Raw genomic sequence first — 144,179 nt, 5'->3', positions numbered from 1 at the left:
GCTTATTTGGATCCCAGAGCCAATCGGTGGCTGATTCTGATGCTGCCCGGTTCTGGAAGGCACTACTTCAAGAAGGCGCCTAATACGGTCCTGCACATGTTCATGAACAGATATTAATGCTTCTGATAAAGAATAAATTCAGCATTTTAAGCATGAGTTGGGCTTGGTTCAAATCAAGCTCTTTTATATGAACACCTTGAGCTCTTTTCCAAGTTTTCACCATCCAACTGCATAATATATGTATCCAGATTCTAATACAATTTTTTGAAAAATAAAATAATGAAAAAAAACAAAGTCAGATAGATGCTCATGAATTCAAATAAATATACACAGTTCTAGTCAAATATCAAACTCAGTTCGTGCCTTTCTCAAAACTAGTGGAATATTTTGTTCTCATATACCCAAGGACTTATATAGAACACATTTTGCAATACAAAGGAGTATAAAGCCCAATAAAAACTAAAAACAGCGTATATTAAACACGACGGATCTGACATGAGAGGCAAGAAAATAAATGTGTGAGCAACATAACAATCTTACAATTGTCCTCACACGATAGACCAAACTTGACCAAGGCATCCCCTACTTTATTGGCTAACAGAAAAATATGGGGAAAACTCAGTTTCTATATTAAATCATGAAATAATGAATCTGATTGGCTAGTGCATATCACAGTTGCATTGCATGACTAAACCCTGTACCTATCTATTTGATTCCCCTATGGGAGTCTGATTCCATTGCAATCCTGAAAAATCCATGCTTCCAAACTGTTTTAATCCCAAACAAATTGCACAAAGACCCACTTATAACACAGTGCAAAATTCTCGAGTTTACTGAGTGAACAAGAATGAATCTGCCCGCTTAGTCACGAAGAACACCACATGCTGCTTTACTCGTCTAGAATGAAACAGTTCCATCAAAATTTGGTTTCATCTACCCAATCAGTAGAGATAGCCAGTAGATGAGGCTAGGACAAACAACCTTTGTTCTTACAAGGCTAAAATGAGACAGAATACCACAACCTTGATCCACACGGTTCCTACTGAGCTCGGTCTCCTCCTATCAATCTTTTAGATTTTTAGATATAGGTATCGGTATGTTCACAATATGTTCACAAAAAAGAGGATAGCTGCAAAGGCAATCTGCTCAAGTTAGTGTGTATTTAAGAGTTATACATACTATTCAAGTTAACTCTTACCTCTCACATGATCAACTACTTATACTATTTTATGTTGAACCTTTACTTTTATAGGTTTTGTTTAGCCCAACCCTCTTATTAAACCCACTCTTACATCTTGTTTATAATAAGTCAATGTTTGTCTCTAGATTATAATCAGTCAATGTTTTCAGGGCAACTTCAGTCAAGCCACCTACTCTAGGGACTCAATGTTCAGTCCAAAATCAAACTTTCCTCCCATTCCATATCATCCCAGTGATGTCATGGCATTTCTCAGCTATTTAGTTACCAACACTCATCATTACATTTGTACTTTGATGGTACCACCTCTAGCCCTCCTCCAAAGGTCATTTCTCTGGTCTCCAAGCTAGCCATCACCTTATATGTGAAGTTAACATCTCTAGTAGATCCCTTAAGGCCACCACTAAGTTTGGGACTACATACTTTTTTTCCAAAAAAGCAAATGAATTTTTCCCTTGTTAGCTTCTTCATCTCTCACAACAAATTCTCTACGGTCATCAAATGTGTCACAAATATCTTAGAGATCTTAGAAGATGTCATACAATAAATTATCTGGGTTCACTCTTCAATAATTTGGTCTTGAAAATGTCAATACACATTCTTTTAAGCTTTAAAAAAATGTGTCCCTTTTATATTGACTATTTGGCCTAAGCTTAGCTTGAGGCAAGTTTGTATAACTTCTATGACTTGAGAATAGCTTCAGCCAATAGAATGAGATCGTCAACAATCATGAAATGAGATTTACTAGGAGTCTAGGACCTTCATCTGATAATTGAATAGGTTTCCAAAAGTCATGACCAACCACCAAATTAATCGGATAGCTTTTTCAATAACACCACAAAGGAAAGAAGAAATCAGGTCACCTGTGGAATACCTGAAGAAGAGGAGATAGCCCTCACCACTTCACCATTCCAAACATTCTAATTGTTGGATACAATGTCAAATTAGATGTATAAAATGATCAAAGAAACCAATATCTGTGAGAATTTTCTGAACAGAATTGCACACTAGTCTGCTATGCCTTATCCATATCTCTTTAGATTGTCATCTATCCCTTTTCTGTCCTTTCTTCATTCTCATAGAATGAAAGAATATTGCACCTGCTTTGGTTTTTCTAAATAAAAAATCTCCATTAGCATGGGCTGACTAGATTCTCAATTGCCTCAATAGTTTGGCAACAACAGTATAAAATGACTAATGGGATGAAAGTCTTTCCTATTGCAGACCTGCCACAATTTTGGGATGAAAGTAATTAAGGTATCATTTATCTCAACCACTTTACTAGATTTTGAAAAATCTCTTTAAACAGATATATTTCAACAACTTCCCATTAACTCTTGAAAAAGCTTGCTGGCCATCTCTCCCCGGAACATTAACCCTCCCAAATCCCCAAACTACCAGTGATTTGATAAATCTCCTCATTTGTAATCTCTCTTTAAAGACCTTACATTTTAATTTCCTCGAGAGGAGGAAAGGAACCTGAGAGACAGAGAACCAAATATGCATCATTTCTGCCACCATCTATTCCAAATCTCTACTATCTGTCACCCAATTCCCTAATTTGCTGAGCTTCATATGCATTTTGCCCCACCTAATTATAACTGAAATACATTGAATTCTAATTGTTTGACACTTTTTTCTCCAAAGAATATTTTTGGTAGATTAATTTCTTCATATTTTTTCTATAGCTGGAACTGGAGGTCTTTTAAGCAGTAGTATTAACTTCAGATTACTGGAAATGGCAGAAAGCCAATAATGTGCTAAGTCATATAATGGCTTAAGACAGAGTTGCAATCGCGTATATAAGGAATTCCGTAAGGCCATAATGCAATAGCCCTGTAGGAGTTATTTAACAACACTGTTTCAAAGAATGAACTTGGGTCTCATCCTTGTCTCCTCGAAATGCCCTGATATATTCTAAGTAATTCCTTTTCTGGTAGAAAATATTCCAGAACACTTTTTGTTCCACCTTCGAAGAAAAACTGGAAGAATACAAAACTAATCTTTCCATTTGAGGAAGCCCCAACAGTGCTTGATCAAATCCATAAATTCTTCACAAGTAACCCAGACCATTCCAAACCTGAATGGTAGTATCAGTAAGTAGTCAATTGGGCCTTTCGATAGACTCAAAATAGACGAAAAGAGGCCTAAGGAAGTTCTCAAGGAACCAAGTTCTCTAGTGCATGTTAAACTGTTCCATTTGGGTCCCTTCATCCTTAAATTTCTGTAACATTAAGGATCTCGATTGCAACATTTGTCTTTGACGAAAGAAAGGTTATCAGAGTTGCATTGCACCATCATGGTTTGCAACAAGCCAAAATCCTTCCAAGACAGCATTCTGGTAGTTCTCCTTGAAGGAGAAGTGAACCAGGAAGTGATCTGGGAGCTTGTCTATAATTAAAATCGAGCATGTTTTAGCCATTCTCGATGGAGTCTAATCTACAGTACCTTACAGCTAACTTCTGACCCAAGAAACGGAACAACACTAGGGTGCTTCCGCAAGGCGAAACACAAAATTTGATGATGATCGAAAGTAATAGTGATAATAATAGTAAAGCAAGAAAATGAGAAAAGAAAAGTGAAATTGAACAACATTTGTGAATGAAGAAAAAAATAGAGTGAAATTGAGTGGAAAATTAGAGAGGACTCACCATTGAGACGAGAACGTTGTTACGTTGAGGTTGGTGAATCGGTGAGAAAAGAGTTGGCTGAGATAACTGTATGATTTATAAGGGTCATTTAGGGAAGAAGTGCGTTACATTGTTTTTCAACTTCACAACCTTTTTTTCTTCCTTAAACTAATGCTTTCACTCATGCATGCTTTTTACAATTAATTCTTTTTACCATTAATAACTATTCAAAATTAATAAATTTGATTCCTGGAAAATATATCAACAAACTTACATAATTTTATTACTTTTAAGGATTAAATAGGTTCGAGAGAGACTGAATTAATGAGAAATTTATTCATTTTTAAGTTTAGAATAGATTTTTCTTTTTTGCTTTTTCTCCTTTTTAGATTAGATTTTGTAGAAGAGTTCTTTTTTATTTTTATCTTGTTTCAGAAAAGAATATTTCTTACTTGTTTAATTACTTTTATTTTTTATTTTTTTTTCTAATGAAATGTGATATTTTAATATTTTAATGGAAATTAATTTAACGATAATAATTGTCATTTTTTCTTATCATAACTATTTATTGATCTTCTTATCAAGAAAATGTATATTTAAATAAAAGGATCTTGAAGATTTGTTATTTCCATTAAACTAACATGTTTGGGTTTGCTACCATGGTTAGGAAGGTTAGCATAAAGTTGGATGTAATTAGAATGTAATGTTTTAAGAGAAGTAGATGGAGATGATGGTGAATTATGCATGAAATATGGATTTATAAATCCTTGAACATGCATATATAAATTGATGTCTTCTCTATCTTTAATTGAGATTTGTTTATGAAATTATGATCCCTATTTTAAGTATGAAGACATACTGATTACTAATTAATATCAATCTAATCGATACTAATTAAATCAATATTAAAAATAAATTACTAATATTTATTCAGCTGACATTTAATTTAAATAAGGTAACTAATCACTTGTATATTTTATTTTTAATACAATAAAAAAATTAATCTTTGATATAATTAAATGTGTTTGGTCTTTAATATTTGTCACATGCATTATTAAATACAAACTTAATGTTAATATGTAATTAAGTTTGAAAGGAAATTTTTACTCTTTTTTTTTTGTTTTATAAATTTAAAATTTTTATAGACTTAAAATTAATTGCATATTAAAATTAAAAAAATTTAATTAATGACCAAACACTTGTTCATTTATATAATTATTCAGTGAATTTAAACAAAATTAATACAATTAAAATTTTTATCTTAAGATCGTAGTTTTTTTTCTTTGTTTACTAAACACAAAATATATTAATATTTATTATAATAAATTATCTATTTATCTTTTAAATACATATAAATATTAAAATTAAATAAGATTAACGGATTAAAATAAATACGACACTAACTTAAATAAATTATATTAGTATTAATCAAATCATTGATAAGTATAAATATTAAAATTAAATGAAATTAATATTAACCTAACCATTACTTTTTAATATATTTAATTTAATTAATTTTATTTATTTAATTTCAGCTTAAAATCGGTTCAACCGGTTCTGTTTAGATTTATCATTTAAGCAAGTTGAGAAGAGATATAGGAGCTAGCTATAAAAGATTTTTTTTTTATCATTATGGTATTTTATTTTTATCAAAATGAGATCGTTTTTAAAAAAATTATAAATTTAGACAAGTCGGGACAACTTGACACGACTTCATATGTAGAAATCGTGGCAAGTTGACACGACTTTGTCAGCCTGAAGTCGTGCCAAGTTGGCACAACTTCTGTTACATCATTCCCTGAAGTCGTGTCAACTTGGCACGATTTTGTCCCAGTCATATAATATAATATATATATATATATATATTATTTTTTATTTTTTTTAAAATTTTCTTATTTATATATTGAGTAGTAAGTTATGTAATATTTAAAATTAGTTTGATACATAATTTTCTAAGGATGCTAGTTTTAAGCAATAAAAAATTGGATAATTGTGTATGGATCTTGACAAAATAATAATAATAATAACATTATTAATAATAATATTTTTATATTATTAACATTATTAATTACTATTATTATTAATAACATTATTAATATTATTATTATTATTATTATTATCATCATAGTCATAATAATTATAATAGCAATAATTTGGCAATAAAATTTGTGTATCTTAAGTCTTGGATTTGATTCCTCATGCAAGAAATTGTGAATATTATTAATAAAAAAAAGGGGAATGATAATGGCAGAGTATTTTAGTAGACTGAAGGGGGACTGAGTAGTGGCTCAAATCCTCAAGGGACCACTCTCATATTAATCATATGCACCACATGAACAATTTCCACAAACCAATAACGTATATAAAGTTTTCGGAAATTTTGGCTTTGAGTGCAGTACATGAGTGTGTTATCAATGAGAAGGGGCATAAGAAAGTTATTCAATTGTAATTTTGTTTATCTCTTCTTAAATAAGAGTATTTTCTTATTTAATTTTAAATTTTGTTGATAAAAGAAAACAAAATCATTAATTTTTTATTGGGTTCAAACCACTTCTCATTTGAAAATTGAAGGATCATTTAAAGTGGATCATGCAAGAATTTTATGGTTTTTACACTACACTAAAAATATCATTAAGAAAAAATACTCTAAAATTGAATAAATGTAGCTTATTGTTTAGATAATAAATGTTTAATTATCAGATTTTTACTAAAATAACAAATTTTATAAAACTCTTGTCTTATAATGTTATAATAAGCTAATTTTGTTTTATGTTTAAATAACAATTTTTTCTACAATGTTTAGACAATATATTAAAATATTTATTGTCTACACAATATTTTTAAAATGTTGTCATTTTGTCATATTTTTTTAAATGTTGTCTCTAATATTTTTCATTGAGACAAAAACAATTGAATATCAGGATAAAGTACAAATCATGGAGAGTACTAAGAGAATCTATCAGGATAAAGATAATCTAATGAAGGCAATGACAGTAATGTAGATAAAACTGGAGCACATTGACGACGCTACAATCAATTGAGCAATGGTGGCCACAATAGGTGGTAACACAACTACAATGGACACCCACAATGATGATACCAAAACAGAGGACGACAAAGGAGGAGTGAGGGAGGAGAGAAGAGATGAAAATGAAAGAAAGACAAAGAAGAAGTGTTCACTTCAAGTGCATTTTCTACAATACATAATGATTAAAAAGCATAATCTTTGTATGATACACATACGTTGAAATAAATCATCATCGTATGTGTATGATTTCATGTAGTGAACTACTTTATAAGATAAGAGCATATAGAGTCTAATAACTTAAATCATCTTATAAAATGTGTTAATTATTCAGTAGTGTCTATTGAATTAGATTTTCTAATAATATTTATTCTTATGAGTTGAAGTACTAGCAATCATTTGTTTGTTTTAACAATTTTAGTTCACTTAGTTAGATTCAACTTAACTTTTAGTCGTCTTTAACACTTTTTTCAATAATATCTACCTCTCTTAAAAGAGAAAACTTTTTTGAACAACGTAAAATATTTAGTTTACATTGTTACGGTATTAACTCGTTCAAAACTTCAATAATATCACATAATAAAAAATTCATTAAAAATAAATATTAGTAATAAGCATACTAAAGTTAATACATGTAAACATATTGTTCACAGTAACATAAGTAAATACTCAAATTCATAATATTTTTCAATTTATTTAATTTTTTAACATAACATATTCAATTAAAAATATAATTAATCTTCTTCTTAATATTATCATATTTAATATGGTACTAAATATTTCAAAGAATAATTTAATTTATATACGTATATCCTAACATAATACTAAACATAAATATAAAGATATATAATTTAAAACCTAAATTGCATTTTTAATGTTTTAAGTATAGCAATGGTGTGATTTTAGTTTCTTCTAGCACTGTGAATTGAGTCCTCCGAATGGTTTGTTCTCTCAAATTCCAATGCTATATAAGTCAATGTCACATTAATAAATTCTAAATGGGAAAAGAAACTAAATCTTATTCTACATGTCTCTCAAAAATCTTATTGCTTGATTATAAAAATTGTGTGCACAAGTTTTTACATACTTATCATTGTCTTAATGCAAATTAACCATACATTTAAAAAAATATATATATACAAAATCCCAGTGGTCAGACAACTAACTGTATGGGACACTTTCAGCATCAACCCAGGATCTAAATTGGCTGTTATGGGTAAACTGGAAGTCTGCAATGCTGGCTGAAAAATGAATAACAGAAATAGGCCACAATTTCCAAGTAACCCTCTACAGTGATGAATTGTTCAGTGTACATAAAGACTTCTAGAGCTTGTTCTTGGATGACAATAGATTTATTAGAAGGCATTCAACTCTCCTCCGACTCTGCAGACATCAGAATAGATATCAGGCAAGGGTTTGTTAGAAGAATAGACATGCTTACATAATAAGGGAAGCAACAAGTTGGGTACTATGGAATTTCAAGGCAGAAACTATACACCGGAAGAAAGGAGTTACCACTTTACCACCGGTTTTCATACAATATGGAAAACAATAGATACATGAAAATGATACAGAAAAACAGTTTCAACTTCCACTTCAGTCATTATCGTACCATGTATGGCTTCCATGTTATTTTCCTTGAAAACACCTAGAGGTGATCCATGAACAGAGAGAAGCATCTCGCCAGGTTTGGGTAGTCTAAGTGTTTTGGGTGTCATCCCAATAGACAACCTCTGACTAGTCACCTGCAAATTGCTTACACAGACAAATTAAATTCAGAACTAATTTGGTGCAGTTGGCTTTTCTAAACATCACAAAATCATTATAACACAGTTGGATGAAAATCAGACAATTCAGATCTCAAATAAATGTTGTAATTCCGATTTACTGAGATAAAATATAAATTATTCCAATCTTCATCTAGCACTCAAGAGTTGTTGACCGTGTCAATACATAGAAAACTAACTCAAATGAATCCAGATCCAATTCATTCAGCTGTTAAATCTTAGGAGAACCTGGATATCCTTATTTCTTTGCTAAACAAACCAGAGTTCATAATAAAACAAACAAATAAATACATAATAAAGTAGCAAGAAAGAAGATACGAACCCCGGGAGTCTGAAGACCTTCCTGCAGTGCTAGAGTGTGAGTGTCAGATGGCTCCTCCAAAGCCTGTATATATAGAAATTTAGATCTAAATAGGCCCAAAAAATATCCATTTAAATTGAAGAATTCTTCGAATCACTTTATAAATAAGAATGGATGAACAAGAGCAACGCTATTACACGCATTTTGGAGTTAAACCCTGTTTATTACGAAATACTCTGCTGCAACTAAAGAGTAATAAGGCTATTGCTAATAGGGAAAACATTGAGGAAATGTTCTTTTTATGCCAGGATTTATGTTTTTTAATTAATAAAATAACACCACATTGATCTTTTGTGTAATATTTTCAGCATCGCGCGGCATTCAAAGCACCCTACAAAGGTGTATGACAATAACTCATACATAATCAAAGTGAAAAGAGAACAAACATACAATGTCCTTGAATTGCAGGTTATCAGCACCAATAAAGCTCATTCTCCCTGCCACCAAAGAAGTAACTATGTCAGTTATAAAAAAATATGTCAGGCTTAGCAAGTATGTATAGGCATGGATAAAAAAGTAGGATGAAACACATTTTGATTCCAAAGAGCATGAAATGTCGTGTTTAAATAAGTTTCTTCATAAGTACTTGTAACAGTAAAAATTAAATAAAAATTAAATAAATTGCTTCCTAATCTAAAACTGATTTATATATAAATTAATTTATAGAGATAACAATGAAACAAAAGATAAGGACTCATGGAAAGGAAGAAAGAAGAACATGATTTGTGATATTAACTCCAACAAAGAATCTCAAGATACAATGCACATGAAGACCAAACTATCCTTAACTAATATATGTATATATATATAAAAGCTCTCTCATAGCTCCATATTATCCAGTTTAAGCTAATTTAAGCTTATGAAAAATTTATTTCGTTTTTCTCTTCTACAAGAATCTATGGATAAATTTGTTGAAACAAATCCATAGTCTACTAAAATAAGGAAACGCAAATTGCTAAACTAAGGAAGTTGCTAAACTTATTAAGTTGCAAATTGCACTTCCAGAAGCTATGGTTTTTTTTTTCTTCTAAATTTCTCAATTTATAAGTAATGTGAAAATGTTGGACATTTTCAGAATTCAAAAGTACCTGCACTGGCAGAATAGTCAAAGCCTGGGAAGCGAGGGATCGATGCGATGGACAACCTTTGGAGCAAAGAAGCGTGGACATCCATTCCATCGTTACAACCCTCGTTCTCTCTCCATTTCACTTCTAGATTCTTGTTGCGTTCGTCGTTCACGACAGAGAGATTAGGTAGGGCTTCTTCAAAAACCTGCAACACAGGCTTCCGAAGCTCCTCGGTGCTGAAACACGAGCGCAACAATCGCAGTTCCGTGCGCAAGTGCTCGATCTCCACGTCGCGAACCGCCCTAATCGCTCCAATTTGTCGCTCCATCGCTACACCGAAGTTCAATTAAACTCAAAACACATGAAAAAAAAGGAAAAGTAAAATTGAAATGTGAATGTGAACCTTGAATTTCGAGGTCCATGAATTGAGGTGGCTGCGTCTGAATTTGAGAGTCCGGTATTGATTCGCGTGCTTTCGTGGTAACCTTCCTCCTACGCTTCGGCATTTTCAGATTCGAACAACAACAAAATGTAAAGGTATACGAACTTAATCAACTCTACTCAACCGTCTCTGTTCACCCAAACTTGTAGATTTGTTCTTTAGGAAAGAAGAAGCGGAGAGAAAATGTAACTTTTGAAATTTGAATATATTGGGCCTTTACTTATTGGGCTAACTATTCAGAAACAATGGCCCATGTTTGGACCAGTTCTAGCTAACACTTTTCATGGACTCTTTCTTTCTACACCTCCATACCTTCTTGTGCCACCCCCATACTAAATGTGAAAATACCATTTTATTCTTTTTTTTTACCCCTTGGATTTGAAATAATAAGAATAATAAGCTTATGGATTATGTAATCCAGAAGTCAATTTTATATTTAGAAAAGATAATCCAGAAGCTAATAACACATCTGAAAAAAAAGCTTCTTGATTACATAATCCGGAAGCTAATCTTATGTATAGAAAAGACTTTCGGATTATGTAATTCGGAAGCTAATCACAAAAAAACTTTCGAATTACATAATCTGGAAGCTAATTCTGGATCTAGAAAAAGACTTCCGGATTATGTAATCCAGAATATTGAGAAGGATATTTTTGGAATATGAAAAACTTATGGGGGTAGCACAAGAAGGTATGGAGGTGCAGGAAGAAGCATCCATTTTCATGTTTAATTTGCTTTAGGAAAAGGAGAACAAAGAATGGGGATTGCTATTGGCACCCCCACACATTCTTATTATTTGTTACGATGAAATTTGTAATACGAAAACATACAGTCAAAAAACCTTCTTTTTGTGTAAAAGTTATTATATATAATGAAATTTTATTTATGCCCTTTTTTTAATATCTTTTGTACACAATAAAAACTTACTTTTATTATATAATGTAAAATCATCAATAATTATATATGAAGGAAATCTTTTTCACACATTTTATTTTTTTAATATATATGTATATATATTTATACTTATATGTAAAAGGGATTCTTCATTATAATCGATTTTTAATGTGTACAATTTTCTTTCGATTCTATCTTTGTCATTTCACATAAATTATTTAAAAAATAAAATAATTTTTTAATTTTTAAATTAATATTAATGTACAATTTTTATATGTTGACTCCTCACTTTTTTCTTAATTCCTTATTTTAAGGCAATATTAGGAAGAGAGATAGCATACTCCCACACCAAATCTCACATATAAGATAAAAATAACTTCCATTTCTAATCATCCTCTTCACTTCATTTCAAGGAACTATTTTTTTTTTAAAACCATTATTCTTTTGTATCTACCATCAAGTCAATCATAACCTTAACATGAACATCATCATACTCTCTAATCTCAAAACAAGAAAAGAAAAAACTTGAAGAAGAAGAGAGACTCAAACCGAAGAAGGAGAAAAATAGGTTTTTTAATCAATTCATCATTTTTCTTCTATATGTTATTTTTTGTTTTTCAATTTCGATCATCCAAAACTATTTTTTGTATGTATGTAAAATTATTTTTGTATGTATATTAAATTTCTATAATCATGAAAGTTTAATAAAAGAGACAAATACGGATACACAAACACAACCATGCTTGTGTTTCCGCTAGTATATAACTAATATTTTTTTTCTCCTATTCTATTCTAAAAATAACTTTCCATCACCTGTCATATTCCATTGATTTTTCATAATTTCAAAATTATCTATTTTCTTGCATATTATTTATTAATTTCTCTAACTATGACTTCAAATTTTTAAATTTTCCCACGTCACTCTTCAAAATCTATAAAAACAATACATCTACATTAACCAATTTGTATTTATGTATTGTAAAGTTGGAAAATATAAATAAATGGTTTTTAGATCATCATCCAAGTCAGTTTATTTATTTATTTGCTCACGTTAAAAAAAATGTAAAATGTAACCCCCCTCACAGAGCCACCTTTTCTTCTTCTTTTTTATTCTTTCTCTCTTTCCCAACTTCTCTTCTCTCTCAATTTTCTCTTTCAATTTTCATCTATTTCAAAATCTGATCATGCATGTTTTAGTTGAAGAGTTAGATATATTTCTACCCAATCAGATCTTTAAACAGAGTAAGTTCATTTTTATTCTAAAGATCTCTTATTTTCCATTTTTCTCTATAATTTAGTCAACAATCTTAGTGGGGTCAGTTGAGAAAAGTGTTTCTCTCAAATTAAATTCATACTAAAATTTGGTAATGTTTGGATAACTTGCTCTAGATTCTTAAATTTTGGAGTGATTACCCTGGGCTAGAAAATCTGGATGTGGAGGAGACGTGGTCCCATTATTCGATTTATCTTGCAGTTGTTTATTTATATACTGTTTAAACTTATAGAAATATTAGATTTTGATAATTTAGTATTTAAGTGTGTTTTTTTAATGTTGTTAAATATGATTTTTGAATGTTGTGGATTGTGTTTTGAATGATACTGTATGATGAAAATGGTATGAAATTGAATTCATACATTTGGGGTAATTTATGAATTGATGTTTGTTTGTGTATTAAGTATTGATGTCTATGTGGTAATAAAGATCTACGGGCTTCACTGATGATCTAAGTCACATAGACTAAGATATCAAGTGAGAAGTTGATGGGGGAGTTCATGCACACCGTGACATATGAGATGCACGCTTGGGTTGTATTGAACTTACCCTGATTGTTTCTCTAGGATTCACTGATAATCTTTGGATCAGATGTTAGTCTCTAGTAGGACTTACTTAAAACGAGTCTTCTAGAAGGTGCTAGTTGTTATTTTGTTTTTTGAATATCCTGGATGTGTATAGATTCAAGTGAATTTTATGTGATTGTTTTACGTTGGGACTTGAAGAAGATTGAATAATTGAGAAATTGATCCATGTAATTTGGTTCTCTTTTGATTTAATTGTGTATATTATAAAACTTTATTTTCACTAGCTTACTTTTGTTTTCTTGTTGTGTTGTGAACCGGGATGACTATATTATGTACATGAGCAGATGATTATACATGTGTATGAGATTCTAGAGGGTTTTAGGATGTTGTTTTGAACCTTATATTATTAATATTTGGATTTCTATAAGTCATAATCTTGTAATATAAGTATTTTGAAAAACTTCAAGTCTGTACAGAGATCGGTAGAACTTGTATTATAATAGTTAAATATATTTTTTAGGGTGTTAAATGAAAATGTGTCTTAACGAGTGGCTAGAATTTAAGTTTAAATGCATTCCATTCAATAAAACTTACATAACATTATTTATAAGTTTGCAATTAATCTATCTCATCAATTTAGAACCAAATATGTAAAATAATGAAATAATGTTGATTTATTATCCCAAATCAACTGCTTAATGGATACAAATCAGGACATATATAAAGAGATTGAATTTTATTTCACTACTTCGTAAGGAATAAGTTCTTTTTTATAGGTTTAAACTGCTAATATATTTTAGTGTAATTAAAAAATATTCATATTCATATATGATATACTTGTCTTTTATATATATATATATAATGAATTTTTTTAATTGCAATAATCACTGTTTGAAAATATTACAAAAATAAAAATATTTAAAATGATTATATTAGCATTAATATTATAATAATTATAATTATTTTATATGTTGAATTAGTTACATTATGTCCACCAAACATGATTTAAATATAATCATGAGCGCTATTTGTATTGTAAAAAACACGTCACCAAACAAAATTAATATATCTTAGAAAGTTATATAAGATATCTAAACTATTTAACTAAATTCAACCAACTTTTAATTACTTTGAAATAAAATATATTTAATTGTTTGTTTGTATCATTCTTAAAATAGTATTTAATCAATTAGTATTTATATAAGAATTAATATTATATTTATGTAAGTGCAGTTTGAATGAAGTGAGCAGTGTAGTATTAGTAATATTAGTAATAAGCTTGTTTCAAAATGAGAATAAGTTTTATGTCTGGAAAATAAAATAAAAAACATGTTAATATTAGTAATATATTTGTTTTTTTATTTTATTTAATAAAAAAATCTTATAATTTATTTTTATTCTATTTTTCTTCTACCTATCTATTTTTTTACCAAAGAAAGTTGAGTGTGAATAGAATTGTGATTGGAACTCTCCACCAACCATTTTGCTCCAAAATCCATTATGTACATGGATGAGAAGAGGTGCAGATACACATATAAAGTATGCTAAACATAAAAAAAAAAAAAAAGTGTTAATGCTACAAAGTCATGCTCCTCATAGTCTTTTTAACAATCTTTAAATTTTTCTATGCAATTATTAGAGTATCTTTTGTAAATTTCCTATATCTTTTTCACCTCATTATTATTTTTTTAAGTTATATTTTTTATTCAATTATTTATAAGATTTACATTTTCATTAATATTTCATTTACTTATTGCTTATTTAAAAAGTATTTTTATTTTTATAGTCTACAGTTTTTTATGTTAATAAATCTTACAAAAGACGTCTTAATTTTATAACCTAGTGTATAAGCTGAAGAATGGACATACTATAATAACCAAGATCAAATCCATGGAAGTGTTTATAAACAAACGTGTACATAATAAGTTATTGATAAACTATTTTGATTTATTAATTATTCTTTTAAATTTACAAAATTTATATTAAAATAATAATTTTATTCATAAATAATGTTTTATCAACAATGTAAGTACACAAAAATTGTTAAATAAAAATTAATTTTAAAAATAAAAATAATTAATCACTATATTAACTAAATTAGATATTATTTTAGATAATACAAAAATTATTAATAGCTAAAATAAATTTTATTATTAATAAATAGTTTATAAAATGGTATCTAATTAGCTACTAAAATTTTAACTAGTTAAAACTTTGATAATTAATTAAATTTAAAAATTATTTATTAATAAAAAAAATACTCTATATACTAACATAGGAACTAATTTTTTTTTTATTTTTAAAATTAATTTTTATTTAATGATGTCTCTGCAAGAAAAAAAAAATTATCCTATAAAGATTTAATTTAATTTGTAAAACTTAAAATATATTAATAACTTAATTAACTTATTTTAAATATATTTTAAATTAAAATAAAGTATATAGAGTTTTCGAAGTAAAATAGCAAATATATATATATATATATATATATATATTTTGATATTACAAGAAAACAAAAAACTTAAATAATTATTTAATGAAAATTCTAAACCTAAACGTTTGAACAAAAATTTAAAAAATGAATTGACAGGTTAACTTATTAGCATATTGGTGGTTTACTAGATGGATATGTACACGTTAATGGTTGAACTACCTAATCTAATATGTCATTCCAAAATGACTATAAATAAAATAAACTATTATTTTTTATTCTTACTTTTTTTCGACCATTTATTACGTTTGTATTTACAATATTTAAATTAATTATTTATTCTGTTATTAATAAGTGAAATATTCACATTGTTATCAATAAGTATGAAAAACTTTAAACTAAAATCAACTTAGGATTTTTTTTTTAAAAAAATTATAATAAATTTATTTTAAAATTTATGACTATAACAATTTTAATTAATTATTTGACAGAGTTTGGAGTGAAGCATTCATGGTTGATAATATATAAATTTTAGATTCTAAATATAATTGAAATGTGTGCAAATTAATCTTCCAATGAATTCACCGTATAAATATTTATTTTTTATTTCAAATATACGAGAATTCTTTTTTATTTCTAAAATAACAGACGTAATCTATTATCATCCTTACAGTTTTCTGTTTGGAACAAAAAACAATACCTTGTATAGTGAGTTTATTTAATTTGCATGTTATATTATTGATACAATATTTTTGGACTTTAATATATTTATGTCTTCTATATATGTGAGTTTTTTTTTTAATTTAAATTTTTGTATATATATTTAAGTCTGAAATTTTCTAAGTGTTCGTTTACTCTTTGCAATTAACAACACTTATTTAATTTAACAATTAAACACAAAATATTAATTAAATAATTAAGCTAATAAATATTTTAAAAATTAATATTTTTAGATCATTTTTATATATAATTCAACTACTTTAAATAAGGTTGTAACTTATTTTAAATTTTCAATATACTATGAATAGTGATTTTTATTTTTTAAATCTCACTCTTATATTTTATGCAATAGTTCATTTCAACTTATATAATACTTTTTAAAAAATTATAATCTACGTAGACATGTATAATTTACTTTTGATATTATAATTATAACTCTGAATGCAATACAATATACCAAATATAATAAGTTTGTATTTAAAATTAAAATTAATAAAATTATTAAATGCATTTTATATTTTTAAACTACTGATCGTAATGCATTAACAATTATACGTAACTAATATAAAAATAATAATCAATATTTTTCTATACTTCAATAAAAATATGATTATGTTCATAATATATTAAATATATTTTATTATTAATCTTCTTTCCATATAAAATGATAAATGACACTACAATAATCTAAATAATTGATAGTTAAAACATTGGTAATTAGTTAGATATTAATGTAGAAACTATTTAGAAACTAATTTTTTTTAGTTTATAAAATGTCTCTAATTTAGTCATTATAACAAGTAATTATTTTTTATTTTTAAAATTAATTTTTGTTTCATAATTTTCTTGTAGTGTAAAAATAATATAATTTATTATAGATAACATAAAATATAAATTATATACTAGCTTATTGAATAACACATGCTAGCAAAGCTAATGATTGTTTACCATAAGTAAAAAAAAATATTGTTCATGAGATGTATATATATTTTTTTTAAAATGCAATGATTTTAAAATATCATAAATTCTGATTAAAAATAATTATTAAATAAAAATGAATTTTAAAAATAAAAATAACTAATCACTATATTAACTAAATTAAATATTATTTTAAAAATTAAAAAATTATTGATATATAAAATAGTTTATATTATTAATAAATTAAGAAATGTTTTTAAAATTGATATTCAAAGTTTTAATTATCAATTTATATATTAATTTATTGGTATTTAAAATCATAATAACTAATTAAATATCACTTTTAAAATTATTTATTAATAATATAAATTACTTTAAATATTAATTTATTTTTAAAATAATATAATTCAGTTAATTTAATAATTAATTATTTTTATCTTAAAAAATAATTTCTAATTAATAGTTATATTATTTTATTTTATTTTATTCTTGGCTGTAATTTGTGGTAAAAATTAACGTTATATTGTTGGCAGCCACAAGTCACCGTTTTTTCAAAGATGGCAACTTAAAAGTTTAGTTAAACTTTCACTTTCTTAATAGATCTGGAATCCAATTACTAACGATTTACGACTAATATATTGCTTCTAATTTTCAAAATATTTTATTGCTTTTGAAGAAGAACAAACCATTCTATTTTAGTTTGTTATAAGAAAATCATAAAAACTTAGGCCAAATAGAATACCAATGACGTGGTGTGTTTTTATGTCAAATTTAGTATTTGGATTTTTCTTCAAATTTTTACTTACCAATTGAACACAGATACCTAACTTTGACGTAGCAATATGAATGATGTTGAGATTTTTCTGTCAAATACTATATTTCAGAGTTTGTCCTTCATTTTTTTAATTTATCCATTTAAAAACACCTACCTAACTCCTACTAAATTAATACCAACTTTCGTCTATATATATATATATAACGAAAATTACCTTTGAATTTGGTTTGTTCCAACCCCATTCAAATCCATAACCATATTCAAAAATAAAAAATAATATCTAAGAAATTTATTGTTAATAACTAATCATAAAAATATGTTACAAGTAATTATCAACCTCACAATAAGTAATATTACAAAATACAAACATTTATACATTTTAAAAAAATTAATATATAATGTTAGGCAGTAAAATATGTAAGGAGATCTACGTTCTCAATTGATTATATCTTAAATGACAACAGAATTTATTTATCCATCATTTGTCTGAGTGTCTGTAATTAAATTCATCTCAAACATTTCTTATAACGTGAATAAATCTATTCACTAAGCTTTAGTAATAAGTAACTGTGATTCTTTATTCTTTTTATAATTCAATAGATCATCTTAATAAATAATTTTTAAATTTTAATTTTAAATTATTTCAATGTTGAAAAGATAATTACTAATATATATATATATATATATATATTCAAAAAGTAAATATATATTGGAAAGAAAGAAAGTTTGAATAAAATAGTTAGCAGGTGTTTGCTGGTTCATGGTTATGGTCTTATCCTCCTAACACTTGTGATATCCCTTTTTTTAGAGTTGTTTTCTCCTTGCATTAAGAGAGATTTGATATCTTTTCATATTAATGAATATGTGTATTTAGCCTCTCTTGAAGAGTGTAAAAATCACCTTCATGCAATAATATTATCCAAATGTGAGAAACCTCTAAATAATATAGATGTGTGCAAAAAGTTGGATCTTGCATCTTGGAAAGTTATTCCTATGGGAAAAGGGTTTTATGAATTTGTTTTTTCTTTCCTTTAAGACATGAGAATAGTCCTAGTAGTGGGATCTTGAAATCTCTCAATTCGGGTATCTTGAGTCTTTCTTTGGAATAAAGACTTTGTGTCATCTTCCATAAAACTCACTATAACTCAATGTTGGATCATGATTCACGATCTTTCTATAGGATCTTGGCAACCAAAAACAATTTTCTCTATAGCGGGAGAGATTGATACTCCTTCTTCTCTTGTGACTGCACCATAAATCTAGAGTTTTTTTTTTGTTAGAGTGTTGGTTGATATTAATATGCTATCTGTTTTGCCTAATCAAATTTTGGTGGAAAGACTTCATTTTGCTTTTATTGTAGATATTGAATTTGAGAAGTTGCCTCCATTTTGTTCTTCATGCAAAATAACATGGGCATGATATTTCTAAATGCAAATGACATCCTGATAACCTCAATAACACAACCAAATCGTCTTTTGTTTTGTCCAAACTTGTACAATTTAAATTTATGATTGTCCTTACCAAAGAAGATGCCTCTCACAAGGAAGTGGTTGGTGTTACAGAGAAACAAAAATATGCGGTAGAGGTACAAATATATGATGTACCTATTCGTAATGCATGGGTGGTGGATGTTGATAGAGTTGCTATTGATATTGATAACCTTTGTTGAAGTTGTTGTTAGCCAGGTGGAGGGTGAATCTCTTGTTGGTCAAAAGTTTAAGAAATTTGTAGAACATATAGGGGCTGATTTAGGATCTTAGGATGATATTTTTGCTGATATGCCATCTTTGGAGGATGCCCATGAATAAGATGATTTGCTACCAAAAAAAAAACTCATTCTCCCTGAAAATTATCCAAAATTAGTTTATGCCAAACAAGTTACTTTTAAATCTATTTCTCAAGATTTAGTCTTGCAAAATTATTTTGAATCTCTTTCAAGTAATGAACAAGAGGCTCAAGAGTAATATCCGACCATCTTGACAACGAGTATAATTGAATGTACATCGACTACTATTTTCTTAGAAGAAGTCAATTTGGTCAAAAAGTTCTGAGCTGAAAATATGGATAAGGAAGAATCATTAAATGAAGTTGATGAACTAGTTCGAACCTTCAAGAGGTTGGGATGTCCTCCTAAAGTTGGAGTGAAAGCGGTTAAGAAAAAGTAATGATAGTAACGTACATCAATATCATAAAATTTTAATATCGCTGGTGGATGCAAACGAATATTAATCTGATTTGATTTTTTAGATTCAATTGTTCCTATTTGTTGTTTTTAGGAGAGCTATAATCTAAAAATGTTATTTTGTTTGTCTTCTTAACTTTATTTAATTTTTCCTTTTTGTTTTTGCATAAACTCTCAATGTAGAGTTGCTTAGACTCTTTAGAGTTTTTTTTTTTTTTTTTTACATAAATTTGATCTAATCCTCATGCTTTTATTTTATTTTGACACATTTTATAAAAATAAATAAATATATATTTATAATATTAAATTAAATCCTTAACTTAAATTTTTAATTTTGATTATCAAAGAATTTTCTCACCATTAAAAAAGTTATTAATTTTAAATCACAAAATTTCATTAAAAAATAATATTTATCAATAATGCTACGGTAAAAAATAAATAATGGTAACATGTTATTGTCAACCACATCACAATATATTTCTTACATAACTAAAATCACTAAAATCATTATAATATTTAAATTTTTTAGAAAATATTAATAATTTTAATTAATCTTATTTATTTTTTATTTCACAGAAGATTTTATTTATTTTTATTTCTTTATTTTAAATAGTCCTTTATTATTTTACTTCAATGAAAATAATTTTTACAAATATCATTAGACTCAAATTAAATTTATTTATTTATTTAAAAATATTTTTTTAGACTTAATAAAAACATAATTGTACATTAGTTATTACAAACAAGATACTACAATAAATTTAATTTCATAAATATGCATAATATTATTTCATATTTAAATTAATAATAAATGCACTCAAATAATTAATTTAAATAATATTTTTTTTTCAAATAGCTTGATTATTTCACAACATCTATATTAGTTACGTTTAATAATCTATTTAAAATATTACAAATGTTACTTTTAATTTCTAATATTTGTAATAATTTCAATAGTTTTTTTAAAAATTGAAAAATTAGATTAGAATCATGAAAAAATCCATATAAAAATTATGACATTATTCTAATATAAAATTTTAACATAATTGATCTGCAAGAATTCTTTTCTATATGTTTTAATTTTTTTTATTTTTATTTAGTGGAGTCAAATTTAGACTAGACATTACCTTAATTAGTTTGTACTATTATTAGTACAAAGATTTCGTCGTTCTTGTGTGAAATCGAGGAATTCATCCTCTGGCAACGGTTCTGCACCAGAGGTCTATGTTTTTTGAAAAATATTCATGTATGGGAATACAACCTTTTTTTTCTAAAATTTTAATTTTTTATGAAATTATTTTTTATATTATTAATTAAAAGTTTTATAGTGGAGTAGATTATCTATATATATATATATATATATATATATATTTTATGTTTTTTTCTTAAAAAACAGCTACTAAACTATTTTTTTTTTATCATCAATCAGCTACTAAACTATGTTTTATTAATATACATTATCAGCATAAAATCTTGCTTGAAAGTGATTTTAGCTATTAGCAGATCCATGAAAATAAATTCTAGAAAACATTACTTGGCCCTAATTTTGTATATCTAAATTAAGGCTCAGATGCAAAGACTATGGTTTTTTTCTTACTTAGCAATATAGTGAGTCAAATGATTCAATTATTTGATATGGCAATTAAATGATCCCCGTCGGTGAATTTAAAATGAAGAAAATATTCAACCGGTAAGGACTTGTCACTATTCTCGTTTAATTTCCAACTTTGCAACTAAAAGAAGACAAAATCACCTTCTCACTTGATTGAAATTCAACACCAAAGATTGACCTTTTACAAAGCTGCCAACTAGCCACCACATCATACAATAACTAGTACATTCAGACTTGCACTCATCAGTAAGGTCACCCACTACTATAAAACCCAACCATTGGTTCTCTGTTATTCATCAACTAAAACATGGCTTCCTTAAGCTCCCTAGTTCTGCTTCTTGCAGCTCTGCTTCTCTCCTCACAAGGGCTTGCTAACTATGACAAGCCCCCAGTAGAAAAACCTCCAGTTTACAAGCCCCCAGTTGAGAAACCACCAGTGTACAAGCCCCCAGTAGAGAAGCCACCAGTGTACAAGCCCCCAGTTGAAAAACCACCAGTTTACAAACCCCCAGTAGAGAAGCCACCAGTGTACAAGCCCCCAGTTGAGAAACCACCAGTTTACAAGCCCCCAGTTGAGAAGCCACCAGTGTACAAGCCCCCAGTAGAGAAGCCACCAGTGTATAAGCCCCCAGTTGAGAAACCACCAGTTTACAAGCCCCCAGTAGAGAAGCCACCAGTTTACAAGCCCCCAGTTGAGAAGCCACCAGTGTACAAGCCCCCAGTTGAGAAACCACCAGTTTACAAGCCCCCAGTAGAGAAGCCACCAGTTTATAAGCCCCCAGTAGAGAAGCCACCAGTTTACAAGCCCCCAGTAGAGAAGCCACCAGTTTACAAGCCCCCAGTTGAGAAACCACCAGTTTACAAGCCACCAGTGGAGAAGCCACCAGTGTACAAGCCCCCAGTTGAGAAGCCTCCGGTGTACAAGCCCCCAGTTGAGAAGCCTCCGGTGTACAAGCCACCAGTAGAGAAGCCACCGGTTTACCAGCCACCATACGGGAAGCCACCTCACCCAAAGTACCCTCCAAGCACCAACTGATTACACGCCATTCTGAAGTATGTTAAGAGTTGTATCTGAAGTATATGATAAATAAAAGTTGTAGCTACTCTACCATTGTCATGCTCAGATATGTAGTTTACTTTACAAATCATTTGTTTACAGTGTTGTGGCCAAGATAAGAGTGTAATGGATGCATGAATGTAAAACGGACAAACAATATGTATGGTCTTTTCTTCTGAAAGCTATGAATAATAGAACTTTATGATTTTGATATTAATTGCTGGGTCGATTAAGCAAGCATTATTAATCCTAATAAATTACTTTATGACACATTATGATCTGCTAAAGTGTAAATCTTAGAGAATATGACTTAGATACTCTTTTATCTTTGTCTAATTATTTTTATTTTGCTGATAAAAGAAGCGTAAATCTTAAGATTCTTGTCGTACCACGGTGGTCCACGAACTTTAGTGGGTACAGACAGAAGAGTAGTTAAGGATGGTCGCCAGTTAGTATGAAAACGACAAAACTGAAGTTTTATTTATTTTTTATTGTATACAGATGTAAAAGAGAAAAATGTAAAGAGAAAAAAGTTAAAGAAAAAAGAAAGTCAAGTGTCATATGTGATTTGATAAAAAAATATCAACTTATTATTTACACAAACTAATTTTTATCTGATCAGAATATAAAATCTCTTTATGCACATGGAAATTAATGCAATTCCAAATCGCTCTCAATTTAAATCGGTGGTAACTTCAGTTTAGAAAGAGGCAAGGGAATTAAAGTAATGCAAATAATGAAATATCTCCTACTACTAAGTTTTTAACCTAATTTCAAGTGGGTATTTTAAAAATTTTGCGGCATATTGTTAATGAATATTATTTAATGTTGAAAGAATCATACATGTTAATCTACTATTTGAGAATTTAGTGTCTACTATAACATCAGTTTTGATGGTTATATTAGAGGTAGTTTTAAAAAGAATAAAAAAGTTAAAGTTAAGTCAGGTTTAATATGGAAGATAGAATTTCAATATTTAGAATTTTATTTAAATAAACTTTATCATCTATTTAAACTTTTTTTTTCTAAAATTTTCTTTATTTCTTTTTAATTTTTTATTAAAAGTCGCCTTGAGAAGAGAACAAACAATAGAATAATGTGATCAAATCAAATATTTATTTATAGTAAATTTTTATTTTTCTCATATCTTTAAATATTTATTTATAGTAAATTTTTATTTTTCTCATATCTTTAATTCTTCTTTTATTCTTCGACTTGTGCTTAGTTTTAAGACACATGAAAAATGTTGATAAAGTAAAATAAGTAGTGTCGATCCAACACACGAAAAATTGATGTAAATAATTGTAAAAATAATTAAATAATATTAATTTATTTGTGTCGGTTAAGAAAATACAAAATGAGACACTAAATTTGTAAAAAAAAATAATTGCATTATGTGTAGGTTTGACTACCACTAAATAATTTTTAAAATTAATTTAACTTTGGTGGAGGCTTATCTGACGAAAAAAAATATATATTTTATTGAGATTTAAACTATTTCTTAATTTACTTTGGTGGTTCACCACTTGAAAATTCAATTTACTTTCCTCATCCACCACCGAACCCTAACCCTAATCCTCCATCCATTTATTTATTCTCTTCTCTTTGTTTTTGCTTTGCAACAATTTCATCTATGAATATCAAGTCCCAGTTTTCATGACACTAAAATGATCTTAGCGTTACGAATCGATTGCATGGGTTTGGAGAATGCCAGAGATTCGTAGTGGGTCGCAACGATGTTGTGCTCCGGTTTGGTCGTAGAAGCTCGGAACCACCGTCTTTGGGGGTGAGATACGTCAAGACTCCTGCTGCAGATGCGGCGAAGAGGTCGCAAACTCGTTTGAGTGAATCCTGAAGCTTTTTTGAGTAGCGATGATTGGTAAGAAAGAAGGATGAATCATAATCCACAATCGAGTGAAGGAAGAGGAGACGATGACACTGCTCTCTCTGATTTCCTTGCTTCCTTAATGGATTACACTCCCACTGTAACTTTCTTTTATCTCTGTTATTCCAATTTCCCATTTTGCACAATTTAATCATTGTCCTTCTTTGTTTAGATACCTAATGAATTGGTGGAGCATTACTTGGCCAAAAGCAGTTTTCAGTGTTAAGATTTAATATGTAAACACGAGCTTTTGGATTTCTTTTGTTGTCTAGTTAGAGGTAGGGAGTGTTTGTTAATTGGTTTTAGTGTCAACCACTGCATTTAGCATTCCATTATTGTCATGTTCAATATAAAACTTTAAGACATTCAAATATATTTTGTCATTTTACAAGTTCCTAACCGAAATCTTACATGAAATTTGCGTGTTTCATTTGTATTATAGTTGAAATTCCTACATTTTCTTAATATTTGTGTTTGTGTTGTTAGTTTGATGCTGCAAAACTAAGGAAGCTTCGACCTAGATTTAAGCAGATTGGGGGTTCTGTGACTTCTGGCAATGCTTCTAGCATAAGGTTCCTCACTTCCCTTGTGTTCCTTGATACCTGAATTCTAAGGGCGTTGTTCTTGTCCCTTCTTTCATTCGCTAAAAAATTGATATATGTGTCATGCAATATAATCATAAGGTTTTAAACTGCTTAGTCTTTTATTGATAATGGATTGGTTGATTTGCCAGTGATGGTCCTGCTACATTAGTTATAATGAGTGGAGAGAAGGCACGTGGGCTTGGACTGCATGTAATTGCAAAGATAAAAGGACATAGGGATGCAGCTAAAGTGTTGTAACAAGTTAGTGTTAACCTGCTTTGGTCTTGACTAATATGAGCATATTTAAAGTTAAAGATTAAGTGTTTTTGCTGGCACATAAATTATTTACAACTGCTCATGTCCTTGCAATACCAAAAGCTATATCAAATGTTTGTCTTGAGGCTTCTCAAATAGATTATTATCAAATAAATGAAGCTTTTTCTGTAAGGAATACGACACATCTTACTCATTCAAGTGAACACGCTAATGATGCCCCAACTTCTTCTGTGCAGGCCATGGCTCTTGCAAATCAGAAGCTTCTTGGTCTTAATCTTGTGAGTGTTCAAGTGCCTTAGTTCCTTGGCTCCTTTTATTTAATAAAATCATTTTCTGACCATCTGGCTGCTTCGACATTTTGATTCCTCCATTCTAAAACTTAGTAAATGCTCTTGACTAAGCATTAAATGTGCGACTTCTTTGAAAATAATTCTAGAACACGACAAAGGTTCATGGGTCTAGATAGGTAACTTTTATCCACCTTAGCGCAAGACTTGATAAAGTTTGTTGACTTCACAACACTAACATCCCACCTTTTTCCAAAACAGTTGTTTGCATGGAGCAACTTTCAATATATTCTTCAAGAGATCTTGAAAGACAAAACATTGTAAGATCCTTTTAGAATAATGAAGAAATGAGCATTTGTTGTAAGTATAAAATAAACATTTATAAGTTTGATATATATTATGAAATACTTAATGTTCTGTCACGCAAAGTATACTCATTGTCTATCCATGTAAAAAGTTATCAGATGAAGAACATATGCACAATATTTACATGCGTCAGACGAACCACAACAAATAACATTTACATTTGTTCAACTAAACTTATATTTATTCAACTAAACTATACATTTATGTCTAAAACTATGTAATGATCATAAAGATTTTTAACACTTAACTATTTACATACAATTAAAAAGATTTGTTGAACTTTGGTCTACCATAACCTTATTATCATATTTTCACTATGGCAACCTTGTCACCATATTTCTTCTTACCCGTAACATTCACTACAAGAAACTCATTAAATAGAAATCAAATTTAGAGATCGAAAATAATTAGTTATTGTATTAACTAAATTAGATATTATTTTCGAGACTACAAAAATTATTGGTATCCAAAGTAGTTTATATTATTAATAAAATTTATAAATTAATTTTAAATTGATATTTAATTAGCTACCAAAGTCTTAGTTACCAATTAATTTAGATTCTAAAGTTGATAGCTAAAATCTTGGTAGCTAATTAAATACTAATTTAAAAATTAATTTAAATTTTTTATTAATAATAGAAACTAGTTTAGATACTAATAATTTTTATAGCTTCTAAAATAGTATCTAATTTAATTAATAAAATATAACAGTTAATTATTTTTTGTTTTTAAAATTAATTTTTATTTAATAATTTCTTATAATATTACTCATGAGTACATCTAACAAATAAGAGAATATACAACTAAATTAGAAAATATATTTGTTTTGTTGTTTATTTTAATATATTTATTTGTTTATATTGTTGTTCATTTCGAATGTTTTATATTGGTTGGTATACTTCTATTGATATATTCTTCGTTTTATTGTCTTCTTTTATAATAAGAAAGTTTAAGAAATCATTAAAAAGTTAAAAAAATTATTTTGTAAAAAGTTTTAAAAAGTAATGTATGAGAAAAAGTAAATCATGATAGGTTTTAAGAACTCATTTCCCTTTTAATAATTTTTGTTAACTTTAACATAAGTAGTGAAACATACTTTATTTTTAAAATTTTAATTTCAAAGATATGATTGTGAAAGAATAAAAATAAAAGGGGATTTGTAGGGTAGTATAAAATATTGGAGACCTACCCGTGCCTACTCCCTAGGCAGGCAAGGTTTATTCTATGCTAAAAGTGAAATAATGATTAATAATATGTCGAGATCTTCAGTGTGAATAAGTTGAATATTTCTCTTTCAACTGTTCTATACATAAAATAACTTAATCATTATGGTTTACACGTTTAAAAGATAAAAACGGTGAATAGTTGTGTCCATCAATATTTTAATAAATAATTTAATTATAAAAAAATAATTATCTTTAATGGTATATATTTTTATATTATCTAATTTAAAATAAAAACTTTAACTAGTGTCCCTATTCAATATACCAAAAGTGTTTTTTTATTGATAACTGTAACCATATATTCTACATATATACGTAATTTTCGGTGCAACCTTTGAATAAAAATAATCAACAAAAACATCATGAAATAAAAATTAAATTTAAATATTAAAATAATTAATTATATTAGTAATTAAATTATAGACTATTTTAAAAATTAAAAAAAAACATTTCTATATTAGTTTTTATTATTGTTAAATAGTTTCTAAATTGATATTTAATTAGCAATTAAAATTTTAAAGACCAAATTTAGAAACTAAATAATTGGTAGTTAAAAATTTGGTTGCTAATTAGATACAAATTTAGAAACTATTTAACAATAATAGAAACTAATTTAGAAACCATTTTTTTTAGTTTCTAAAATGATCTCCAATTTAGTTACTATTGCAATTAATTATTTTAGTATCTAAAAATTGGTTTCTATTTCATGTTTTTCTTTGTAGTGTGAATTAATCCTAAAATTTATTATAAACAAATAAACTAATATATAAATTATATTATAATTAAATTTTATAAGAAATAACATTTTAAACATAATATCAATTATATTTTGGATTTATAAAAAATAAGTAAATTGAGATATCTCCTCCTTATTTATTTCAACACATTATTAAAATTTAATTTCGAGATAAATAAAATGATGATGAATTTAAAAGAGTGAAAATTTAAAAAGTCTCTCTCTAAATATAAATATATATATATATATATATATATATATAAAGATAATTTATATAAGATGATTGACTTAGTTTATTTAGCTAATTGTATAAATAAATAATATGTGAAATACAAATTTAAAGGACGTAAACTATATCACATCCATATATATAAATATTAATATTCAAAATTTGTACATTAGTCATCAAGCCTAAAGTTTCAACACTAAAAATCTTTAATCATTGTTTCAACTTTCAACTACACATAATTTAATTTATATATTTTTTAAAACAGAGTCAACAAAGTAAAACATAAAATCAACCTACCATAATTTTTTTGTGCAACAATTTACATCAAAAGATAAATGAACTTATCAATTTTTATTTATTGAAATTCTTCAATTCAACATTCAACTACATTTAATTTAAATTTGTCCTCCCTCAAAATAGCACGACATTAAATATAAGATAATTGAGAATATATTTTTTAAGTCAAAAAGTATCAATTGAGAACGTATCAATTGAGAACGTCTCACTTGATCAAGACAAAAAATCAAGACAAAAAATGAAAAGTTCCTTACCCATGTTAATTATACACTAATCAAGCAGAATAATGAAGTTATGGATCCAGGTCTTGCCGCTTGTGGAAGTATTTTTCGTGGGAGTATGAGGAAGTTTATTAGAGCTTTCTCTACGTTTCTTGACGTTCAGACTGCTTTGGTTGCTGAATTTTATGAAGTTATATTTGCTTTGGAGGAAGCTCAAAAGTTGGGTCTTACTAATGCCTGGCTGGAATGTGACTCTGCCTTGATTTGTGTTGTGTTTACTGCTAGGACAAATGTTCCTTGGATGCTTCATATCGATGGAATACTTGTCTTAATTACTATGGAAAAATCAGGTTTAGGGTTACTCATATTTTTCGTGAAGGGAATGTGTGTACTGATAAGTTGGCTAATTTATGATTTATTCATAGAGAATCCTTTCATTTGTATAATAGGTTTCCATCTAGTCTGTTTTTAGAATTCTTTATTAATAGGTATAGTCTACCTATGTATCGTTTTTGTTAATATATGAGTTTTGGTCTAGTCTTTCCATATTTTTGTATTTTCTTTCTTTTCTTTTTTTTAATAATACTTTTTTCATGTGATGGCAAATGATTGTTGTTACTTAAAGTGTCAGCCTAGCTGAAATGTCAATTAGCATAGTGATGCCTAACATGAAAGTTTTTTATAAAAAAAATAAAAAATAAAAAATAAAAATAGAATGATGGGTTAGGGACACCGCACTCGATAAGAAGAATATAATAATTGCCTCCTACCCTCTCTTGATTACTTTTGAACATTGATGTATTGATTCAATGTTGTTCTTCTCTCTTTTAATCTCGTTGTTTTTCTTGTAATAGTGTGTGTTCACATCTTACAAACATGCTCTTATTTATTCATTATAATTACACTTCTCTCAATTTGGATCATAATTTTGATATTCTGATCCCAATTGAATTGAGGCTTCAGTGGTTAATTTCTAAAAGATAAATCTTCCAGGTAATCAGTAAAAATATAATTTAGTAAATTACACTTGGAAGGTTTTTAATGAAGTAGAATTAAACTTCTCCTTGAATTAAAGTTCATGAATAGTAAATTTTGTTATTATCCATAAAAAAATCTCGTAAATAGATTTTAAATTACATTTCTTCTAATATTAAACTCTCTTTCACATGATTAGTTAAGCCTTTAATGATCTTACTATATTATGATACTTATATAAAATAACTTACTTGATTCAGATGATGATCCCTTTATATGTTGTTCATACTAGTTTTCTTATTATGTAGCTCTTTCTCCTCGTCACACAAAAGTTATTACTTCAATCTAATTTATCTTATCTTATAGTTTATCAAATATTTAAGCTACTAAATTAAACTCAATACTTCAAAAAAAAAACTATAATTTGTTAGCTTATTCTCAAAATATTAAAATCTTCTAACTTATAAAATATTAAATACTTATCGTAAAAATATAATTTTTCAATTTTTGAAATTTCATATAACATTGAAGTGTATATTTTTCCTATTTTTTCTTAAAATTTTTCCTGAAAGAATTTATCCCAATAGGTTTTAACTCTTCAAATTAAAATTAGGCATTTGGACTTATAATACAAGTAGTTTTTGTCATTTGCCTGCTGTTTTTCTTCTTCTTCTTTTATTGGTATATAATTGTCTTTGTTTGTTAACATGTCTTTATCATTTGATGTGTTGTGGAAAACATAAACCTTTATGACTTTTGTCTCAGAATATCATTGCGGATTACAATTCGCCACACACTTGTGTTGGGACAAGAATAATTTGAACGCGTTTGCTTTTAGAAAAATGGATTCACTTTTTTACATGCATCAATTTCTGCCAAACTTTCATTTTTTTTATGTTCTTTTAAGTTACGTGATTGATTTTAGTGTAAAACATATGCTATGCTGACAAGACTGCTACCTTTTGTCAAGTGAGTTTCTTTTTCAAACAACACATTAATGTATTGGAAAAGTGTTTTTTAAACTGTCTTTTTTTAGTTATTTATATTCACTTGACAATTGTTTTTATAATAAAATATTCTATTATAATAATAAAAATATAACATTATAATAAAATAATAATATATGAAGTTGTAAATTAAATGTTAGAAAATATTATTTTAGTGATAAATTGTCAATACTTTATCAAGTTTAATTATTGATTAATGTGGTTGAAAAAAATAAAATTTGTGTTTGATATATTGAACAATTAACTAAAATAATTGACGACTTAGTTTCATAAACTTTTTAATGCAACTTCATATTTAAAAGCAATGACAATCAAATAAAAAATTGATCATATATATATATATAAGAAGTAATTATTATTTTTGACTTACAATACATCTAATTTTGTAATTTGTCTTTTGTTATTTTTTCTTCCTTTTTGGTTTATATTTATCTTTGGTAGTTAACACGTCTATATCATTTGGTATGTGCTGGACAGATCAATATTTTTGCTTCAATTCCCCTGCTTATCTTAAATGAGAAAAAAACTATCACAATTTAAATAGAATAATTTTTAACAGTCAAAACCTATCTTAATCGAGAAATAAGACCAAATTAAAATTTAAAAAAATTAAAAATTAATAGATCAAGTGGAAATAAAATTGAAATTAAAATTACAAGAACAAAGTTTTAGTTCTTAGTAATTTTTCTTCTTGTGATCATTATCTTATCCAATTAAAAATGGGTGTGCTAATTAAAACTCAATAATCTAACTCAAGAACATTCATATGCATGCCAAAAAAACCGAAACTTTATAAATACCCTGAGTCAAAAGATTTTTTTTCTCTTCAGAATACCACATTTTAATTTTTTTACCCCCAACAGCATATTTATTAAAATTATTCAAATATTATGATTCATTTAACGTAATTGAATTAAATTTAGCCAGAATACTAGCTAGAATTCAATCCGGATACTTGAATTCTAAATTGATTTTTTTATATTTCAAAATAAGGGAATAGAAATTTAAAATTTTGCAATTTTGAAATAAAAAATGTTAGCTTAAAAAATAAATATTTTGAATAAAAATATAGTTATGTAAAAACATGAGCGTCCATTTGTGAATACTTTAATTATTATATCTATTTTTCACAAATCAATAAGTTAAATTATATAAAACACTTTTATTTTTTTTTTTAAAAAAATATTTCTTTTCTCTTTTTTCTATTAATTTTTTCAAAGCAGGACTAAAAAAATAAATTATTTCAAAATTTATAAATGTTAATTTTTCTAACAAAGTTTCCTTACGTACATATTTTTCTAAATAATTATTCCTTAAAATATATTTTTTATAAATAATTATTTCTTCACATGGTTACTTTTTAATTATTATAATATATATAGTTATTTTTTAAAATAATTTTTTAATTACTTTTTAAAAATTCAAAATTCTCTTTTCTTTATTTTAATAAAAAAAAATTAAAAACAAAATTATTCTAGTTGGTATTCTAGCCAGACTTTACTTAATCACGTTTAAAATTTATTTTTTTTGAAAACTAAATTTTGAATTGTTATATTAATTCATGTTATTTGATTAATTATTTAACATAATATATTATTGGAGTAAAAGAAATAAATTGTTGTCATAAAAAAATCAAGATAAAAAGGTTTGGTAGTAGACAAAATTATGAGAAATCGTTAAAAATTTGATAATTATGTTAGAGGCAATTATAACCATAATAAAAAATATCTATACATGTGAACATTAGTAAGAAAAATTTACTATGGATAAAAGAACATATATTTAAATAAATACCCCAAATATAGATACCCAGAAACAATTTAAATTTAACCTGCCCGTCATTCATCTACAGAAACATGGCTTAAGTGGGTCAGTCCTACCAACTTTTTATAATTTTGTTTTTCATTTTAATATATATATATATATATTAACATTATATAAATCTTTTATTGATTAATTAATTTTTCTAATTAAATAAACTAAAATAATTATTACTTTTACCTATTAAATTATTTTATTATAATTAGAAATTAAAATTTAATTTATAAACATTAATTGTATATTCTCATAAAACAAAAACTATATCATATAATCTAGATAAACGAGAGACCCTCCAGTGATAAATTATATATATATATATATATATATATATATATATATATATATATATATATCAACACACTGGTATACAGAATAGAGTCATAGAATTTATCACATAAATAATAAATATCAAAATAAACTATTAAAATAAATTTTCGTCAAAATATAAATGAATGTAAAAAAATATTATACACAATCCACGAATCAATTCAATACATAATCCTTCTATTAATACGCATTTCAATTAATATAGAGCACAAATAAATTTATATATTAGAGGAAGATAAGAATGGTAGAAAAGAATTTGGTTGAGTCAAATGTTGCACGCTTTCATCTACAGCAGTTTAAAGATGCGTATATGGGCCTTAGTTTAAACTTTTTACGTGTTTCTTCCTGCACTCCTACAAAGTTTTTCCTGCACCCCATCAAATAGGTAAAAAGATCACAATCCCATCTAATTCAGTCTCCTTTTAGAATTTTTTTCAAAATATATATTTTAGAAATTTATTTCGAAAAACACATTCCAGAACATGTTATACACGTTCTAAAAATCTTATTCCAAAAATCTTTTATAAAAAATGCTTTCTGAAATCTTTAGAAAACGTTTTTCAGAATATATTTATAAATTCCAGAAAAGGTGTTTTGGAAAAATTTCGGAAAAGCTAAGAAATCATTTAAAAAAGGAATAAAATTATATCTTCGGATATTAATTTAAAAAATGGGTAAAATAGTATTTCTAGAATATTGATGGAGTGCAGGAACAACTTTGATGGAGTGAACACCCAACCTCTTATCCATTTCCCAATAGGTTTGCGTGGTAGGTTTCTTTCTTGAAATAAAAAATTGTACTAAATCATTAAGTAATGTTTTACTTATATATTACCATTAATTAGATGTAAACTTAAAGTAGAAGTGTATAACAAGTCAGCAACAAAATTATACATATTCAAATGATGCTCTAATTTGGCATATATCTAAATTGAGTCTCCCACGTGAAGACTCAATTTCTTTGTTAGTAACCCTGAGTCAACACCTGACACAGTAGCTACTACTCTCCCATGCTATTCAATTATTCGGTGAGGCAACTCAAATTATCCCAAAACTAAAGGGGACAACCTCGTCGGTGCGTTGAAAATCAGAAATATGTTCCCAATGTACTTCTCACTGTTCCCCTTTAACTTCAAACTTTGCAACTACAACAAAACACCATCTCCTATACATAATCATACAAATTCAACACTTCCCAAAGGTGCTAACTATCCACCGCATCATAGAAATAACTAGTACATTCAGCCATGCACTTATCATTAAGGCTTCCAACTACGTACTATAAAACCCAAGCACTGGTTGTGTTATTCAGTACCTAAAACATGAAGAACATGGCTTCCTTAAGCTCCCTAGTTCTGCTTCTTTCAGCTCTGGTTCTCTCCCCTCAAGGGCTTGCTAACTATGACAAGCCCCCAGCAGATAAACCTCCTGTCCACAAGCCACCACCAGAGGAACCACCTGTCCACAAGCCACCACCAGAAAAACTACCTCTGCACAAGCCACCAGTAGAAAAACCACCAGTTTACAAGCCACCGGTTCACAAACCCCCTGTTGAGAAACCACCAGTGTACAAGAAGCCACCTGTGCATGAGTCTCAACATGAGAATCCTCCGAGGGGACCAGTTTTCAACCCACAGCCTCCAAAACCACCAGTTTATGGGCCACCAGTTAACAACCCACCATATGGGAAACCACCTTATCCGAAGTATCCTCCCACTGATGACACCCGTTTCTGATGCATGATCATAAGACACGTACTAAGTGTTTAATAAATAAGAGGCATAGCTATTACTTCCATTCTCATGCTCTCATAATATACATCTTCTTACAAGGAAAGGTTTACTCTTAGTTTCTTGGTTTCAAGCTTTATTTTCTACCGTCTCTGGCCAAAGAATATGCATGAATGTAAAATGGGATCAAATATCTGTGCTTCAAGTTATGAATAGAAAAGTCTTTTAATGATATGAACTGTCTCAGCTGATTAATTCTTAATCGTAAAACTTAAATATGAATCCTAGGTTGTTGTCGTGCCACGGGGGTGCATGAAATTTTCTGTGAGGCAGTGTCTGAAGAACAGTGCTTAATGAAAGTCTCTCTGTTTGGTATTTACTAAAGTGCATGCACCTAAATTAACGTAAAGTTATGTTGCAGGAGATTGGACTGACTCAGAAAGTTTTAAGGCTATATATGCTAGAAAGTTCTCCATCTATACTCTTTAACATAACTATTTTACTTAAAAAAAATAAATTATGTGATAGACGGTTATTTTCGTATTATTTGACGTTTATAACTGCCACATTATACGTATATGGCAGTATCGTGTACCGTTAAATTTTTTGCCGTCACAAAGTTTAATATGACGATCAATTGATAACCGTTGTAGCAGATGTCATATAACACAATATATTGGTTATAAATATCGTAATTTTGAAACTGAATAAACAAATTTTAGTGGAAATAACGACAGTTTTAAACATTACTTAATACGGTATGATATGACATTTATAATAACCATTACAACTGTCATAATGCAAATATTAATATTTTCTTTCATAAGGCCAAAGGAAAAACAATGCAAATATTAATATTTTCTTTCATAAGGCCAAAGGAAAAACACAATTCAATGGTGAGAATGAATGACAATTAGGTGCGGAATTTAAGCAAACACAAAGTGAGCAATGCTATGGACCGAATTGAAAACAAGGAAACAACAGAACAAAACATATTTTGGAATTGATATTGGATTGGAAATGGAATGGAAAAAGATGAGTGAAAGGAAACTTAGGAGTGGTGGAATTGTGAATGAGCACGCCACTTGGATGGTGAATCGAATCCAAGATAAGTGTAGATGGCGCCACTTGAGAGCTCACAACACTCACAAGATAAAACCAATTGTTTAGAGACAATGCTCACAAATGCTAACACAATGTGTATAGTAACTTTAGTCTTCATTCAACATGTCAATACATGAGATAGGTCTTCCTATTTATAGATTTGGGAGCCTTGGAAAGCAAGCTTAAAGGGTAGAATAGGCAAGCATAAAGTGGTGCGGTTTTAGGGTGTTGACTATAATCACAACCGCACCATCATATACATTCTAGAAACTAGGTTTCCTTTCTATCCTAATGGACTTCTTATGGACCCATTCTTATGTCTTCACCTCCTAATATTGCTATATAGACGTACTATTGTTTATTCTTTACTAGTTGGACCCCTCATGTGAGCCCAACTAATTTACAAAATATTCTAAACAATTAAGAAGACTAGCAGGAAGAACTTTAGGTGCTCCGGTCCTTGTCCATTCCTGCTACTGATGGATTCTTCCTTTGATTGTTGAGATGAACCTTCATAGTTGACATCTTTGGTCATCTTCTTATGGACTTGGTTTTGGGGTCTTTGTGGGTTTGCATCAAGTGCGATGACTCCAAAAACAAAGGTTTGATCCATCCCAGGTTTCACCACCACATTACAAAAAAAACTTCTTGAAAAATGGTGTACCTGGGCAATTATGTTGCCATTAATGTCAACAATGCTACAATTCCTATAAGGGAAATAACCCTGATATCAAAGTCCCAACCTTTATTGCTAGCAGCTCTGGGATGGAGATTCTAATCCCATTGTTCTTGACAAAACAAGAATGGGGATCTTTCAAGCTGAAAGGGTCTGTGAACCAAAAGACCATTAAAACAAAACTTAGTTCCAAAATCATATCCTCCAAAACTAAATAATTAGAATTGAAGAAGACATCGACAACCTCTTTAGGTAAATGTGATTTGGTCCTTTCTACGGTAGGTTTGACTTTGACAGGGAGCTTATTAACTTGATTTTTTTTAAAGGAATAAATGTTATTGTTGCAAACTAGAGCATCTTCAACTTGATCTAACAGTTCAAACAATGCCTATACACATTTATTCACCCCAACCTATGTATAAATGGGCCAAACACATTTATTACTGTCATGTTATATATAGTTTACAAAAAACAACACTAAATCAAATTCATACAAACCAAGGATCAAGACACCCGTCAGAATAAGAAAAACAAGCTGAGGGTACCTTGAAAGCAACCCAAGACTAAACCTTTGATTGAATAAGAGTGAACATTTTTGAAACATCCACCATCCCCCCCTTTAAAAATGACCTTGTTCCCGTGCTTCCAAATCTCACTTATTACAACGATCCAAATAGTCCCCCAAAGATTCAGATGCATTACACATCCTGAATTGTAAGAAATGATAACAAGAATCAGACTGATCCACAGACGCCAAACCCAACCAAGTGTAACACTGACTCCAAACAAGCCAAGCTATTATGCGCTAAAAAGCAAATGGCGACAAGACTACTCCTCTTTCACCCTGTACATAATACACATACTACTTTCGATTGCTACCCCTCTCCTTTCCAAACTGGCCTTAGTGGCAATCTTATTTTCCAACACCCTCCAAGATGTGACATGGGCTGAAGGAAAAACCTTAATCCTCCAAAACCTTTTGTACACGGAAGTGTTTTCCCCTTCTAGTTCACCCCTTAAGGAAACGTAAGCATAATTAACCGAGTAAGTTGAAAAATCACCATCCTTCCAAACCCAACTATCTTCTATTTCCAACTCAACCCTCAACCCTTGAAGCTTCTGAAGAAGTTGGCTCTCCAAAACCCTTTTCTCAAACAGACTCATTCTCCAAGCTAATTTCCACTCCCAAGAACCATTAATCCAATACCCAAACTCAACCAACTTAGAATTCAGGGAAATGCTCAAGGAACACAACCTCGAAAAAACGCTTTACAAATCACCACAACCCACCCAATGATCTTCCCAAAAAATAATTTCCTTCCCGTTACCAACCTTCCACTTGAATCGATCTTCAAACCTCCTTCCCCAACTCTCCAAAATCCAAACCTCCTTCAAGTCTTTCCACCAAAGGGGCACAATATTATTATTCCTTCCTCTCTCAAACTTCTCCAACCTCCGTATTTAGACTCAAGAATATCATTTCACAAGTCGCCCTTATCCGTCCCCAGACACCAAATCGATTTTTCTAATAAAGCTACATTGAAAACTCTTAGATCAAGAATTCCAAGACCGTCAGCCTCACGAGACTCGCAAATATTTTTCCCAAGAAGCCCAAACAATCTTCCTCCCTTTAGAACCCCACCTCCATAAGAAATTCCTCTGAATTCTCTCTATCTCCTTTAACACCACAACAAACATTTTATATAGAGATAAATAAAATAATGGAATAGATGAAAGCACTGACTTAAAATCTAAATCTACAAGTTTAGGAAGAGAAAAGGGGTTGGTTTCTTGCAGCAGACAAAGGAAGAAGAATAAGGCAACAACTACATGTACTTATGGAGATTTGATGGTAGCAAATAGAATGTGTAGTATCATGCAGAAAACCCCAACAAATGGTTTATGCTTAACAGAGGAAAAGAATGGCAGAATATAGAAGGAAGGGAGGAAGGATGAAGGAAGTTGCGAAGGAAACAAGCTCGAGTGTAAAAGTCAAAGCAACAAGACAACAATGTTGCATACCGTAGAACCAACACTGGAAGGCGTGCTAACTTATTGGGAGAAGATTCTGCTCAATGATCCTGCTCGTTGGTTTTGCCAAGGGAGGTGTGTTTGATTCAAAGTAGCAGTTGTTTTGTGTCTAGTCTAGATGTGCTTGATTCAATGCAGCAACTGTGTGGTGGACCAGATCCACTACAAGTGAATATTAAAGGTAGATTGAAGGTGTAAAATTGGTTTGAGGTGCAAGGACGACCTTAACATAGAAGTTGATGACCTTCTTAATGGAATTATACAGATCCCTCAATACATAATTCAGGTTCAATGGCTGGATTTGATGAATATGAGGGTAATTATGAAGGAAGCATTATTATGTTGCACATCTTATATGAGGTAATCTAATCTTGTTCAAAAGGCATAATTGGTCGTGGGATATATGTTATTCTCTTGGATGGAAGACACATAGCTATGGAAAAACTAGGTGATTGGAGGGGAAGGACAATTGTGGTTTCATGAGTAATAATTATGGAAAAGGTGTTGTTAAAGAACCATCGTTATAAGTAGCTTTTTCTAGTGTAAAATGCAACTTTGGATGCAGTTTTTTGACCAATTGTATGGGTCGAGTATGGGTTTGCAGTTCCAAATTATCATGCAAGAATGACTAGGAATGTACCAATCATGGGTTAAAATTGTTAGGTGGGAAGCTAGTGTTTGTGTTGTCATGACAACAATACTACTGGTGTAGTTTTGACTGTTATATTGTGGAAAACCTTTACTTACAGATGAAGATATTTTGTTGTTGTAAAAGGATTGAAACACTCCTGAACTCTTGAAATGTCCATATTTTAAATATATATATATATATATATATATATATATGGATATTTGTTAGGTTTTTTTTTATGAAAGTACACTTTTTTTTTTAAAATTACGATTTCAAGTAAATTTTAGTTTTTTACAATTTCAATTGTGTTATCTTACATAAAATTATATGATAATACTACTTTACTCAAAGTTAATTTTAGAAAATCATCGAGTATTATTGAAATCGGCAAAGTTATACAATTAAGGTACAATTTCAACGTTGAGTTTTTTTAACTTAAAAGTTGTATTCATGGAATAGACTTTAACTTTAAAATCGTCCAAAAACAGTGTACCATTTATTCAATTCTATAAAAAAATATTTACCAAATAGTAATTTGTGAAAAAATTACACTATTTTCGGACAAAAACCTTTGCTAGTTCTGTACAGTTGTTTTTTTATTTATGGTGTGCACTTTTCCGCTATCAATCTCGTGTGTGGACTTTTCTAGCAAAATGGTTGAAAATAATGAAATTTGCTGACCAACTTAAACAGGGAATCAAACCATGTGAATCTACTCAACAACTTACTGCAATTTTTTGGCCAAATATATGGTTGCAGCCATAGTAGTATGCAGATATATGTGCCTTAGTTTTCAACTGATGTTAGTAGTTGCGTTCACATTACATCGATGCAAGTTCTTGCTTTTCCAATAGTTATTCCCGTGGTGGGTTTATTTCTTGAAAAAAGAAAAACAAGAGTAATGTACTACACTCTGTTTTAGTCATTTTAGATGTAGTTTTCCTTATAATACACCACTCTTACTTTACCAACCAAACACATCTAAATTCAGTGTCTCCTGTGAAGAAACTTTTTCTTTATTACTAAAGCGATCGAGAAGCAAAACTGAAACTAGCTATTACTCAATTATGGAACTACTAACCCCACAATTTTAAGTCCCTCCAAAGGAAGTAGCACGTCGGTGCATTGGAAAGTGAAAAAGATAATTGTTCACCTTTAATTTCCAACTTTGCAACTAAAAAAAGACAAAAACATCTACATGTTCATTGAAAATCCATACCAAAGATTGACCTTATACAGACAGGTATATAGATAGTGCGTCATAGAATAACTAGAATAGACTGAGACATGTATCTAACAGTATAAGTCCCCTAACTAGTATAAATAACAAGCATTGGTTGTGTTATTCAACAACTAAAACATCAACAACATGTCTTCCTTAAGCTTCCTAGTTCTGCTCTTTGCAGCTCTGGTTCTGTCCCCTCAAGGGCTTGCTAACTATGACAAGCCTCCTGTCTACAAGCCTCCCATTCAGAAGCCACCTGTGTACAAGCCCCCAGTAGAAAAGCCACCAGTTTACAAGCCCCCAGTAGAAAAACCACCAGTTTACAAGCCTCCAGTAGAAAAACCACCAGTTTACAAGCCCCCAGTAGAAAAACCACCAGTTTACAAGCCTCCAGTAGAGAAGCCACCAGTGTATAAGCCCCCAGTTCAGAAACCACCAGTATACAAGCCACCCTATGGAAAGCCACCAGTGCATGAGTCTCAATATGAGAAGGCCCCTCTTTATAAGTCACCACCAGTTTACAAGCCACCAGTTCACAAGCCACCAGTTGAGAAACCACCCGTTTACAAGCCACCTGTTCACAAGCCCCCAGTAGAAAAACCACCAGTTTACAAGCCACCAGTTCACAAGCCCCCAGTTGAGAAACCACCAGTGTACAAGCCACCATATGGGAAGCCACCAGTGCATGAGTCTCAATATGAGAAGCCCCCTGTTTATAAGTCACCACCAGTTTACAAGCCACCTGTTCACAAGCCTCCAGTAGAAAAACCACCAGTTTACAAGCCACCAGTTCACAAGCCCCCAGTAGAGAAACCACCAGTTTACAAGCCACCATACGGGAAGCCACCACACCCAAAGTACCCTCCAGGTTCTAACTGAACCACCCACTTCTGATGTTCAGAAAGGTGTTTTTAAGTATACGCAAAAATAAGAGGTGTAACAGCTACCATTGTCACGCTAAGAGTGTAGTTTACTTTACATATTCTGGCAAGGATTACTCTTAGTTCTTCTTTTAAAGCATTTCTTTGCCTTGCTATGGCCAAGTTCAGAGTATCATGGATGCATAATGTAGAACCGAAAAACATGTGCTTCGTACTTCAAATTATGAATAATAGAACTTTATATTATTAATCATAGCATGAATGCCTAAACATTTTATCATAATATGCTTCGGATAATTCATTTGAAAGAGTTTATTTGGACTGATGACATTTACTATCAGTGTTTGAAAAAAGTTACTTAATTAAAAAATGGCACCTAAACTAATTACCTCCCCTTAAATAGTGATATGTACATATATTCTTTTAGTAATGCCGTAGAAACTAAGAAAATGGAAACTATATAACGATAATTTGTAAAAATAGTGACAAAAAGTTACTTATTTTACCTTTCAATTTTCTACTTGTATAAGTATGTGGAGAAATTCATGGGAATATAATGTTATTCAATGTGTTTTATATTAAGCTATTTCTTCAAATGGACGTGCATGAAATTTATTGCCTGCAGGCAGATGGAGAGAGAAGTGTAGTCAATAAAATTCTTTATTTTGTATTTATTTAAGCAACATGCACCTAAATTGAAGTATGACATGCAATTACAAGTGGATTTTAAATTATCAAAAAAACTTCCTATTTTCTGAATGGACGTTATTTTAATGTTGAAAGAATAATTTGTTCTTTTATCATAAAAATTGAATAAAGAGAAAAAAGAGAACTTCCAACCCCTAATACAATTAACAAAATACCCTCATATACATTCCGCACTTATAATCCCATAATACCAGAACCAACTACAGCATCCTACTTTGCTTCCACATGACAAAGTAGGCACTGAATTGGCACACACACAGAACCAAGAAACTGCATAGCAAAATAATGATCATGACCAAACCTTGCACCTTCGGTTCCTCTATCTAACTCCACAACTGCAGCGCCCCTGTTTAAAAAATAACAGCAACAGGAGCAGTGTTCTAGGCGTCTATTATGCAGCTTATTACCTTTCAAGACCAACTACAATATGCTAATGTATGCAGAGCTTCCATAAGCACCCATAACTGGGACTGTCATGGCTTGTTCTGCTTAGAACAGAGGCATAATAAACACTGGAGCCATTCTCATATGAGCACAAAAAAGAGTTGCAGTTGTGGTTACTGCTACCCTTTTTCCCAGGAGATCTTGCTGTTCAGACACGATAGGTAAAGCTCCAAAGCATGCTTGTGAATTTGTCCTTCATGATCTCCAAATTTCCAACATCCTCCAAGCCGGTATTGCTTCCTCCACCCATCCTTGCATCCTTCTAAGTGCTGCAGTTCTCCCTCTTCAAACTCAACACCATTCTTCTTAGACCCTCTGCTTACCAAGCTTTTCCTGCACTGTGGCACCAATCAAAGAGGAAAACCAAAGGCACACATAGGACTGCATACAGAAGACAGATACTGCACCTCCCTTTCCTACTTGAGTTTATGTGCCTTTGACCAAGGGTACAACATGATCACCTATATTTCTTACACAATTCAGCTTCAACTGCTGCAAAATTATGCACTATAATAAGATCCTCGCACCTTGGCCATACAAAACATCTTGTTTGATTAATTGTTTCCAAGAAAGAAATTACAGCATTTGCTTGAACCAGCCCAACACCTGCTTGCCAAATCTGCCATCAGCATAAGCATTCTTCAATATTTCTTTATCTCCAGAATGACTTGAGCAATCCAATCAGGTTCATCATAACCAGCTTCTTGAGCTGCAGACCAGCCAGGTTCTGCATAGTCCTAGCTACACATACCTCTAGCTTAGCTAAAAACCACGTTCTGCATTGATTCTGCAGAACATACACTAAATTGAGCCTGCAGCAGTTTGGACCAGCCCCGACCTTACTACTGCACCTCCAGAGATACCAGTATACACCCAACAGCTTCCCTGAGGGGATCTATATCACCCCAGTTTCCAGCACCTTTCCAGACCCATCAACCCAAAAAAGCCGCCCCCCTACTCACCATATAGCATCAGTGCTTGGTCAGCTGCAAAGGTTTCGTCACCTCAGCTGCACACTCCATTGCTCTACCCCTCCCATTACGACTAACTCTTGATGTACTGCATAGGGTTCAAGTGCCAGTTTGTGGAGATTCAGTTAAAGCCGTGTATCCACAATCAAGATTTAAGCTGTGCCATATGGAAATTTTTTTCCTCATCAACAACCCTTGGTTAAAGATAATTAGATTCCTTTGTTCCCACACATACGAAACTATAGCCGCTCACACACATACGAAACTATAGCCGCTCATAAACTTTTCCAAATCATATTTTGTTTGTGAGTTCCATGGAGTAAGCAGAATTGCTCAAAGTGACGCTTCAACTCAAACAAAATACCAATCCATCTAAAACAGCTTGTACACTGGGTTATAGAACATTCTAAGAACCTAATTCTTGATGTCAATTGTTAGAATTGAAGGCCTTCAGTTAAACAAGAGGAAGATGAATTGTTTTTAAACATGTTTTTGCAAAGTTTGAAGGCATGAAGAAAGTCAAAGAATAATCACAGTCAAAACAATGAAAGAACACAAGTTATAAAACAGTTTTAGTTGAATTCCAGAAATTCAACTGGTTGTTTCTGCGATTCTTTATTAGTAGAATATAAAAACAACTAAAAGAGATATAAAAGAGTTAAGGGAGAGAAAGAATCACACAAACGATATTACAAACCTCTGGGTTCACTCTTACACCAAGAGCTACATCCAGTTTCCGGAAACCTCTGGGTATTCACTAAGTAATCAAAAACCATATTACAAACACACAACCACCAAAGAAGTGATCTTGATCCCCGCAAGAACACACACTTCCTTTGGCACACCACAATTACATAATTACAAATGAAGAAAGAAATAGGATTGATCACACCTAGTACAAATCAAATCAAAGTACACAGCAAGTTCTACTCCACTCTTAGAAAAATATCCAAAGCCTTAAGCAATCTTGGAGAAAACTTGATTTCACAAACTGATCTTGTAAGTGTTAATGTTAGGAGCGTAAAACAGAACATTTATACTTCAATTAGCAGTCGAAAACATTTATTGTAAAAACCAAATCAATTTCAAATCATTTAAAGCAGATTTAACTAACTTAACATAATTTTGTTAAGAAATTTCAAAAAGCAGTTGGTTGTTTTGTCGAAATAACCGATTGAATTGGTTTGATAGCAAAGTCAACCAAATTTAAACCTGCTAAAACCAGTTTCAAAAAACCTAAGTATGAAACAAACGATTGAAACGATAAAACAACAGGTTGTTTTTCTGCTTCTACATAAAAACACTTTTTTCAAAAAGATTTGAATTAAACCAGCTTTGGATTCTTGCTAAGAGTGAATTAACAAATTCAAAACTACCCAGAACACACACAACTAAGCTACAATCAGCCTTCAAGCAATTCATGGATATTTGGAGTCATCAAAGCTCTTATTCAACAATGTGGTCATCTTGTAGTGAACTGCGTTCCAAAATTGGACATCAAAGTTTCGAAGTAGTTTATAGAGTTAGGAGGAAGTTTGATGAACACAACGTTGAGTTGGGGAAGACTCGACACAACACTGAGTTGTCTGAGGTGTACAAACTTATTTGAGTAGTGTAGACATGATGTACTTGTCTGGATTAGTGGTTCTGTCGTACCAATTGATTCTCAATCCCTTGCATGCAGGAGGAGTCACGACTCAATCGATCGTTATACACAAACAGGACTCTAGAGATCGTCAGGAGGAACCCCATCACAGATTACATCATGGGAGCTCAACTCCCTGAGGGCACATTGTAGTCGAATGATCAATCGGGTGGACCAAGGGTTTGTCACAATGTTGACATTCGAGGGATACATCGAGTTGTTGTTGCTTCAGGGGTGGATTGCCCTCGGTCAGCTGTCTCTATGTCCTCATTCTCCTTTCGGAGAGCTTAAATTTCCTTTTCATTCTTGTGTTTCATTTCCACCATCTACTCGGCCTCAGACATCTTATCGTTTGCCATATTTCTGGTAGAAATCAATTGTTCTCGTACAAAAAGGACTAAGAGAACTATTGGCTGAACAATTCACTTCTTTGCTTCGGTCGGTCAATATACGTTCATTCTTCCACTTCTTAGACTCGACCGATACACTCTTCTTTCCTCACCTTCACTCAAGCTCTTCTTCCTTCATTTGCTCTGGATTGGGATGACACGTGCAAAAGATGATTTGAGACTTAAGTAGGTGTTTGGTATTCAGTGTAATAATGACATACCTTTTTGAGAAATTGTGCTTACTTATATATTTGTAATGAACTTTGTTTCTGTTGGATCGAAATTAACGTATAAATCGTGATTAAAAATGAATTACCTGTTAATGATCTTTTGCCCTTAATATATTTTGAACATTGACGAAAACTAGATATTAAAGCTTTTAGGATTTCTCCGGTTCTAATCGTAAAAAAAAAATTATAGGTAAAATTTGATTTCATCATAACCGCATTTTCACAAGATCTAATTTCAATGCTATTTGGGGAATTAAAAGAGAAAGGGTGTTATTGAAGAAAATATTTCCCAATACCGTAACACTTGCGGAAAATTCTCCTAATTTGGCATATATAAATTGAGTCTCCCATGTGAAGACTCGATTTCTTTGTTAGTAACCAGTGAGTCAACACCTGACACAGTAGCTACTACTCTCCCATGCTATTCAATTATTCGGTGAGGCAACTCAAATTATCCCAAAACTAAAGGGGACAACCTCGTCGGTGCGTTGAAAATCAGAAATATGTTCCCAATGTACTTCTCACTGTTCCCCTTTAACTTCAAACTTTGCAACTACAACAAGACACCATCTCCTATACATAATCATACCAATTCAACACTTCCCAAAGGTGCTAACTATCCACCGCATCATAGAAATAACTAGTACATTCAGCCATGCACTTATCATTAAGGCTTCCAACTACTATAAAAGCCAAGCACTGTTGTGTTATTCAGTACCTAAAACATGAAGAACATGGCTTCCTTAAGCTCCCTAGTTCTGCTTCTTGCAGCTCTGCTCCTGTCCCCTCAAGGGCTTGCTAACTATGACAAGCCCCCAGCAGATAAACCTCCTGTCCACAAGCCACCACCAGAGGAACCACCTGTCCACAAGCCACCACCAGAAAAACTACCTCTCCACAAGCCACCAGTAGAAAAACCACCAGTTTACAAGCCACCGGTTCACAAGCCCCCAGTTGAGAAACCACCAGTGTACAAGAAGCCACCTGTGCATGAGTCTCAACATGAGAATCCTCCGAGGGGACCAGTTTTCAACCCACAGCCTCCGAAACCACCAGTTTATGGGCCACCAGTTAACAACCCACCATATGGGAAACCACCTTATCCAAAGTATCCTCCCACTGATGACACCCGTTTCTGATGCATGATCATAAGACACGTACTAAGTGTTTAATAAATAAGAGGCATAGCTATTACTTCCATTCTCATGCTCTCATAATATACATCTGCTGACAAAGAAAAGTTTACTCTTAGTTTCCTCGTTTCAAGCTTTTTTTTTTCTACCGTCTCTGGCCAAAGAGTATGCATGAAATGTAAAATGGGATCAAATATTAGTGCTTCAAGTTATGAATAGAAAAGTCTTTTAATGATATTAACTGTCTCAGCTGTTTAATTCTTAATCGTAAAATTACGGGGGTGCATGAAATTTCTGTTAGGCAGTGTCCGAAGAACAGTGGTTAATGAAGGTCTCTCTTTGGTATGTACTAAAGTGTGACCATATTGTGCTTACAACTTGTTACATAATTCCATTATATTTAAGTTTGTATGATTGTTATACGGGTGAGATTCATGGTTACGTAGATTGAGAGACACGCCAATTATTAATTTTTATACGTGTTGAAGCATTCATAAATTATTCATTTAATTTATTTATTCTTTATCAAAAAAAAAAAAAATTAAAAAATGAAAGGAACAAGGTTTGAAATTTTGTGTATTTTTTTTTCAGCAATGAAAAAATGAAATAGATATGAAACACTTTAAGGGTGTCTCAACCCTTATGCAGGAAAGATCAAGATCAATCTTTTACCCTATACAAATGGAATATATCAATCACAAAAACAAGTCTGTTTCATAAATGCACAAAAACCTAAGTGGAGGCACGTACAAGAAATCTGATATCATGAATGAACTTTGTCATCCACAAACCTTAATCAAAACTACATAGATAAACAAAAAGTTCGTGACAACATGACTCGAAGGAAATTATACCCACCTTTGATCTACTCCGAGACACTAAAGATATAACAAAAAAAGTAATACAAGAACAAACACTCCATTGATGACAGTCAATCGGTATTCCTATAGGACAGAAGGATTCTAGATAGCGTGCTTATGGTTAATGAGGTGGTAGAGGATCTAAGGAAGGGTAAGAGGAGTGGATTGTGCTTAAAAGTGGATTTTGAAAAGGCATATGACTCAGTCAGATGGGAGTTCCTTTATGACATGCTACATAGGATGGGGTTTCACATAGGTGGATTATGTGGATCCAAGGATGCCTAGAAAGTGCTACTATGTCAATGCTAGTCAATGGGAGTCCTACGAAGGAATTTAAACCGTCGAGAGGGTTGAGATAGGGCGATCCCTTAGCCCCTTTCCTCTTTATAGTGGTTGCCAAATGCCTTGTCGGGCTAGTAAGACAAGTTGTGAAGACCAATATGTTATCTAGCCTAAAATTCGGAAGAAAGGAGGTTGAACTGTGCATCCTTCAGTTTGCAGATGATACCTTATTTTTATGTGAGGATTCCTTTACCAATGTAATGAGTCTAAAAGCTATCCTAAGGGATTTTGAGTTAGCCTCAGGCCTGATTAACTTCCATAAGTCAAAGTTAGCAGACATTAATGTCCTTATAAGCAATATTGACTGCTATACAAAGACCTTGAACTGTGCTCATATGGGTATTCCGTTTACCTACTTGGGCCTAGAAGTGGGGGGAAATCCAAGGAAGAACAAGCTGAAATCCAGGCTCAATGTGTGGAAAGGGAGATTCTTATCTATGGCATGAAGAATATGTTTAATCAAATATGTTATCACTGCCATACCGCTTTACTACCTGTCTATGTTTAAAGCACCGGAGTTGGTATGCAAAAGCATTATCAATATCCAAAGGATGTTTTTGTGGGGATGGAGAAAGGAGAAGAGACCGATCTCATGGGTTAGTTGGAAAATCTTATGTAAACCAAGAAAGGAATGAAGGTTGGGCCTCAGAGACATTCGAAAGTTTAATGTTGCGCTCTTGCCTAAGTGGAGATGGCGCTGTATCTCTAACGAGAAAGGGAGGTGGAAGGAGTGTTTGGACTCAAAGTATGGTCTGGAACTCGATACCTCTCAAACATCAGTGAAACTCCAATCCTGGTGGTGGAGAGATTTATTGAAGGTTTGTAAGGAGGGAAGAGGAGATGGGTGGTTTCAAGAAGAAGTCAGTTGGAAATTAGGGAGTGGAGACAAAGCAAGATTATGGGAGGATGTGTGAGTTGAAAATTCTACTCTCAAAACTTTGTTCCCCAGATTGTACTCTCTGCCGTTGAATCAGGGTCAAAAGGTGGAAGAGGTAGGTGTGTGGGAAGAATCGGCGTGGCGATGGACCTTGAGGTGGAGGTGTGGTAGATTTGAGTGGGAAACCCCGATGAAAATAGAGCTTGGTATGCACATTTCCAGGGCCATTATAATTAAGGAAGAGAAGGATGCCCAGGTGTGGAGATGTGATGAATCCGGATGCTTTACGGTTAATTTTGCATATGAATGCCTAGCCAAGTCTGAAAGGGGCCCTCAAATTGATGCGTTCAAGTACCTATGGAAGATTAAGGCATTCCCAAATGTGACGATTACAACCTGGAGGGTATTGTTGGGTAGAATGCCAACAAGAGAGTGTTTGAGTAGGAAAGGGGTGATGTTGAACACTATTGTTTGTGCCTTATGTCAAACCAAGGAAGAGTCTTGTCAACACCTCTTCCTGGAATGCAAATGCCTTGTGCGTTTGGTTCTTGTGCTTTAAATGGATTGGAATCTTATTTGTCCAACATAAAGATCTTATAACTCACTTTGAGAGCTTTCACCTGATCCAAAGTAGTAATAAACAAAACTTGGTTTGGAAAGGGGTATGGGCAGCTATAGTCCGGTGTATGTGGGAGCATAGAAACTCAGTTGTGTTCAACCAAGGAGTTGCAGATGCAGAAGTGTTCCAAAAGGCCTAACTTAAATCGTGGTTATAGATGAACCATAAGGCACATAAATTTAACTACTCTTTTGCAGATTGGGTTTTGAATCCAATGTCCTGCATTAGTAGCTATAAGTAAGTGGCATTAGGTGGAGCCAAGTTTCCTTGGAGGAGGAAAAAGGGCAGTGTTGTTTTGCCTTGGAGGAGGAAGGAAGCAAGAAGTGGTATGTCTGTGAAGGAGGTGTGTGGAGTAGCAGATCCGATGCAGACCCTGCAAGCAGGGGTGACTCAATTATTACAGGTTACTGAATGCACAAAGTTGTCTTGGATGGAGCATTCCATACGCTTTTGGTGTAAAAGCTATTTGCAATATGCATAGCTTATGTGGCTTGGTCTTGGATGCTGGATGGTGGAGTGTAGGTTAAAGATGTTTAAGGCTAATAACCTTGGTCTATGAGTTATGCTTAAACATTTGTAAGGGAATTTATCAACTTCTCTGTAGCTAAACCAGTTTTTGGGTGCTGCCTGTGTTGTTGCAGGTATGCTAAGAGAGCTGAGTTGTCAAAGGAATTGATAGGAAAAGGAGGTGCAGGCAGTGCAAGGTGTCCTGGTGCTCATGTGAAGGAAAATGAAGAAGGAATACTTTTTCAAATCTTATCATGGAGCTTGCTACAACCATAGAAGTTTTTTTATGGAGTTTTTTCATGGAACGTCTAACTCAATGGTTGAGGTAGCAGGAAATGTCCAATGTCTAGCACCTCAACAAGGGACATCAGTGGCAATGCAGACCTCTATTTTTGACACCTTAGTTTGGATTCTAACATCTTACTCAAGGGGTTTATTATGGCCTATGAAACAAGCTCCAAGGAGGTCTCATTTATTGGATGATACTGATGTTTGAAGAGGTTTTTTCTGGTTTTTGACACGAAAAGGCAAGGTAGAATCAAATCAGATGGTTTCTGGATTTAAAACCCATGCTAATATGATGTCTGGAGTGGTTGTTTGTAGTGATGTTAATTAAATCAGATGGTTTTCAACTCCGAAGAGGTTGGTTTACCTTTGAATGGAGCCTCGCATTTCACATATGATGCACTGTCAGTGCTGGTTTGCTAGTTTTTTGTGTGGTGGTAGTTGCTGGTTGGTTGTAGGTGAAGCTCACTGGTTTACTGTAAGGGGCCAACAAATGTAGGAGGATTCATCTACGCTCTTGAGGTTTTAACTTGGCTTTCAATGCATCATTCAAGGGGTCTTTTTTGGTCTGTTTGGTGCGGTAGATGCAGGGTAGATTCTTATCAACTGTAGTGGATTGTTGGCCTATGTATGGAGCTCCGAATGGCACACCTAATGTGATGCCAAAGTTAGGTTGGGAAAGAGTTGCTGGTTGGTGCTTCCAGCAAGAGGCAATCAAGTGCAACAAGTTTTTTTCACCTATGTTAGGTTGCATTGTTGGTGTGGTGTGTGTTGAAGATGGATGAAGCCTCTTCTCTACCTAGTGTTAATGTGTGTTTGATGTAGAAAATAGCTAGTCTGTTTTGAAGTTTGTAATAGGTTTAGATGATCTTGTATGTAGGCTTGTGTATGTGTAAGGTTGCCTTTTGCTACATGATCTATCCTAGATGCCTAACCAAGCATAGGTCAAACACATGAAGTGGTTAAAAGTTTTTTCAAAAGCTTTTTAGGGTTTTCTCCTAAAATTAGGATACTGCACAAAAATAAATTTGTTTCTCTGTAAAAGAACAGGATGCTGAGCATAACAGCTTTTCAACTGTTTTTTGAAAAGAAGTTAGAAACTGTTTTCTATATAAAGAAAAGCCTCTCTCACATGAAAGGATGCTGAGCAATTACGTTTTTGACAGAGATCAAATACTTTCTATGTGAGAAGAAGGATTGAAAAGGATTTTTGAAAGGTTTTCCAAAGGGATATTCAAGTGTGCTTGTTCTAGGAAACCTTTGATCTTGGTGAAGGTGCTGGTGCAGTTCTGCAGCAAATTGAACTACTGGTTTTGAGTTCTTGCATCTTCTCTTCAGGTGTAATCTTTTCTTTATTCTGATTTGTAAGGGTGTAAGTGTTAGTCACTCCTTGATAGGGTTTCTTGGAGTGCAAGGTGTGCTGAAATAGGGTTTTTCAGCATTGGTTGTGTTGTTCTTGTAGTGTTCAAGAACTGGTGTGGTTGTAAGTGATTGATACCGTTTCTTAGTGGATTCCACCTTGGAGTAAGGTGAAACTGGATGTAGCTCTGTATGAGTGAACCAGTATAAAAACTTGCGTGCCTTTTCTTCTCATCCCAGCTGATGTGATTCCACTAGCACAATTAGAATGATTCTTGACATTCTTAGGAATCATCTTGAGTTGGTTATGAGATAGGCACTTTATCATAGAATTGGATCAAGGTTCTATGAACAAGAACTCACCAAAACTAGTGCCAAAACACAAACTCATATGGAAGTTCCAATTATTGTCAAATTGAACTGATTAAAATGAGAGGAAAAGTAAATGAACCGATTGAAACTCTAAAGAAAGCAATTGAACCAAACAAAACATGAAAAGGAGCTACTGAACTGAATTAAAACAGTAAGAAATTGAAAAGAACCGAACAAAAGTGCAAGAAAAGGAAGATGAACCGAATAAAAGAAACTACACTTGTTTTAGAGTTCATATGGACATGGAAATGGAAGAACTAAATGGAGAAGAGAGGAAACTTATGTGGATGAAGAACTTGATTGATGAACACGCCACTTGAAGTGTGATTGCTCCAAGATAAGTGTGAATTGCCGCCACTTGAGAGAACCAAGGCTCTCAAGATGAGACTAGGAAGAGGAGAAATCAAATCTCACTCACTCAATCACCAAATTGGGAGAGTTTCTTTACTACAAATTCCAAATCTGCATTATGAAGGACCTAAGCCCTCCTTTTATAGGAGCAAGGGCTGGTCATGAAGCTTACAAAACAAGCTAACCAAAAGTCCCTTGCATGCTACTCACTTCTAGCACCTAAAGTGAAGCATGAAGAGTCACCTTCTAGAAAATTCTAAACTAATGCCTAAAGATGCTTTTACAAAAGAGGTATCTAAGGTTTCCCTCTAAGCACCTTTCCTAAAAACTATGTATTTAAACATTCTATATTATTTACAAATTTATAAAAGAAACTATAAAGTGAGATATTTAAATGAAGCCTATTCTTGAAAACTTGTAGACTTCTTTGGCTTTAGGCTTGATCCTCTCTTTATTTTATGTCTTCTTTTAATTTTGAAAAGACTAGAAGGAAGAACTTCAAATGTGTAGGTGAATGACCTCTCCCTTCATTAATAAAAGCCTCCTTTATTTGATTCTCATCACCAACACTCATTTCTGGTTTTGCTTAATTCTGTCAAGAACTAAATCTGTTCTTTTGAAATTGAATCTGTTAATTCTGGGTTTAATAGAAATTGTTTTTCCTGATCTGTTAAAGGTCTCTAATCACAAACAAGGTAGTTGTATACGAAGTCTTAATTGGTTTGTGAACAAATAATCTACTCATTAAGCAATGCAAGAATTGGATCACAGCAATGCAGGAAGAACTGAACCAGTTTGAATACAATGAAGTATGGACTTTGGTTCCAAGAGAGCATGAGATGAACATCATAGGAACCAAGTGGGTGTACAGGAACAAGATGGATGAACATGGGGCTATCACTAGAAATAAAGCAAGGCTGGTTGCTAAAGGTTATAACCAAGAAGAGGGAATTGATTTTGGTGAAACCTATGCACCAGTAGCACGTCTTGAAGCTGTCAGATTACTTCTAGCATTTTCCAGCATACAAGGTTTCAAGTTGTTTCAAATGGATGTCAAGAGTGCATTCCTAAATGGTTAAATCAATGAAGAGGTGTTTGTATCTCAGCCTCCAGGGTTTGAATATCACAAAAATCCAGAACATGTGTACATGCTTAAGAAGGCCTTATATGGATTGAAGCAAGCACCTAGGCAATGGTATGAGAGGCTAAGTGAATTTCTGCTCTCTCAAAGATATAGCCGTGGCAATTCTGATAAAACTCTCTTTATAAAGAAGAAAAGAGAAGACATTATACTTGTGCAAGTCTATGTAGATGATATTATCTTTGGATCCACAAATGAAGAGATGTGTGAAGACTTTGTGAAAACAATGAAAAGTGAGTTTGAGATGTCAACGTTAGGAGAAATGAATTTCTTCCTTGGACTACAAGTTAAACAACTCAAGGATGGAATTTTCATAAGCCAAGAAAAATACTGCAAGGAGCTGCTTAAGAGGTTTGATATGGATCAATGCAAAGCAATCAGCACTCCTATTGGTTCAAACTAAGTATAGGGGTTTAATTGGTTCCTTATTATACTTAACTGCCAGCAGGCCTGACATTATGTTTGCTGTGTGCTTATGTGCTAGATATCAATCTGCTCCAAAGGAATCACACTACAATGCAGCAAAGAGAATTCTGAAATACTTGCAAGGATCTAAGGATGTTGGATTATGGTATCCTAACAATGTATCTTTAAATTTAACTGGTTTTTCAGACTCTGACTTTGCAGGTTGCAAGGTTGACAGAAAAAGCACAAGTGAGACTTGTCACATGCTTGGATCAAGCCTAATCTCTTGGCATTGCAAGAAACAAGCTTGTGTTGCTCTCTCTACAGCAGAGGCAGAATACATAGCTGCTGGAAGTTGTTGTGCTCAAACCTTATGGCTAAGGCAGCAGCTAAGTGATTTTGGAATTTTGTTAAACAAGATACCTATAAATTGTGATAATACTAGTGCCATAAATCTGTCTAAGAATCCTGTCATGCACTCAAGAACTAAACATATTGAAATTAGACATCACTTTCTAAGAGAACATATAGCTAATGGAACTTGTGATATAAAATTCATTAGCACTGAATTTCAATTGGCTGATCTATTCACTAAACTTCTTGCTAAAGACAGGTTTTATTTTCTTCTAAATGAATTGGGTATCATTAGCTTAAATTGTCCTCTGCAGTAAAAATTTCAATCTGTTATTTTATAGTTTAACATGTTTTGTTCCCTGTTTCAGAATCACAGTTGTGACTAGGAAAGAGAAAGATTTACTTTTCTCTCTCTCACTTTATCCTTGACCGCTTTTACGATTATTAACCAGCAGGCCTATGCCAATTAGCTTATGGGTATCCTAACTGATTGGATTGTGTGTAAGTGCAACAGATTTGATTTATCAAAATAAAATATGGTTCCAACATATTCTTGCGCAAATCAACACCTGCATCTTCTGCACCACAGGAATAAAATCTGAAGCATATCAAATTGATTTTTTCTGATAATCAATAATTCCTGAAATCTGATTTAAACTGATTTTCTTTTAAAGTTTGTGATCTTTTGAAATTTGATTTAAAGGCTCTATATAAACCTAGCACAAATCAATTTTTTCTCTCACACCTTCTCATCTGTGCTATAAGCTGTCCAGGTTCACATCTGCTTCACTACAGGTTTCGTTTCTGTTTTGAGTGATAATCTGAACTGCAATTTTTTTTCCTAGCTGGAATTGTATATTAATAAACAGGTGCAGGTAACAACAGATTGAGCATGGCATCCTCATCACACAAAAAGAAGAAATCCAAAGAGCAATCCAGCAGCAACCAAGGTATTCTGGAGAAATGGTTTGCTGGAGATTCTGAAGTAATGACAAGGTTCATCCATGAGACAAGCAGAAAACAAGTCAATGCGCCCAAAGTGCTAGAATTCTCTTGGTTAAGGGAAGAAAATCTGACTGAAGCAAAAACCTTGCTCAAGCATCAAAAGCTGAAGAACTTCTTAGAGATGACTGGAAATGTCTATCCAGACTTGGTGAAAGTATTCTACAGCAACTTGGTTCAAGATGGCAAAAATTTGGTCTCCCATGTGAAAGGTGTGAAGCTGAAAATTACAAGGGAAATATGGAGCAATGTGGGAGGAATCAAGTACTCTGGAATGAAGGTTAGCAAAGGGAACACTGCTGGAATTCAAGGATTCAAGAAGATGCAGTTTTACAGAAGTTGTGTTAGAAACCCTACTGAACCTGTAGCTAGATTCCATGCTGGAAATCTCACAATCATTCCAAGACTTCTAGCCTACATAATTGCTTGGCAACTTACTCCAAGAGGAAGTAATCATGCTACCCTTCATGAAGAGGACTTGATTCTACTGTACTGTATCATGAACCAACTCAAGGTAAATTGGGTGAGTACAATGGTGGAGCATATGCTCAAATCCACAAGGTTACCAGACTATAGTTTTCCATATGCTATTTTTGTGTCAAAGCTAATCGATTATTTTGAAGTTGACACTACAAATGAGAGAAATGACACCATTAAGGCAGCTAGTGAAATAGACAACTCTACTCTCTTGAAGATGGGGTTTCAAAAGGAGGATGATAGCTGGGTATTTAGAAGGAATGCTGCAAACAGAGCTGAAAATGAAGCAGCTGATCCAGCAAATGAAGAAGAAGAAAATGCTGATGGAGTGCAGCACATGGATGAATCACCAGTGCACTCTGCTGGACATGAAGATGTTGCTGCTACAAGTCAAAATGCAATGGTTGCATATGAGGAACCTGAGTACAGAGGTGAACCTCTGTCCATGTTTGAAAGACAAGTACTAAGCAGGCTGGACACACTCACATATGAACAGAAGGCACACTATGAAATGACTTACGCCAGGTTTCAACACTTGGATGACCAACTTGAAGGAGTTCAAGTGCAGCTAGCTGAGCTTTACTACAACAACAAGTGATCCTATTTCTAAGTCTTTATCTTTTATATGTTGTTGAACAATCTGGGTTTAATCTGTTTGTCTTTATTCTGCACTGTTTCTTAGTTGGTTTTATTTTGGTTTGTAATAGAACTCAATACTGGCTTTGTAGTTTGAACTGTGATGAATGTCTATGTTTTGGTATGTTTTTATCCCATGCTTTATTTTGTTTGATGAATCCAAAGGGGGAGAAGAACAGCTCACAGAGAAAGCTCATAAAAGTTGATGTTCTGACTCAAGCTACATGAAGGTAGCACAAAACTCACAACTGCTCAATTCTGGTTTTATGTCTAAAAATTACTGTGCAGGTTTTGGCAGTTAGTATAATACAGATTTTGATCATCAAGCCATGTTGTGCAAAGGGGTTTTGTCTCCATCAAAAAGGGGGAGATTGTTGAAGATGGATGAAGCCTCTTCTCTACCTAGTGTTAGTGTGTGTTTGATGTAGAAAATAGCTAGTCTGTTTTGAAGTTTGTAATAGGTTTAGATGATCTTGTATGTAGGCTTGTGTATGTGTAAGGTTGCCTTTTGCTACATGATCTATCCTAGATGCCTAACCAAGCCTAGATCAAGCACATGAAGTGGTTAAAAGTTTTTTCAAAAGCTTTTTAGAGTTTTCTCCTAAAATCAGGATACTGCACAAAAATAAATTTGTTTCTCTGTAAAAGAACAGGTTTATTCTTTGGTCTGCTGAAAGGTTTTTCGAAAGTTAGTTAGGGCACCAAAGGTACAAATCAGACAGTTATTTCAGTTAGCTGAGTTGGCAGTTTTCACAAAATAAATCTGTTAAGTTCAAAACTGAATCTGTTGTTTTCATAACAGTTTTTAAACTATTTTTTGAAAAGAAGTTAGAAACTGTTTTCTATATAAAGAAAAGCCTCTCTCACATGAAAGGATGCTGAGCAATTACGTTTTTGACAGAGATCAAATACTTTCTATGTGAGAAGAAGGATTGAAAAGGATTTTTGAAAGGTTTTCCAAAGGGATCTTCAAGTGTGCTTGTTCTAGGAAACCTTTGATCTTGGTGAAGGTGCTGGTGCAGTTCTGCAGCAAATTGAACTACTAGTTTTGAGTTCTTGCATCTTCTCTTCAGGTGTAATATTTCCATTATTCTGATTTGTAAGGGTGTAAGTGTTAGTCACTCCTTGATAGGGTTTCTTGGAGTGCAAGGTGTGCTGAAATAGGGTTTTTCAGCATTGGTTGTGTTGTTCTTGTAGTGTTCAAGAACTGGTGTGGTTGTAAGTGATTGATACTGTTTCTTAGTGGATTCCACCTTGGAGTAAGGTGAAACTGGATGTAGCTCTGTATGAGTGAACCAGTATAAAAACTTGCGTGCCTTTTCTTCTCATCCCAGCACTCATTTCTGGTTTTGCTTAATTTTGTCAAGAACTAAATCTATTCTTTTGAAATTGAATCTGTTAATTCTGGGTTTAATAGAAACTGTTTTTCCTGATCTGTTAAAGGTCTCTAATCACAAACAAGGTAGTTGTATACGAAGTCTTAATTGGTTTGTGAACAAATAATCTACTCATTAAAACCTGAGAAAGATTCATTCTCTTTAAAACCTTGTGTTGAATGAATTTGGTTGATTTCTTGGCATAGCTGTATTCTTCATACTCATAAAATCTAACCAATCTAATTCTGTTATAACCCTTTGTTGATTACAATTCTAATTTGAAAAAATTCAAATTGTGCTAGACTGCTCTGAAGAATCAATCTGTTTCATGTAAAAACAATATGTTCTTTTGCCTCTGATATACTGAAAATTGTGTGTTCCTGCGAAAATTTTATAAGCTCAATTCACCCATCCCCTTTTGAACTTAGACACTAATAGACCCAACAGTGTGGACCTCAAACATGGAGTTGTTGGGTTTCTTTTTTATGCTTGTTTGAGTCTGGTGAGGACCTCTAGTGGGCTGGGGGATTTGTGGCTTACTACTACAGTAGGTATGCTTTGGTAGCAAACTGCAGTTGTTTTTTGTTTCTGTTTTGTATACGGGTTGGGTCACCCCTGAACTGGTCCCCTTTAATTCAATTAATTATTTGCTGATAAAAAAGAAACAAACACTCCATTACTTATTAAAATAACTTTAATCACCATTGACAACAACTATTCTTTTAGTCTTCTTTAACCTGCAAAAGACAAACAACTCCACTTTGACATAGGTGAACCGTTAATAGCAATAACCCCACTAGACTGAAATACGCATAAACTTTAGTCTAAAGAAACAACTTGCAACTACCCTGATATTAATACCACATCCCAGGCCTCAAATTTCCCTATGTAGCTTACTAGTGTACCTGTTAAAGGTCCAATTACTCCATCCCCTTCCCAATCTTATGTTTTCTTTTTAATTGATTTCAAGCATTCCTTAGGCTCCATGCAACACTGGACATAAAAGTAATCAACTAAGTTTTCCTTACTGGATAGCCATGACCACACCTTGAGTTGGGCCAGAGAAAAGATCTCAGAGCTATCCATCCTGACATTCTTGAAAATGATTAGGTTCATTTGCTTCCAAATTTCCCCAACCACTACAATCCACATACACCCCATGATTTATTCATCGTTTGCGTTGCCCAAACAAGATTAAACTGCAAAAAAGTGGTTTTTGGCATCACAATATAACGTTGTTTTCTCACCCACCCACCCATTCACAACACAAACACCAAACCCTCCAGGCTACTTTGTATTTGAAGAAAACATGGCTCCCTGTTTCCTCTTCTTCCCCACACATAACACATAAAATGCTATCCAAGATTAATCCTCTTTTCTCCAAAATTAACTCTTGTTGGGAGTCCACCAGCCAGAACTTTCCATGCAGTGGTTCTTGATGATGGTAAAGTCTTGATGCTCCAAAAGGACTCATAAAAACCTGAAATCCTCTTCTACCTTCGTCCTTAAACATCTATATGTCAAACTAACAGTATAAGCCAAGATTTTCATCTGCTTTCCATACCTAGCGATCCTAAGAATCTTTTGTAAGAGATTTGTCGCTGAACAAATTCATGAGTTGGTTTGTTGAATTTAAATAAATATTTTAACAAATTTTTTTTTAACAATAATTAGTCAAGAACAATTTAATATTTTATATAACTTAATTAATTTAAATTAATATTTTAAAATTACATCATTTTTTTACATAAGAATGGATGTCCTAGAGTTAGGGGTGACAATGCATGATGGATCATTCGGATTGGCCCGCAGCTCCTTATAAAAAACGCTTGACATAGTCACTATTTTGTCTCGTTGATCCGCTTATACCCATTTTGCATAACCAACAATCTGCACGGGACAAGGATCGGGCGGGCTAGCTTGCAAGCCCACATAATAATAAAAAGGGTGTTTCTTCTTACACTCTCTTAAATTTCATGTTGCTCCTCATTAATTCTAGAAATCGAATTTCAAAAGTCAAAATAGTAATTCTAGATTCTCTAAGGTAAAAGTTGTTCTGAAAAGGTTATTTTGGATTTTTTTTTCTCTTTTGAATTTTTATTTCTGAAATTCACTTTTATGTTGTGGAAATTAAAATTTAAAATTGATGAGGTGTAGGAGGAAATTTGATAGAGTACAGGAAGAAACACCTTAATAAATAATACAAAATTACCTCCTCCAATTTTTATTTTCAATATATTAGAAGTGAATTAATATTTTTATTTCTAATAATAAAATTTTAAATTTTTATATGAACCCTAAATTTTAAACCGCATTGTCACCCATAGTTAGAGTTTTTTTTAATCTAATGTTAATATCACAGTTGTATTTAAAACAACATTATTTATTTTATATTTTTTAAAATTTCTTTTAAAGTTGGATATATTTAAGACAAAAAAACTAAAATCTTTTTAAATTTTGATATTTTTGAACGACTGAATAGTAAAAAAAAAAATTCAGACAATTTTTTTTTTAATTTTCAGTATTTTAATTTTTTTATATTCTTTTAGATTGATTCTTTTGTAGTTTTATAGTTTTTTTAATTATTCGAACTAAATTTGTATGTACTTCCTATAATTGGTGCCGAAGAACCCAATATAAAAATGACTTGCTTATTTATTATTTTGCTGCCAATTCGACATAGGTTGTTTGAAAAGAAAATATTATTTACACATAAAATGGTGATTTTGATCTAGTGACAGCATATTTTGCTACTTGCGAGTTAGAAAAAAAGATATAACGTTATAAGGAATATTTAATTAGATTTTAAATGAACTAAAAAACACTTACTTGACATCTCTCAATAATAATATTATAATAATATTTGTTTATTTTTTAATCTAAAGTTCTAATATATATTATTATATTATTAAAGTTAATTGTTAAGTGAGTGTAATTTTTTAAGAGAGTATAAAGAAACATTTCTCAGAAGGATAATAATTGAGTCGGTGGTATATATGGGTAAAAAAAAATTCTTTTTGACATTATATATATACATGGGTATTTGCTAGGTCACTGCGGTTGTTTTTTTTATTTATGATGCGCACTATTTCCCGCTATCAATCTCGTGTTTAGACTTTTCTAGCAAAATGGTTGAAAATAATGAAATTTGCTAATCAACTTTAACAGAGAATCAAACCTCGTGAATCTAATCAACAAGTTACTAATTTCAGTGTAGCCAACATAATATTTTCACCAAATATATGGTTGCAGCCATGGTACTATGCAGATATATGTGCCTTAGTTTTCAACTGGTGTTAGAAGTGTTGCATTGATCCCATTTCTTGCTTTTCCAATAGTTATTCCCGTGGTGGGTTTATTTCTTGAAAAAAGAAGAACAAGAGTTATGTACTACACTCTCTTTTAGTCATTTTAGATGTAGTTTTCCTTATAATACACCACTCTTACTTTTCCAACCAAACACATCTAAATTCAGTGTCTCATGTGAAGACACTTTTTTCTTTATTACTAAAGAATTGGAGAAGCAAAACTGAAACTAGCTACTACTCAATTATTTGGACTAACCCATTGAAAAGTGAAAAAGGTAATTGTTCTCCTTTAATTTCCAACTTTGCAACCAAAAAAAGACAAAAGGCATCTACACGTTCATAGAAAAATCCATACCAAAGATTGACTGTACAGACAGGTATATAGATAGTGCGTCATAGAATAACTAGAATAGACTGAGACATGTATCTAGCAGTATAAGTCCCCTAACTAGTATAAATAACAAGCATTGGTTGTGTTATTCAACAACTAAAACATCAACAACATGGCTTCCTTAAGCTTCCTAGTTCTGCTCTTTGCAGCTCTGGTTCTGTCCCCTCAAGGGCTTGCTAACTATGACAAGCCTCCTGTCTACAAGCCTCCCATTCAGAAGCCACCTGTGTACAAGCCCCCAGTAGAAAAGCCACCAGTTTACAAGCCCCCAGTAGAAAAACCACCAGTTTACAAGCCCCCAGTAGAAAAACCACCAGTGTATAAGCCCCCAGTTCAGAAACCACCAGTGTACAAGCCACCCTATGGGAAGCCACCAGTGCATGAGTCTCAATATGAGAAGGCCCCCCTTTATAAGTCACCACCACTTTACAAGCCACCAGTTCACAAGCCACCAGTTGAGAAACCACCCGTTTACAAGCCACCAGTTCACAAGCCACCGGTTGAGAAACCACCAGTGCACAAGCCACCGTATGGGAAGCCACCAGTGCAGGAGTCTCAATATGAGAAGCCCCCTGTTTATAAGTCACCACCAGTTTACAAGCCACCTGTTCACAAGCCTCCAGTAGAAAAACCACCAGTTTACAAACCCCCAGTTCACAAGCCCCCAGTAGAGAAACCACCAGTTTACAAGCCACCATACGGGAAGCCACCACACCCAAAGTACCCTCCAGGTTCTAACTGAACCACCCACTTCTGATGTTCAGAAAGGTGTTTTTAAGTATACGCAAAAATCAGAGGTGTAACAGCTACCATTGTCATGCTAAGAGTGTAGTTTACTTTACATATTCTCCCAAGGATTACTCTTAGTTCTTCTTTTCAAGCATTTCTTTACCGTGCTATGTGTATCATGGATGCACAATGTAGAACCGAAAAACATGTGCTTCGTACTTCAAATTATGAATAATAGAACTTTATAATCATAGCAGGAATCCTTAAACACTTCATCATACTATGCTTCGGATAACTCCTTTGAAAGAGTTTATTTGGACTGATGACATTTCCAGTTCTATCAGTGTTTGGTATGAGTATGTGGAGAAATTCATGGGAATATAGTCTTATTGAATAAATATTTTATTAAGCTATTTCGTCAAATGGACGTGCGTGAAATCGGGTTTTTGTCTATGTGGTTATATTTTTTTTTTTTTTTACTAAAATGGGATTTTTTAAAAAAAATTATAAATTTAAGCAAGTCGTGTCAATTCGACACGATTTCATATGTACAAATCGTTCCAATTAGATACGACTCTACCATCTCATACTTAACACAACTTCTATCTTGTCATAATTTTCTTCGATAACAATTTTCTTTATTTTTTAATTAATCAAATAATCAAGTTATTGTATTACATTATCGTCAAACATGATCCATACACGATTATCCAATTTTTTGTTTCTTAAAACTAACACTCTTAGAAAATTATGTATCAAATTAATTTTTAACATTACATAACTTACTACTCAATATATAAACAATAAAATTAAAAAAAATTATAACAGGGTAGAAGTCGTGCCAAGTTGACATGACAAAGTCGTGTCTAATTGGGACGATTTGTACATATGAAGTCGTGTCGAATTGATACGGCTTACCTAAATTTGTAATTTTTTTAAACGGACCCCATTTTGATAAAAAACAAAAAAAAATAACCCCATAGCCAAAAACCGGCGTGAAATCTATTGCCTGCAGGCAGATGGAGAGAGATGTGCAGTCAATGAAGGTCTTTATTTTGTATTTATTAAAGCAACATGCACCTAAAGTAACCTGGAATTTGGTGGTTTCAGATGTACCGAGTATATTTTCAGCAGGAAACTAACGCGAATTTAGATTAATTGAAGTATCACATGTGTCAATTACAAGTGGATTTTAAATTATTAAAAAAACTGCCTATATTCTGAATGGACATTATTTTAACGTTGAAAGAATAATTTATAGTTATTGAATTTAAGAATTTAGTAATAAAGGATAAGATGTTTATGTACCCTTAAGTCTTTCGGTTCATATCTAATCAAAGATATGAGAAAGGATTCTCATACATTAACACCTTTGTAAAAAGATTTACTTAACATTCTAATAAATTAATATTTTAATTTAAAATAATATTTTATTATTATAAAGAGTTGAAAAGTGGTTATACTTTATTTTGACATCCCTAAGCGTATGTTTGGAAAAAGAGATTTGGAATCTATCAGGCATAGATACAAACACGAATTAAGATACAGCTAAATTGAAAAACGATATATATATATATATATATATATATATATATATATATATATTTGAAAATATACTATATACTTTTTAATCTGATTTTTTTTAAAAAAATATTTATAGAAAAATTTAACAAAAAGATAAACACATTAATCATTAAGTGGTTATATTTATTTAGTCATAAAAAAATTATCAGTAATTAATTATATTTATATAATCATTTATCAATAACTAAGTTAATAACTAGTTATATCTATTTAAAGTTATTTAAAATATTATAATTAAATATAAAATATTTTGATTTAAAATATTTTATTTCTTCTCAGTTAAAGTTTAATTTTATTTTAAAGTATTAATCTTTAATAAAACATTACTATTTAAAAGTTAATTTAAATTATAAAAAAATACTTTTATGTTTGAACTTGTTATGTTGTTGATGAATATGTTATTGTTGAGGTTGCTTTGAGAGAGGAAGAGCTTCGTCAAGAAGTTGTGAAAGAGGCATGAAAGAAGTCTCGACTCAAAAGAAGGGAAACGTGAAAAAATAGTGTCAACTTGTAGAGATTCTTAAAGAAAAAAGGCCTTGAGTTGCGTAGTTGATCATCAAGAGGCAGTGAGTGGGATGCTAGAGAAAGTTATTAGTTGTTTGCAACAAGTCTTAGCGAATAGACAGAAACGACATAAACTTGATCATGAGTGTGCAATGAATTAACCCCTTGCATTGATTCTTTCGAAAGAGAAGTTGGGTAACGATAAAGATAATGTGTGAAATGAAAAGCATGATGATCATTAGCTAACCATAAAATTGAATAAATTGTTCTGCATGGAGTGCTGGTGAAATCACGTTGATGATTTGTGTCAACAATTTCGTTCATAAATTGTTGTGTTTTGTAGTTCTGTTGAATTGTGATTCAATAGAGCAGTTTGAACATTGTCACTCAGTCCTAAAATTAATTTGGTGGTTGTGTTTGTGTAGCAACGTTGTACAAAAGCGGCAAGATCGCTTGTATCTATATTAAGTTTGTTCCATGTATCCATTTTTGTGACCTTTTGTAATACAAGCAACAAGCATGTTAAAAGTAATCTTTATTATAAAAGAAATCAATAATTAAAAAAAAAATCAATTGAAGTGTGGAAATTCTTTTGACCAAGAATTAAAATAATCAAAGTAAAATAATGGATTGGCTTCCGCATACAAGTTGGAGAAAAGCATCACCTGCTTAGTCCTTGTTGTGGAGAATGAGTTCAAGTAGAATGAGATTTGACTTTGATCTCACTGTTTTGTTTCGTTCAGATTTTGCTCATTTAAATGCAAATAATAAAATCAATAACTTTATAGAATTGCCCTTCTGTAAATACTTTAATTCATAAACCTGTTTCAGATTGCCATTTCCACTTTTTTTTTTTCATCGTACATAATTTTACTACACGCAAAAAAATAACCTACAAACGATAATCATCGGTAAATTGTATATCAAACTTTATATGTAAAATTATGACTATCAATTTTACCATGTTGTCCACTTTCCCTTTAGGCCTAAGCGAATGGATGTTGACTTTTGTCAGGATCTGCATATTTACCTCAACTACGACTCTACACAAAGACAAACATCATATTAAAAAATCATGTTTTTACTCCATAACAAAAAAATTCACACTTTAATATTGACAAACTTAATGTCTTCTTCATCAAGACCGGAGGTCAAAGTCCGGTATATAAGCTCACAATCAACATCATCATGCGTATTACTTTATGTTAGCGTTATTGTCTTGTATGGTGATGACTCCCCATTATGGTTGCCCTTCAAGACTTGTTCTGGTAGAAATCTAATTTTGTTTTCAAGGGTGCTAATGCAAATGCCATTTGCCTCGGTCTTTTGTCGACACTGTCGTTGCTCAGACAAAACGCTTTCCAAATCAATGGAAGTGAAGGAGGATTCATTATTCTCACTACATTTTGGCGAGGACTCTCCACCAAAATGTCGTGCTTCAAACACTATATCCAACGTCTTTTCTTCCTTTGATAGATCCCAATCCCATACAATATGAAAAAATTCCAATAAAAGAATTCAAATAAATGAAAACTACCACTTCAAAACTTCAATAAATGAATCACCAATTACTCCATCAAAAAAACTACCAAAAGACCTAGATGTTTGCGGAAAATAAAAAACAACAAACCCAAGCAATATATACAGTCTATAGAATACATTAACATCTCTTTTTATTCTTATTTTATTGTTCTTCAACTTATTCACAATGCCAACTATTTTGATCTCCTCCCCAACAAATAAATTTTTAACCAAGCCCCCCTCATCGTCTTCTAATTCAACATTTTTTACAATAATTCCTAATCTCAAACTAATACAAACATCAAAAGGACTAAATGGCACAAGATGTTGCCTTATTCTAAATCATTGGTCCTCAATTGACCACCTAATAACCAATTCCTTTAAAACAGAACTTGAAATAATTAATGGTTGTTTTAATCCAAACAATCATTTAAAGGGTGTACTTTCAATTCTCTTACGTTGGGAGGAAGATAACATATCATTAATCTCAATGATATTTTCTATATACTTTGTGTCTCACCCTAATCTACAATTGTAAACAATAAACCAATTACTTGAAATAAAGTTATACAAAAACAAAATATACTTATTAAGACAAACATACATTAACTTCGTCAACTTTCACACCATACTCTTTTGCCATATTTTTGCTTCAAAAACAAACATAGCATGAACAAAACACAAAGTCAGCAAATTCAGGAGTTTGTAAGGCCAATGTACACTTCATAAAACAATTTTGCTATCCTATATATACTCTCTATATATCAATACATAATCTTGCATCCTATAGCAAAACATTGTGCCTTAGTCACATACACTAATGTTCCCGCTTCAATTTCCATAAAATCAACTCATAAATTCAAAATTATTTTTAGATATACAAAAGCATTCAACTTAGAAATTTTGACCATCCTCTATTCAACTTTCAATACTGCAATTCACATTCTACTGTCACATAATTAAGTCACGACCACAGATAAAACACAAAATTCATAAAAGGACAAACATATGCTGAAATGCAAAAGGGGCAAATGAAGGAAGAAAAACAAAACAAAAAAAAATTATACAGCTCATTCCATCCTAATTAGTTTTAAACTAACCTAAAAACCCTACCATGACCACTCAAGGAACACTCACTCACTCAAAGGGAACACAACCAAGGAAAGCACACATACTCACCATGACAATACCAACACCAAGACCAAACCAAAACCACACCAACAGAAGAAGAGAACAAACTGCACCACACCGGAAAACACAGTGCCATCACCAACTAGAATACCATGGAAAATGCACCACACCGACGACGAAGTCAGTGAAGAGACCAACGACAACAAACACGAAAATGGAAGGATGTCATTGTCACAATAAAAACGAATAGAAACAGAATCGAAGAGGGACCAGCCACTAAGAACTCGAACTAAACAGAGGAACTGAGAACAAACGAAAGCACTACACTATGAAGTTGAACAAGAGAGCAAAAATAGCGGGATTCAATTTAACCTAAAAATTTATTATTTCATAAATTCCAACCGAACGTGCCATGTCAACAAACTCAATCTCACACTGCTATGTCATTGCCACGTCTACAGCGTCAAATGTGTGTTACTGTGCAGAGGATGTCAACACCGGGACACTAAAAGAATGCATTTCCCAATTTCCCAGTTCAAAATATGTAGGTACAGTCTTCACTTTTATTTTTAAATATTTTCTCTGCAACCCTTCATCTTCTTATTCGTTTTCATTTTGCCTTCTTTGTCTTCCTTTCCACCCTTCATCTTCTCCGTTCTTCTTCTCCCGTCCACTACAACATTAACTTAAAAGTGTCATCCGCGTGTCCACAAACTGGGTCGTGTCCGGCCTAGCTCAATGCATCCGACACTGTATAGTCCTTGTGTCTATCAGTTGTTTGTATCCAATACGCGTCTGACGCGCAGAAGCGGAGATGATGAAGCGTGTCCGAGCTTCATAGTTTGGAATGATTTGAAAGGAAAGTGAGGTTGTTTGGATTCTGGTATGTTAGAGTATATTTGTAAGGAAAGTTTATTGAATTTTGTGACTATTGTGATGGTTATGTAGAAATTTTTAATTTTTTAAAAGGTGTAAAATGTAAGTTTACAAATTTACCCTTACTTTTAAAAATATATGAATAATAATAAATAAATAATTTATTTATATATTTATTTTTTATAATTAATAATAATATTATTATTATATAAATAATAATATTATTAATTATTATTCTTTATTCTTTATAATTGTTTTAATTATTTATTTAATTTTTATTTCATAAATATATTATTTATTATTTATTACTTATTATAATTATTCTTTTAATTATTTATTAATATTTTTTTAATAATTATTATTATTATGTTTATATTAAATTATACAATTAATTATATTTATTTTATTATAATTTAAATATTAATAAATTAATAATATGAAAATATAAACGTATATATAAAAATATATATTCATATGATTTGCTTTTGCGTAAATCCTCACACCTATGCGAAGAAAAAAGCTTAAAAATATTTTGACTCCTCTTTTGTTTTTAAATAATTTTGATAATATTAATTTTTATTCATGTATTTGAGTATACGTAGATTCTTTATTAAGATGAGCCAAAACTTTAATAAATGTTAAAAGTATTGATGACTATCATCTTCATTTATTATATATATATATATATATTTAATTTTACTGGCTTTTTATTTTTAACATCAACTTAAATTAGATTTTTTATTATCAATAATAAATAAGTTAAATAAAAATGAGACTTTAGGAGTATTTATATTTTTTTACAATAACGATTTATTATCAACCTAATCTTTCTCAAACCAGACCAAGCAATGCATGTCTACGTTGTTTGGCTAAAGCTGCAGAAAACATACAGGGGTATTCAAACCCGTTACAGCTATCAATAAGCAAGGCACAAAACTGCTTTGAATAAACATAAATCGATATTGCAGAAAATTTTAGATTTTAAAACAGTTTCCAAATTGCCGTTTGCAAACTACAAACACTGCAGACTGCAAAACCCAAAAACCAAGAACCTCAAAATGATGTCCTTGTGAACACCAAATTTCAGAACCAAACCAGTAGCCTCTTAGTCTTTTACTGCCTAGCTATCGCCAACCCTCTACACTAATTCGGATAGCACAGTGAACAAGAGCATCAGTAGAAGAAAATTGGTTCTGTCGGAGACACATAGGATGTTTGAGTAAATTGTAATGCAGGTCTTCCAGTAGTATTGATTGTCTGACTAGAGCTAGCTATGTATTCATTTGATATGCCAAAGGAAGCATAATTTAATTCTCCTTATTAAGAAGATATTGACTAAACAGATCATAGCCTCTAGACAAATTTTGGCTCTGAAATTGGGACGTTCCTCCTCTTCACAAGGCCACATGTTCCTTTTGCAGCTTTTGAAAAAAGAGCACAACGCACTTCGCAGCCCTGCAAGCTCCATCCCCCTCTGCATTTTTGTCGAAGCAAGAAAACGACAAAACATTACTTTGACACATACGCACACACACATCCTGATATGATCCAAAAACACTTAAAGATGATCAAGGATGTTATACTTGAAGGGTCATCTCAACAAGCATTTAAAGATGTCATCAATAAGAGGAATGGTCAAGGACCACAACACTTGAAGTTCTTCCTATTAGTGTTCTTAATATTGAGGTCCAAGCCCAATAATCTCAAGGAAGAATTACAAGGAGCAAGTCTAAAGTTTTGAGAAAAGAGCATAAATGCTTTCTCTTTTTTGTAATCACCCTTGTATAAAGTTTGTAGATAATATAGGAGTAGCTTTAGGAAAGTGTCAAAAAGGAAAACCAAAAGACACCTCTCATGTAAGACTCTTAGGCACTACTTTAGAGAAGGAACTAGAAGAGTGACTCTTCCAACTCCCTTGCCTTGTATAAATAGAGGTACATGGTGCCTTGTATCATAAGTTTGAAATTGAATTTTTGAGTAAAGAAACTATACCAAATTGGTGAGAGAGTTGTGTGAGACTTGTTCTCTACTATTCTTCCTAGTCTTATCTTGGGAGGTTCTTGGGACTCTCAAGTGGCGGCATCCACTCATCTTCAAGCTTTTCCACCCTTCAAGTGGCGTGAAACACTCCAAGGATCATCAACCACATAAGTTCATCTCCTTTCATCTTCCATAATTACTCATTTGTTGTTTTCTTGTAGTTTTTCAATTCCAATCGGTTCATTTGTTTCCTTTTGTGCTTTCATTTCATTTGCTGCACTTGTTCTTCTTTTTGTTCGGTTCCTTTCCTTTGTACATGTTGTTCTTGTTTCGGTTTCCATAGAAACTCATTGCTATATTGAATTCTTGAGTTTCAGTTGGTGGGTTTTGTTCTTTGTTGTGTTTCAATCGGTAGTTTTAATTCTTGTGGTGTTCTTGTTTCTAATTTTGTGTTCTTGATGAGTCATTGAATGGTTAAGAATCTTGATCCAATTCTTGAAAGTGTTTTTTCCTATATCAACTCACATCATGTGGTATCATGAGTCCTAGGTGTGTTCTTGTGTGTTTGAGTTATTTTTGGCACTTTTAATTCAAGAACTTTACATTCTTGTTCTTTACTTTCATATACTTGTCATTAGCATTCTGTTTTTGCCTTATTTTGAGTACTTTCTTGTTGTTTTAATTGTTGCAATTAATTGTGTTTGTGTCAAGTCATGTTTTCTCCTATAATGTCATCAATTCTATGTAGTACTTTTCTTGATAATTTTGGTTGATTGATTTTATTTGAGTGCAGTTTTATATTACTGTTTTTATCCTTTGGTGCCTTTTATTTTTAGTTTTGAGTTCATGCTTGTGTGTTAGGTTCATACAAGTTCTTAAACATCAATTCTATTGTGTCTTTTGAAGTTCTCAATTTTGTTTTTAATTCCAGAATAGGTTTCCTCTGTTTTGTATGAAACTGTGCTGACTGTTTTGTTTATGCAAATTACAATTGTTGGAGAAAAATTCTGAAACTCTGGATTTATGTAGTTTGAAGTGTTACAAGAGAGTGAAAAAAAATAAGTGTTTCAAAATTCCAAGTACAAAAAAAATGATAAATCAAATACGTACAGAGTGCAAAAATTATGACTTTGGAAAAACGGTGATGGGCAGTGATTTTCGGAAATTTATCACAATTAATTGGTATACTGTTTGTGGGTGATTCCAGGGCCCAAATTGAGATAACATCTTGAAGTTTCATTGGTTTAAATTTCATATTTCAGTTTGCATTCTCAAGTTCCAGATAAATCTTTAAAGTTACGCACAGTTTTTACACAATTTCCAGTAGTGTTGTTTTTTGGTTTTCTTCATCCTATTCTAGTGCTTTTCTCTAGGTTCCTTTTGAGTGCTATCTTTTAATTGAGTCCCTTATTTTCTTGATTGTCTTTTCATTCAATATTCTTTGAGTTTGTCATATATCTTGTGTTCCTTTTGCTATAGCCTTTTCTTGTTTACATCTTTTATTGATTGTCTTTTATTGTTCCTTAAAGTTTTGTGGTGTATTGGCTTTGAGAAAGAGTGGGTTGCTTTGACATCTTTCATTTGAGAATTATTTCTTGGAGTGCTTTGAGTGCCTTTAACTTCCATCACCGCAACATAATTGTTCACTTTTCTAACCTTGTTTTCTTGAAATTGTTTGTTCATTGTGTTTGTTGTTTTCATTTTGGCAATGGCTACCTATTCAAGTGGTGAATCTTCCAAACCACACTCTCCACAAAGAGAATTTATTATTGGTGAATTGAAGGAGGCAAAATGCTCCCTTGCACAAAAAGATGAAGTCATGAAACAATTGGAGGAAAGATTACAAAGACTTGAAGTGACTCTTGATAGGTCCAACCATTCCAACCTTGGAAGCCGTCATTCTCATAGACATTCTTCAAGAAGTTCTTCCATTTCTCACGTTCATGGAGAAGAAAGTGGAAGGAGGAGGCATCATCACCATCATCATCATGAAGATAGGCGCCAAAATGTGGCAAAGCCTTATTTTCCAATTCTAAAATTGCCTAGTTTTAGTGGGGATGGTGATCCTAATGTATATTTGGTTTGGGAGGCAAAGGTTGAGCAAATTTTTCATGTACATGAGGTCCTTGAAGACTAAAGGGTTAAACTAGCTTCTTTAGAATTTTTAGACTATGCCATGCAATGGTGGCATAAGACTCTTATGGACATTGGACTAAACAAGAGATCTCCCGTGGTTTCTTGGAACGATTTAAAGAGTGTATGTGCGATAGATTTGTTCCACCACACTTTAGGAAAGACCTATTGTTGAAGCTCCAACGGCTTCACCAAGGCATGCTAAGTGTGGATGCTTATTTCAAGGAGCTAAAAACGCTTTTAATCCAAGTAGATATGCATGAAAATGAGGAAGCTAAAATGATTAGATTTGTGAGTGGTCTTAGAAGGGATATTCAAAATGTTGTGGGACTTCATCAGTATTCATCTTTACAAAATTTGGTTCACCTTGCCATCAAGGTTGAATCTCAATTTTCAAAGAAAAATGCTTTAAAAATACTCATAATGATGGCTATTACAACAACTCTTGGAAAAATAAAAACAAATCTTTTTCAAAGTATCCTCCTAAAGAATCATCTTTCAAAACTAGGGATTCTAAGCCTTCAACTTCTAATCCTAAGTCACCAACAAAATCGTCTAGTAAGAAATGTTTTAAATGCTTAGGATATGGTCACATAGCTTCTAATTGCCCTTCTAAACGAAATATGTTTATACATGATGGGGTAGTGATTAGTGAGCATGATTCCGATTCATCTAGACATTCTACATCTCCTAGGTCCCCAGGTGAATATGAGTGTGAAATACATTGTGAAGGTGACTTATTGATGATAAGGCGAATGTTGGGCACAATTCCAAAACCTTTGGATGATACCCAAAGAGAAATATTTTTCACACCCACTGTCTTATCACCAACAAGTTATGTTCCTTGATTATTGATGGGGGTAGTTGTACTAATGTGGCTAGTACAAGAGTTGTGGAGAAGTTAGCCTTATCCACTATCTCTCATACCAAGCCCTATAAATTACAATGGCTTAGTACCGAAGGTGAAATCATGGTTAACAAATAAGTCCTCATTAATTTTGCAATAGGAAAGTATAAAGATGAGGTTTTATGTGATGTTGTACCAATGGAAGCAACTCATGTTCTTTTAGGAAGGCCTTGGCAATATGATAGACATGTTTTACATGATGGCCTATCCAATACAATGTCTTTTTCCTTCCAAGGGCGCAAGGTTACCTTAAAACCCCTCTCTCCCCAAGAGATTCATGAAGACCAAATAAAAATGAAAACTAAAAGAGAAAATGAGAAAGCAAAAGAAGTAAGTACTAAACCGAGTCACAATACTTTATCCACTAAATCAATCATGTTGACTCGTGCTATGCCTCAACTTGAGCCTCCAAGGTATTCTTCTTCTTTATCTTTTTCATTATCCAAGGTTCCTAATTCAACACCATCTTGGTTAAAAAATATTAGGGATGATTTTTACATACCTCCTAATGGTTTTCACCTTTTAAGAGGATTTTTTTCAAAGAATATCATCATTCTCAAACAATCTTTTCCAACATGGTCTGTTTATCAACGTTTCAAAATGCTAAGTCAAGTTTGCCTATCTCTTCTTGCATTTTCTTATCTAATTACAATCTGACTTTGTCTTATGCAGGAGTACTAAATTCGTGGTCGAATTTTCTCCAACTTGGAGGGCATGAGGTGATCCAAAAATACATAAAGATGACCAAGGATGCTACACTTGAAGGGTCATCTCAACAAGCAAATAAAGACCTCATTAATAGGAGAAATGGACAAAGCCCAAAGCATTTGAAGTTCTTCTTATTATCTTCTCAAAAGATGAGGTCCAAGCCAATTAATATATTTTGTAATATTTTTAGAATAGTTTCAAGATAGAACATTAAAAGGGAAGTAGTAGGAAAAGTCACTTTTCTAGAATAAGGAAGTGACTTGAAAAGGGGTGGCATTTACCTTGTCTTTTCATATGTCTTGCCTTTTAATTTACAAGTGACTCTTCATGTAGTATTTTTACCTTTTCATGACCGGTCCTTTATGCCTATATAAAGAGGAGCCTTGCTTTTGTAAACACAAGTTGAAAGTTGAATATTGAAATTGGAAGTGAGTGGTTTCTTTGTGAGACTTGCTCTCCTTCTCTTTGTCTCATCTTGTGGATCTTGGGAATCCTCAACTGGCGGCACTCTCACTCATCTTGGAGCCTTCCACCATCCAAGTGGCGTGATCACTCCCATTGTCTTCAACCACATAAGTTTCTTCAACTCTTCATCTTCTTCTTCCATACCCATTCTATATTAAAAACTCTAAAACATGTTTTGTTTCTTGTTCTTGATTTTCAATCGGTCAAATGTTGTTATTGAATGTTTCTAATCAATAGTTTATCATTGGTTCTTGTTTTATCGGTTGGAATTACTTGTTGATGTTCTATTTGGTTCATGTTCTTGAAATGGGTTTCCCATGGGTTTCTTGATTTGTGTTCTTGAAATGGGTTTCCATTTGGTTCTCTTGTTCTTGTTGTGTTCTTGAATTGCTTGTAGAATCTTGATCCAATTCTTGAAAGTGTCATATAATGGGTAATCCCTTAATCAACTCATATCACATCCACACACACATATGAACACAAACACAAACAAACATACACACACAAACCCAAACATACATATACACAAAGACACACATACATGCATCCATACACGCATGCACAAATACACACACGAAAACATACAGACACATACATGCACACACCTACACTTAGACACACGCACACACTCACAGACACACAAACACATAGATATAGAGACACACACTCACTCACACACAAAGACACACACACACAAATATAGACATACACATACACACATCCACACATAGACACCTACATGCAAACACACGCAAAGAAAAAAACACACACATATATAGGCACACGGGCGCACCCATACAAACAAGCACACACACGCAAACACAAACAAACACATTCACACGCGTGCATAAACACACATAAAGACACACACAAGACATACATTGAAACACGTACACAAACATATACACATGCACACACAGACACACACATGCACACGCAGGCACAGACACACGCACATGCACACGCATAGAAAAACACATATAGATAGACATGTAGACACACCCATACAGACAAAAAAAACACATTAGCACACACATGCAGACACGAACAAACACATTCACACACGTGTACAAACACACACACACAGAGACACACACAAGACATACAATAAAACACATACACAAACTTATACACACGTGCACACACACATAATATATTTATATATATAGAGAGAGAGAGAGAGAGAGAGAGAGAGAGAGAGAGAGAAATAGATAGAAAGATAGATAGATGGGTTAGTTTTCAATAATTTCTATTACACAATAAGTTTTAAATATTTTTTAATCACATTACATTTTAAACTATACTATTGATTTACATGTGTATTTCGTTTAATTAGATTTGTGTATGGTTATAACATATTAGGTGAAAAGAGGCAGAACAAGACCATTGTAGTATGGCTAGCTCGTCCTGCCTATGACCTATCGAGTTGACAAGTTAGGCAGACCGGACCAATACAAGTTGAAAGGTTGACCCATCTCATTTAAATGACAGTGGGTTGGTGGGTCAAACTCGACCCATTTTACCACCCCTAATATTTATTCATAATTACAACGGTCACATGATTAACTACAATAAAATAAGTTTTCTTTTTTAAATTATATTTACATTGTTCTTAAAAGGGATAATATGTTCTAGTTAACAAACATAAAAATACTAGTTTACGTTAGTGTACAACTCCTTAAAAAAAGTTATTGATATTTGGCACTCCAAATAAGAAAAATAACTTTATCCATCAACTTTAATATAAAACCGTTAATTAAGAATGTTTTAATAAGAAAGTTCAAATAAATGTAAACAAACAGGGGGATAATGAGCATAATTTGAGGCAAACATAAGAAGTTAATATAATTTACTTAAAAGATATATTAATTTAGATAAGAAATCTAACAATACATGTCATCCATCCTATATCCATGTGAAACTTGTTATTAAAGTCCAAGAATTACATAGTAAATTATTGTTACAGGCAACACAACCACCATTCCGAAGATGACCCTGCAAAAAAAGTGTAAAATCCTTTTAGAACTTCTATTGATGTTTTTAATCCATTTCTAACCAAATGCATTTCTTATTATTAATAATATTTTTATAAAAAAAAACACACACACTTACGTTGTACTGAGTATGTCAGCGTGGAGATTATATTCTCTTGCAAATACAAAAGGGACAATTCCTTGGGGAAGAGCAGCCTAAAAAATTATACAATATTGATATCATAACACAACTATATTATAAATTCAATTTGATTAGTTTGAATCACAATTAGCTTTTATTTCACCTGAACAATTGTAACTCGTAAAAGAATTCCATGCATACCAACTATTTTGGAGGTTGCAAGAATAATAAATGGACCAACCAAGAACTTCAATGCTAATGCAAGTAAAGTCAGGGTTTTTCCACAAGTAATGATCTTCGGTTGTAATGCCATGAATAAACCTGATCAAATCAGTAAACCACTGTTATATAGTCACTACAACATACAACATAAATTAACACAATCCTAAGAAGTACATGTGAAATAGGATTTCTCAGCAGTTGGTTTTTCATATAGTTATTAATAAGCAAGATTTTGGAGAAACTTTTCTGATGATGTTGCTTTTAGGACACAAGAGTATGTAGTTCTCTTGGAGTCTTCTAAGTTTGGTTGGATATCCCTTTTATTCGACCTTCTCTTTATAATAGGATTGGAACACCCCTCAAATATATCATATTATTTGTTGATAAATAAAAACACAATCCTAAGAATATTACTCCATCTTATACAAAAATAGAGGGCATTATAATAAGATGAACCCAAATTTGTTGGCAAAAAATAGAAAAAAGTGTTGGAAGGAAGTAAGTACCAAGACTGAACATGACAATTCCTAGTCCTGTATTAGAAATTATTTCAATGGAACCTTTTATAATGGATGGCATTTTGATGTTCCACCTAGCACATGAAACAAGGATTGAATTATACTAATAATAATACTATTAACAATAGTTTTTTTTTTTTTTTGGAAAAACACTTAAAAACATAGTTAGAAAGAAATGAAAAAAATACCTGAAAAATATGAGAGACCAAATGAGACCTAAAATACTTGCATAGGTATTAGGGTTTCTTATGAGATTCCTCCAAACCATGGTGAGAATAAGATTTATCATGACTATAGCACGTGGCATTTGTTGATTTTGTATCAACTTCTTCATTTCTCACCTCTTTTTGTCCCATTGCCATTGTAGGTTGTTCAGTTTCTTCATCAATTACAAGTCCATTTACTGCTACAAATTCTCTCACTTTGTCATTATTGCAAATTTTATCCACCGCAATTGGCATGGGTTCCACAAATCACAATTTGTAACTTTTCATTTATTTTATCCAAACTTAAAACTTTCATTTAATATGCAATCAAATATTTCATTTATATATATATAATATACAATCAAATCAGTTTCAACATATATCCATAAATTTAATGAAATTTTAGAAACACGCACTACAAGAAAAAATGATTTTAACTTAAGTTTATTTTTACATTATCCATAATTAAAACCTCTATTAAGTCCTTTACCTAGGGTTGCAGCTTCCTCCGCGAAATCATCCATGAGGAATGTGTTCCTCAAGGGTTTTTTAAACCTCGGAAAAAGTATTTTAGAACCCCCCGTGAAATACTATGGGTTTAAAAACCTTTGTCATGAGTTTAAAAACTTCCTTAAAATACCATGGGTTTCACAACCTTTGTAAAATACCATGAGTTTCAAAACCTCCATTAAATACCATGGGTTTAAGAACCTTTGTAAAATACTTCAACTTCATTTTCCACCATTTCTAACGATCCTCCTGACTTTTGTCTTCAACCATAGACACATTGCTCTTCGGCACAGGCTCAATGGCCGCCGACAGCAGTCCTAACAAGGAATCACAATTCACCCACACTTATGTTTATTATATCTAAGGAGAAGAAACACTAAATAAGACATTATCTTCTTCTTACTCCAATATTGTTTCTTCCATCACCTTAGTGTCCCAACTTAAGAACTAGTGTTTACTACCGCTTTATATATCCTAAATAATTGCATTATCTGCTAGATGTGGACTTCAAAGCATGTTTGTTCTTAGTACAAGGATTTCAAAAATTGCAAGAACATATTGCAAGGAGAAATTAACTTTATTACTTCTCACTTTCATAGTGAATTAATTATTGGATGCATTTTAAAATAAAGGTCTTAATTTAAAATATTTCAAAATTATGAGAATTAAATATTAACAATTATAACTAAAACTAAATTTGCACATAAAATATACATACATCAAAAGCTAAAACAAAATAAGTCAGGTTTTTTGAAGTATGAGATTATAACAAAAAAAATTAGGAACTATATAAACCAACTATCATCAATCATAATAAATATGCAAATACTATTGAAATACTTATTATCCAAGATTAGTTGTTGAGATACTTATTATCCAAGGTTATGTTGTGTTTTTAAAACAAATTTTTGAAACTTTAGAAAACTTATTTGTAATGTAACTTACACTTTCAAAATTTTAGAGAATTTAGTTATAATATATAAAATATATTAAAAATATATAGTTTTTAATTATTTTTTTATAAATAGATTTAATTATATTTATTTATTGAAGTTTGAAAAATCTAAAGTGTTTTATTGATGTTCTACAACAAATCTTTGAAATTTAATGAAGGTCAAAATAACTTTTGTTATTTTGTTGAGGTTTTAGAATAAACTTTTGAAATTTAACGAAGGTTAAAAAAATCTTTGTTATTTTGTTAAAATTTTAAAATAAACATTTGAAATTTAACGAATGTTAAAAAAATCTCTATTATTTTGCTGAAGTTTTAAAATAAACCTTTGAAATTTAACCAAGGTTAAAAAAAAATCTCCATTATTTTACTAAAGTTTTAGAATAACCTTTAGAAATTAACGAAGCTTAAAAAAATCTCAATTAAATAAATCAATTCCTATGATTATATTAACATCTGCTAAATAATATTCGTTAAAACTTTTTTTTGTTGTAGTGAGATATTTACATATATAAATTAGTGTTTGAAAATATTCTATGACATGCTTTTAAATATGGTTAATTTTATTTCACAAATGATTGACTATTACACATTTTAATAATCTTAGAAATTTATTATAATCACTTTAAAGTTCAAACTAGCATGTCTTTTAGACAAATCAATATACCATATGTAACTAACTATGCTTGATGGTGAATAACTTGCTAACACTATTAACTGTTTTGTAAAATAAAATAAATCATGTCTATATTTAATCATTTTTAACTGCTTTTAAAGTAAAATTATACGTATAATTAATTACATTTTGGTGGTAAATGACATGCAAGATTTCTCAATGAGTGTTACCTTTTGAAGCAGCAGTTCCGTGTGGAAAATCAATGATGGCAAATCCGTTCTCTTCATGTCTCTGATTAGCATCAGAAGTTGATGATGCATTCAAGCCCCGACCACTGTTAAACCCTGGAAACTCCGGTTTTGGATAGGGGTATGAAGAAATAAAACCACTGTTAAACCCTGCAAACACTGGTTTTTCTGAGGGGTATGGATAAACCACGTCACTCTTGCTCCTCCAAAACCTTTTCTCATGCATATTCACCATGCCTTTCTCAAAACCTGCATTTTGGAGACTAGACGGTATAGGTGTTGAATATGACTTGTTGAATGCAGAAGGCTTGTTTATGGACATAGAACGTGACATGCTTCTCACCACCACGTGGAGTTCTCCGTTTTCTCCAATTTCTGCATCAGCATGCAATGGCTCTCTACCGTTTAGAGAGCTCACACTTGAATCAACCCTTAGGGAGGCAATGGCTCCGGCTGTCTCAGGAAATTGCTCTGAGATGAGAAGCTTGGCTCCTCTGTATTCAAACATGAACAGCAAGAGAGTGAACCAAATCACAATTTGGAAAACCACAATTTGAATCATGAGGGTGGTTGTGAAGTCTCCATACATGGCTTTGAGAAGAGGGACCCCCATGATGAGTGTGTTGGGGAGAGTGGAGAGTGAGAACAGTGTGATTGTCAAGTTAATGCTACCCCACTTGGTGAAAGTGTTCCACAGAACAAGTGCAACCAAAATCAGAACCTTTTGAAGAGAGTCCGCGGCTAAGAACCTGAAGTTCATGGTGTAAGGGTTATTGTTGGATATGAAATGAAAGAAGAGGAAAGGCACTGCAAAAACCGACACAAAACGGTTTATACCAGAACACTGTTCTGGGGTGAAGATCTTCCACCAACGGACAGAGCCATATGCTAAGAACAAAGCCACGTAGAGGGGCACAATCGCTGCCACAACTTCATACAAGTCTTTACCTTTGATCATAGTTGAATCAAAGTAAGGGTAAACAGTGAGAGTGTGTTCTTGTTGGTTTGTGAAATGTTGTTGTTGGTGTTGGTGTTTAATGGTAGGAAAAAGGGAGGTATATAACACATCATGGAATGAACTTTAACCGAATCGTAGGTTGAAGTGGTCTTCGTCCTTATTAACGTGTCACTTGATGTTTCACAGCTGGAAATCAATATAATAAAGAAAAAGAGAGATGATATATAGATAATTTTAAAACTAATTTTTACGAGTAGTTTTGAAATTACATTTCACCAGTTTAATTATAGTATTGTCAAAAGTAACACTTTTAAAAAAAGGAAAATTTACTTTTAACATCTTTATTCTTCTAAAAATAAATTATAAGTGAATTTTTGTTTTTTATACAATTTCAGTTTTAGACTGTGCAATTGAGTTATATTCTAAATTATAGATTTTAAAATATTAAAATTAATATTATACGATGTATTTTCAAGAAATATATTTCAAAATATATAATTTAAAATAATTTTTTTATGGATGCAGAATGTCACATATTGAAGTTACTCCTTTAAACAAATTTGAAAAAAATTATATTACAAATTAAAATTCTCTTTACTTTATTATTTAACTAAAGCTAGAACTGAATTGCATACACTCAAAGTCAAGTCTATTAAAAAAATTTTAAAGAAGTTTTAATCATTACACTAATTAAGTTTTGTTGTCATATTATGATTATTATTATACTTATTAGTAAGATTATCAATATTAATATAGTTAATAATATAAAAATTATTAACATTATTAATTATTTTTAATATTATTAAATATTATTATTATTTATGAAAATTATAATAATATTTTAAATATTATGTATATAATTATTATGATAATAGTTGGTAGGTAATAGAGATTCGTAGGTAAAAGTTTGTAGGTAAACAGATTCGTAGGTAAAAGTTTGTAGGTAATAAGATATGTGGGTAATAGTTGGTAAGTAATGCTGAATTTACTTACGAATTCATATTTGTAAGTAATGTTGTTCGTAGGTAATACTAAATTTACCTACGGATTAAAATTCGTGAGTAAAAATCCATAGATAATACTTTCTTTTTTTTAATGAATCGCATTTTTTGTTTAAAAGTCTTAAGAGTATTTCTTTGCATTTAAAGCAATCCAACCTAGGAAAAAAGAGTTTTAATGAAAGTTATAACTTTAAGAATTGATTTAACTAATATAGATTTTTTTAATTTTCGTTAAGTTTCAAAGGTTATTCTAAAACTTCTATAAGGTTATTCTAAAACTTCTGTAATAATAATGGAGGTTCTTTTAACCTTCGTTAAATTTTAAAGATTTATTTTAAAACCTCAATAAAATAATGAAAGTTTTTTTAACCTTCACTAAATTAAAAGATTTATTTTAAAACCTCACCAAAATAACAAAAGTTTTTTTTTAACCTTTGTTAAATTTCAAAGATTTATTCTAAAACTTCAGCAAAATAACGGAGGTTTTCTTAACTCTCAGTATAGGTTCCAAAGATTTATTCTACAACCTCAACAAATTAACGAAATTCTTTTTAAACCTTTATTAAATTTCAAAGATTTATTCTAAAATCTCAACAAGATAACAAAGGTTTTTTAACCTTAGTTTAACATCGTTAAATTTCAAACATTTTCTTAACTTTTTATCCATAACTTTATTTAATTTTTATTTTATTTGATTATACAACTAAAAGTGTTGATAACAAAGAGTTATTGTAGTGTTTTTTATAAGTGTTATTACTTTAATATTTAATTGCGTGTAGATTAGATACTCCTTCCATTAAGTTTATATCAACGACGTTAAGTGTTGATGACATGACGCACACAGTAACATTGGTTTGCACGCGTAGTATTGTGACATTATCTTATATGAAATTTTTGTTTTTTATTTTAACTTTTAGGCAGAATGAAATTGGGGAAAGGAGATTAAAGAAGAAGGGAAGCATGAGAATGTCTATCGACGATGATGCACAACACTAGTCTCTCTCAATCCTCGATGCCTTCTTTTCGAAGAGCATGACCCATTTGAGGAAGATTTGGATGTGAATGGTGGTGATTATAAGACCAATAATGAAGACCCACATGGGAGCTTGCAATCTTTGCCTTTGATTTTGCTACAATTTATCTTTGGTTTTGCTGCATAATAATTTTTGCCTTTTGGACCTTCAAGTAGGTTTTTGAATTTAAGATGAACTCTGAGATGACCTTCAAGTTGCCTTTTGAATTCAAGAATCTAAATCGTCAATAGTGTACCACAATCATGAAAATAAAGAATACATAAACTTAGAAATCAAGAATCCAAATCGTCAACACTACACCACAATCAAGAATTCAAATCGCCCAAATCTCAAATCACAGATTGCAATTAAACAAGTCCTAATATCTTTTTCCCAATTTCTTCATGTTTAATAACCTTTCAAACCCTCCAATTGCCACCCTCTTTATAAATTTGTTCAATTTCATAGTGCACGTGTGTCCTTCTGTGTGTCATCATCAACACTTAACATCGTTGGTGGAAATTTAACAGATGGAACCAACTTAAGTATATTTTTAAAAAATCTTATGACCAAATTGATTTTTGTAAAAACCATTGTAGTAAATTGAATATTAACCAAAAAGGTAATTATACCCAAAAAAAATGGTATCTAAAGTAGTTTCTATTATTAATAAAAATTTATAAAACAATTTCTAAATCGATATCTAACAATTAGCTACTAAGGTTTTAACTACTAGTACTAACTACTTTATATTCTAAATTAGTATATATTAATCTTTTAGAGACCAATTTATAATATAAAATCTTAGTAGCTAAAACCTTGGTAACTAATGGTTAGATACCAATAATTTTTTAGTCTCTAAAACAATATCTAATTTAGTTAATATAGTGACTAATTATTTTTTATTTCTAAATTTAATTGTTATGTAATGGTTATCTTGTAGTGCTCAAGCGACATATTGAAAAATCAATTCAAATTTATTATGACAAAACATCTTTCATCAAACATTCGATCAAGCGATTATTAACACTTTAGAGCTAAGCAAACATGACATTTAAGGAATCATTTCACACCCAATTAAGATTATGAAACTTAAGTTAAAAGTAAGATCCCTTTTAAGTGTTTATACTGAATGTTTGGAATATAATCTCGCAAACCACTATAAATAGATCATTTTTGTTGATCTAAAAGAGGATATCAGTTTTCATAAATCCTTCTTATCTCTAATTAATTCTTCCTATAGCTTTTTGATTTAGGTAGAGTAGTCTTTTGTGATAACATTGTTCTTTAAAGGGATCAAAGCTAATCATAGACAACTAGGAAATTGACTTTCCTATTAATGTGATGGTATTTATTCATATATATTTTGAAATGTGTCACTACTATGAAATTGAATGTATTTTCTCTTAATTTTCAATGAGTGTGAGTTACTTCTTCTATCTTATGTTGGTAATCCAATATGCTCATAATGTTTGCATTGGTATGATAAAAGCCCTAATTTTTTTATTTAGAATTTTAAAGGGATATTTGGAAAGTGAACTTTAGAATTAATTTTGATTAAAATTGTTTCAAGATACTAATTTGCTTGGAATATATTTTATTATGTTGATTTGTTATGTTGTTAAAGCATGAAGTGTGGAATAATCTACGAAGCATACCTTTAGAAATCTTGAGGAAAAATGTAGATATTGATTCTTAGAATTAGTTGTGATTAAATTACTCAATATATTAGGTTTCATCAAACATCCATTTTCGTGTAACAAACCAAAATATTGAATTGTTAATATGGATCTTAGTATATTGATTATTTATAACATGATGCTATGGAATATTTGTTATATATAAGAAGAATTGATATTTAATAAATATTCATAGACTTTATTAACAAGAAATTATAATAAAGTACTTTTAAAATCATGTCGCATAATTATTTGATCGCAGATATTTACTTGTACTCGTGAATGCTTAAGATTGAGTTATTTTCACTTCCATATAAAATGCATATTACTTTAATGGTTTTAATTATTATATTTTTGTATATTTAAATTATGTATTATAAATATATACTAAATATGTAATTGGAAAGATTATATGTAATTTATCTGTTTTAATGAACTTAAAAGTGCATATTTTATATATGTTACAAGTTTAATCTCACACAAAATTCTAAATAAGTTTACACTATTAAATAATTTAATTATTATTTTTCACCTTATTTTCGTTTAAAAATTAAATATTTTGTGGCTGAATATCCATGTCACAATCTTGTTGACAACCTTCACCTTCTTTTTCTATTATGGTTTTTTTGAAATATTTTAAAAGAAAATGAATTAAACACATGAGAATTTAAAGTTTTATTTAATGGCAACTACAAGATAAACTATTTAGGTGAACATCGAATTTCCTTTATTATAATATGTTATTGTTATTATTATTCTACACGTTATAAGGTTATTGTTATTTTTATTAAAAATAAATAAAATAAAAATATTTTAAAAATATCTCAATCCATTTTCAAGAATTAAGATTAACAAGATTTAGGATTTAACTATCACACGTAAAACCACATCAAAAGAAAAACACATGAGAATTACTTATGTATTGCTTTCACTCATGGCAGCCTCATACCATTTTCCAATTATTATCCAATTTAGACTCAGTCAACGTGACTTGCACCAAACCATAGAACATCATCTGCACCATTCTAAAGCTTCATCTCAACCAAGTGACCACCATTGACGCCAACTAGCACTCTAAGATTTGTTAAAATATCATTATCTATTTCACTTTTTCTCTTTTTCTCTTTATTTTTATTTACAAATACCTTTTCTTTAAAATCATAACAATACTAATTAATTTTTCTTTTTTTATGTTTAATTTTATTTGCAAAATACACTAAACTTTTGAGTAGTAAGGTGAATATTGGTTTGGTATTTATTTAAAGATATTAAAATAATTTTTGTGTCACTGGATATATTTATTTTATTTTATTGGTCCTGTTTTCTTTTATATTATAAAATAGAAAGTGGAAGCTGAAAAAGCGGAATTGGATTGGAAACTTGGTCTGACTAAAAGTGGTCTTGCTATTCCAGTGCGCACTTAGGATAAACCCCTTTCCAAACACACGGTTTACTTTAACCCTTTCATTTGTTTTCCACCACGCGGACACATCCCATTTTCATTGACCGCGTCAATTGCGACAAGAATACCTCAATAATACTTCTCCGTACCCCAATCCTTTAGCGACAACAATTGACATCCACTGTAGGGTCAAGGGACATCGAGTTTCAAATACTAATAGATGGTATTAACCGAAGCATGACAAGTGAGAGGATATCTGAAGTTGACCAGACTGCATTGTTGTTATATCTGCAGAGAGAGATGACTGAGCTGAGAAGGAAGAATGAAGAGGTGAGTAGAAAGAACGAGCAAGAGATTGAAGCTCTCCGCAGAAAGAACGAAGACATGAAGAAGAGGCTGACCGTCCATCATACCGACCAATCTTGTTGGTAGGTCGGTCACTTCCCCTCCCAACCCGAAGGCGGTTGAGGAGACTAAGGACAGGGCCCCCACTCAAGAAATGGATGGCGACTCTTGCCCCAACAAGTTGGTTCGCACAACCGGTACAGTGGATTATGTGCATCGACATCCGTTCACTGATTTCATCATCGGTGTCCCACTGCCAAACAAGTGGAAGGGCTTCAACAGGGATCGCTACGATGGGACGACCGACCCAGATGAGCACATTGACGCTTACACCACGCACATGACAATGCGGTCATGTGCCAGGTATTCCCCACGTCTCTAAAGGGAGGAGCTCTCAGCTGGTTCACGAAGCTCCTTCCTTTCTCCATCATAGCTTTGCAACGCTGATGTCCAAGTTTGAGACACAATTCGCCACAAGTCGCCCACACCACCTGACCTTCATCGCCATGGTTGGCATCCGCCAGGAGAAGGGAGAGTCTTTGATAACCTTTGTTGACAAGTTCAACAAGGTAGCGATGAGCATTCAAAACCTCATCCCGGATGTAGCCATGCACCACATGTTGACAACTCTATGCCCAGGATCGTTCGTTGACATCCTCTGCATGCAGCCGGCTGGAAACTTGGACGAGCTCAGGAAGAGGGCCGCCAAGTATATGCATTCTTCTCAGACGGTCGTCCATCAACTGGTTGATGGCGATCATCTCGACACCCCACTTTGCAATGAAATTTCCTTCAACGTCAGGAAACATCCTCACGGTGCATGTGGATCAGAAGGTTGCCCGGGAGTGCTACGTCAAGAGTCTTAACGTAGAGTCGTTACGCAAACCCCTAGACACTAAACCTCTCGAGAACAGAAATCTCCTCACAGAAAGGACAATCCTGTCCCCATGGAGCATACGGTCGCCATGGTAGACCTTAATCCCCGAATGAACGAAGACAGGCTGGAAGACAGGATGGAAGCCAGGGAGAAGCTATGTCGAGTGCCTCTTCTTGATGAATAACACAGTACCTATGTCGTCGCGGCCATAACAGTAGTCGAGGTTGAACTAATGCATGACACACTGAAGAAGAATGTAGACCTTTTCGCATGAACGGCATCCGACATGTCAAGGGTGAGCCTGGACATCATGACTCACAAGCTTTCGGTATTCAAGGAGGCCTGCTTGGTCCCATAGAAGGAGAGAAACCATGGTGACAAGAAGAGACTCGCGGCCAAGGAAGAAACCGAGAAGCTCCTCACTATCGGCTTCATCCGTGAAGCTCGGTACACTACACGGTTAACCAACGTAGTGATGTTCACCAAGCCAAACTGCAAATGAAGAATGTGCATGGATTACACGAACCTGAACAAGGCCTGCCTGAAGGACTCATATCCACTCCCAAACATTGATCGGCTGGTAGATGGGGTGGTCGGCAACAAAATCCTCAGTTTCCTGGACGTTTACTCTGGGTACAACTAGATTAGCATGCACCCTTCGTGACAGACAACGCCAACTACTACTACAGGGTAATGTCGTTCAGGCTAAAGAATGCTTGAGCAACCTACCAACGGCTCATGGATAAGATCTTCAAGGGTCTTATCGGTCGCTGCGTAGACGTTTATGTGGACAACATCGTGGACAGGTTTGACTCTTTCGAGCAGCACATCAAAGACCTGGAAGAGGTCTTCGAAACCCTCAGGCGCACGAGTATAAGACTCAACCCTAAGAAGTGCACATTTGGGATTTAGGGAGGAAAATTCATGGGCTTCATGCTAACCCACCGGGGGATCGAGGCCAACCCGGACAAGTGTCGAACGATTGTCGAGATGCGGAGTCCCTATAACGTAAAGGAGGTCCAGTAATTGATGCAACGTCGCAATCGTCGAGTTGTGAAAAACATAGCTAGAGCGACGTTCTCAAAAGCTTGATACCAAATTTCGAGTCCTTGCAACACTTTTCTCACGAAGTAGATTGGCTTCTAGATCTTCTCCTGATCTTGCAAAATGACCGAGCTAATAGCCCGATTCATTACCGAGAAATATAGTTGAATGGGAACTCATGGGATTGGCTTACCGAGAACTGCAGGACTAGCCAAATACTCCTTGAGCTTGATGAAAGCCCTCTCACATTCATTGATCCACGCGAAATGGTTATTCTTCTTGAGACATTGAAAATAAGAATACCCCTTATCTCCACTAGTTGACAAAAAAATTAGATAGGGCGACCATGCACCCGATCAGCTATTGCACCTCTTTCACATTGATTGGACTCCTCATCTTTATAATTGCTACACACTTATCCAGGTTTGCCTCTATTCCTCTCTCGGTCAACAAAAGGTCGAGAAACTTCCCTACTTCAACACCAAACACACATTTTCAGGGTTTAACTTCAAATTGTACCTTGCAATCATGGCGAATAGCTCCTCCAGGTCGGTAACATGTTGATCTTCCTTCTCCGAGGTGACAACCATGTCATCCACATACACCTAGACGTTACGCCTAAGAATTGCTTAAAGAATTCGATTCATGAGCTTTTGATAGGTCATACCAACATTTTTCAGACCAAAGGGCATAACCTTTTAGCAGTAATTGGCGACCTCGGCCATAAAAGTTGTCTTTCACTCATCCTTCGGGTGCATACGAATCTGATTATACCCCAAAATGTATCCAGAAAACTTAACAGTCGACCTCCTGAAGCGTTATCCACCAAGGAATCTATGCTCGGTAGAGGGTAAGAATCCTTAAAGAAGGCCTTATTCAGGTCAGTGAAGTCAACACACATCCTCCACTTCTCTTTCACTTTCTTCACCAACACAACATTCACCAACCACTCAGGGTACTGGATCTCCTGGATGTGGCCAGGTGTCACGAGCTTCCTAAAACTAGTCGTTTCTCTTCATTGAACTTCATTCTTCTTTGGACCACGAGCTTGACATTTTCATCCATGGTACAAAAGGTCCAGATCTATTCCAGGCATGTCGGCGGACAACCATGCGAAAGCGTTCATGATCACCGAAATAACATCGGCTATTCTATCTTATAATTCTTTATCCAACATGGTGTCAAGCTTAAATTTTTTTCCTTTTATCTCCCTCTCCTAAAACTCTCCAGCATGTCCAGGTCGTCTTTCATTTCTAATCTCTGCCTCTGCTATCCATCCTGGCTCTTCGGGTTGGATAGTAGTTGTGTAAGTTCCCCTACAATTTTTCAAGTTGCTCTCATAACATTTTCGTGCCATCCTCTAGTCGGCCTTTATAGTGATTGCCCCTCCTTCCGACGAGGGCAATTTTATTTTCATGTGAGCAATTGAGGCTACCGCACCCAACCTATTAAAAAAAGGTTGCCCCAAAAGCTAGTTGAACATAGAGGATGCATTAACAATGATGTACTTGACAGTAATCATTCTGGCTACACTTTCATCTGAGAAGGTTGTCCTCAGCTCGACATTTCCTCGTACTTCCACCTAATCTCCAGCAAAATTGACCAGTCATCATAAGGCCTTAGTTGATCTGGAATATTTGTAAGTTCGTAAACGTTCCCCAAAACATCACATCGATCGAGCTTCCCTGGTTGATCAGGAATCTGTGCACCTTTCGTCCTACGGTGTGTAGGGTGGTTGTACCTCCTTGAATCTAGGGACATCGCTGTTCGCGTGTATCGTTTGTGTTTGGAGGTCGAGCTCCCACCTTTAGAGAATCCTCCTGCGATGGTGTTCAACTCCCCATGGATTGGGGTTTTATGCGTTTGAGTCATGGTCACGACCTCTCCTTTTGGCTCTTCCTGGCTGGCCTCGAGATATTCCTTCAAAAAGCCTTCTTTGACCAGACTAACCAATTGGTAACTTAGGGTTATACATTGTTCGACATTGTGCCCAAATGCTCTGTGAAATTCACACCATGTGATGAGAACCAAAATGGACAAGGGCCAAAACATTTAAAGTTCTTCTTATTAGTCTTTGCAAAAGATGAGGCCCAAGCCCAAGCCCAAGAAGCCCAAGTCCAAACCATGAGGGGCAAGGCCAAGCATTAAATAAAAGAGCATCATTTGAATGACTCTTGTAGGAGGTGTGGATATTAAATAAATAGGTGTGAATGTATTAGAAAGAGTAACATTGTCCATGTGACTTAGTACGGGGGTGTAGGTGTAGTTTTTAGGAGGTGTCATAGTAGAAAAAGGTCACACCTCCCATGTGACTTGTTTTTTGTGGGAATTTCAAATGAGTTTCATTTGAACTTTCCCACCCATTTTTCAGCACCTCTTAGGCTATAAATAAGGTGCTTGCCTTTGTAAAATTGAGATTGGAATTTTATAGTAGAGAGACTATACTCAAATTTGGAGAGAAATTGTGAGTCTTGAGTCTTCTTCTTCCTTTGCCTTATCTTGTGAGCTATGGTGAGCTTCAAGTGGCGTCATTCCATCACTTATCTTGGGTCAAGGAACCAAGTGGCGTGAAGTGTATTCCAATTCTCAAAATCCAGCAAGCTTCTTCTATAAGTGTTCTTCTTCCTTCATGTTCTTTCAATTTCATTCGACAGTTTTAATTTCCTAGTCTTTCCTTTTCATTTGTACCGATTAGTTTTCTATTTCCAGCATTGTTTCTTGTTTATGTTCGGTGCAGTTTCATTCTTTTCCTTATTCTGTTCGGTTTATCATTTGTATTCTTCCTTTCATTGTGTTTTGATTCCATTTGACAATATATGGAATTCCATATGAGTCTTGGTTGGTGCTAAGTCTTGGTGAGTTCTTGAATTAGAACATTGATCCAATTCTATAGTAAGGTGTCATTTATGACCAGCTCAAGTTGCTCCTAAGAATGTCAAAGAATCATGTATTCTTGTATTACATTCACATCATGTGGTATCTACAGTCTAGGCTTGTTTCTTGCTTAAATTTTGAGTTGTATTGCACTTTACTTTCAAGAGCTCTTAAATTCAAGTTGTTTACCATTCTGTTTTAGGATTTATTTTGAGTTTTCTTGTTGTTTTTCTTTTGTTACACCATGTGTTTGTGAAAAGGATTCTAGCACTCATTGTTCATATGAGTATGGCTGCTCTTGTGGAATGACATTCTCCTTCCTAGAGCTGACCTTAAGCTTCCTTTCACTTGTGGTTATATCTTGTTATATGTCTTTTAATTTTGTAATCATGTCAAGTTTTGTCTTAGTCATGTTACTTCATAATTGTCATTACTTTTAGTAGTACTTTTATTGCTTTAATTGTTTCTTGTTTTGGTTTACTTTCTTTTTTTGAGTTTATTGCTTGATCCTTTGTGGATTTTCATTTTTAGATTTGAGTTCATGCTTGTATTCTCATTCTATACAAGTTCCTTTACATATTTTCCATTATGTCTTTGTTAGTTCATCATATTGTTTTTCATTCCTAAATAGGCTCCTCTGTTTTCTTACAAACGTGCTACTGTTTTCAATTTACTGCAATTAATTGGCTCATAGGAAATTTGTGAAAATTTGGATTTACATTCTTCAGTGTTACAAAAGCATAGAAAAAAGAATTACTCAAAAATTCCAAGTACACAAAAAATGATAAATAAAATACGAACAGTGTACAATTCTGCCAAAAAAATACGGTAATCTGGCAGCGATTTTGAAAAATTTATTTCTCTCAATTGGCTTACTGTTTTTACCTCATTCCAGTGCCATTATTGATTTAAGACATTGAAGTTTCTGTGGTTAAATTTTCACTTTCCAGTTCGCTTTCAATCAGTACAGTTAAATCTGTAAACATAGCACAGTTTGCTTTAAAAAAAAAAATTCCAGTAGCTGTTTTCTGTTTTCTTTAATCTACTCTAGCACTTTTCTTTAGGACTCTTTTTGTGTGCCTTCTTTATTCATTGAGTTCCTTATTTTTCTTGATTGTCTTTCATTCATATTCTTTCTAGTTTGTCATACATTGCTCTCTGTTTTTTGGTTTAGCTTTTATTGTTTCTACCTTTTCTTGCTTGTCTTTTTGTTCTTCTTAAAGTTGTGTGGAGACTTGTTCTTAAGTAAGTTGGTTTGTTGTGACATATTTCACTTGAAGCTACTCTATTCCACAAGAAAGGCTTGGTTGAGGACAGAATATTTTCTTGGAGTGGTTTGAGTGCTTTCTTGGGCATTTTCCAGCAACCTATATCTCTCTTTTATTTGTCTAACAAGTTTCTTTCACTGTTTTGTTTTCTGTTTTTTGTATTTTCTGCTCATGGCTCATTTTTCTAGTGGAGAGTCCTCCAAACCGTGTTCACCCCAAAAGGCAGCCCTTTATGAAGACTTAAAGAATGCCAAGCAATCCAATGCTCACTATCTTGAGGTGATAAGGAAAATGGAGGCACGGCTCCAAAGTTTGGAGTTAAACCGAGAAGAAATGCATCAAAACCGTGAGAGAAGAACTCCTCCTCCTATTCGGCATTCTTCAAGGCACTCCCATTCTTCTCATGGTTATTATGAAGACAATCCAAGGCCAAGACATCATCACCATGAAGAGAGGCGCCAACATGTGGCTGGCCCTTGTTCTCCTAATGTAAAACTTCCTAGTTTTAGTGGTGAAAGTGATCCCAATGTATACTTAGGATGGGAGGCTAAGGTTGCCAAATTTTTAATGTAAATGGGGTAGGAGATGAGCATAGGGTTAGATTAGCTTCTTTAGAATTTTTGGACTATGCCATGCAATGGTGGCATCAATATCTCATGGACATTGACCTACACAAGAGGCCGCCCGTGGTCTCTTGGAACGATTTGAAAGCATGTTTACGCGCTAGATTCGTACCACCACACTTTAGGAAAGACCTAATGTTGAAACTCCAACGGTTTCATCAAGGCACGCTTAGTGTGGATGATTACTTTAAACAACTAGACACGCTTTTAATTCGAATTAACATGGATGAGAGTGAAGAAGCTAAGATAGCTAGGTTTGTGAGTGGCCTTCGAAGGGACATTCAAGACGTGGTAGAGTTACAAGAATATTCTTCTTTGGAAAATGTGGTGCACCTTGCTAGTAATATTGAAAATCAACTTGCAAGGAAAAATGCTTTCAAAAATTCTTCTAAGGATAACTACTACCACTCTTCTTGGAAAAATAAAAATAAATCTTTTTCAAATATCCCTTCTAAGGACTTTACTTTCAAATCTAGAGAGTCTAAGCCTTCCACTTCCAATTCTAGGCCTAAATCACCACCTAAATCGTCTAGTAAGAAGTGTTTTAAATGCTTAAGCTATGGACATATCGCTTCTAATTGCCTTCTAAACGAGCTATGTATATGCATGATGGGGTAGATAGTAGTGAGCATGGGTCTGAATCTTCTAGACATTCCTCACCTTCTAGATCCCCAAGTGAGAGTGAGAGTGAAAGCCCACATGAGGGTGACCTATTAGTAATAAGACGCATGCTTGGACAAGTTTTAAAACCTTTTGATGAAACTCAAAGAGAAAATATTTTTCATTCAAGGTGTCTTATTAATGATAGAGTATGCTCTTTGATTGTGGATGGGGGGAGTTGTGCTAATGTGGCAAGCACAAGAGTGGTAGACAAACTTGGATTACCTACATCTCTCATGCCAAGCCCTACAAATTACAATGGTTAAGTGAGGTAGGTGAGATTGTTGTTAACAAGCAAGTCCTCATTACATTTTCTATTGGTAAATATAAAGATGAGGTCTTGTGTGATGTTGTACCAATGGAAGCCACTCATATTCTTTTAGGTAGGCCATGGAAATTTGATAGAAAAGTTTTTCATGATGGCTTTACCAACAAAATGTCTTTTAACTTCCATGGGCACAAAGTCATTCTTAAGTCTCTCTCTCCAAAGGAAGTTCATGAGGACCAAGTTAAAATGAGAGAAAAGAGAGAGAAAGAAAATGATATAAAAAATTCCAAGAGAAGCCTTCTCATGTCCACACAACAAGTTCAAAAGGTAATAGTTACTCACAAGCCTATTTTTTTAGCTATTCCTAGGACTATTGAATGTGAGTCGGCTAAGGATAGTCCCACATGTTTGGACAATTTGGTAAAAGAATATGACGATATGTTTCAAGATCCTCCTAAAGGCTTACCACCTCTAAGAGGGATTGAACACCAAATAGACTTCATGCCCGGGGTTTCTTTACCAAATAGCCCTGCATGTAGGACCAATTCCAAAGAAACTAAAAGAGGAAATGAAAAAACAAATGAAGTACATGATAAATCGAGTCATAATACCTTCTCAGCTAATTCAATTTTTTTGACTCGTGCTACGCCTACAAGGTATCCTTCTTCTTAGTCTTGTTCATTACCCAAGGTTCCTACTTATACACCATATTGGATAAAGAATGTTAAGGATGATTTTTTCATACCTTCTAGTTTTCCAAATAATATCATTTCTAAACAATCTTTTCCAACATGGGCTATGTATAAGACATCTTTTTCTGAACTCCCAACGTTTCAAAGTGATAAGTCAAGTTTGCCTATTTCTTCTTGTATTCTCTTATCTAATTGCAAATTGACTTTGTTTTATGCAGGAGTCCTAAATTCGTGGACGAATTCTCTCCAACTTGGGGAGTATGATGAGAACCAAAATGGACAAGGGCCAAAACATTTAAAGTTCTTCTTATTAGTCTTTGCAAAAGATGAGGCCCAAGCCCAAGCCCAAGAAGACCCAAGTCCAAACCATGAGGGGCAAGGCCAAGCATTAAATAAAAGAGCATCATTTGAATGACTCTTGTAGGAGGTGTGGATATTAAATAAATAGGTGTGAATGTATTAGAAAGAGTCACATTGTCCATGTGACTTAGTACGGGGGTGTAGGTGTAGTTTTTAGGAGGAGTCATAGTAGAAAAAGGTCACACCTCCCATGTGACTTGTTTTTGGTGGGAATTTCAAATGAGTTTCATTTGAATTTTCCCACCCATTTTTTAGCACCTCTTAGGCTATAAATAAGGTGCTTGCCTTTGTAAAATTGAGATTGGAATTTTATAGTAGAGAGACTATACTCAAATTTGGAGAGAAATTGTGAGTCTTGAGTCTTCTTCTTCCTTTGCCTTATCTTGTGAGCTATGGCGAGCTTCAAGTGGCAGCATTCCATCACTTATCTTGGGTCAAGGAACCAAGTGGCGTGAAGTGTATTCCAATTCTCAAAATCCAGCAAGCTTCTTCTATAAGTGTTCTTCTTCCTTCATGTTCTTTCAATTTCATTCGACAGTTTTAATTTCCTAGTCTTTCCTTTTCATTTGTACCGATTAGTTTTCTATTTCCAGCATTGTTTCTTGTTTATGTTCGGTGCAGTTTCATTCTTTTCCTTATTTTGTTCGGTTTATCATTTGTATTCTTCCTTTCATTGTGTTTTGATTCCATTTGACAATATATGGACTTCCATATGAGTCTTGGTTGGTGCTAAGTCTTGGTGAGTTCTTGAATTAGAACATTGGTCCAATTCTAAAGTAAGGTGCCATTTATGACCAGCTCAAGTTGCTCCTAAGAATGTCAAAGAATCATGTATTCTTGTAGTTACATTCACATCACCATGTATCCCTTCGCGATCCAAGAATCGATCTGTTTTTGGGGAAACTTTAGCTTATTCGTTACCTCGAGCATCTTTACGAACTCTTTGTAGGATATTTAAAATTTGGACTTGATCGTCATCTCTTCCCTGGCCTTCTTCTTGGGCTTGTCCTTCTTGGCAACATATGGTACATACCTCAGGTCCGATCTCTTCTCCAAGGATGCTTTAATGCTTATGACTGAACGGTCTCGGTTGCCTTCCTTATGTATGGGTTGCTTTGATCGCAAGTTACCATTTTTCCTCAGCACGACTTCTTCTGCCTTAATGTGGGCGGTAGCTCGTTCGCACACCTCGAATAGCATCTCTACAGGATTCCTGATTAATGAATCACTAAAGGGGCTTGCTATCATTCCTTGCTCGAAAGCGGCAATCACCATCTCGTCATCCTGAGTTTGTAGTCTCGCTACGAATGCACTGAATTTATTCAAATATGCTTTGAGAGACTCCCTTTCGCTCTGTTTGACAGTGAACATGTCATACAAGCATGGGGGGTTGACTTTATTAGTCGAGAATTGCTCTTTGAACATTTTAGAGAACTGAGGAAAAGTGGTTATGTACCTATCCGGAATTCCACTAAACCACTGCAGGGTTGTTCTTATGAACGTACCTATGAGCATCTTACATCGGATTGCATCTGATCCCCCGGAGATGATCATTTGCGCCCTAAACGCCTTTAGATGATTTTCAAGGTCTTTTATGCCAGAGAAAAATGTGATCTTTGGTGTAATGTAATGAAGCGGCACAGGCTCGTCCATGATTTGCTGAGAGAATGGCTTAGGGTCATCCCTTGATGACAAATCTGGGAGACGCTGCTAAGTGGGATGTCGGCCATGTCGTTGCAAGTTCATCCTCAATTCCTCGTCAGTCTTGTGTAACTCCTCATTGGTCTACGCATGCTCCACCATGACTAGTTGGGAGACCTCTATCTCTACTTTGAAATGGGCCTAAAGGCACTCTTGGTCAGCTCGGGCTTCTATTCATAGTCGTTCTTGCTCTGCCTTGGCCTCCTCCCAGATTCGCTCCTGCTCACGTTGATATTCCTCATTCGCCTCTTGGAGAACCCTCATGATCTCCATGATTTGTTGCAAGGTGGGGGCCTCGCCTCCTTCAGATCTCAATGGTACTTGCCTCGTTTTTCTCATTTCGTAGAATGCTCAGCTACGAATATGAGTGGGGTCGAGTTTTATCAGGCCTCACGATGGGCACCAAATGTTATCGTTGATTACCTCTTTTGGATGGAATGGGCGAGCTCCTCTTCTGACCTGTGTCTAGTTGGTGCTCTGAGATGCTGCTCCACTGGGACAAAGGGGGCTCTACCTGTTGATCACACTCCGAAAATCAAGTCAATGAGAGCATTCAAACTATAAAATTTGTTTCAATCTAAAGTATTCAGTAAAGCGTACCTTTACCCGGGGTATCAAACCCCTTTTATAGACATTCCTTCCACAATTTTCATCAATGAGAATATAATCTCATCAGAATATTCAACAACAATAATATCATTCAAAAAAATATGTTCATTGTGCACCTATTACTTTTGGGCCCATACACGACCTAGGTTGAGCTAGGCATAACTTGCACAACCGAGCTGACTATACCTAAACGTTTGGACCGAGGTCCCGAGCACTCCTGACCAGTACAGTGTATAACAATAATTTAGAAAACATCCAGAAGATATTGAAGGTCATTATTATCCTAAAGATATCACAACCTTACTCAGAAAATCAACAAGATTCGGTTGTGTTTTGTGAAAAGATTTAATGTAGATAATTCTGAATTTTATGTCCAAGAATTAGCCACCCTGGTCGAAGACCTCAATCATATATAGTTAGATTAAATTATTGGTGGTGTGATTATGTCCATTTCCAAGCTCTTCAACTTCTCTGTCGTTATGTTATTGTTGTTTGTTCTTCTTGTCATTTACAAATGACGACATTCGTTGATCCAATTTATAGCCTCCACACGATTAGAAAGGCATATCAAGTTGAATTTCATCCCGTTCGAAACGAGGATTATTGGTCTACTTATACCAGGTCAAATTTCATACATGACCCCTACATGCAACGTAAAGAGTTGGGACAACCAATTACAACTCATTTGCATAATGAAATTGATCAATCAATTCAGAACAAGCCAAAAAAAATGTTCTTACTGTCGCAATGATGGTCACAACAGAGGAAATTGTCCATTTAAATAGTAGAATGTAATGTTGTTGTCATAAAATATTTTAACATCATCTTCTTTTAATGACTTATATTCAATAATTTAATTTTATTATATACATATTTTTATTTTAAAAAATATTAATTATTTAAAATTGTCTACACCATTGACAACTTTGACTCATAAATATCTATTTTTTTTAGTTTTTTCTGCATTTTCCCATGTGTAATTTTAAAAATGGTGTAATGGATTACACCATTTTAGTTCAATTTCCCCTTCTTTTTTTCAATACTGAGAGATAGCCATGCACCTCACTGGCATAACCTCACACAGATTGAAGCATCTAGTGGGGCCCATAATCTTTAAAATCTTAACACAAACAGCAATACGAGAAGCGGCATGCAAGCTCCGAGCGGCAAGGAGATACAACTTGAAGGTCCAGCCCAGAAGCTTTCAACAAGGTGACCTCGTCTGGAGAATGCGCAGCAACGCTAGGAAGTCGGACGGCAAGTTCTCCTCAAATTGGGAGGGACCATTCCGAATCCGAGAAGTGGGAGAAGGGGGAGCTTACCACTTAGAGCACCTATCGGGAAAAATTGTACCTAGGACGTGGAATGCCACGCACCTAAAATTTTATTTCAACTAAACATGAATAAAATATACGCACTCTTTCCTCGCCCGGCCTGTCCATCAGTCAGAGAGGTTTTAACGAGGCGCTTCATATATAAGTGTATACAATGAACGACAATAACGGTTCGGCCAGGATGTAGCCTTAACCGGCATACCCTTCTGAACCCGTACTCACTCGGCCAGGATGTAGCCTTAACCGGCATACCCTCCCGAACCCGTACTCACTCGGCCAGGATGTAGCCTTAACCGGCATACCCTCCCGAACTCACTCGGCCAGGATGTAGCCTTAACCGGCATACCCTCCCGAACTCACTCGGCCAGGATGTAGCCTTAAACGGCATACCCTCCCGAACTCACTCGGCCAGGATGTAGCCTTAATCGGCATACCCCCCGAGACATACACAACGATCGGCACAAGTTCGCCTAAAATAAACACCTAAGTCAGAATCGCTAAAAGGACAACCGACTTACCAAACTCCGTTACAATCACTTGGTTGATTTTAGTTATCGCAAGTTACTCAATTGGTTACACATACCGACCGGTTGCTCCGTTCTTTTTACTTCGTTAATTTTACGAGTTAAGTTTAAGGGTTCAAGTCCATTCGGCTAGTAAAGGCTCGATCGTCCAGAAATGCAGAAACAATTGAAGAAAACTGATAACATTAAATTGAAGAAAGGTGGGGGCCACACCCCGGCCCCAAGGGTCTAAAAGTAAAGCTGACCGCCTAATCTACGATATTCAACACCTCATTAGAGGGGTCAGCTTCAACTTCTTCGACAGGAGGAGGACCGGCCGCTGCAGGGACTAAACGGCCATCCACAACTTCCATATCTTGGTCAAATTGACCAGATGGAGGTGGACCGCCATAGAGCACCTCAGTTTGTCGGACGGCAAGATCGAAGCTCTGGCCGATGAGCACCATGGTGTCCTCCATGGTCTTCAGAACTTCGGCCTCCGCCATCCTCTTGGCCTCGCGTTCGGCCGCAGCTTCCTCCTCCTTCAGGGTGGCCCGACGGTCGGCCGCTTCCAATGCCTTGCGAAGGAGAATAACCTCCGCAGCTTTCTCGGCATCGGCCTTCTCCAACTCGGCCACCCTTTGCTGACGCAGCTCCAGCTCGGCCGCTTGTGCACACAGCTTCTTTTCATAAGTTGTGTTGGCCTCGACGGCCTGCTTCAAGTTGTGGCCGGCCTCCTGGAGATCGTGCTCGAGGCGCGATATGTCCTCGACCCGGCTTCTCCGAGCGTCTGCGCCCCGGCGGGCCAAAAACAAACCTCGGCATATCATCTCGATGCCGCCGTCCAGGAGGTCGTCGTCAGGGACCGACCGGACCTCACCCTCGATGTTGGAGGGTAGTTTGAAGCTCACGGCCCTGGAGAAGGACCGGTCGTCCCCGAGCGCGAGCATCGAGCCGCCTGCAGTGGCCAAGGGGACTGCCACCCCCGTCGGAATGGGGCGGTTAAAATCGTCAGTCGGAGGGGGAGTCGGCCTAGCGGACCTTGCGGGAGGGGGAGTCGGCCTAGCGGACCTTGCGGGAGGGGGAGTCGGCCTAGCGGACCTTGCGGGAGGGGGGGTGGGCATCTGACCCGCCGCCCGAACCGTTCGGGCAATGTTGCCGCCCTCGCGGCCACGCTTCTTGGAGGGGCCAGCCTCCTCCACCCGGGGCCTAGCACTGGTGGCCCCCTCTTCTCGTTTAGCTTGTTTTTAAACGAGTGCAGCATCCCGACGGCTTGGGAGATTTCTCTCTTGGCGATTTCTGCAAACCAAACGAAGAACGGTCAGTCGGAACACAGCATAAAAAAAAATAAAAAAAATAATAATAATAATAATAATAACAAGACCAAGTGCATGAAAAAGAACATACCCTCGAAAGCCTCCGCGCGATCGGTCGCATTGTACAACGACATGAGCGGTCGTGCGGGGAGCTTCCTTGGGAGATTATCAAATAAAGAAAAAACGAGCCGCTCATGCTTGCTCGGATGCGCCGGCCTTGGCCAATCCGCTATCTTCGTCGGACTCCTCAACCAAAAAAGAGGGAAGCGAGACCGGCCAACCTCATCAAAGAAATAACGTGTGCCGGCCGGCTCCACGTACACTTTAAAGAACTTCTCCTTGATGTTCTTATAAGAGGCCGTGAAGGGCTTGAACAGCACACTACCCGCCCGGCTGACCAGCGACTGCCAACTAGCAAGCTTGGCCGGGTATGACGAGTAGAAATGAAGAAAGCAGGAGGGAAGAGGGCGCAACCCAAACGTCCGGCAAACAATGCGGAACGCTTGCATCGACGCCCATGAGTTGGGGTGAAGCTGAGTCGGAGCCACGTTCAGCTCCTTCAGAACCCCGGCCGTAAAGGCGTCAAAGGGCAGAGACACATGCAAGTCTGAAAAAAGACAAGCATACATGAAGGAAAAAGGAGGCTCGGTAGATGACCGCTCCCGATACACACGGTCCTCCAAAGAGCAAGGACCGAACGCCAGTAAGGATTCCTCGGCCGAAGCCTTCAAGACAGGAACCTCATCCAAAAATTCGGCAACAGAGGCGTCGGTAAGAAAAGAGGACGACACCTCACATACCCGGGGATCCACCTAGGCCGGCCCCACATGGGATCGCGGCCCCTCAAAAGGGGCCGAGCGGTCGGACGCATTACCAGCGTCCTCCCTCACCAAGCCTGGAGAGGAAACCCTCTCCACTTCCCCGACCGGGGAAGCCTGGCCAGAAGAAGAAGAAGAAGAAGAAGAAGAGGAGGAAGAAGACGAAGAAGAAGACGAGCAAGCCGGGGGAGACTCGGCAAGGACAGACATGACTAACCTTGAAGACGGACGAGAAAGGCAACAGAAGGCGGTCGGATTGGTAATAGGTGTCGGAGCTCAAGCAAAGATAACGCGTGGAACGCTACTATTCCCAGCCCCTATTTATAGCCCGGGAGGGCCTCGGAATTCCAAACGTCACAAAAACCCCAACCGTTGGATTCGTTTGATCCAACGGTTCGCATCGCTTCGCGCTCAGAAAAACCCCTCATTAATGCGCGTCATGTCAATCGCTCAGACGCCCCCAAACATCACTTGACTCATCATTACACAATCCGCCCGAGGCCCATTCTTCAGACTCTTCGGCTGTACCACCTCTCGAGCCTGGGAGGCAACTGTACTGGGATGACCGACCGGTCATGTGAGCCGGTCAACCTGTGTGTCGACCGTACTTTAAGGTACGAGGTCGACCATGCGTCACACGTGGCCGACCGACACAGAGTGCTCAAGTCAAAGGTTGACCCAATTAACGAAGGTTAACCCATGGTTAGGAAACGGCCTAATCCAACCCTAATCACTAAACAACCCCCTAATCTGGCCCAACAGTGAGGGCCCATCAAGGTAATATAAATATCACGCATTCCAAGAAACAAGGTACGTCATTATCCACAGTATTCCAGCCAGCCGAATACGATACCCCACTGACTTGAGCGTTGGAGTGCCATCTGCAGGTACCCCACCCGCCTGAGGAGTCATCCAGCAAGAAGAGCCGAAGGAGGAAGTGAGATACGACCGACCGAGCGACATTCGAAGGCAATAGTTCTCCCAGTCCCCAACCTCGTTCGAGAACAAAAACCAACTACCCAACTGAACTCGATTGGCTTATAAATTGACGTGCCACAAAGAGTTGGAGTTAGGAGTCGATATGGATACATGGTCAATCCAAGGTGGAGGTATTGGAGGTATTGGCTGGGTAGTTTGTAAACAATAAGAAAGGAGGCACTTGAGGACGTACTGAAGAAGAAACTTGGGGTGGTACTTGGGTTATTTGATAAAGAGAATTGAGAATAATGATCTCCGAGCAATAAAATGAGATTTTATGAGGAATATTGCTTATAATCAAAGAACTTCTTCGTTACCTTAGCACAAAGTAAACAAAAGAGTTAGCATACCATGAAAAGAAAAAGGCAAAACAATACGTTAAGAAATTGTGTTCTTACCCTTAAACCAAACCATTTGATCCTCAACATAGGGCTTACTAAGCAAACCCTTATAGTTGATCGAAGAGGAAGGTTTTTTTTTTTATTTGACTATCTATTTTATCATCGATACTAAATATATCAAGGGTTAAGATTCAGGTAAAAAGAAAATATTTTTGACATCCTTAGGTGGGCATTTTAGTTTTAAGATTTTGTAATTTCAAAAACTTAAGTTTGACAATAAGGTTATGTTCTTATGGAGTATCGTTGAACAAGATGTGAAAAGAGGAAGATCTTATTTCTAAGCTTGTGGATACTGCAAGTTGCATCAAATGTCTTGTGGCAAAAGTTAGGTTGGTTAAGTTAGAATGAAGGTGTATAATTTCTAAGAGAACAATTATTATTGAGGGTAAGATTGTTACATGGTGCATCAATTGTCCCATAATAAAGGTTAAGTTGGGAAATCACAATTGAATTGTGATATTTGGGTTATGCTCTTAAGTAGAAAGGGTTAGACACTAACTATGAATTATAGTTTGTCCTAGTGATAAGTGTTTAATCCACCAATTGATAACAAAGTCAAAGTCACAAGAGAAAAATTGTAACAAGTTGCATCAATTGTCTTATAATGAAAATTATGTCAATTAAGTCACTATTAAAGAGTTTAATTTGTAGTAATGGTCGTAGCAAAGGTCAAGTGTAGCATTGTAGCATGGTACATTAGTTATCTAGTAGCAAAGGTCAAGTAGTACATTAGTTGTCTAGTAGGAAAAGTCAAATAGGAAAAGTCAAATGGTACATTAGTTGTCTAGTAGCAAAGGTCAGGTATTGTTGAATTCATTGTTACATGCTACATTAGTTGTCTATTTAATCACAATTGAATTCTGACATTTGAGTTATCACACTCTAAATAAAAAAAGTTGTACCATAACTAGAAATTATAATTTTTGACTTATGATCAACTCGTATTTTGATCTAAATGTTACTAAATTAGGGTTGCTGATTTCCTAATTCTGAAAAAAAAAATAAGATCAAATGTTATTAAATAATAAATTATAAAATATGATCATGTTTAGGGTTGCTTATTTCCTAATTCTGAAAAAATGCAAGCGTATAACTGTTTATAGTGAAATTTTATTATGATTACTTTTCTTTCTATTTGAACTTTTAATTTGCAATTTAATTCGACTGGGACTGTCAGTCACTTGATTTATAGAAGATAAGAATGTTTGTTAATTTTAATTTATCAGAATGAAACCAAGTCTGAGTTTGAAACTAAAAAAATTGAGAGCAAACACACCATTACTTTACTACCGTAATAAAAGGGTTTGCTTGAATTCTGACACATTTCTACTGAAGTATAGGTAAATTGCAAGTTGAATAACAACTCTCTACATACATCACATGAAACAAGAGACTCAACTGAGAATGCAATCATCTATAACTCAAATGTACACTCTAATGTCGAGTCCAACACATTTAGCCGTCAATGAACTGTTTTGTATAAACACGGTGCCGCCGCTCCCTTGCATAGATGACCCAGAAGATCAAAGACAGCATAACAGCAGCAGATACCAAAACCAATCCTATATAAATCAATTCACTATTTGTCTGCAGGCCAGGACAGTGGTCGTTGCCAATGTCTGTGAATGTTTTCCTCACGAAAGTGCAGTCTTGTAGATCAACCAAAAATGGACCATAGTGATACAAACCATAGCTTATGTTCACTGCAGCTTCTATTTGGCCGTAAATGATCGGTGTCATCCGACCAGGTGTCTTACAAATGCCTGACGAAGAAACCTCACAGGTATAGTTCTTCCACCCCTGCTTCAGACAAAATTTCATCACTATCCATTTTCTATATCAGGAATATTCTCAAAAACATCATCTTATGAATGCATGCGTAGTATAATCATCAAGCTTTGACAGGATGAGAGTCATGAGATATGCCTATTTACAACGGGAGAGGGAACCAAACCCACCCAAATACCTTCCTGGTATACAGGTAGCTCAATCAAAGGTAGTAAATATGGTTTGGATATTTTGAAAGAAATAGGTGTTAAATATCGGTCTGAATCAAAAGTTGATGCTTGTTCAAGGTGTGTCATTCACCAATCCTAAGAGATATAAAAGGGTAGTGGGGAAACTCATTTACCTCAGTCACAGGACCTGATCTTACCTTTGTTGTTGGAGTTGTTAGTAAATTTATGCAGATCCTAGCATTGACTACTGGAATGTTGTTACACTCATTTTTAAATATATCAACTAGACTCCCAGGCAAGAATTGTTGAATAAAGATAAAGACTGACCAATCTCTGGATACTGTGACGTTGTTGGGGCAGGGTGTCCTATAGAGAAACACTACTTGTGGATATTTTGTGTCTATTGGTGGAAATCTGATTTCTAAGAGTAAGAAACAAAATGTTATTGCTCAGTTCAGTGCAAAAGTTGAACATGTGTGAATAAAGCAACTCGTTCAAGAGTTAAAATTTCATAAAACTCAACAAATGAAGCTATATTATGATAATCACTTCATATTGTGTTGAATCCAGTGTTTCATAAAAGAACTAATCACATACAGAATGACTATCACTTTGTTCAACAGAAGTTGATCTCTAAGGAGTTTTGTACTGAATTCATTAACTCCAGTTATCAACTTGCAGATATTTTAACTAAATCCTTAAGGCCTCAAATCCAATTTATATGCTTCATGTTTGGTGCATACGTTATATTATATATATGCTTCAGGTTTGATCCAGTTTTTACCTGGCCTGATGACATCATATTGGGGTGACATGGATAACCGGTCTAATATCAAAAACCCAAGCCGGTCATGCATCAGATTTCTGGATCAACTGGCCGGGCTGAACCAGTTCTAACAACTACTGTTGTGATCGATGAGCTTTAAGTAATGAAGCATTAATTAAAGGCTATTTTTCTTATCTTACAACATATATGTGTTTGTGGCTAGGCTTTTCTTTACTGGATATAGATTTAGTTTTCAAAATCTTAAAATAGTCTCATACCTCAGCAGCATTGTCCAACGGAACTTCCCCGGGTGCACACGACCGATTAGTGAGGTCAGGATTAAATGGATTACAAAGAAGAGGCATCAAGGGGCCTGATTGATTGTAATATAAGGGGCCAGCAGCAGGTGGGAAATTCCTGTTTGTGACATTGGAAACGATGTTGTTAACTAATTTAACAAGCTCATGAGTCACATCCCTGGTTCGTGTCAAGGTTTCCTGGGCAGTTGCATTATCTACGCACGGAAGAATTTCATCCAAGGCTGTCTGTGCAGTAGGGTTCTGCACCCACTGATCCATGGCAACACATGTATCTCCAACCACACTGGTGCAAATATGCAAAAAAAATATGTTTTTGTTATATATGTGCAAGTGCAACACAAGTGATTATAGCAGAAAATGGACTTCATCAAATGATATAAAGGTAGTTGATTAAAATGGGTGTCCTCATGAGAATTTTAAGAATATAGGATCTTCAAAGCACTAAACTAATTAACAAAGCATTTGGCAAGATTGTCTACATTTTTCCAGTAGGAAGATTTTGTTCTGCTATGATGGAAATATACAGATTCAATTGCCAAGACTCAAATCTTCTATCTCATTTAGAACTATGTAGAGCAAATGAAGCAATGAACATGTGATTTTACAAGTAACAAAAGCCCATTCCTTAGATTCTAGGTACTCACCCTCTCATTTAGGAAAGGTAGCACACCTAAATTATAACAATAATAAAGAGCAGACAGTCCAAAAACATGTGACAATGCACTCCTTAATGTCCCCTATTTTCGTCTCATATTTTGAAATTTTGAAAACTTACCATTTTAGCTATCACAACCAAAGCATGTAATCATCATAAATGATTTACATCATTTTAAGCTCTATATTGATTGAAAAAACATGATTAAGTAACTTCAACATCTGAAGTCTTGATTAATTCTTTCTTACAGCATAAAAATTCCCATTGCATTCAAGAATTTTATCTGCTTTTCAAAACAGAAAGCAAACCAACTAAACAGTTTGCTAGAGCATAAATTAGTTTAAGACAAAATCTAAAACAAAAAGTTCATATATAGCATCTTTAAAATCTATTGATGATTCACACACACACACACACAAGCTTTTCCATTTTTATGTCTCACAATGAATCCATTTACTATTGGACAAGCAAAGCAAAATAAAAGGAAAGGCATGATGATTTGATATATACAAAAGGCTTTAATGTTAAATCAAGACTTCCAATCAGCAACCAGGATCAAATCCTAAGGCCGCTGCTAAGCATTGAAATAAGAGATCCCAGATTTGTTCCTAGGTGAAAACTAAGTAACTCATAAACAAGTTAACAGAGCAGCCGCAAAGGTGAAAAATAAAAATTTCAACATAAATTCTACAAAATAGAAGGAACTTACTTGTGAAGAAAGAGAAATATACCACAAAGTACAAATGTGCCAGCAACAAGAATCCAACCAATGAGGATCAAGCTGCAGTCATTAAAAGAACATGATTTACTGACTGGTGATTTGATGGTACAAACCATTAAGAATTAAAAAAGTCCAGAAGTAAAAAAGATGTAGAAAAGTGCTCAATTAATTTAACTTACAAGTATACAAGACCTTGCAGCCCAAATATTGATAATACTGCAGAAAGTTTTGACCACAAAAACAATCAAATGAGACGACAAAAAACCTTTGTCATAGAGCCAGAAAATAAAAACAGAAACAGGTATTAAAACAGAATAAAAGAAACGTACAGAATCCAACAAATGCAAGAACGAGCATAACAGCAGCAAGAATAACCAGAGCCAGTCTCCTACAGCACACAATATATAGTTGTCAGCAAAAAAGACATTTTAAAACCCCAAATCAAGATTTCCAAGTGTACTAACATTGCATCTATGACATCTTTAATTGTCTCTGAATTATCTTTAGTCTTGCTTGAAAGTTCTGAAGCAGAAGAGTTAATCTTAGTCTTAATTTCGTCAATCTCCTTCTGAACATCAGCAGGCAAAAAAACGGCATCGACTCCGATCTTCTTAGCTGCATCAAGATAATCTGACACATTCCTGAGGTTTTCAGCGGTGAATTCTGCCTGACCCACCACATATTCCAGTGTGCTTGTGGTGCTCCCATGAAACTTCCCCTGAGCAGTGTAAAGAAGGACACATCCAACTCTAAAACAACCAAACACACGCATTTAGAAATCCTTAAAAGTCATATGAACCAAAGATAACATATTATATGTCACAGAGAAAGAGAGATACATTGCTGCAACGGTGAAGAGGATGAGGAAGATCAAGGATAAAGCATAGGCCAAACGTGAATAACCATAAGGCTCTCTTGGACAACAGCAGTAACACAAACAGATTAAGGATAAACTGAGCCCAAAAATCACAAACCAGACCGCAGCAACAACAAAGAAGGGAACCGCAGTGAAAACAACCGACTGCACCAAAAGCCAACAAGTCAACCAAACATTAGTAGTAGTTCCAAAACAGTCAAAACATTACAGCTAGAAATCTTGAGCTACCCTCTCTACTATGTAAGAATGATAGAAGTAAAATACTTTGAGTCGCTCCTAAGTTAAATTTCATTAAATTTGATAGAAGTTCTCTTGTCTGGTTCCTCAAAAAATCTGAAATACATAAATTTATTTTAATAACTTAAAAGAGAAACTCAGTTTATTTAAGCTTGTCTCCTTATTTTCTTCTAGCTGGGAAATTTACCCAGAACTTGGAACCAAAGCTAATAAAAAGTGGAAACAAATGACAAGCACCAAGTTAAAAGCATAATTTAAAATTAAGAAAATGGTCAAGCGTGATTATGGAAGGTTAGGTGGGAACTGAAACTCTCAACATAAACACTGATTTTTTATAAAAAAAATTCTCATCCCACTTCTCAAAAAACTCAAATGCATAAATCGAGTTTAGCCTATACAAGTAAAAACTAGGTTATCTTATTTTCTCGCTAAATATATCCAAATATTCAAACCGAACTTGGAAATAAAAGACACCGACGATAAAAAGCATGATTTTGAGAAGAAGAAAAAGAAAAGACATGAGTGGTGATTATTGAAGGTTAGGTAGGAACAGACAGCAATGTAGTGGCGATTGCTGATATTCCAACCACCAGTGTAACGGTTAAAGTCATCCAAAGGGTCCTTCCTTGTCGTTCTTCTCTGAGCCAATATCAGAGACGTGTTGCTCGGAGCATCTTCAGCCATCGATCTCCTCGTTTTCCACGGTAGCACCTTCTGGTACTCTCCCTCACCACCACCCTCAACTCCATCTGAAAAACACCCAGAAAACAAAAACACGAAAAAAGCACACCCATTTCAGAAAAATCAAAACTTCGAAAACGGGCAAGTAAAAGCAAAAAAAAAAAAAAAAAACCTGGAACACGCAGAGAATGGAAAGATGAGGTTTTTGCGGCGGTGGAGAGAGAGAAAAATGAGAGAGATAGGAGAAGGGTTAGAAGGAGGAGAAGAGAAGGGTGTGGTGTGAAGCATGGCATAATGGGGTAGTGGGTTTTGGTTAGAGTAGTGTTTTCTTTTTCTTTTTCTTCTTGCGGTTTCCCCAGAGCTTCTTCTTCTGGTTCTGAAGAAAGACGCGGAGAAAGAGTGTGTGGGGGAGAAGAATAGAGAGAGACAGTGTTGTTGGTGTGTGAAATGTGAAGAAGGCTTTTGAGGATAGTTTATTTTGAGGTGAGATCTTCGGCATTTCGCGTCTTCGGAAACAGACACTTCATACTTGTACTTGTAGGCCCTTCTGTTTTCTGTAGCCTTTGTGTTTACTTAAAAACCGCGTGACCAAAATGCCCTAGTCTTTTATTTTTTTTTCGTTCTCCCTCCTCCAATGACGCTTTTGCCCTCCTGTAGTTCCAAAACAATTAATTATTTTTTGTGTTATTTTTTTTAATTTCGTTCATTTACTTCTGAAACGCTCAATTAAATCCTTTACTTTTAAAACCACAATCTCTTGTTGTTGTGACTAGTTTAATCTTCATTTTTAAAAGTTTGATCGTGTCATTTGTTGAAATTTATCCGTTTTATGAATAGTCATTGTTGGTTATGAATATGATTTTATAAATTACAATAACTAATGTGTTGGTTAATAATTTTATTAATGGATGAAAAGGGGTTACATTTTTATACTTTAAAAAATTAAAAAAAACTACTGTTTTTATTAGTGATGAAATTAAATTTAATAAAATAAATAAATAATAAAAATGTTACATGTGGTGAATTTGTATTGAAATAATATGGTTAAAGAGAATTAAAAGTGATATTTTATGGGTAGCATGATGAATTTATTGTTTTGGTCAAATTCTTAATAAATATATTGAATTGAAATCTAGTTGAAGGTTTGAAGATAACTTACAAAAGTTCAATGCACATGGTAGGGTTGTTGAGTTTCAACCCCATAGAATTTTCAAGTGACAAATAGGTTATGATAGTAAAAGACACAACAAACATATATTATGATAACAACAACATACAAACATAAAAAAAAAAAAAAAAATTAAATAGTAACTAAATTTAAAGATAAAAAAAATATTTAATTACTATTGACTAAATTAGAGATTAAAAAATATTTATATTTAAAATGGTTTCTGTTTTTAATTAAAAAATATTAAACAAATATTAAATTGATATTTAAATTAGCTACCTAAATTTTAGCTACTAATATTTTATATTTTAAATTAGTCTCTAAAAGACTAATTTAGAATATAAAGTAATAAGTAGCTAAAACTTTTGTAGTTAATGATTAGATACTAATTTATAAACTATTTTATAATTTTTTATTAATAGTAAAATTATTTTCGATACCAATAATTTTGTTAGTTTATAAAATTGTCTTTAATTTAGTCAAATAGTAACTAATTATTTTGGTCTCTAAAATTAGTTTCTATGTAATGATTTTCTTGTTGTGAAAGGTTAACATTAAGATCCAAACACTCAATTAGGGCGAAGGTTCCTTGTCATAAAAGGGAGTCATATGAATATGTCAACAACAATCTTTTAAAGTTGTTCCAAGACCCTGTTGGATGATTTTATTGAAAGAAACCTTTATTATTTTCATCTTTTCACCTCAAACTCATAAGCATCACATTCCCCCACAAATGAAAGTGTCCTATATAGAGAAGTATGATGATTCCTCTTTGGATGCACATTCAAAGACATATATGACTTAGGCAAACTTATATTCCAATGACTCGACAGTGCATTGCAAATTTTCCCAACTACCCTCAAAGGACCATCTTTGTCATGGTATTACTCCTTGTCAAGAGATTCAACACACTCTTTTCAAACCTTTTATGCAAGGTTCTTTGCTCAATTTGTGAACAACAAACCCATGGTGGCAAACTCAGTCCCCTCAATAGTGTCATATAAGGAAAGGTTAAACTACTTCATCAGTATATGACTCACTTTGTAAAAGCGTCTCTCAACATTTTTTTCCCTTCAATCAGTAGTGTCAATGCACGTGATCTCCCTTGGACTCCTACCAGTTCATTCCTCGACAATATCTTTGTCGACCCACCAATAAACATGGACAGGTTGCACAACCAAGCAGCATGATACATAAGCATAGAAGAGAACACAAAGATGAGGAAAAGATTGATGAAGGGTATTGCATAAACCTCTTCTTCTATAACCCCAAACTCCTCAAAAGCCTTGAAGTGCAGGCGAGTAAGCAAATATCAAAATTATATCCCTTCGATGATAATTCAGATGCCATCATACAAGAGTCATTTTGTTCATCTTTAATGAAACATACTTAATAAGAGGTTTTCGAAATGTGTTAAGTGTGATACAATATAATAGAAAATACAATTAAATTTTTTTTTTAGTATTGAATTGAGAATAAGTGTAAGTTGTTGCTGATATTATTGTTATGTTCTATTATCTTAAGTATGTATAATGATTAAATTATATATATGTGTGAATTGTTATATAAATTAAAAGTTATGATTGGTTTGGAAAAATAAATAGTTTACAATTGTTTTATGTTGATGGTAATCGTTAATTGTGTTAAATTGAAAAACATGTAAATTATAAATATTATAAAATGTTTATTTTACACTTTTCTTTTCTTTTATATGTATTTTGGAATTAGGTAATTTCAACATTACTTATAAAAAGATATATATATATATATATATATATTATAGTATATATATATATATATATATATTTATAATTATATATATTAGGAGATTACATATTTAAATATTTATTTTTTTCATTGTTTTTTTTATCAATTATTATATATCTTTTTTTAAGTATATTATTATAAGGATACATACAATTTTTTTATAAAAATGATTAAGCTAATAATTATATCTTAACGTATTTAATTAATTATATTTTTGTGTGAATTATTATTATTATTCTAATCAAGAGATGCAATGATCTCTTTTTCTAAAACATTCAATATGTTGTCATTTTTCTAGATCTTCCTAGTCCTATTTATAGTAAAGTACCATCTTGAGTTTATAATTCTTTTACTATAATTAAGGTTTACATCACTATTCTTTAATTAATTATTATTTGACTCTAGTTACATGTATTAGGGTTCATTATATTATTCAACATATTTGTTTTAGATTATTTATTTTGACTTTATTATGATAAAAAATTTCTATATTAATGCAAGATAGATATTTCTCAACTTATTTTTTGGTGTTCATATCTTAATTTTCCTAATTAGACTTTAATGATAAGATTTGTTTACAAGTAAGTTGGAATCCTACCTACTATTATACAACTTCCAAGTCTTAACAAGAAGACTTGTTTCGACTAGGGTCATAATTCTACCTATCATTATACAAAAGAAATTATTGATGAACAATTTAGAATCTTTATGTATAAAGAAAAAACAAAATATATGTTTCCGGTTTTGTTCATGTTTCAATTTCCAAAATAGATAATATCTCATATGTAATTATTTACCTTCATAATGTTACCTAGATGGACTTTGTAGCATCCAACTATTTCTAAGAATTAACTATTATATTTTTTATTAAACATAATAAGCCTACGTTTCTTTAAAAAAAAAATCCAAAATTAAATGTCTCAAAATAAATGTAAATGAATAAAATATTATCAAATATTATGTTCTTTAAAATTATTTAAATCTAAACATATCTCCCATTACGTAAACTATCAAATCCTCACACATTTATTTTTTTAAATTCTCACACTTTCACTCTCCAATCTAAACACAATTGTTGTTAATATGTAAAAAAAAATAAAAAAATATAGTACTTTACATAATTTTTATTATATACAATGTTACAAAATTATATGTAAAAAATATAAAAAATATAAAAAAAATGATAGTTGAATTATATTTTAAATTTGTTCCAGTTTTTTTTTAATGTTCACTACAAGAAAATCATAAAATAGAAACCAATTTTAGAGACAAAAAATAATTAGTTGTTATAGTGACTAAATTAGAGACAATTTTAGGGACTAAATAATTTTTTTGGTAGCAAAAACCTTGGTTGCTAATTAGATACCAATTTAGAAACCATTTAACAATAATTGAAACTAATTTAGAAACTATTTCTTTTTAAGTTTCTAAAATGGTCTCTAATTTAGTTATTATTACAACTAATTATTTTGGTTTCTAAAAATTAGTTTCTATTTCATGATTTTTTTTAGTGGTTATCAAACAATAAATTCAATTAGACTATATGATAAAAAACTTTTTACAAAACTTAGTTTAAAAAATGTCTAATAAACCCTAAACAACTGTATTACACGAGTTAAATATTTTGTCATTTCTAAACAATATTTAAATTTTGTCAATATTATACATTATTTGAAAATTATATAAAACAATTTCTTCTTTAGATAATTTTGAAATTTGTAAAATGTTATATCAATATTTTATTTATTTCTACGATAGCAAATAATTTAATGCAAAATAAATTAATTTTCTAACATTTTATTTTTATAAATATACCTTTTTATTGGAGAGGATACTACTTGAACAAAATCAAATTTCCTTAAAAAAACTATAAAACAACTAGTTAAGTTTAATAACTCGTAAAAGAAGGACATTTTGGTACACAAAATAGAAAAACAAGAAACCCCTAACTTCTCTAGTCGCCACGTGATTCTGTATAATGAAATACAAATATAAAATTGCTTACAAAAACGTGGTGACCTAGCATGTCCTAACCCATCACAATTTTCAACTATAGAAGCTTCATGTTCCACAGTATTAAATTATTCACAATTACAACACCCCAAATCCTACTTGAGAAGTGTTTAATATGGTGCTACGTGTTTGATTTTTTAGGTCATAAAAGAAGGTTATAAGATAATCATGCTTTGTTGTGCTTCTTAATCACACTTTTGCATTTGTGATTCGTTCCTTTGGGTGTTTTCGACCTTAATTAATCATCTTTATGATTACTTTGTATGATAGTAACACGATATGCTAGCTGTTGCTTATTAGATAGTGACACACATTCTTGGCCACGTTATTTTGGGACCATGTTCTTATATTCTATATTCGGCAGAAAAGTCAAAATAAAGAGAGAAAAAAATAACCATGCTTCTTAATAAGATGCTTCCACCTTGCTTTCATTCATTGATGAAGTCTTAAATTGTTTGAACTTTGCTTAAGATTGTCATCTTTTTCTCTTTGGTGAATTCTTTGAGACTATATCATCAATGTTACGTGTGACTTCTGAAATTTCTTTTATAAGCCTCCTTTGGCATTGTATGCTTAATTAATCCTAATATTATACCATAGTTGTTTATTTGTTGAAGAGGGAATAAACTAATCTTATGATACGATGTTAGCTAAAACCAACTTTTAAAGACGTGTGACACAAATTATATTTTTTTATTTTAAAATTTTGGAGGCTAAAAATCAAATATAAATGACATATATTTAAACTAAAATTCGCACTTTTCATAAATACTACAAAAATAATTTCAAATTTTATAGAAATGATAAATAGAGAAAAAATGTATAGAACCAAAAATTAAAGCCTCTAATTTTACGACAAATAAAAAAGTATTTAATATATATATTACTTTTATAATCACTTGTTTTGATCCTTAATTATTTTTACCCTTGTTATTTTATTTTTTGGTGCATAAGAGAATTGAACTATATTCTTAAATTACACATGAAACATTTAACTACTCCATTAAATAAATTTTGTTGTATTAATAATATTACTAGTATTAGTATTATTGGTACTAATAATAATATTAATAAAAATAAAAATAATATTAATAATATTAATATTGTTAATATAATATTAATAATAATAATAATAATAACATTAATATATTATTACAATAATAATAATACTATTAATAATCATAATATTAATATGAATAATAATAATAATATTATGAATTTTTAACAAATCATTTTTATAATGTGAAATAAGTAAGGAAGGTATGATTTTACTTATTACGAACCAACTAATCCATATAAGAGTGCATGATATCATATTCAACCTAAAATCTTAAGACAATGAGTTTGTTCTTATATATTACTCATCTCGCTCATCTTCATCCAATGTGAAACTTTTCACTCAGACTTGAATTCCTAACATTTTGAAATACAATACATCACTTAGGCATTATTTGGATCCGGGTGATTACTGTTCACCCGGATTGAAAAGCATGTGTCATATTACCCTTCACCTATTATCCCCATGTGCCATAACAGTGTCATGCAGTTGCATATATTTGTTCTGCATGAGATTCGCACGCATGAGATTCCATCTGCAAGAACACAAATTCGTACAAGGTTCTTCAACTGTGATGTGTGATGAGTTAATAGAGTGATAAATATGAGAGGGGATGATAAATATGGAAGGGGAGAGTAGGTGAGTTATGTCTTTTGAGTTGAGGGAGGACCTTAAAGGTGGTTGGAGGTGCCCGATCGTCGGAGGAGCGTGGTCGTTGGAGGTTTACAAGCGTTGGGGTGCGCGGTTGTTGGAGGTGCAAGGTGTGGGTGGGGTTCCGTTCATGGTGGTGTTCCGTTGGTGGCATTGGTGGCGGCCGCTGGACGGTTCCGCTGGTGGTGGTTGATGGACGGTTCCGCTGGTAGTCGGTGGTGGTTCCGTTGGTAGTCGGTGGTGGTTCCGCTGGTGGTGCTTGGTGGACGGTTGTGGTTCGTGATGGTCGTTGGTGGTTCCATTGTCGACACCGTGATTTTCTACATTTTCTACCGGTATAAATTTCATAGATAATGAATTTGGAATGTGAAGAATCGAATCTGGAGAATGAATTTATAATATTTATTTATTTATTTTCTTTATTTATTTATTTTAATAGAAGTATGTTGTTGACCTTTGATTTTCTAAGTTGTTTACTCAAGCGCATTAATGAACATTAATGAAATTTTGAATGAGTTTTATTTTTATTTGGTAGTTAAAAAAAACTTATTAATATTTTTTTTCTATTATTGAAAATACCTAGAGTTTATGTATAATATTTTTTTTAAAATAAAGTAAAAAAAAACTTTATAAATATTATTTTCAATTTATAAAATAGTTATAAGTATAGAAAATATTTAAATATTTTAAAATACTTCTTTATAGATAGTCTACATATAATATTTAATTTTTTCTAAAATCAAATAAAAAACTTTATCATATTATTTTGAATTTATAAAATAATTATAAGTATACAAAATATTTAATTATTTTAAAATACTACTTTATAGATAGTATAAATATAATTATTTTTTTTCTAAAATCAAGTAAAAGAACTTTATAAATATTATTTTTAATTTATAAAATAATTATAAATATACAGAATATTTAAATATTTTAAAATACTACTTTATAGATGGTCTACATATAATATTTTGTTTTTTCTAAAATCAAGTAAAAGAACTTTATAAATATTATTTTGAATTTATAAAATAATTATAAGTATACAGAATATTTAAATATTTTAAAATACTACTTCATAGATAGTCTACATATAATATTTAATTTTTCTAAAATCAAGTAAAAGAACTTTATTGATATTATTTTGAATTTGTAAAATAATTATAATGATTCCATTTTACAGAGTTTACATATAATATTTTTTTTTTAAAAGTAAAAGAATTTGAGTATAAAGATAATTTTTTTATGAATTATATAATTTTATTTTTAATTTTATGTACTATTATTTCTATAAAATGTGGTTCTTTAGACTTAATAGTTAAATTTATATGATTGTCAAGGATTTGTGACAATGGATAACGATAACCATTGGTCTATGTATTTCGACAATGTCGAGATGTCTAACACGAATGACATGAATCACAGTGTAATTGGTGATGATTTCACACTAATTTCACAAATACAAGAGCAAATCAATTTGTGGACACAAGTAGCAACAATGACAATCCTTTGCATGATTGGATATGGATTGAATGTGTTGTGTGTGTTAACCAAGACAAATAATGCTATATCGGAGTTTGTTCCACAAAAAGAGCGTCGTCAACAAGAATTGATGTTGTACTTGGTCCTTACTAAAAGATGTCGTGACATTATTCGCATGGGTCCGAAAGCATTTATTAATTTATGTCAACGAATAAGAGGAACGAAGATGGTAGATGGTTAAAGATGCATTCTGATCTACAGTTGAAGAACAAGTGGCTAAATTTTTACACATCATTGGTCATAACGTCAAGAATCGAAGTGTTTTGTTCTTCTTTCATCGGTCCGGGGAAATAGTGTCTTGTCACTTTCATAATGTTTTTAAGGCAATATTGATGTTGCATGGAGAGTTCTTAATTCAACTAGTTGGGACCGAAGTTGAACCTCATATCTTAAACAACAATCGATTTTTTCCATACTTTAAGGTATGAATATGAGAAACAATAGTTAAATGTTTAATTCATGTTGTATGCAGTGCAACTTATTTATAAATGTGAATTTGTTGTGTATTAGAATTGTTTAAGTGTCATAGACGACACTCACGTTCATGTTAAAGTCCTCCGAGCTGATGCTCCTCGTTTTCGTGGAAGAAAAGACTGGCCAACGAAAAACGTATTTGTTGTTTGTGATTTTGACATGAAATTCACATATGTTCTTATCGAGTGGGAAGAAAAACCTCTGATTCCAGGATATTGAAGGATGCATTTGTACGAGAGGATCCATTGGTCATTCCGAAAGGTTAGTTGAGTGTGTTTTCAAGTGCAATAAATATTCATTTGGTCACATGAGTTATGAGTAATAGGTGTTAATGGATGGTTGTAGGCAAATACTACCTTGGAGACGCGAGTTTTATGCTCAAAGCCCAAGTTATAACTCCATATCACAGAGTTCGATACCATCTAAAAGAGTATTCCCGAAGAGGTCCACAAAATGTCATGAGTTGTTTAATCACCATCATTCCTCACTAAGAAATGTTATCAAAAGAACATTTGGTGCTCAAAAAACAATTTCCAATTATCGTTAGCGGAACAAAGCCTCATTACTCAATGGACACTATAATTGATATTGTGTTTAGCATGTTGTATTCTCCATAACTTTCTTCGCAGGGTGGATAATGATGACTCTTTGTTTGAAGAAGTTGACCATGACTTAATGCAAGGATATATAGATGTGTCACACTCACAAACTCGTGAGGATGACTACAAGTTCGGGTCACAAATTAGGGATACTATAGCAAATAAAATGTGGACAGGTTATTGTAATAATTAATTTTATGTCATATTCCTAAACTTATATTTATATTGTTGTAAGAACAATTTGTTCGTTTAATGTTGACATTCAACCTTTATTAATCTCTATGTATGAAACTATTTATGTTATTGCAAAAGTTTAACCTTTTTTATTAGGTTTTATCATGGATCGCAGGAAGGGTATTGCTTCAAAGTCATCTGTAGGTGTCTGTGAACACAAAAAATTGACTACCGACATGGATTTCTGACTGTTGAATGCCATGATCGATGAGGCATCTATGGGTAACCGCATTGATGGTAGTTGGACGACGCAGGGTTACACAAACATCGTTAAATCCCTATATTAGAGTGCATTGGCAGAGATTACAAAAAATAATGTGAATAACAGGCATAGAAGACTTAAGGAGAGATGGCGTGAGATCCATGATCTATTTAGTGGATTGAGTGGTTTCGCTTAGAATACAAGCTCGAAAAATTTCAAGGTAGAGGATGAAGTGTAGGATATGTTGATTAGGAGAACAACACAACAGTCATCAAGTCGAACTTAGTCTCATCATTTTAATGTAGATCTTAATGATCACAATATGGAGGACATCCCAGAGGAGCCAGAATTGGATGCGAATCAATGTGAAACTCCTCGCTCAACTGACCCTAATGTCGATTCATACAACCCTGACCCTAATCTGACACCCTCATCGGTGTCACCTCAGCCATCTCAGCCATCAGGTGGTAAAAGCCCCCATGGTGAATGTCATTGATCTGCAATTGGAAAAAAAGGCTTAACACAAGGTTTGAAGAATTAACTGATATCCTTGGGAGGGGTAATGATCAGTCAGATATGTTATGTGATATTGCTGAGCCACAAACCATTTCATTTGAGGTTGTTGCTTTATCATCACATCAAGTGACTAATGCTACAAAAGAAAATCTGCAATATAACAGACACCATGTTGTTGCAGAAGAAGACCGAAACTCCATATTTCGTGAACACATGCACACACTCCGTTGTACATCGACTTTCCAGTACTCTAAACCTGATATCTAGGAAATGTTAGTGGAGATGAACATACAAGATGAAGATTTGTTGGATAACTATTACGACTTCTTGTGTGGTCATTCTAATACGGTAAAACAACTCTTTGACCTGCCTCTCGAGCGACGAATGAGAAAGCTGGTGAAGATAATAACTACAAATCCCTAAACTGTGTAAAAATTTGGTTGTATTTTATTATGCATATGTGTTTTCTTTTTGGATCTGTAATCTTATTTATGACACGAATCCATAAACAAATTAAAGACTTCCATGACTCTTTTGAATGATACATATTTCAATGTATCATTCATATGATTTTCCGAAATATTATTATTATTATTATTATTATTATTATTATTATTATTATTATTATGCATAAACTTTATCAATGAATTTTGCTTTAATAAACTAAAATACTGCATTAATATTTATTTCATAAAAAAAAATTCCTTTATCAAATTAAAGCTCCAACACATTATCAGAAACAATTTGTTCCACTACCGAAAATAATTTTTTAATTGCATATAACTATAATTAAAAAATAAATAATTCATAATTAAAACTTTGTTCTGAATAAAGTTTATGACAACCGAAAATATGGTATGAAAATTTTATATAATTTATATTTTCGAAGTTAGCTCAAACTCGGTATTAGAAATAATGTTTTAATTGTTGAAAAAATACTTTAATTAAAAAACAATTATAATTTACAAATAATCAATCATATTAATTTTTTTTATCAATTTTTAAATACAAGGACAAATGTGAAAAGTTACTATTTTAGCAATTAAAAATAATACAATTTCAATAACATCTATCACATCATTCACAAACTTATATAACTGTTTTTTACATTTTCTACTCTACTTACCTTATTTAAACATCCTAACTTTTTTTTTATCAATTTGTGAGATCTCATAGAAAATGTCTATTGGAAACATTAAACATATTTGAAGAAATTGATAAAAGAAAGGTGTACAGACAATAAAACTAACAGATGATGGTTGGCTATTTGTAAGAAGAAAGGTTGGTTGATTTTGAAGGATTCGATGAAAAACATTTTATAAAGATATTAAATGAAATTGGGTAAATTAAAAAATATTCTCTTGAAGAGCTTGATGAGAAAAGAAGAAATCATAAGTAAAGTGTTTCCATGATAAAGAGAAATTGAGGGATTAGTTAGAAAATACAAAGAAGACCCCAGCAATTATTAGAGATGATAACTTTCCTTCAAATACAGGTTTCCTCACTGCGTATAATTATTGTCTTCATACCGTAGATAGTGGACACATGTTATGTACATCGGAAATATACAGTAGGATAGTGACACATGTACATTACAAATAATAATAAGCATTGACCAGTCTACAAATATGAATCATCATATTCAATTTTAAGGCATGAAAAGACATATTTATTACATTCTGAACATTGCAGATCCTCTAAATGTAACCAATGAGAAAATGCAATTGTTACATATTTCTTCTCCCCATTCTAACTTTATCTTTTTTAGTTATTCATTTATCATTGGTTGTCTCTTACTTTTAATTTTGTTTCTTGTTGTTTTAATCTATCTAAGTTTATGCTTTTGTACATTTATATTGAAGATTATAAATTTATGTTCAAGTCATTTTATTGTTTTCAATTTACTATTTCTTTTAAATGTTTATTTTAAGTGTTCATCTTAGTCAATTATTTTTCTTCTCTAAATTAATTTAATGTTTTTTTTTCTCTAAATGGTCACTATTTTTATATAATTGAAAGTTTATAGAATGACAAAGTTTAATATTCGGTATAATTATTATTTAAAGAGATATATTAATAATTACAAAGGTTAAGTTTAATCTTTTGACTAACAAATTATAGAGTAAAGTTAATTATGTTTTATAAATTTATTTATTCTTTCTTATTCACTATTAAATTAGAAACTTTGGAAGTTGCTTGTCCTTTCAATAATATTTATTTTTGATTAAGTTGTACACATGTAAACCAAATTTATCCAAAACAAATTGGCGTAATTTGTTAGACTATGATTGTATAATTATATTAATGTTTGTTCATATATATTCACATGATTATCTTTATATATGTTGTTCATTAGGCTAGTTTTATATATACGAGAGTATGTAATTGTAAAATTATAATGTGTATTATTAGAGTAAAACTTCAACATGATTTTGATTAAGTGGTGAAAATAAGAAAGCATAAAATAAGATTTTGCATTGTTGGTAAGATATGTTTTCAACAACAAATCATGTAAAACATAAGTGTTTCATATGTTAGATGGTATAACATTGTGTAGTCTTCCTTTACATATATGATAAAGTATTTATATCTTAGTCGATATGCACATGGTCTAAGTTAACCTCGTACTACAACCAACATATATATGTTTATTTTATGTTGTAGGAAACGTCTCTTGCTTTCGTTTGATCAAAGAGATTCATTCAAAGACAAGTTATGTGAAGTGGTCTCTTGAATGAAGAGTTAAACCTAATTTTTTTCAACAACTTCCTGACACAAAATATTTCAACTTTGGCTTAGTTATTTGTCATGTACAATGTGCACTTTTACCATATATTAGTGCAAAAGGCTATCCTACCTATAAATGAGTATTGCCAACAATTTGCATACAAAAGAAAAGTAATTAAAGTTATGTGGAGTTCATTTAATGTAACATTCATATTCAAGCATGTCATACATAGAAAGGACATTTAAAAGAGTTAAAGTTGTTCAATGGCCAGAAATAGTCTCTTAGCAAATATATTCTTCAGTGTCTACATAAAGCCAACTTTCAAGAAGAAGAATAAATATCCCCTAATTCATAAAGCAGAAACTCTGTCAAATATCTAGATCCAAAAAAGTTTCAAAGAGAATATTATGAATGTTCATGTAGCTAACCAGGAGAGAGTGCTTAACCTTGTATTCATTGAAATACACAATCCCTTCCTAGAGAGCTAATCTGATGATCATATTCACACAAACTTCATATCTTAGCTAGGAGTGGCTTGGGAAAATAATATTTAGTCGTCAAGAGTGAATTGGGAAATAATATTTGGTTTAACTAGAAGTGGTTGTTGAGAAAGAATACTCAGTCAAGTCAGAAGTGATTTAGGAAAGAATACTCAACAAGGTCAACCAAGAATGATTGGTAATCGAAAGAATACTCAATAAGTTAGGAATGACTTGTGAAAATAATACTCAAGGAATTAACCAAGAGTGACTACGAGCCTAGAAAATAATTAAAGTTACTTCTCAACATTAACCTATCTCATGGAAGTCAATTTATTGTTCACTTACTTTTTTTTATCATATAAGCATCATATAAGCAAAGAGAGTTATATAGTAATTAACTATACTTTAAAATTAATTATAAAAATAGTTATATTAGATGTGTTAATGTGAATTAACTCGGTTCATACAAAATGATTCAACATAGATCAAATTAAAAATTAATTTAACCAATTTACTTTTTGGTAAAGAATTTCTTTTTACAATTTATTGTAGTATGATTAATGTAAATTATTTTCTTCCACTGTATATAGAATTATAATTAAAATATTAATCTATTTTACTAAATATTAATTATAGTTAGAAACTAATATCACATAAATAATAAGTTAAAATCAAATTAAACATTCAATTCATTCAAATATCATTAAACAATATTTAAATTTTAACTAAAATATCAACCTACATCAATAAAAATAACAACTAATTATTAAAAAATATCATTAAAAATAATAACTAATTATTATAATTTTTATAAATAATTATCATTTCCCTCCAACTTGATCCAAAATCACAAACTAAGTAAATCTAGTTTAATTTATCCTATTTAAAAATTATTTTTTCAATCAAATCTAATTCGACCACGAGATAACCGAGTTGAGTAATAATTTTTAACCCATTTTACACCCTATTACACAATGAATATGTAACTATATGTAGTAGTTGTTTTGTGGTTCAATTATTGTCCCATACAAAGTTTGTGAAGCAATGCAATACTACTTATGAAAAGGAAGAGAAAAAGAAACGCACTGACTATTTTCGGCAATGCATTTTTATTAATATTTTATTTTCATGCATGAACCTCGAAGAAAATCCCATTATGAGCAATAAATAAATAAAAAGGTATTTTATCATGAAACTTTTCTGATGTGGCTCCTATCGAGCTCTGCCCCCAAGAAGCTGCCATTTGCAACTTTGTGTTCTTTCCTTTTAATTTATTCATATACAAATGTTAATGACGTTATCACTAGATACGATATTTTTAAAAACAATTCTACAAAATTATCAAAAATCAAATGATCTTAACCATACTCTGTTTGCAACATTATTCTTGTAATACTATCTATATGTTAATAAAAAGATTGTAATTATCACATTGAAGTAATTGAATTTCTTAAATAGTAATCTAAAATCTCAATTCTTTTGTCATAGTCATAATAAATATATATTAAGGAGAAAGTTTGAAACACATAACTTTATTCAGCACCTAAAATTGAAAAATATATTTATATAATATGATAAAAATAAACGGATTAAGATGAAGAAGATGTATTGTTAATCGATAAATTGACAACAAAATTCCCTTGAATTTATATTCTTTTATTTACTTTTGCTGTTAGAGATCCCAAAAATATTTCATTTTATATAGGTGGATGCAAATCTCATCTGATGAGTCGGTTTTATAGAGTTGAATTAAACTTAAAATTCACTTTCATAATATGGTATCAGAACTATTTAAAACTTATCCTATCAAGTACTTGTTGTGCCTATCGTGCCACCCGCTATCGGATCGTTACTTAAAGTTTGTAAACTTTTTTTGAGAGTAATATTTCTTAGTATGGTTAACGCATTCATGAAAAAAAGAAAAGAAAAAATGAAAGATTGTTATTGATCAACCAAGAATCAACCATGAAAACATCAAAGTAGATGAAGAACACTGCTTATGAACTTATAACATAATTTCGAAACCCTTGGAATCCATTAATAAAGTAGATTATATGTAAAGAAATTTATATGAGTATTTAATATAAATTTGTTGCAATGATATTTAAAAGTTATTTTTGTGAAAGTGGGAGATTATAGCCTACTTCGTAGGCAGTTTCAGCTTGGGAAAACTTCCTGGGTGCTGGGCATGGCTGAAAGGTGCATAATAAAGACAACAACATATTTGTTTTATTATCGTACTTAAAAAGTGTTCGTTAGTGGGATCCTTTTAAGAACACAGTTTTAGAGGCCCAAAAGCACATCAGATTATGTTAGGTTGGATAAACCATTATATATATAATAATAATATGAGGATGGAAAGGAACATGAACATGAAACTAGAGAAGAGTAAAATAAATAAAAATAAACCCTAACTCAACCAATGAGAAGGATAGATGGTGAAGCACCTTCTGTGGAAAAAAAGAGTTAGTAAAGACGTGAAATTTGGAGCATTATGTGCATGACGTCACTCTACCAAGGGCACATAATAAGCTGTAGAGAACTTTTTCAAGGGCATGGAGCTTTTAGGGTTTTCTCTACTCTCACCATGCATATGCTTTGATGGACAAATGCTTTAACTTTTTCGTATATTGTTTCATAGTTGAGATTAATTTGTGTGAAAGATAGAGGTGGTGTCAGATAACATACACTACAAAAATAAAATAAAAAAACTAATTTTAAAAATTAAAACAATTAGTTATTAGTTGATTAAATTAGAAATCATTTTAATAAATTAAAAAAATCATTAGTATTTAAAGTAATTTTTATTATTAATAAAATAATTTTTAAATTGGTATCTAGTCATTAGTTACTTACTACTTTACATTCTAAATTAGTCTCTCAATTATAAGTTGGAGTGATGAATCCTGACCCTTTCGAGTCCTGTAACAATTTTTTTATTGAATTAAGAAAATTATAAACTTGTCCATTCAATTCGTTTTGGTTAGTGATTTCAACTCAACTAGCCCTTTCTTTCTTTCGTGATCAAACATATTTGAGGGTTCAATGTGACTATTGTCACTTCAACCAACACACAAGATGAGACTTTACCACCGTGTTAATCTACCTCTCACTCATGAATATGTTTCTCTTGGTTTGGAATTGTCAAGGTGCAACTTTATTCATTCTTAGTTATTTAGAGACTAATAGAATCTAAAATATTAATAGCTAAAATTTTGATAGCTATTTTAAATACCAATTTAAAAATTATTTTTTATATATTTTTTATTAATAATAGAAGCACTTTATGTATAAATATTTTTTAATTTCTAAAATAGTATCTAATTTAATTAATATAATAATTAATTATTTTTAGTTTCTAATTTAATTGTTATTTAATGACTTTCTTATAATAGTTAATTTTTTTTATCCATAATAAAAATGAATTAGTGAGTGAGAATACTAGTTAGTCCAATTCATATTAAAAAATATACAAGGTGATGAAGCATAACCCAAGATATGAAAACATGATTGAAATGATAAAATGAGACAAAAAAAATAGCATAAAATTTATTTGCTTATGTTCTTAAGTTCTATTGGGTAATATTTGTTTTTTCTATAAATATTTATAGAAGGAGTTGATGAGGTAATAAATAGAGTTAGTGGGAAATAATTGAAGTGGGTTAATCATGTTTTACAGTAATAGCAAAGAGTGTTGGTGAGAGTATTGTAATGGGTGATTATGACTTGAAAGAGACAAATTCAGATTTGCAAATCTGAAGTCTTGAGTATCTTCGAGACTGGAATCGAAGTTTCATTACCATAAATATTCGTCATTCTTTGCAAAGTCCTTTTGTGTGGGTTGCCCTTAACTTGTGGCCAAAGGTTATTCCTATCATTGCAAAATAGAAGGCAAAACTTCTTTGAATCTCAACTTCTTTTTTTATTTTTCATTTTTTTATTGAATTTGTGGGGCTCTTTATACCTTTGTAAAAAGGATGAAAATGTTGGATGCCTTTTTATTTTTATTTTACATTAATCATAGTTGGAAAAAACAATTAATATTGCTAAAGATTTGCCCATAAAAAAACATTGTCGAATATTTGAACTCCATATACTTAAAATAATATTAATAGGAACTGTTCTCTAAATTATTTGATTAAGAATCACAATTTGCTATCACTTTTCTCAATTGCTATTGGTTCACTGTTTTTTTTTAGGTGGGGTTGATTTAAGAAGTACTTTAATTTTAACAATTATAATCATACAAATTTATTTTAAATATGAAAGAGAATTATAATTATTTAGGTGGAATTGATTTTAGTAATATTTTAATTTTAACAATTAATCGTACAAATATATTTTTGAACGTAAAAGAAATTATAAATAATAATATTAACCAATGAAACAAAATAAAATGATATTGGGTGTGAAATTTATATCTTTTGCTATAAGTATATTTCATTAATGTAATAGTTCAAATCACTCAATATTTTCGAGAGAAACACATATACAAAATTTTATATAATTTAAAAATTCATGAAGGTGTTATTAAATTGAACTTATTTACATTAAAAAAATTATTAAAGAAAAACTAATTTAGAAAAAAAATATTAATTACTATATATTGCAAGATTAGATATTATTTATAAATTAAAAAAAGTTATTGGTATATCTAAAATACTTTATATTGTTAAAAAAAAATTATAAACAAAATTTTAAAGGTTTTAGTTACTAATTATTTTAAATTTAAAAATTAGTAATTAAAGTATTGATAGCTAATTAAATACCAATTTAAAAATTAATTTATAATTTTTTACTAATAATAAAAATTAATTTAAATTCCAATAATTTTGTAATTTATAAAATAATATCTATTTAATCAGTACATAAGTAAATTTTTTTCCTAATTTTTTTTCTATTTAATAATTGTTTTGTTGTGTTATTTATGTTTCAAATAAAATATTAGTCATTAAAATAAATCAAGAGTATAAAGTATGCATTTTTTTCAATCACGTGAAAATTATAATTTAGAGCTATAGAAACTTCAAATTATTATTTATTTTACTTTGTGAGATAAAAACAATTTTGTACTTGTTACAATTATAATTAATATGTTTTTTATCTTTGTTTTTTACTATTTTTTTCTTTTTATACTGGGCATTTTTTTTTTTATCTAAGACATATATTTTTTTTTATTTCTATCTTATTATTTATGTATGACATATAACAGAGTGGCGATAGATCTTGGTAGTGGTTGATTGATTCTGCGAAAGCTAAAGTAGAGAAGAAGAACAGAACACCCTATGAATGAAAAGGAAGAACCAAGAATCCAGAAAGCCAAGACAGTAAAGAGAAAGAGGAACAACGAAAAAGAAGTATATTGAATTGAACTTCTGTATGTATTACAAGAGGTATATGCGGGTATAAAAAGCAGTAAAGAACAGGGAACCCAAAAGGTGCTAAAGAGAAAAACCTAAACATAAAAAAAAGCCCATATGTAGGCCCAAATAAAAATACAAAGTACGATAGTTTATCAACATAAGAGAATTATTTTTTCAATAAATATATTTTCTCTTGTCCTCTGCTCTTTTTAAAGTTTTCACTTGTTCTAAATAAATATTCAATACAAACCAGTTGTTTATTTTTACAGTTAACTTAAAATATTAAAACATATCCATGGTTACATAAACAAAATGAGAACAAAATAACGATGAAGATATTTGTTATTGCAACTTTTTTTTTTTTGTTTGATTTTGGTCGAAATGTTTCTTTTTCTTCACTTCCAAAAGCAATAATGACAAAACAAATGGTTGTTTTGGAAGGCAAAGCCCACTCACAAGGGAATTTTTGTGTTTGTTTCTGTATATTCCAAAATAGGGGTTCTGTAAGCAAAAATTGTTTCTAGAATAGGGGTTGTAAGCAAAAATTGTTTCTAGAATAGGGATTCCACAAGCTAAAGGTTTTTCTAAGGAAATCCGGAAGACAAAAAAACCATTTTATAATATCTTTTTCAGAATATATATTTATTTTATTTTCAGAAAGGTAAATCCAGAATTTATAAAATATATTTCAAAAATATTATAAAAAAAGTATCCAAGTCATTTTTAAAAGGATAAAACAATATTTTCCAAAAATAATGGAGTACAGGAAGAAACTTGTTGGGGTGCAGGACCAATTTAAAAATCATTTATTACTTAAAATAATATCTAATTTAATTAATATAATGATTATTATTTTTTATTTTTAAAATTAGTTTTTATTTAATAGTTTTTTAAAATAGTGTATTTACAAATATTTAGTGGAAATCACACAATTTTAATAGCCCATTAATCCAATTAATGTTAACTGTTGTTTGATTCTCTGCTGTCATTGTGAATCTTTTTTCACCATCAATAAACAAGGTTCTTTAAACAAAATAATGAAATTAAGAAGCGACCTTATGATGACACTTCTCAAAAGAAACACATCCATGATTAACGTTTGTATCTTGGATAGCACTTCGCCAAAAAAGCATTATCTTTTTTTCCTAACTATTCTTTAGCATCTTAGTAAGTAAGCATAGTTTTTAAAGTACTATAAGAAGCAAATTTTTCTCATAAAAAAGTAACATGCAATTAATGATGGCAAATTTTCTGTAATTACTTTTATTTGGGTAAACTTTATCAAGGTAAAGCAGCAAGGTTGTAAGAGTTCTCGATAACCAACGTAATTTTGAATATTCCAAACATAAATCACTCGTGTCATGAGAGATTATTAATTTATTATGTGTTAATCCTAAGCTATTAAATAAGTAACACACCGCATGTTATACAATTTTAAACGGTTATAGGCGTAACCCTAACTATACGAAAAACATTTATTTATTTAATATTTTCATCTTCTATTTTTTAAAAATTAATTAAAGATATTAAGTACATACTAATTGGCACACCAAACTTCGAAAGAAAAATATTTAAAATAATAATAATAATGCAGAGTATTATAAAATGAGTCAATGTAGAGATACCCTAGTTGGAATGGGCATCCACGTGATACCACCGAACAATGCTCCGACCAAGTAATAATTAATTTAAACTAAAGACTTCAATTTCGAGAGTGAGAGAGAGGGTTTTGAATATCCCACTTCAGTCAAAATATCCTATTATTAATAGTTAAAAAATTTAGAAATATTTTTTTTTTCTTGTAAACTAATAATCCTTATGTTACCCTAGTTAGGGTTACGTCCATTGATGGTGCTAACACAAAGGAGATCTATGAGGAATGCCTTTCCTTCTACTCATGCTAGTGGCCATGTCTTCATCCGAAACCTTGTTGGTCATTGATCTTGCACACACATTCCACCCACTACGCTTCTTCCTTACAATCTCCGTGCAAGCCATGCTCATGTTCTCTGACCCTGAAGATGAACTCATTGGCTCATCACCGTCCACAATGGTTGAACCAGTCATTTCATCATCGCCCATCATCTCTTGTGGGATCAGAAAATCAGAGCTTAGTTGCATTGACTTGCATGTTCTCAAATAGGGAGAGAGGTCCTTGTAGTGTTTCAGCACAAAATCCACCTACACATTATACATATACATGATAATCTATGTATACAAAAAATCAAACTATTTAGGATAGTAATCACTCTTCGATCACTGAAATCATACCTATTCTTTTTATTTGTTTGTTATATACACTCACCTAACTAGATATGCAACTAAATAGTTCAAGAATTAATTGAGATTATTAGTTCATTATAATGTAGAAAATTACGCATGAACTTATGTTATTAGACACACAGAGAAAGAAAAAATTATAGTGTAAATATACATATGATAGATGATGATATGATGTGAAAAACATATATAAAGAAAAATTATGTGTGTAAAATGTCAAAAAAATAAACATTGCTCTAACTAAGTTCAGTTTGTTGATGTTCTACTTCAATTCATTTTACTTGTGTGTAGTCATTGGCACAATTATAAGTAAACTACAGAAGGGTTTTAGATTGGTGTTCAGTGAAGCATAAAGGGTGTCACTTGTGTGTAATCAGTTGCACAATTATAAGTAAACTGCAAAAGGGTTTTACATTGTTGTTAGTGAAGCATAAAGGGTGGAATATGCATGTATATATACCTTGCATCCTAGAGAGCAATGGATAAAAGGTTCTTGGAGACTTCTATCACAGGAAGTGCAGTAGTTTCCTGACCCCTTGAATTGCCGGTTTTGTGGTCTCTTCTTGATGAACACCACCTTGGCACTATTGATGGTATAAGCCTATAAAATTGAAGAGATTTTGAATTATCAAACCACACACAGTAATATTATTGTTGAGTTACAGATTTAGTAAAGTTTCACTGTTACTAGGAAGGACTAATTAATCAAGAACTCATTTAGTGCACTAGCTAGCACTTAATTAAGCATGTAGATATACCTGCACGTTGGAGCAATCTATGAGTTTCTGAAGATCTTCCAACCTGACAACATCATGATAAACATAACGGCGAACCTGAAGAAGCCTATGGAAGCGATGGGAGGGTAAACAGTGGGGACAAATACTGGTGCAACAATCTAAGCAGCATATGTTCTTCTCATTCTTTTTTGCATTCTCATGGTAAGAGCACCCCACAAAGAACTTTTGTGCATAAAGAGCTTCCAACCATGCAGGTTTTAGGTTTCCCTACATCAACCAACACCAAGAGAAACCTTGTAAGTTATTTGAACCAAAAGGGTCATCACTAATTAGTATGAATTTGCATAGACATAGGAGAAAAACAGGGTAATTCAAACCATGATCATATGTGGAAGGAAGGCTCTTTGAATGATCTGCTTGTGCTGTGAGGAGGAATGAGAAAGAGAGAGAGAGAGAGAGAGGGAGAAGAGCACGGGAATAAGAGTATTTATGGAGAATCACAAGATAAGAAAAGGACATAAATTTATTCTTCCTTGAACAGGTAGACACCATTTTGTCCATAGGGTAAAGTTATTGAAAGAGAGAGAGAAAAGGCAAAGTGATAAAGAAACAAGGTAAGATATGAGAGAGGAACGTGCGCGTTGTTTCCGTGTCTCCCATTTCTCTTTGCCTTCCTAAACTATTCCTTCCTCTCCTTGGCTTAAGAGCTCTTTTGTTAAACAACCTAACCTCTCTTTGAACCAGCTGCAATTGCAACATTTTTAATGGATCAAATTGGTGTCCTAAAGGAAAAGGAGAAACACTTTGCTTCCCAAAAAATTAAACATTAGTCCTTTCAAATCACAAACCTAAGATACCCTTTACTTTTTTAATTCATCATATATTACCTCAAAAAAATAATCATAAAACGAAAATGTTGGTAACACTTTTTAGTATCTTTTTTATTATGTGTTCAAAATTATGTAACTTTCTGAGCGTATTTTATATTTAATTTTACTAATCATATATACTTAAAAAATATTTTTTTTCTTAAGCATCCTTCATTAAAAATTGATATAAAATTAAAAAATAACTGTTGGAAACTCAATTCTTAAAGAGTATTTTTGGGATGAAATCACTAATTAGAGAAAATAGCTTAAAAAATTTATGTTTAAGTATTTTTTAACTCATAATTAATATAAGAGAAATAGGTCTCACCCTTAATAAAAAAATTCAATCATTCAAGATTTTTTTTAATCATAATATAATATATTCATATATGTTTATTGAAAAATAATATTGTAATTAATTCTCTTCAGAATCTACACCTGGTTTTGCTTGTATAGACAATACATTGATCATCATATAAGCAACATACACCAGAGTAAGCTACCAAAAAGAAACTATTAAGATGTCACAATTTTATATTAATCCATCTTAACAATGAAATTCATAATTTAACTCATTCCATCATCATTTCACCATATTACACATAGATCCACATATCAAGAATATTCATCCAGAAATATTTACAGACGCCTTCTGAAATACTCATTAAACATCCTATTAGAGACTAACACATTTCTCATATAAACATCTCACACTTCAACTTCATAGATAAATTGTAAGTTCAAGACATCTAGAATTCGAGGCTCACAGTGTGTCAGATGTGCATTAAACCCTCTTTCAGCTTCTCACCACATGACGACTTAATCTATAGAAGTTAGACCACCAATGAAATCAAACATTTCTGTCATAGGTTGCAGTACTTAATACATTATATAAAAACAATTCATATATCATCCTAAATTTATGACTTCAATACGTGCATACATAAACATGTCATTCGCATTCCATGTATATATTACAATTCACTTTAAATAAAACAATAAATCATTCAAACATACAATTCAATATATTGAATCTTATAACATTTTAAGTTACTTTTGAGTTTTTTTAATAAAATATAAAATTAATTCTTTTAAGCTATAAAGAATTTAAATGCAAATAAAAAATTATAAAATATGAGTTCTTATAAGATACATCCCCATTAAAATAAAATTTATAAAATTATTATATGAATTACTTGAAAGTGAATTATTGGGTTTGAATAATACACAAAACACATGAACAAAGGAAAGCTATGAAATTGAATTATAGAAGATTCTAAGAAAATTTATCGTATTATTTATTCCACATACTTTAACATGATTATATACAAAGAACTGGAACAATAAAAAATCGTTAAAATAATTAAGACAAACGTTATCTAAAAGTTTACACGAGATATATGGTCTAGCCAACAAACAATAATTTAATCTTAATGCTACTATTACACGTAAGTTTATAGTCGGAGTCAAAGTTGCACATCCTGTCCTTCCTGAGTGAGAGGTAAAAGGTTTATCCTTTTCGTTTGATGGATCATCGTCCAACTGCTATATATGATCAAGTCCAAAGCTAGGAGATTCCACCTTAACATGAGCTTTTTCCTTACTTTTAGTCATTTGAGCCGTATTGAATGTGACATCCCCTGCTTATGAAACATTTAACTTCCCTAAGTTCCAACCTCCACAATTTATATCCCTTCACTCCTTCAACATATTTGATGAAGATACTTTTCCCTGCTTGTGCTTCTAACTTATCCTATATTGAAGTGTGAAAATGTCAATGCGTTGAACACCCTTTTATTATTTGTTAGTTTTCCATTCCACACCTCTATGGGAGTCTTAAAATTAAAAGCAAAAAATGGACACCTATTAATCAGATAGACGACTGATGGCTATTTAATGGCAAGTGTATCGCGTCAAAAGTAATAATTTTGGAACAATTGAGTTATCAAGTATAAGATTCACTAAATAGAAACCAAAAAGTAAAATTCTTTAGGATGTTTGTTGTGTATGATTGTAAGAATTGTAAATAAAGTAAAGTAAATAGTTGTTGATTCAAATTATTAAGAGAGTCTACTAAAGATCAATTCCTCGCATATTTATAAAAACTCTTTATCCTTACGATTAGATGTTGATAGCAATTAACATTTCAAATTTGTTCCTAACATTCAAATATGTTAAGCATTATCATTTAGGTCAGAAACTTAGAAGTACTTTTTAGTCAAATCTAAGGATCAAAATCATGGTAAACAAGCCTTACGAATAAAATGACAATACCAATCATCAATCAAGAACAAAATATTATATTTAAATATCATCTCAATACATAAGAGTTTGAACAAATTACTCTCAATCCCAAAGGTTAGAATTAGCCACTCAAGTTGGCCACTACAAACATGAAAAACAAGAAAAGAAGATCCATGATGTTTCTCCTTAATGGTTGTCTCCTCTAGGGTTTTCTATTCTCTTAATGAAGTCTAGGGTTGTGCTTCACACCTCATATTTAACCTAGTTAGGTTTAGGCTAAGTGACTTCTTGCTTGGGTGTGATTGGACTCGTCTGGGCAAGTTGGATGAGAAAAGACCCAACTTTTCTGAAGTGATCTCGCTTGAACAAGATTGGGCTCGTCTGGACGAGATTGAGCTTGCTTGGGCGAGTTCCTTTGGAGTCCTTCTGGCTTAGGCAAGTTTGGGCAAGTTCTTGAGTGTTCCAGCTTTTCCTTTTTATCTTGTATATTCTCATTTAGACCTTTCAACTCCATTTTCCTCTAGAACCCTGAAATTAACACAAACTTGGGAATAAATCGTTCTTATTCATATTATAATCACAAAATATGTAAAAATATTTAAATTCATAAATTAGGGGTTAAATTATAATTATTTTATCAATAAATATCCATAAGTGTCTCTATTTTAATAGGAAATATTACTGAAATATCTCACTTATCAACGACGATGTTTGTAGCTTCTCCCTATAATAACTCAGGCAAATAAACTCTTGGAAGCATACACCTTCCTTACTTTGTAATGGTTCTATTAGTCCTTTCAGCAAAACCATTTTGTTGAGGTGTACCTACAACCTTCTTATGTCTCTTTGTTTCTTTTTCCCTAAAAACTCGTTGAACTGATTTGATATAAACTTCTATTTGTTTGTACTTTTAAGCACTTTAAGTTTGGTTATTTGTTGATTTCCAATCATGGTGTGACTCTTTAAATATTTGAAAGAGATAAGACCCTCCATCATGAATCTGAGTGAAGATCTGCTTGAGCATACTCAAATGATATATTGGATACATGCTTACTAGTTTCACACTCCAATCTAAGACTTTCCAGTATGCATTGATAAAAAAATCATACTCCTCTACACTATCACCTTTTACCAGGTTTTTCTTATTGAGCTCCACCAAACCTTTCTCAGTAACACGTCCCAACCTCAGATGACACGACTTTGTCTTATCTTGCATCATTTGATTAACCACAAACGCATGTGTAATCACTACATAACCATTTAGAATGTAAATAAATCCTTTTCACCCTTTTAATAAATATAGACACTCCCTTTAAAATCTTTATATTACCTTATCCAATCTTGGTTATCAAACTCGTTAGATCAAACATGCTAATTAACAAAATATTTTTCTTAAGCATTGGAACATACCTCACATCTTGCAACAACATATCCCTCTGTCAAACATCTTCAACCTAACTAACCTTTGCACCTTACACTCTTTATTGTTCCCAAGAAGAACTACTTATACTTTTAGTTCTAAGGTCTCATAAAACTCCTTTATTGGACACATGTGGTAAATACAACTAAAGTCTATGATCTAACTTCTTTGTGTATCTCAATGCTTTGACTTCTTCCATTTCTTTTCCAACATTTATTGTTTATTGGCTTTGAGACATTCTAACATACCCCATTTTCATCTATATTGGACTCTTAAAGCTTGTGAAGGTCCTTAGTACGAATAGAGGTCCAAACCTCCATTAAAGTAATAATTTATTATTTTCTAAATAAAAAAGTGTCCTTAAAATACTTAAACATCTTGTGCAAAACATTAAGAAGTAGTAAAACCTTATCTTCAAATCTTTGACTTTTATTTTAAAAATTTTAAGGTTATCCAAAATCTTGTTAAAATATGTTAGTTACTCCATCATTATTATTGATTTTGTTATTATGAACAAATACACTTGTTACTTTAAATAGAGTTTCCATCAAAGATTTAGTCATATACAATTACTCAAGTTTCATCCACATTCATATAACAATCTTCTCCTTCACAACTTCCCTCGGTGACTTATATCTCTAAGAGGCAACATTTCTAGTTTTGTTGATCATGTCAATCTTTTCTTTTCGAGACAATATCACTAACATGTTCATAATATTGTATCGAATTAACACATCTTGTTATATTAAGATAACTTCTATTTTGATTCTCCATAATTCAAAGTCATTTTCATGAAAAAACTTTTCAATATCAAACTTGATAGTTATGTTTTAATTTTTAATCTTCTTGACTTTCTTTCTTTGTTCCCACAAATCGATTATTAGGACCAAATAATATGTAAAAATCACACTAGCCAAAAAAAAAAAAATTGAAACTAAAATATAAAAGATTCTACATAGAGAGAAGGTATAGTATTTCTCACTTTATAGAGTTTAACATGTCTATATATATGTAAAACAAAACAACAAAAAATTGTTAAACAATAATGTAGTTTTGACGTTATTGAACATATATTAGTATAGTATCTTCGATACTATTAGTAAGATAATCATAATTTAAAGCCAAAATATCAAATGAATTACATTGTGTTACTCATTTAAAGTAGTGTTACTTATTTAAAGTTATATAAAATTTCTTATGAGTTTATTAAGAGATATTTCCATGTTAGATAGAATGAAAATGTGAAATCTTCTTTGTCAAACATACCTGCGCTGCCAGAAACTTGTGAAACGCGGCGGCCGCAGGGAGAAGGGAGGCTGTTATTTGCTCAATAAAGTGACCATTAAGGTCATAAAATAATCATATCCCAATTTTTTTACTTATTTAAATAAATTCCTTCATTTTTCGGTCAAGATTCAATGGCTAATTCTTTTGAAAATTTGAAAAGGCTTACATATATACGACAATAATTTCTAACTAAAAAGCAAAAGAGATGCTTTATTCTCGTTAAATTTCAAATCACTCTAGTTTCTTCTTCTTTGTCAACATTCAATAAACGATAGAAAAGTTTTACCAACACTATAAAAGAATCATTAAATCAAAATTAATTTTTAAAATATAAAATAATTAATTATTATATTAATTAAAATATTACTAAAAAATTATTAATATTTAAACTAATTTTTTATTGTAGCTTTAATTAGTTCTGAATGGTTTGAACATATATAGTAATCCATATCAAGTTCACTAAAAAATAAACAAAAACAGAAAAGGATAATTTATATCATCTTTTGTGTTTTATAACGTGTTTTAGGAGGCAATAATTGTTTGCTTGGTGAGGGACCTTGTCAATCCTTATAAATGGGTTATAATGAAATTTAATAACATAAAGGCAAAGATAAACATGCAAAATAATTTTAAAATGCGATATTTTACTTTACAAGAAATCATTATCATTAAAAAAACTAATTTTAGAGATCAAAGTAAATAGTTTACTATTTTATAAACTAAAAAAATTATTGATATCTAAAATAATTTTTATTATTAATAAAAAATTGTAAACAAATTTTTAAGTTGGTATCTAAATAATAATTACAAAGATTTTAACTGCTAACTATTTATTTAGTTTCTATTAGTCTTTTAAAGATTAATTTAAAATCTAAAATATAGTTAAAATTTTGGTAACTATTTTAGATACTAATTTAGAAAACATTTTATAATTTTTTATAAATAATAAAAACCACTTTATATATCAATAATATTTTAGGTTATAAAATAATATCTAATTTAGTTAATATAGTAATTAATTATTTTTTTATTTTTAAATTTAGTTATTATTTAATATGTTTTTTTAATGTTATTAGAAAAAAATTATTTTCGAGCATATTAATCTGACTTAGCAACGAAATAGAAGAGTAATGAACTTATAGATTCCAAAAAGGAAGTTAAAGTTGCACATAAACGAAAGAATAATTTTCCACAAAAGGTTTTTCATAATAAATTAAATAAAATTATATTTTAATTTTTTAACACCGTGAAAAAATTATATAAGAAATCATATTTTATATTACTTTGAAGTAACTATGAAATTTAATAATTTAAGATTGGATAACGATATAAAAAGTTTCATATTGAAATAAATTCTAAAAAATATTATTTAAATACGGTTGATGGAACAAAGCTGCCATGTTTTTTTTATTTTATTATTATCATCTTAGAAAGTAGGAAAAAAGGTGAGGCAATTTAATTGAGAAAGCATAAAAATATTGGGAGTTCTTTATTTCTTAAATCACCAGTAATTAAGATACCTTTTCTTGTAGGATGAATACAAAATGATCATGGAAAATATTACACTAATTTTGATATGAAAATAATTGAAGGTACATTTTTTTAATGATTTATCAAACGATAATAAATAAACAAGGATGAAATACTTCGAGTTTTCTTAATTTTCGATTTTTTTGATTTCATGGATTTTATTATCCAACCTCAGTATGAATTACAAAACGTGAACTAAGACTCTTTTTCATATCAGCCCGCAATGAGTGTTGTGCATGCAGCTTTTATAGCCACTAATTTGGAATAAAAAGACATGAGATTGGAGAATGAAGTGTAATAGGTCAGATAAATATTCTAATTGCATGGACTGGTCTTAGAATGATGCATCTCTTCATTCGAATTCATATGCATACTAAAACAAAATAGAATGTCACGTGATTCATTGTCAATTCTTCTTAGTTGCCTCAAATACTAATGTTTATTTAATTTATTTTTTTACTAATAAAAAAGAAAAATCAATTCCTTTTAGAAGTGGAACCCTAAAATATTAACACAAAATGTTCAATTCCCACTCAAGATCAGAGCAAACTACATGGCTTCGCAATAGTTCATGACCAAGGATGAACCAGGTAGCCATCCTTGTGACGTTTAATCAGATGTTTAACCAAGTATTTGATGAGGTATACACACGATTTTGTAGACAATAATTACTAATATTAGTAGATATTTGGATTATACTTATGATGTGAAATTTAGGAGTTGTTATAATTCATTCGTATTTTAGCATTAAGAAAATTATTAAATAAAAAATAATTAGTTAATATATTAATTAATTAAATATTATTTTATAAATTAAAAAATATTAATATTTAAAATAATTTTTACTATTAATAAAATAATTATAAAGTAATTTTTAATTTGATATCTAAATAACAAAATTATAATTATCAATATTTTAAAATCTATAATAATTGATAACTAATTAAATATTAAAATAAAACGAAGCGGGTTATTCTTCACTTTCAATGCATTACACATCAATGTCCAATTCTCATCCCTTTTCTTAATTTGGGAATGTTGGTAGGAGGGTGCCATAAGAGAGGTGGGTTTTGAGGAGGATTGAAAGAATGAAGGCTAGACTATGATGGAAAGGTATGTTTTTGTCTTTGGTAGGGAGGATTTGTCTGATCAAATTTGTACTTACATCTATCCCGCTTTTCTATCTGTGGTGGCTAACGAGTTAGTGAGGATTCAAAGGGATTTCTTATGGGGTTGGGGTGCTGACGAGAGAAAGATTGCTTGAGCTTCTGGGAGTAAGGTTTGTGAGCCTCGTGAGGCTGGCGGTCTAAGAATTCTAGACTTGCGGGTCTTTAACACGACTTTATTAGATAAATGGATTTGGAGGTTGGGGTCGGATAAGGGCGATCTGTGGAAGAAATTACTTGATTCTAAATATGGTGGATGGAGAAGCCTACGAGAGGGTGTGAATATTGGTAGGACCTCTCTATGGTGGAAAGATTTGATGGAGGTTTAGGAGTCAGAAGGATGGGGAAGGAATTTGGAAGAAGCTTTCAAGTGGAAGATTGACAATGGAGATAGTGTTTTATTCTGGGAGGATTGTTGGGCGGGTAATGGAGCTCTAAAGCGTGTTTATCCGAGGTTGTTCTCCCTGAGTTCTTGTAAAGATGCCAAGGTGGCTGAGTTTGGGAAATTGATTAATGGTTTTTGGGAGTGACAACTAACTTGGAGGAGGGGTCTATTTGAATGGAAAAAGCCTTTAGTGTGTATTTTTTTCCAGGGTCTTCAAGGGTTGAGTTTTGACATGGAAGAGAAGGATAGTTGGGTTTGGAAAGATGGGGAATTCCCTGTTTATACGGTGAATTCTGCTTACAATTGTTTAAGGAGGGCACGCGAAAGGGAGAATGTCTTTGTATACAAAAAGTTTTGGAGGAGTAAAGTTGTGCCTTCTGCACTTGTCTCTGCTTGGAGGGTGCCGGAAAATAAGATTGCAACTAGGGTCAATTTAGAAAGGGGCAAGATTGCAGTTGAAAGCCTTTTGTGTAGTCTTTGTGGGGATGAGGAAGAGACTTGTCGTCATTTGTTTTTTTAATGCATAATTGCTTGGACTGTATGAAGTCATTGCTTGGTTTGGCTTGGCATAATGTCAGTGAGTCACAATGATGTTTGGAAAGCAATTTGGATTGCAGTAGTTAGCGAGATTTGGAAGCACAAAAATAATGTCATTTTCAAAGGGGGGTGAATGATTGTTTAGAAATGTTTGCTATGATTCAATTAAAGGTTTGTTCTTGGTTACTTCTAAATCACATTATGTTTTTTTTCCTACTCTGACTGGTGTCTTGATCTATTGATTTGTATGAGGTTAGTTAAGTGATGTAATTTTGTCGAGTAGTTCTAAAGTTGGTGTTGTGAAAGTTGTTAAGGGTTAGATCACCCTGAAAGTGATTCATATTTAATTTATTGTTTATTACTAATAAAAAAAATTCCAATTCTCTGAATTACTCACATAATAGGAAGCTGATAAAAAAAGGAAAGCGATGAGAAATCACACCAAGGTGATAAGAGGGATGAAAAGAATGGAAATTTTAGATTTGTAATTCTGATAATTTGCGAAAGAAAAAATGGGAAAAAAAATTAACATAGCATCATCATGCTATGAGAGAAGTTGCTTTTGAATAAACAATCTTCTTTATTATTCACTTATTGATCATTATATAGACCTTTTGAAGTAAGAAAATATATAGAAGATAAGACTGGAAGTTTTAAAATACAGAAAACAATATAGATGAAAATAAGGACATATGTGTACCTGATATGATTAAGATAAAAATTGATACATTGAATGATAACAAACTATTCCCATAATTTATGATTAATTAATCTTATCTTTATTTTTTTATCAATAAGAATAAATAAATAAATTGAAGTATTTAAATGATATTTTAACTCTAATAAAAAAAATTGTTAGCGTCACAAGATACTCTAACCCTAGTAACATCAGTAAAAAAAAATCACCAAATCTTATCCTAATAATTATGAAATGTTTTTATGATGTGATTGTTATTAAGAATTGTTGTCATTGTCTTGAGCTAAAGTAAATTATTTAGAGATTAAATTTATTTTATTTTTTATATTGATTTATTAGATATAAAGATAGTTTTTTTATTAAATTTTACAGATCAGGGTAAGAAAATTTTTGTCGATAGATTTTTAAATTGAGTTAAAATGATTATATATCGTGCATTAAAAAATTAAATTTAATGAAATTTAATTAAAAGAAAATTATTAAATAAAAATTAATTTTAAAAATAAAAAATAATTAGTTATTATATTGATTAAATTAGATATTATTTTAAAAATTAAAAAATTATTAATTTTTAGTATTGATAAATAGTTTTTAAATTGATATCTAATTAGTTACTAAGGTTTTAACTACCAATTATTTAGATTCTAAATTTGATAGCAAAAATCTTGATAGCTAATTAAATACCAATTTAGAAACTATTTATCAATAGAAACTAATTTAGAAACAAATAATTTTTTTAGTCTCTAAAATAATATCTAATTTAGTCAATATAACAATTAATTAGTTTTAATCTCTAAAATTGATTTTTATTTAATAATTTTTTTAGAAGTGAATTTTTTGAAAATATTTTTCTTATTTTGAAACTGATTTATTTCTAATTCAAAAACCATAAAAAATCACATCATTTACTTTAGTTTTTGTTTTAAAATGGAATTTTATGAAGAAAAAAAACATTAATTTTTGTTTTTAATTTATTTTAAGATTCACAAATCCAATTAGGAGTTTGTTTTCTTACGATTTTTATTAATCTGGACACTTTTCTTACGATTATTAGTTTGACAATGAGTAAACAGTAACAAAGGTTGAAAAATCACTTTTGTGACAGAAAATCTTTTGTGGACCAAGATGTTATTTCAATCTTGCTTTTCACCGTAAAATCTTGTGCTGCTTTCCAATGACTTTAGCAGCTTGAAAATTCAAAAACAGGAATTTAGATGGAGATCAAGTGTTTTTGTTACTATGTTCTCTGTTTAGAATTGAAATTTTACGTGCATAAATTGTATAATATATTTTGGATTTTCGGTGTCACATTTTCACTCTCTCAACATTTAATAAAATTATTCATATTAACTTATTTAAACTAAAATGGAGATCAAATTAATAACTTTAAAAATATTTGGAACTACATTGAAAAAACTAACCAAATATTAGTATAAAAAAACCCATTTGACCAATTTTCAAATTATTTTAGGATTTTTTAAAATAAGAAAAATAAAAATTAGTGATCAAAATTCTAACTTCATGGTAATCGTTGAATATTTAATTAAATAGTCTAATTAATGAAAAATGAACTCACTATCGTTAAAGTTATTTATATAATTCTTTAATCATTAAATATTTTTTTTTATACTAAGTAGTATTTGAAGAAAAAGGGGTCATAGCTTACTATATATTAGTTTGACTAGAACTAGAAATCAGTGAACTAGTTCATTAAAGAGCTTAATCTACTTCTTTGTCTTTTTATGCGTTTAGAAGTGGATTTTTATATATTCTTACATTATTAGGTAGACCTTAAGATCTACTTTATCTCATCCCTCTCAATTATGACTTTGACATTTCATGGATTAAAATTTATGCAATTGTAATGTTTCATGAGAAATGAAATTGTATAAACATATAACCAATTAAAAAGTGAATAGGTCACACTGATAATTTCTTATTTTTCACTTGTTTTTCTTTATTTTTTTTTCAAACACATATTATCTTATACTTTCATATTTTTTTATAGTTTAACTCATTATTTAATATAGTTTATTTTTCTTATACGTTTTAACTTATGAATAGACAAATTTTAATATGCCAAGCTTTACTTACTTTTAATATGTCTCATCAACGCACGTACTTTAATTTCAAGTAATTGATTGAGTTCTTTCCACGAGGAATATTAGAAATATTTGATACAATCTTTCATTATTAAATCTATATAAAAAATCATGCAATTCTTTAATTTAAAAGTTTTAAGGTAATAAATTTATAATTTTTTTTTTCCTTAATGAAGTTACACATTAGACATCCTATTATTATTACACGAAAGTGTTATTAAAAAAAAAAAAAATATAAGACTAGGTTAAAATTCATACATAATAAAACTACAAATCTAGATCAATCAGAGATTTTTTATTTAAAAGAAAGAAATACAAAGAGAAAATATGAAATCAAAGACTATTATTTCTTATTAGTAGACATCTTAAAATCTTTATAATAGGTTTAAACCTCTTAATAGTTTTAACAATATCATCACCATTATTACTAAGATATTCCATATCAACCTCACTATTTAAATACTTAACAACAATTTTACATTTTTTCAAGAATAAGCACCTGAAAAAAAGACTACATTATACTCTAGAGCAACATCTACATCAAGGATAGTAAGGATAGTAGTCAAAAGAGTAGATTTTTGAGCGACAACATCAACCACTATAGAAACATCTAGAGGAACATCTATTAACCCATGAGATACAACATTTTTATCTAAAATCAACCAACTTTTAAGTATAGTGCAATACAAAAAAATCTCTTTTATATTATGTGACTTTTAACTAATATAAATTCTAATATTCACTTTATCCATTATTTTTTTAAAATAACACTTAAATTATTAGAATATACACATATTATTTAAAAAAGTCTCAAGTTTTCTAGGTTTAGGATAAGAAATAAGACAAAAGAAAAAGGCAAATGAAGATAGAATTGTCCAGCCTTTTCAATCTTCCATTCTATCACTAACATCATGAAGCTGTTTAAAACCAAATTATTGAGGCACATAGTGCAGCAAAAACTGTTCTTGGTGTTGTATGCTGAGCATGTGGAGGCAGAAGAAGAATGGCAAATCACCTAAACTGAGCAGCAAAAATAAGAAACAAGACACCTACGTAAGACGAAATGCCTTGTTTTGGGGGAATCAATCACTAATAGGCCACTCGGTGAAACCAATCATCACTGAGCAGTGTGTACTTTAATATATACATTATGTGGATTTGTAACCAACATTTTCACAGACAGGGACAACACATTTAGCACTACTCACCAAAACTAATGACAAATTCATTGTTTAAGGGCCTAATTTAGTGCTAATTTTGAGGACCTTAATTACTCTTTCTGTCTCTATTCTCTAACCAAGACCTTTTCTTGTGCTTTGGAACACTTGTTTTGTTTCTTTCTGCTTTAACCCTTCAGACAACTTTGCAAGAACAAATGAAATATGATGCCTGATTTAACTTCTTCGCCAATTTCAGCCATCTATATGTAGGTTCTAATCTATGTTTTAATAAGCATAAACGAGGAAGTGTTTGAATCTAGAATTGACCGATTACCTTAGTAGATTCATCTTCTATTAGGTTTTAAACTATTTTTAATATAAAATTATTCAAGATAAATAAAAACACGTATATTAATTTACAAGTTTTAATTATCATTTCTTAAACTTTTAAATTATTTCTTCTTAAAACTTGATGGTTTAATATATCTTTAGAAGTATTAGATTATCTCTTA

General features: G+C 32.0%; 9 protein-coding genes across 10 annotated transcripts in view; 4 read left to right on the top strand and 5 right to left on the bottom strand.

The window, feature by feature from the left end:
• The window catches only part of LOC137822395 (uncharacterized), a 3,361-nt gene extending 642 nt beyond the window's left edge, over window positions 1-2,719 (bottom strand). Inside the window, exons 1-3 of the mRNA XM_068627282.1 lie at window positions 2,678-2,719; window positions 2,062-2,118; window positions 1-90 (exon numbers count right to left, since the gene is read on the bottom strand). The exon at window positions 1-90 is cut by the window's left edge and continues 440 nt beyond it. Of these exons, the coding sequence (XP_068483383.1) occupies window positions 1-90; window positions 2,062-2,118; window positions 2,678-2,719 (189 nt within the window). The remainder of the gene's footprint in view (window positions 91-2,061; window positions 2,119-2,677) is intronic.
• Window positions 2,720-7,881: 5,162 nt separating this feature from the next.
• On the bottom strand, window positions 7,882-10,687 carry LOC137822736 (uncharacterized). The gene is made up of 6 exons (XM_068627717.1): window positions 10,472-10,687; window positions 10,090-10,398; window positions 9,392-9,438; window positions 8,963-9,025; window positions 8,466-8,598; window positions 7,882-8,236 (listed from the first exon to the last, which is right to left on the bottom strand). Exons 1-6 carry the CDS (start codon window positions 10,572-10,574, stop codon window positions 8,220-8,222), a joined length of 672 nt encoding a protein of 223 aa, XP_068483818.1. The 5' UTR covers window positions 10,575-10,687; the 3' UTR covers window positions 7,882-8,219.
• Window positions 10,688-21,898: 11,211 nt separating this feature from the next.
• On the top strand, window positions 21,899-23,116 carry LOC137821582 (repetitive proline-rich cell wall protein 2). Its single transcript, XM_068626239.1, has one exon. The coding sequence runs from the start codon at window positions 22,150-22,152 to the stop codon at window positions 22,876-22,878; it is 729 nt and encodes a 242-aa protein (XP_068482340.1). The 5' UTR covers window positions 21,899-22,149; the 3' UTR covers window positions 22,879-23,116.
• A 1,423-nt stretch (window positions 23,117-24,539) lies between these two features.
• Window positions 24,540-26,278, top strand: LOC137821583 (acetyl-CoA acetyltransferase 1-like). The gene is made up of 3 exons (XM_068626240.1): window positions 24,540-24,884; window positions 25,271-25,356; window positions 25,518-26,278. The coding sequence occupies exons 1-3, from the start codon at window positions 24,792-24,794 to the stop codon at window positions 25,624-25,626; spliced, it is 288 nt and encodes a 95-aa protein (XP_068482341.1). The 5' UTR covers window positions 24,540-24,791; the 3' UTR covers window positions 25,627-26,278.
• An 8,157-nt stretch (window positions 26,279-34,435) lies between these two features.
• Window positions 34,436-47,166, top strand: LOC137821584 (repetitive proline-rich cell wall protein 2-like). Its single transcript, XM_068626241.1, has 3 exons — window positions 34,436-34,861; window positions 40,712-41,398; window positions 46,618-47,166. Exons 1-3 carry the CDS (start codon window positions 34,456-34,458, stop codon window positions 46,935-46,937), a joined length of 1,413 nt encoding a protein of 470 aa, XP_068482342.1. The 5' UTR covers window positions 34,436-34,455; the 3' UTR covers window positions 46,938-47,166.
• A 14,453-nt stretch (window positions 47,167-61,619) lies between these two features.
• LOC137821581 (repetitive proline-rich cell wall protein 2-like) lies at window positions 61,620-62,573 on the top strand. The gene has a single exon (XM_068626238.1). The coding sequence runs from the start codon at window positions 61,706-61,708 to the stop codon at window positions 62,333-62,335; it is 630 nt and encodes a 209-aa protein (XP_068482339.1). The 5' UTR covers window positions 61,620-61,705; the 3' UTR covers window positions 62,336-62,573.
• Window positions 62,574-75,968: 13,395 nt separating this feature from the next.
• On the bottom strand, window positions 75,969-80,541 carry LOC137822737 (auxin efflux carrier component 2-like). Of its 2 annotated transcripts, none has more exons than XM_068627718.1 (4): window positions 79,501-80,541; window positions 76,410-76,567; window positions 76,244-76,320; window positions 75,969-76,126 (listed from the first exon to the last, which is right to left on the bottom strand). In XM_068627718.1, exons 1-4 carry the CDS (start codon window positions 80,474-80,476, stop codon window positions 76,060-76,062), a joined length of 1,278 nt encoding a protein of 425 aa, XP_068483819.1. In that variant the 5' UTR covers window positions 80,477-80,541; the 3' UTR covers window positions 75,969-76,059. The 2 variants fall into 2 exon arrangements, 1 of the variants encoding a protein (XP_068483819.1); XR_011082976.1 differs by lacking the exons at window positions 75,969-76,126; window positions 76,244-76,320 and adding exons at window positions 76,975-77,060; window positions 77,175-77,389 and having other exon boundaries at window positions 76,346-76,567.
• A 22,961-nt stretch (window positions 80,542-103,502) lies between these two features.
• On the bottom strand, window positions 103,503-109,005 carry LOC137820148 (uncharacterized). The gene is made up of 9 exons (XM_068624004.1): window positions 108,630-109,005; window positions 108,332-108,525; window positions 107,502-107,683; window positions 107,127-107,411; window positions 106,992-107,050; window positions 106,842-106,878; window positions 106,651-106,722; window positions 105,245-105,569; window positions 103,503-104,042 (listed from the first exon to the last, which is right to left on the bottom strand). The coding sequence occupies exons 1-9, from the start codon at window positions 108,748-108,750 to the stop codon at window positions 103,698-103,700; spliced, it is 1,620 nt and encodes a 539-aa protein (XP_068480105.1). The 5' UTR covers window positions 108,751-109,005; the 3' UTR covers window positions 103,503-103,697.
• A 19,818-nt stretch (window positions 109,006-128,823) lies between these two features.
• Window positions 128,824-130,940, bottom strand: LOC137822948 (protein RGF1 INDUCIBLE TRANSCRIPTION FACTOR 1-like). Its single transcript, XM_068627983.1, has 4 exons — window positions 130,648-130,940; window positions 130,292-130,537; window positions 129,994-130,134; window positions 128,824-129,434 (listed from the first exon to the last, which is right to left on the bottom strand). The coding sequence occupies exons 1-4, from the start codon at window positions 130,654-130,656 to the stop codon at window positions 129,108-129,110; spliced, it is 723 nt and encodes a 240-aa protein (XP_068484084.1). The 5' UTR covers window positions 130,657-130,940; the 3' UTR covers window positions 128,824-129,107.
• Window positions 130,941-144,179: the final 13,239 nt, after the last annotated feature.

The sequence above is a fragment of the Phaseolus vulgaris genome, chromosome 9 (genome assembly GCF_000499845.2).
Source record: "Phaseolus vulgaris cultivar G19833 chromosome 9, P. vulgaris v2.0, whole genome shotgun sequence".
In the NCBI taxonomy this organism is placed as follows: Eukaryota; Viridiplantae; Streptophyta; class Magnoliopsida; order Fabales; family Fabaceae; genus Phaseolus; species Phaseolus vulgaris.
The sequence above is the reverse complement of the archived record's forward strand: the minus strand, read 5'-3'. Positions and strand labels throughout refer to the sequence as shown.

Bases quoted from the DNA above. Each gene is read 5' to 3' on its own strand.
- LOC137822736 (XM_068627717.1), bottom strand. From the start codon at position 10,574: ATGCCGAAGCGTAGGAGGAAGGTTACCACGAAAGCACGCGAATCAATA. The intron at 9,439-10,089 runs GTACTTTTGAAT...CTTTGGTGGCAG, and splicing joins TGACTATTCTGCCAGTGCAG to GGAGAATGAGCTTTATTGGT. The intron at 9,026-9,391 runs GTATGTTTGTTC...CTATATATACAG, and splicing joins ACCTGCAATTCAAGGACATT to GCTTTGGAGGAGCCATCTGA.
- LOC137821582 (XM_068626239.1), top strand. From the start codon at position 22,150: ATGGCTTCCTTAAGCTCCCTAGTTCTGCTTCTTGCAGCTCTGCTTCTC.
- LOC137821583 (XM_068626240.1), top strand. From the start codon at position 24,792: ATGAATCATAATCCACAATCGAGTGAAGGAAGAGGAGACGATGACACT. The intron at 24,885-25,270 runs GTAACTTTCTTT...TTGTGTTGTTAG, and splicing joins TAATGGATTACACTCCCACT to TTTGATGCTGCAAAACTAAG. The intron at 25,357-25,517 runs GTTCCTCACTTC...TTGATTTGCCAG, and splicing joins GGCAATGCTTCTAGCATAAG to TGATGGTCCTGCTACATTAG.
- LOC137821584 (XM_068626241.1), top strand. From the start codon at position 34,456: ATGAAGAACATGGCTTCCTTAAGCTCCCTAGTTCTGCTTCTTTCAGCT. The intron at 34,862-40,711 runs GTTTCTGATGCA...TGCTCTTTGCAG, and splicing joins TCCTCCCACTGATGACACCC to CTCTGGTTCTGTCCCCTCAA. The intron at 41,399-46,617 runs GTTCTAACTGAA...ACAAGCCCCCAG, and splicing joins ACACCCAAAGTACCCTCCAG to CAGATAAACCTCCTGTCCAC.
- LOC137821581 (XM_068626238.1), top strand. From the start codon at position 61,706: ATGGCTTCCTTAAGCTTCCTAGTTCTGCTCTTTGCAGCTCTGGTTCTG.
- LOC137822737 (XM_068627718.1), bottom strand. From the start codon at position 80,476: ATGATCAAAGGTAAAGACTTGTATGAAGTTGTGGCAGCGATTGTGCCC. The intron at 76,568-79,500 runs GTAACACTCATT...TGATTTGATCAG, and splicing joins CGGAACTGCTGCTTCAAAAG to GTTTATTCATGGCATTACAA. The intron at 76,321-76,409 runs GTGAAATAAAAG...ATAATTTTTTAG, and splicing joins TACGAGTTACAATTGTTCAG to GCTGCTCTTCCCCAAGGAAT.
- LOC137820148 (XM_068624004.1), bottom strand. From the start codon at position 108,750: ATGCCATGCTTCACACCACACCCTTCTCTTCTCCTCCTTCTAACCCTT. The intron at 107,051-107,126 runs GTTAGTACACTT...TGTGTGCTGTAG, and splicing joins AAAGATGTCATAGATGCAAT to GAGACTGGCTCTGGTTATTC. The intron at 104,043-105,244 runs GTATGAGACTAT...TGTCTGAAGCAG, and splicing joins CGTTGGACAATGCTGCTGAG to GGGTGGAAGAACTATACCTG.
- LOC137822948 (XM_068627983.1), bottom strand. The intron at 130,135-130,291 runs GTATATCTACAT...TCAATTTTATAG, and splicing joins TAGATTGCTCCAACGTGCAG to GCTTATACCATCAATAGTGC. The intron at 129,435-129,993 runs GTATATATACAT...TATAATGTGTAG, and splicing joins ATTGCTCTCTAGGATGCAAG to GTGGATTTTGTGCTGAAACA.